Here is a 144,179-nt window from a genome sequence, read left to right as displayed (position 1 = left end):
CATGCCTTCTCTGCATAATTGGAGGCGCATTTTAAAAGATGCAATTTATCATAATTATGTACATATTATAATGAAAAACGGGCTTAATTGTTTTTGACGCGATTGGCAATTTGATGAGCAGGAATGTTATCAGCAGATGGTCTAATGTTAAAACTATAGTCTCTTAGCCTAAACTAAGTAGCAGACTGAACACCGCGTGTTCCTGGCTTCTACTTATAGCTACAGTGCTAATTATGAATTACGTTCATTAGTGCCAAGAGAGTAGTAGCGCGCGAGCATTTTAATGTCCAAAAGTTGGCAATATGCTCTACCATGGAAACTGTTTCATACTGATTATATTAGAACTCGCATTTATGAGAAAATGTGAAATTCAAAGACAGGAAAACAAAAAGACAAAAATAGTTGAAATGTTTTGTCTTAGGAGTTTACGTTTTTGCCTGCGGGTTTATTTTTTTTACATTACTTTACCTTATTACATTATGTTGCTTGTGCTCTAGTACTGCTTTTCTATTCCCACTTCTGATTCTCTCTCTCTCTCTCTCTCTCTCTCTCTCTCTCTCTCTCTCTCTCTCTATAATGTATTTTTTTTACATTACTTTACCTTATTACATTATGTTGCTTGTGCTCTAGTACTGCTTTTCTATTCCCACTTCTGATTCTCTCTCTCTCTCTCTCTCTCTCTCTCTCTCTCTCTCTCTCTCTCATGTATTTTTTTTACATTACTTTACCTTATTACATTATGTTGCTTGTGCTCTAGTACTGCTTTTCTATTCCCACTTCTGATTCTCTCTCTCTCTCTCTCTCTCTCTCTCTCTCTCTCATGTATTTTTTTTACATTACTTTACCTTATTACATTATGTTGCTTGTGCTCTAGTACTGCTTTTCTATTCCCACTTCTGATTCTCTCTCTCTCTCTCTCTCTCTCTCTCTCTCTCTCTCTCTCTCTCTCCCCCCCTCCCCCCCTCCCCCCCCCCCCCCGCCAGCAAGGGCAAGAATCTGGACCCCAAAGGATACAATGAGTCACAAGAAAATGAAATAACCAAGAAAGAAGTGACTGAAACAGATGGTCTCACCAAATTACAAAAATATATTTCCACTGAAACGTTTTGGCTTCTGCCTTCCTCAGGTAGCACAGGATGGTTTGCTTAGTGGGTGCACAGCTGACACTGCTGGATTTTCAAAAAGAATCATGAGTGAAGATTCCCATTGGAATGTGGAATCAATGCAGTCCTGAGAACTCTTCAGATATGCAGAAACTTGACCAACCTATAGCCAATCATTTTAACCTTGTGGACCATTTACTATCAGATTTTAAAATGTTCCCTGTGGACATCAGAGAAAACTTCTGGATGTACCATTTAAAATCACTGCATCCAGATGGACTGAACATCATTGACAATACCACATGATTTTTGCATATCTGAAGAGTTCTTAGGATTGCACTGATTCCACATTCCAATTGGAATCTTCACTCATGATGAATTTTGAAAATCCAGCAGTGTCAACTGTGCAGCCACTGAGCAAACCATTCTTGCACTATCTGAGGAAAGTGAAAGCCGAAACATTGTAGTGGAAATATATTTTTGTTCTTTGGTGAGACCATCTGTTTGAGTCACTTCTTTCTTGGAGATATATGTATATATATATATATATATATATATATATATATATATATATATATATCGTAAACACAAGTTTCCCAAACAGAGAAACTGCTCAGACACTCCTGAAGTGCAACACCATTTATTGTAATGGCTTCTCCATAATAGTTTCGGCCTGATTACTTTTTTCACGGGTAACAGCTCAGCCTATCCCAGTAACATATAGTGCAAAGAACATCGTCGAAGAACATAGCTCAACATGAGGGCACCATTTTGAACTGTCAAAATAACATATGATTGAGTACCAAAATGAAAAAATCAAAAACCTAATGTTACATTGTGCACACCACCAATTCAGCATATGAAAATAGTTATGTCTAGCAATTCCTAATGAAATCATGCCACTCACTATTATGCAAATAATCAACACCAACATTAAACAAGTAACTCCACAATATTGTCCAAGTGGGCTGGTTCAACGAAAACACATGTATCAATCAATAGTGACCGTTATGAAAAGTAAATATAATTTCAATGACAAGTCATAATATGCCTGAAAATTGGAAATAACACCATCATAGTCCAAAATATTAAAAGGACAGCAAGACAGGTCTGCCCATTGTAAATCATCCACAAATTAAGCCCAAGTGAGCATAAAGAGAAATCATACATCACATTTCCACTGATATAGTTCATCACAACACCACACAGTGCCCTACATGAAAAACAAGAAATAGTAAAGTTTAAAATCTTTTAAAATCAGTACATATTGAAGACCTAGGAAGAAAAAAGAGAATTATCAGCAATTGACACAACACGTTAAATATACTGTCATCTCTTGATCAGAATTCAAACCTCCAGGGAAAAGAGTTCTGAAGTCCAGAATATAACTGGGCTCCAGTATGCACAGTTCTCTCTCTCTTTCACCACCCCTGGCATTCAATATGACACTGTAAATTACTGCAAAACCGAGTAAGTATTGGTCCCCAAAATGAACCTCTGCAAAGTGTCTGGCCACAGGTTATAACAACAAGGGGACAAACAAAAACACCATGAATGTGGTAAATCTCTCTAATCTTACTTTAACAAAAGGTGACATTGATCTACTCTCTTTGCGACCAGCGTTTTGGCCATCTATGAAATTTGATTATGTACAGAGTAGAGTGGATTTATTCCACTTTATTTGATAGTTAAAACTTAAGAAGTAGTTTGATGCAGAAGTTCCTCTTACGCGAGATGCTAAAGTACCATCCCCTGTGAGTAATCTACAAATTTGGGACATTGACACCTTACATACATCGTTATCTCAAGAGGACATTGATTCATATCGTGAGGCTCCTATTTAAAATCCACTTGATTTTGATATTGATGTTAACAGAAGTTGCCCAAGCAATTTCAAACCTTGGTCAGTACTTCTACCTACTATCTCCAGCTCAGACCGCGGCATCTTGAGGCTCGGTTTCACCGGCATTAGTGGTTTACTATATATACATTTATTTATATATACATTTATTTATATATATATATATATATATATATACACATAAATGCAACTATCTTTCTCTTTCTATTTGTATATCGCTATATATATATATATATATTATATTTATAATTTTGGTATCAGCCTTCGTCTCTGCCACTCTTTGTTCTGAGATACAAGGGTGGCTTGAAGAATCAGGTGGCACAGCCAGGTCAGTCAGTGCAAACATTTTTTATTTTAGTATTTCATCTTTTCAAAGTGTCAACAGTGCAAGTCTGGTGACGCTTTTCGGCCAGAGCCTTCATCTGGCCATTGAGTCAGCACAGTGCAGAGTGTATTTAAAGGGGCAAAGCCCACCCCAACCACCATTAAAAAATACTAAACAGCAAACATCTATTTTACAAAACACTCCCAAGTAATCCACCATTTTTCTTTGTACAAGACTCCTGAGGGCAGTATTTTATACAAAAGTGGCTGTGGATTCACTTCTTATAAATCACTACATAAAAACCATGGTAAAGTACGAATTCTGCAGAGCCTTTAAACAAAGAGTCCACCTTGATGGCACACAGATATTGACTTAATGTATCAGTCATTTTTTAAAATTATTTGCCACTTCTTTCAATTTTTCACATTCCAATCATCATTGCACACAGATATTGACTTTATGTCTCAACCCTTTTTCTAACTGTTAACCATTTTGTTTTTGTTTTTTTACATTCTAAACATATTGAACAACCACATATCACTGCTGTACTTTTTCATTTGATCTTTCCTTGTAAAATGTAATTTCATTAGTCTGATATTCCTAATCATGTCCCACATCTCTTCATCATTTTAGATTAATTAATTAAATTAATCGCAGCACCTCACTGTTCATTGTTATATTCATCTAGTAAAGTACTACAGATAGGAAGTGATTCTTTCCAAGGGGAGCTTTCCATTAATTTTCAAAATATTCAAACTACCATGACATTGCACAGATTTGTTTTCTATATTTTTCCTGTAAATCATGATACTACACTCTCCCCATAGTCCTACCATTTCCATGCAAGATTAAGTGGGACATACACTCTACCACATATAGGCATATTTTGCACTCGCTATTCTAGTGGATCATTTTAATGCCATCTTGCACGGAGTATCCAATATATCTCCCCAATAATGTATATGTCTAAAGTGCCTGGTACAATGTATGATTTAAAGTGCCATGTGTAAAGTGCTTGGTACAATGCATGATTTAATGTGTCATGTGCAAGGTAACGTAAAGGCCGTATTCACCAGGTATCACAATTAAAAGTGTCCCGTGCATGCAGGAAAAATAATACAATAATTAGGAAAAGCTGAGAAGTTACAGTGACTAATACAAAGTGAAAGTTACAATTTGTAACATCTTAAGCATATTTTTCTTTTTAATTTATGCTAGAGAGTTTGATAGCAGAGTACCCGAACTTCGGGGTGTCATATACATCTCATGAGCTATATTTATTAAAGTGTCAAGTGCATCTCTAGTACTATACTAGATAGTACTTGATAATACAGTTATTGCCTTCTACCAGGCTTCTTCCAACCATCTTGCCCCAAATCCGTATTGGAACCTCAATCTGGTACACATTTAAAGTGTCCTGCGCATACCAAACTATGTATTGTTGTAATATTAAGATGAAGCAGCGCAAAACATTGATGTGACCTATTCATGGGTTGAATTTAGATTTTGAATATCTTCTACAGATCCTCTGGAGAACTTATCATCTATTCTATTCTTTTGAAGAACACAGTCTTAAAATGTCATGTGCATCTTCAGTACATTAATCACTGTGTGTATAATTATTGCACTTTCACAACTCACCAGCGCCATCATATCCTAATCTAGTATTGAAAAACCATGAATTTCAATCTCCATTTAAAGTATCCTCTGCATACAGTGCTATGTAATGTTAAATGTAAACAGTACAAAGGATTAAAGTGTCTTGTGCACATATTTCAATCTACATTTAAAGTGTCCTTTATATACAGTACTATATTATGTTAAATTGAAACAGTACATGGGAAAACGATCTAGTAGATTTCATCTGCATATATCATTGTGCTCCATCAATCTACATTTAAAATGTCCTGTGCATTTACTAATATCTAATGTTAAATTGAAACAGTACAGGGGATTAAAGTATCTTGTGCATAACCTAAAAAGAGATTATGGACATCATTTGCATATTTCACTTTACTACAGGTTACTAATTTAAAAGCTGTCACCTTCAATTATTTGTCTAATTCACGTCCCAGAGAGATTGTCAATCCCACAATTGTCTATTCCCTATACGGGTTAGTGAGTAAGGTACATGAGTCACCCTGGCATAGCTCACAATGAAGACAACATCAATGATAACAGCAATACATAGTTTGAGACACTCTGAGAAAACAAAAAAGTGTGTGAGAAAAAAATGATGGTGCATCAAAGAATGTTAGATTGTTCTTGACCAAATCACTATTCACCAACAAGAACTCATAAACAGACAGTTGATAAGGTCAAATTATGGTCAAAATCAACATATCGGGTAAGCACATCAAGATCCATAAACAGTCTCATACCACTGTGGAGTGCATGGAGTAAATGGGCCATCATAAATGTACACATAATTCTGCATCAACTTGCCGACCCTATGGAACACCCTCCCCATCATATTAATCCACTTGGATTCAGATCTCCTTAATGTCAGCTCTTAATCACTTCCTCTTGGTGGTTTCATGATGTGTTGAACTGCATAGTAACTCATCTCTTGTTTGTTACCATGAATATTCTCCAAAATATGCTATGCCATAGCATATGAGAAGTTTTATTGGATATGATTTGAAGGTGTTACAAGATGCATACTTTTAACTTATTAACTGTGCTACCTATGTACTTATTCCCACAGCTGCACTCCAATATATACACCATGAAAGGTGTTTCACAATTTATCCACTGATTGATCATTTTCTTTCTACAATTTTGCAGTTCAAAGTCTGTCCTATTTTTGCCATAAGAACAGGCTATCCATACCAAACTTCGTCACAAACCCTTCTATTTGGAAGTGAGCAATTTAGAGCCATCATTTCTACTACTTTTCATGAAACATCTTGTTAAGTGGTCTCCTGATTAACCTGCCTTTTTTAGTAAGTGATTTTGGTCTGGTCTGGTCTGGTAACACTTGATTTAAGACATCATCCCTTTGAAGTAAACACCAATTTTGTTTGATGAGTTCCTTTACATCATAACTTGAATTTATGAAATGCATGATATATCTAATCTCATCACCCATTTCTCTGTCTCTACAAGTCTTTTCTCTTTCATGTCCAGGCTCTCTGTAACACAGCATCTAACACAGATTGTTGATATGGCTGGCGATGTCCACTATTCACATGTAACAGACTGTTACTGCTCTTAGCCTTGTTGTGGATCTTGGTGCACAATTTGTCATCCTTTATATAAATTGCGATGTCCAGGTAAACTATATCAGTGGCCCTAATGCTGTGGGTAAACTTTAACTTTTGAGGATTTTTGTGCAGTGATTCAGTAAAGTTCACAAGATCAGTCTCTTCCTGTTAGAAATGGGGTCTCTAGTTGGCACTCTGTCCATGCAGGGACCCTCCATCTAGTCAGGGCAAGGCAATGGAGATGCACGCTTAGATAACCCCTGCTCACCCTCTTGGTAGCTTGGCACAAGCAGTCAGGCTTACCTCAAAGATAATGTGTAAAGTATTTGTACCAACACACACAGTAATATAGCGAAAACACTACAAAATGGACACCACACCGGTTTAGAAAAATAGGCACTATTTATCTAAATCAAACAAAACCAAAACGAGTCTTACTCCATAGAAAACAATGGAAACATTGTTCTTACACAAAGCACCTGGTTTGCATCAAAAATAAAGCCTCACAGGCGAGCGTGTGTCGGAAAAGTGAGTGAGGCGTTGATTCCTTACTCGCAAGTGAGGCTGTGTGTTGTTTCTTCTCCTGTCGGGTAGGCGATGTGCCTTTTTTTTCTCTCGCAAGAGAGCAATACGTTGATTTCCAGACAGGGCACCCTGAATCCACGCAGGTTCATGATGATTTTGATGTCTGCCGACGATGCGTGAGAAATCGGGTTGCGCGGTGTAGGAAAACAACACTGCGTGGGGTTTGCATCATTTTCAGCAGCCACAAGTGGATGTTTATGTCATTTCTCCAGCAACGATGCAGGTGATGCATTGATTTCCCAGCCACGATGCAGGTGGAGTGTCGATTTCAGCCATGAGGTGGCTGGCGTGTCGTTTTTATAGCCGCGTTGCAGGTGGTGCATCAATATTTTCCAGACACCGCTTCCTGTGTGTGGATTTCAGTCCCTGTTCTACCAGCATCACCCTTAAAAGGCCCAGAAACTGCATAGGGCACCATTTGGCAGGGCAGGAGTCTCAGCAGAGAGTCAAAGTGCTGGCAGAGGAAGTAATTGATGGCCCTGAGACTTCAAAACAGCGGGCAACCTCAGTCCAAGCCCTTGGAGACACTTCACAAGTATGAATATACCACTAAGTCCAGTTGCAGGCCAACATAGCAAAGCACAGTCACAGGCAAAGGGGCAGTACTCCTCCTCCAGCTCTTCAGCTCTTCTCCTTGGCATAGATCCTTCTTGGGTCCAGAAGTAAGCTGAAAAACTGGGGTTTTGGGTCTACTACTTCTACCCCTTCCTACCTTTGAAGTAGGCAAACGTCAAAGGAAAGTCTCTGTTGTTCACAAGATCCTGCCTTGCCCAGGCCTGGCCCCTGACACACACCAAGGGGTTGGAGACTGCATTGTGTGTGGGCAGGCACAGCCCATTCAGGTGTAAGTGACCAATCCTCCCTTCACTCTTGCTCAGATGGCCCCTCAGGATATGCAGGCTACACCCAGCTCTCTTTGTGTCACTGTCTAGAGGGTATTCACAAACAGCCCAACTGTCAGTCTGACTCAGACAGAAAATACACAAGCAGGGATAGTCACAGAATGGTTTAAACAAGAAAATGTCTACTTTCTAAAAGTGGCATTTTCAAATTGACAATCTAAAAACCAACTTTACCAAAAGATGTATTTGTAAGTTGTGAGTTCAGCGACCCCAAACTCCATATCGCCATCTGCTCCCAATAGGAAACTACACTTAAAAGATATTTAAAGGCTGCCCCCCATTAACCTATGAGAGAGATAGGCCTTGCAATAGCGAAAACCGACTTTGGCAGTATTTCACCGTTAGGACATGAAAAACACATTAGTACATGTCCCACCTTTAACATACACTGCACCCTGCTCATGGGGCTACCTAAGGCCAACCTTAGGGGTGCCTTACATGTACAAAAAGAGAAGGTTTGGGTCTGGCAAGTGGATACACTTGCCAGGTCGAATTGGCAGTGCAAGACTGCACACACAAACACTGCAGTGACAGGTCTGAGCCATATTTACAGGGCTATCTATTCATGTGGGTGGCACAATCAGTGCTGCAGGCCTACTAGTAGCATTTGATTTACAGGTCCTGGAAACCTTTAGTGCACTATACTAGGGACTTACTAGTAAATCAAATATGCCAATCAGGGATAAACCAATCGTCAATACAATTTACACAGAGGGCGTTTGCACTTTAGCACTGGTTATCAGTGGTAAAGTGCCCAGAGTCCTAAGGAGGCAAAAAGCTTGGGAATGACCCTGCATAAATGGCCAGGTCTAACACTTCCCCTTTCCATATCAGAAAAGAATAATCTATGTCGCGGACCCACATAATGATATGCTCCAAGACTCATGAGTTTTATTTCATGCAGATCGTCTCTGCTTCCCACCATTGCATCGTTAGGTTGGCATAAGTGGGAGTGAAAGATGTGCCAATGACCTTCCTCTTCTTTTGTAAATAGTAGATGTTATCAAACACATTGTGGCTTATAGAGAGCTGTAACATTTCCATGAGCATTTCTGTATGTTCTAGTAAACGTAAAGAACTGAACGTCAGAAAGTAATTGCATGCCTGCAAATGATCTCCATGTTCAATTGATGTGTACAAGCCTACTACATCCACTGTAGCCATGAGGTATCCTTTTTTCCATGGGATGTTGTTAATCCTGTTGAGAAAGTCCGTTGAGTCTCTGAGATACGAGGGCAAAGCAGGCACGAATGGAAAACAAAGTCTGTAAATCTTGAAGTGTTCTTCAATTGAGCTCACCATTGGTCATCCAAGACGATTTTGTAGGTCTTTGTGCACCTTGGGCAAGAAATAGATAGTTGATCTGGTGGGTTGGTGTTTCCTGTCTCTTTCTCTCTCATACCACTTGTTAAGTTTCTGTTGGTACTCCTTAGTATGTTCTTCAGTTGGATCACAGCTTAATCTTTCATAATTCTCTATATCAATTAATTGCCTTTCAGCCCTTTATCTGACGGTTTTATTCTTAGATTATCATCCTGGAGATCCTTAAGCACCGCCCAGTCATTCCTAGTCATGCTGGTGTGACCACAACAATATTCCAATATTGTCTCTCTGAATGATATTCTAGTCAGTCCCTCAGACATCACTTCTTGGAAGACATCAATTCTATTGCCGGACGGTGGTTGGGGTCAAAATGTCAACTTTAGCTTATATTCACTGCTGATTGACACATCTGTGGGAGTTCCCATAAGTTCATAAAATTCAACATTTGTCAGATCTTCCACTCGTGCAAGTGCCGGTCCCCCTGCTGATTCTGGTTCTAAAGGCACTAATATCAGAAGTGGACTCATGTCAGCTGTGGTAATTGGGGAAATATTCTGTTGTTCCTTCACTTTAGATACATGGTTTTTCATTGCAATATTTCTTTAGCTCCCTCAATAATTTGTACAGATCTACCCTTGCAGTTGCAAGATCCATTGGAATCATGCAGCAGAATGTCAGGCCCTTATTCAACAAATCAATATGTTTTTGTTCAAGTTTTTTTGAGGAGAGGTTGGTGAACAAAGTGTTATCTACTTTTCCTACGCCTTCTACTGGACAATATATGTGTGTATATACATATATATATGTGTGTGTGTGTATATATATATATATATATATATATATACATATATATGTGTTTACATATATACATATACATATATGTTTGTGTGTGTATGAATATATATATATATATATATATATATATATATATATATATATATATATATATATATATATATATATATATACATATATATATATATATAATCTTTTTATTTGGTAGTTCTATGATTCTCTAACCCAATGTAGTTTGTGAAATTACTTAAAAAAGACACATTTTGTTTTTTACAGTCCTCACTCCAGCCACCACACACAATGCCACCACCATTTGTCATGAATATCCGTTCTCTTCACACAGTCACATGGTGGTAACATAATATAATTATATGAGTAACACAGGTTAAACTGGAAACCACTCCATAGAGATGGTTTTCGTAGAGATAGTTTTCAGCTCGTGTGTGAAGATTCTTCACTGTGCAAATACACTATGTATTATGCAGCCTCCACGAGATGAAGGCTTATGTTTGTGATTTTTGTTAGCAAGGTTGTGGCTGCTAAGGGAGAATGTTAAGCCACTCAAAACCTCACTTCACTGATGTACCTCAAGGGAGGACTGCTTAGGTGGTGACTGCTGAGAGCCCTGCCTCTTCTTCTCTTTCACTATTTTACTGTTTTTAGCTTATGATATCAAATCTGAATTTTGCATTTTTGATAATTTTACCTGTCTTCTCGGTTTTTTCTCTTTTGATCATATACGGTATGGCTTGTAGACCGGCAGTCTTTGTTCCCTGAGAAAAACCTTTCTTGTTAAAAAATATTAAATATTAACTTGCACATTGGTCGAGAAATTAGCTGTACCTTCACAGCGACAGGCTTTTCAGATACTTTCATTATGGGTTTTCAAATGCAATGCAGCCTGATTCGTTTGCCTGGTATGAGGTTCTTAATGCAAACTATGACTTTAAAGTTGTAATTGAAAAGGAGTTCATATGCGCAATATTCTTAAAATAGAATCGCTCCCCTTTGTCGCCTCTGGATTCTTTTTTTTCAGTCCTGTGAAAAAGAATAAAATAGGCAGGTGGTTGATTGCATTGCTGGATGGTCAATGAAAGTAAATTAACTGCTTGAGCTGGTCGAGAAAAAACATACCAGGCCCATGAAGATAAATGAAGGTGACAGGCTATCTGAAAAATAATGTGAATCGCAACGTGCAGTTTAAGTACCATGTACAAAACGTGGGAGTAATCTGCCAGGATAAAATAATTTGTGGCACTGAAACTATTATGGGATGACACTGGATATGGAGTTGCATTTTTACTGTGTGGTCACTGCTAGGTTAAATCTGTTTTCTAAAAGTTATATATCGTAATGTGGATGTCTGTAGACACACGTTTAGTCGCTAGGATGGCCTGGTTAATAATATGGTTATTTAGTGATTCATTTCGTACAGAAACTGTTTAACCCCAAAACTGCTACAAATGCTCTCTTCCACATTGTAGAATTCTGAGTTATTAATTATGGCAGAACAAAACTAGAACATACAACAATTAGGAATCCAGTGGCTTTTTAGGTAAAAAAAGATCTCCTGGGAAATCCTTCGCTTATCCTTGATAGGTTAGGTTAAAAAGCAAAGGGTTTTCCTCAGTGAGGTGCATGTAAGATATTTTAAAAGCACCAAAACAATGTTAAAGTCAAGCAAACAAACAGTAAATTTCCCAAGCCAAATTGTGAAAAAAGAAACATTTAATGAGTAAAACAACATCAAAAAGATGAAAATCAGTCAATGGCACCAGGTGATTTGCGATGTTAAATATTATAAAAACAAGCATACATAAGAAACAATGGAAGGCACAAGGGCGGCAGAAAGCCCACCAGAGACCAGGGAAGATTTTGTTTTTCAAAATAAAAGGGTGGGGGTATTGCCATAACCCCACCCCAAATAAATGGGGCCAAAGTTATTCTGACCACAGTTGGCAGATGGGGCAATTACCCCTGATCCACACCCCTGAGGGAGGGCAGAAAGTCTACTAGATGCCAGGGAATTAAAAAAAAAAAAAAACAGTGGGGTGGTGGCTACCAATCAGTGTGGGCCTGGTTATGCCCCCCACCCCAACTGAAGGGGATAACAATCTTTCAGCTCTCCCCCAAACACAAAAACATCTTATCCCATGGCAAGTAAGAGGACATTTGATTATTTTGGGTTTTGGTTTAACATTTGGGTCATGAGAGCTTGGCTGACTCAAAATCGTCCAGCTTGGAATGGTGGGGGCTGCACTTTTTGGACTTTGGGACGCTGCCTTGTACAAAAATCCACAAGACCTAGACACATCTGAAAACTAAACATGTGGGTGATTCCAGGGTGGTATGCTTCACATGCACCCCACACCATTTTCTTACCCACAATGCCCTGCAAACCTTCAACATTGCTGGAAAATTAGATTTTTTCTAACTAAATTTGAGGTTTGCAGAGGGTACTGGATAGGAAAACACTGGGGAATCCACGCAAGTCACACCTCCCTGGACTCCCTTCGATTGTCTAGTTTTCAGAAATGTCAGAGTTTGGTAGGTTTGCCTGTATGGCTGCTGAGCCCAGGACCAAAAACACAGGTGCCCTGCACCCCACAAAAACAGGTTGTTTTGTATTTGATAGTTTTGATGTGTCCAGATAGTGTTTTGAGGCATTTTCTTTCGCGGGCACCAGGCCTACCCACACAAGTGAAGTACCATTTTTATCGGGAGACTTGGGGGAATGCTGGGTGGAAGGAAATTTGTGGCTCCTCTCAGATTCCAGAACTTTCTGTCACCGAAAAGTGAGGCAAAAGTGTTTTTGTTGGCCAAATGTTGAGGTTTGCAAAGGATTCTGGGTAACAGAACCTAGTGCGAGCCCCACAAGTCACCCCATCCTGTATTCCTCTAGGTGTCTAGTTTTCAGAAATGTACAGGTTTGGTAGGTTTCCCTAGGTGCCGGATGAGCTAGAGGCCAAAATCCACAGCTTGGCACTTTAAAAAAAACAGCTCTGTTTCCTTTGGGAAAATGTGATGTGTCCATGTTGTGCTTTGGGGCATTTCCTGTCATGAGCACTTGGCCTACCCACACAAGTGAGATACCATTTGTATCGGGAGACATGGGGGAGTACTGGGTGGAAGGAAATTTGTGGCTCCTCTCAGATTCCAGAACGTTCTGTCACTGAATTTGAGGAAAAAGTGTTTTGGGCCATATTTTGAGGTTTGCAAAGGATTCTGGGTAACAGAGCCTGGTGAGAGCCCCACAAGTCACCCCATATTGGATTCCCCTAGGTGTCTAATTTTCAGAAATGTACAGGTTTGGTAGGTTTACCTTGGTGCCTGTTGAGCTAGAGGCCAAAATCCACAGCTTGGCACTTTGCAAAAAACAGCTCTGTTTTCTTTGGGAAAATGTGATGTGTCCATGTTGTGTTTTGGGTCATTTCCTGTCATGAGCACTTGGCCTACACACACAAGTGAGGTACCATTTTTATCGGGAGACATAGAGGAATACTGGGTGGAAGGAAATTTGTGGCTTCTCTCAGATTCCAGAACTTTCTGTCACTGAAATATGAGGAAAAAGTGTTTTTTGGCCAACTTTTCAGGTTAGCAAAGGATTCTGGGTAACAGAACCTGTGAGAGCCCCACAAGTCACCCCATATTGGATTCCCCTAGGTGTCTAGTTTAAAAAAATGCACAGGTTTGGTAGTTTTTCCTAGGTGCCGGCTGAGCTAGAGATCAAAATCCACAGCTAGGCAATTAAAAAAAACAACACGTCAGATTTCAATGTAAAAATGTGATGTGTCCTTGTTGCGTTTCCTGTCCCAGGCGTTAGGCCTACCCACGCAAATGAGGCACCATTTTTATCAGGAGACTTAGGGGAACACAGAATAGCAGAACAAGTGTTATTGCCCCTTGTTTTTCTCTACATTTTTTCCTTCCAAATGTAAGACAATGCGTAAAAAAGACATGTATTTGAGAAATGCCCTGTAATTCAAATGCTAGTATGGAGACCACAGAATTCAGAGATGTACAAATAACCACTGCTTCTCAACACCTTATCTTGTGCCCATTTTGGAAATACAAAGGTTTTCTTGATACCTATTTTTCACTTTTTATATTTCACCGAATGAATTGCTGTATACCCGGTATAGAATGAAAACCCATTGCAAGGTGCAACTCATTTATTCTCTGGATACCTAGGGTTCTTGATGAACGTACAAGGCCTATATAGCCCCACAACCAGAAGAGTCCAGCAGACGTAATGGGATATTGCTTTAAAAAATTTGACATCGCTGGAAAAAGTTACAGAGTAAAACGTGGAGAAAAATTGCTGTTTTTTTCACCTTAATTTCATTTTTTTTAATTTTAGCTGTTATTTTCTGTAGGAAAACCTTGTAGGATCTACACAAATGAACCGTGGCTGAATTCAGAATGTTGTCTACTTTTCAGAAATGTTTAGCGTTTTGGGATCCAGCATTGGTTTAACTGGTTTCACTGCCATTTCTGTCACTAACTGAAAGGAGGCTAAAAGCACAAAAAATAGTAAAATGAGGTATGTCCCAGTAAAATGCCAAAATTGTGTTGAAAAATGTGGTTTTCCGATTCAAGTCTGCCTGTTCCTGAAAGCTGGGAGCCTGATGATTTTTACACCATAAACGCTTTGTTGATGCCATTTCAGGGAAAAAAAGCACAAGCCTTCTTCTGCAGACCTTTTTTCCCATTTAAAAAAAAAACGAAATTGTTGCTGTCTTTTGGATAATTTCTTGGTCTCCTTCAGGGGAACCTCTAGAATCCCTAGGATGTTGGATAAAAAGTACGCAAATTTGGCGTGGGTAGCTTATGTGTACAAAAAGTTATAAGGGCCTAAGCGAAAACTGCCCCAAATAGCCAAAAAAAGGCCTGGCACCTGAGGGGGAAAAGGCCTGGCAGCGAATGGGTTAAGGTGCATTTACATACTATGGCATCTGGATGTGGATGTGTGGGGATTCTATACAACTAAAAGAGGTAAATGGAAATCTGAAGAGACCGTCCTAAAGCTTTGAACTTGCAAGAAAAAACTTTGGACTTGGATTAAAAAAAAAAACTCCCCAAAAAAGATGCAACATTGGCGGATTTTCAAATCATGAGGTTTTAAAAGCAGATGGGAAGTTATTGTTTAATCATTCAGTCATCATACCTGAGTTTATGGAGTCCTTTCCACCAAAAGCCTTCAGAATTTCCCCAATAAAGGGCCTGATTTAGAACTCGGTGGGAGCTTACTCCTCACAATGGTAACAGATATCCCATCTGCTGAAATCTAAATCCAATTATATTCTATGGGATTTAGATATCGGCGGATGGGATATCTGGCACTGTTGTGACAAAGTAACTCTTCCACTGAGTTCTAAAACAGGCCAAAAGTGTTCTTCATTCAAAATAGTTTCTAAGTCTAAAGGGAAAAACTTACAGCAAGACCATCCAACAGCTACTACCTGACTGTGTTGACATACAGATTGCCTGTGTCATCGGCAACCACTTCAAGGACAGCTTGTAAAATTTTCACTTTTTTTGCATTTCTTATAGTGTAAGATTTAAAACATATTTCCTAGGTACATGCAATATTTATTTTCATTATAACCTTGTGATAGATAACTTAATATTCATTTATTTCAATTTTTGGACATTTGTTTCTGCTTAAATTTTTGAGTTTTTAACTAACTAAGGTTGGACCTTTTTGGTAACTACTTTATCATTTGTCTCGTTGCTGGACTTTACAAGAATGTTGTCAGTTGTAGGCCTTTCTGCATGAGCCAAGTTAGCAAAGTAGGCTAGTAATTTCTCATTTAAAATGATGCACCATTGTGTACCATTGTGGATCAGATTGTTTAGGGGCCTTGTGGATCTCAGTGACTGCTTATAATAAGGAATATGGCCTCTCTTTTGCTTAGCATAACACCCTTATACTCTGCAATGCTCATCACTATTTTCACTTTTTTGTTTTCTATTTCTTAATTTGAATTTCTGTGATAATTAATAGGGTTGTGATTATGTAGATGGTGCACTTGATACTCTATAATGGAGGATTGTGCTAAACACCAAAGTCTCCAATTTTAGAGCAGTATGTCAGAACTCAAACATCATGCCGAAAATTATACAATAATTCCTGAAGTACAATGAAAAATGTGCATGCCACATTGATTTGTACATTGCAAACTCCAGCACCAAACCTCTCTTTATGAAAATTGTACTATGCAGCAAAGCATACATGCCTCCAATGTGTACCCACTCAACCAAATCCTTGTGCACATAGAGAGTAGAGTTGTTGCCCCCTACACATGAATGCAAGATGCTCTTTCAGCTGTTTAAAGAGTGGCTAATTGTCCCCTGGTATTACAGTCTACCTGTGGCCAGTGGTGTGAATGCAATGACCCAGACACATACAGTGCCACTATGGCTTCTGCTTTTCTCTAAACATGGATCGTCTTTGAGAGTGGTACACTGATCCACCTTTGCCCTTTGTAAGTATCACTCTGAAAAGGGTGCAAATTATCTCAGAAATTAAATTACCAGAATGCAAAGAAAACAACAGGACTGGGTGAGGACTAGTTCCTCACCCCAAACATAAGGAATGTTGTAACACTGGGACATTGAAGAGATGTAGATGATGAGGAGGTGGGAAGGAATAGAATGAGTGGAAATGGTTGGTCTAGAGAATTAGAGGGAGGTGCCTCATGGAGGTAGACGTAATAAAAGCTGGAGAGGTAATAAATGAGAGAGGAAAGAGGGGAGAGAAAGGGAAGAGAAGAGCAAGAGTTAGTGTGTAATAAGTGTCGAGAAAATGAGAGAGATCAAAAACAATGTGGATGGCCAGAACATTCTAATAGGTTTGGCATAGCTAGAAAGAGGAAAAGGAAAAAGGAAGAGGAGGAGTGGGCACATATGAGGGAGAATTGAGAAAAGAGAGAAGTTGCCACCAAGAGGTAGTGAAGAGGAGAGAAATAACAGAATGAAATAGAGGGAGGGGCAAAAAAGGTGAAGTGACAAATAAATTCATGTAGAAGACCTGCTGTGTAAGGCAAATAGAGGAAAGAGACATATTGGGAAGTAAGGGAAAGCAGATAGGTGAAGTGGCAGTAGAATCCAGAGCGGAAAAGAGGAAAACAGAAAAGGAAATTAGATGTGAAAGTGTCATGGAGAAAAAGGTAGAAATAAGTCAAAGCAGTGACTAAACAGGAGAAAGGTCTATGGTAAATTAAAGGGAGGAAGAGCAAGAAAAAGGCAGGAAGTAGGAGAGAAGGAAAGAGAGAAGGAGCCACCAAAAGTTGTAAAAAGGAGAGAAAGAACAGGATGAAATAGAAGGAGGGTCAAAAAGGGAGAAGTGGCAAATAAATTGATGTAGAAGACCTAGGCCCTCATTACAACCCTGGCGGTCGGTGATAAAGCGGTGGTAATACCTCCAACAGGCCGGCGAAAAAAAAAAATGGAATCATGACCATGGCGGAAACCGCCAACAAAGACAGCCACTTTAACACTCCTACCGCCACGGTGGTAGCAACAAACACGGCAGCGGTAACCGCCAACAGACAGGAGGACGACAATGTACCGCCCACACTATTACAAGGCACCAATCCACCAGCTTTTCTGGGGCGGTACCAACGCCATCAAAAGCACAGCAGAAACAGTCTTTGGCACGGAAACCACTCTCCTCATGACACCCAATGAGGAACCAGGACGCCATGGAGCCCGAGTTACAGGTCCTGCCGATGCTGGTCTACCTCCTCATCTACAAGGAACATCAAAGACGCCGGGGACGACCACGGTGAGTATTGCACCTAGCACGCAGGGGAGGGGGGAGGAAAAAGACAGTGACACACACTCGCAACACGCGACACCCCCACCCCCTCACCCACAACAACTTACATAGTAACACATCCAATTACATCACAGATACACCCCGTCACCCCCTGGAAGAACGCAAGGACCAAATAAAATGAGGTTAACAAGTGTAATAATCGAAAATTCAGATAGGCCAATATAACTTTAAAACATCAGTATATTCAAATAGTCACAGCAAGTACACAGGTCCGTATACTGTCCCATTAAATGCCCGTGGACCAGTGGTCCCAAAAAGCATGGGCGAAGCCCACACATGACACCTGCCTCAAAACGGAGAGAACACTGCAGGGGCATCAGGTCAACAAAAAAAACAGGCACCTCAGGGGGAAGGGGGGGCACCTCAGCCGGATGATGGGATGACGCTACTGCTCCTTGAGGGGGCTCCATGCCCACTGCCTGGTCCTGGGGAGTGCAAGGCCACAGTCTCTCTAGTGGGTGATTTTCCCACTGCCTGGTCCTGGGGAGTCCAAAGCCACAGTCTCTCAAGTGGGTGGTTTGCCCACTGCTTGGTCCTGGGAAGTACAAAGCCACAGTCTCTCAAGTGGGTGGTTTGCCCACTGCTTGGTCGAGGGGAGTGCAAGGCCAGAGTCTCTCAAGTGGGTGGCTTGCCCTCTGCTTGGTCCTGGCGAGTACAAAGCCACAGTCTCTCAAGTGGGTTGTTTGCCCACTGCTTGTTCCTGGGGAGTGCAAGGCCACAGTCTCTCAAGTGGGTGACATGTTCCACTGGTTCTGGAGGGGGCTATGTGCCCAGAGTGCTTCATCCTGCCAAGGTCTGCGTTAGTGGATGCTTTTCTCCACTGGTTCTGGAGGGGGCTATGTTCTCAGAGTGCTTCATGCTGCCAAGGACTGTGTTAGTGGATGCTTTTCTCCACTGGTTCTGGAGGGGGCTTGGTGCCCAGAGTGCTTCATCCTGCCAAGGATAGGGTGAGTGGATGCTTTTTTCCACTGGTTCTGGAGGGGGCTTTGTGCCCAGTGATGCTGCACCAGCGGTGTGACAGTTCCCATTCCCTCACATGGGAGTCTGAGCCACGAAATTTACCGGTAACAGGTAGCATGATAGTCCATGGAGGCAGAGCCACACTCCTCTTTGCGACGACTAAGGCTGCAAACTGCTGATAATGCCAGGGCTGGTGGTGGTGCCTCGTGTAGTGTGTGCAGGGTCCAGGATGTCTCCTGCTGCCTCAGAAGCCTGCACACTAGGGATACTGCTGATGTCTGCTGTAGTGGCACTGGCTGGGCACGTCGCGGGGCAAGTGGCGATGGCTGCGGAGGAGATGCTGCCGGTGGTGCAGGTGTCTGCACTTGTGGAGGGAGACATCAGGCTGTCTCCTGCAGCCTCGGAAGGCTGCCCACTGGGGATGATGCTGGCGACTTTAGTAAAGGCAGCAGACGTGCAGGTGGCGGTGCAGATGGCGGTGCAGGTGGCGTTGCAGGTTGCGGCCATTGCGGCGGTGGCCACCGCCGTACAGGTTGCTGGTCTATCTTGCAAAAGGGGTGACACCAGTCCCTCACCCGGAGGCTCTGTGCCCTGAGCTGACTTCCCTTTGCCCTTGTGTCCCTTCCCCATCTTGGAAGTCACTGCTGGGACCTTGGCACTGTCCTCTTTGGTTCTGGAAGAGGCCTTGCTGGGTGGTTGGTGTGGCTCCTCTCTTCGGCATGCTGGCCCCTTCTTTACCATGGCAGGTGGTGGAATGGGGTGGTCCTTGGCTTCACTAGGTTACACACCTGCAGCCCTGATGGGTGCTGCCTTCGATGTTCCTGGACTTGCAGGGACCACACTGGACAAGGATTTGGTGGCTGAGGTGCTGGGCTGGGATCTAGACATCCTGGTCCTGGGGAAGGACGGGGGGGGAGGTGTAGGGAAGAGGTCAATGGCAGCTAGGAAAAGATTTTTAGACACACTGGGACGGGTAGATGGAGGGGGTTTGGGAGTGGAGGAAGAGGTAGTGGTTGTAGGAGGTGTACGTCTGCTGAGTTTGGGTGAAGGTGCATGGGCTGGAGGCTGTTGTGAGGGGATGGCTGTTGAGTGGGTGTTGGAATGCCAAGTATCCTGGCTCAGTGCATGACGCTTACATTTTGAGGAACAGCAGCATCCCTTATGTGATGGGCCAACTCCAGAGGCACAGTGTGTGGCTAATAGGTGAGTCCACACACAGTTTGAATAGGTGTCTGGGTATGGGAGAGCCCCTAAGGGTTTGTGTATGTCTAACAGATACCCCTCGATATTTGCAGGTGACTCTGGTTACCCCAACCTCTCATGGCTACTGACCCCAGTGAGGATTCCCAGGACAAGGGCAGAGGAATGCTACAATGAGGCACATGGGCGAACTAGGAGGATTATAGAGCGGACTTTCGGCCTCCTGAATGCCAGGTTCCGGTGTCTCCATCTGACAGGTGGCTCCCTATACTACTCACCGAAGAAGGTGTGCCAGGTAATCGTGGCATGCTGTATGTTACACAAGCTGGCTTTGCGACACCAGATGCCTTTTCTGCAGGAGGATGAACCTGATGATGGTCTTGTGGCAGTTGTGGAGCCTGTGGACAGTGAAGAAGAGGAGGCAGATGAAGAAGATATTGACAACCGAAACAACATCATCATGCAATACCACAGGTAAGAGACTGGCACTGCTCCACTCATATCAGACTACTGTAGGACATTGCATGAGTCTGCCTTTTTACCTCTGTGTATGGACCCTGACAGTTCACTTTGGCTTTCTTTTTCACAGATCTGGGTACCACATTCTGCCTTCTGCTATGTTCACTGTTGCCCAACAACTGTCATAATTTGGTATGTGAAAATGAGCATTGCCATTGATATTTGTCAGAGAGGTTGTAATAACACATTTGTGAAAGTACAGACTGACTCCAGATTGTTTTGTGATTCAAAGGTGTTTATTTAAGTGCTGATCAGTAGAGGGGGATGTGCAATGGGCTTGGGTGATGGTGGAGGAATATCTATGGTAGAGTCCAGTCTCTTGGTATCACAGGTACATTGCCCAAGGGGGCATAGGAAGTGGAGCAATGGCAGTTCAAGGTGGACAGGGTGACATGGTGGGTCAGAAGGGTGACAATCAGGAGAGTATTATTTCCTGGCGGGGGTCTTGGCAATGTTCTCTGTATTGTGCCTGGATCGCAGGGACCGTGTGCGGGGTGGTTCTCCTGCAGGGGGTGGGGTGCTGGTAGCCTGTTGGTCCTGTGGCGGGACCTCCTATCCACTAGCGCTGGCAGACGTGGAGGGCTGTTCATCATTCGGGCTAGTGTCAGGGGCCCGTTGGTGTGCCACTGTTTCCCTCATGGTGTTGGCCATGTCTGCCAGCACCCCTGCAATGGCAACCAGGGTGGTGTTAATGGACTTCATGTCCTTCCTTATCTCTAAGTACTGTTCCTCCTGCAGCCGCTGGGTCTCCTGAAACTTGGCCAGAACTGTGCCCATGGTCTCCTGGGAATGGTGGTATGCTCCCATGATGTTGGAGAGTGCCTCGTGGAGAGTGGGTTCCCTGGGGATGTCCTCCCCCTGTCACACAGCAGTCCTCCCAGCTTCCCTGTTGTCCTATGCCTCTGTCCCCTGAACTGTGTGCCCACTACCACTGACCCCAGGTCCCTGATCGTCATGTGTTAGTGGGTTTTCCTGGGGTCCGTGTAGTGGTGGACACACGGCTGATTGACGTGTCCCGGGGACAGTGGCATGGGCCCGCTAGGTGGGTGCTGTGGTAGTGTTTCCTCAGGGGGGAGGTTCAGTGGTGGTTTGGGACTGTGGCAGGGGAACTGACCATCCAGAGGTCCCTGATGGGCCGGGCTGGTCATCTTGATCCAGGCGTGCAAAGCTGCTGTCGTCACTGTCGGCATCTTCTGTGGGGGGACTGGATATGACTAGCACCTCCTGTCTGGTGACGTTGGGGAGGGGTACTGTTGTGGTGTAAATGCATAGTTATTGTATCTGTGTGTGCTATCTTCTGCAATGGGTGAGTTTCCCTCTACTACTGTGCTTGCATTATTGCCTTGGCCCTTGCGTGAGTGGTGATTTTGTGGCCTGGGTGAGTCTCTCTACTGGACATGTTTTGGTTATGGGTGTCCATGCAGGTCTGTAATGGGTGTCCATGCAATTGTGTTACATGCAGGGCTTGGTATTGGGATGTGTGGGTTGTGATAGTGGGTTATCTGTGAGGTGATGGAGTGATGGGAGTGAGGGTAAGGGTGGGGGTATGTGATGGCATACAGGTAGGGAGGGGGATATAGTAGGAAAGATATGATTTTCCAGAGTCCAGTCCACCTGCTACTCCTGCGAGGCCCTCAGGATGCATTATTGCCAAGATTTGCTCCTCCCATGTTGTTAGTTGTGGGGGAAGAGGTGGGCGGTCCACCGCCAGTCCTCTGTATGGCTACCTGGTGTCTGGATACCACGGAACGCACCTTCCCCCATAGGTCGTTCCACCTCTTCCTGATGTCATCTCGTGTTCTTGGATGCTGTCCCAATGCGTTGAACCTGTCGACAATTCTCCGCCATAGCTCCATCTTCCTTGCAATGGATGTCTGCTGCACCTGTGATCCGAATAGCTGTGGCTCTACCCGGATGATTTCCTCCACCATGACCCTGAGCTCCTCCTCAGAAAACCTGGGGTGTGTTTGAGGTGCCAGAATGTGGTGTGGGTGATGTGTGAGGTGATGTTTGTTGTGATGTGTGATGTGATGTGTTGGGGTGTGTTCTTTGAGGTGCGTGGATGTTGTGTGAGTGATGGTGTTGTGTGCCTCTGGATGCTGGTGTTGTCTTTGCTATTCTCTCTCTTTCTGCTTCTTCCAAAACTGTCATTGTAAGGGGTTGTGGGTAGCGTGGGTGTGTGTTTTATAGTGGTGTGAGCATGTGGGTGTGGTGTGTGTATGTGTATCTGTTGTGTGTATTTTGAAATGTTCAATGTGGTTGTGTTTTGTAAATGTGTGTGTATTTTGAGCGCGGCGGTGTGTACTGTTAATGGATTACCGTGGTTGAATGACCGCCACATTGATTCGTGGGTCGTGATAGTGTGGGAATATTTCTGTTGGCGTGACGGTGTAGGTTTTGCTATCGCCAGTTTATCACTGACCTTTGGTGTGGCGGACTTGTGTGGATGTCTGTATTGTGGTATGTAGAGATGTGGGTCATAATACCCATAGCGGATTTCCGCCGCTGCAGCGTTATGTTGGTGGCCGTCAGCACGGTGGTAAGTGGGATTTACCGCCAGGATTGTAATGAGGGCCCTAATGTGGAAGGCAAATGGAGGAAAGAGACAGATAGGGAAGTTGGGGAACATAGATGGGGAAAATGGCAGTAGAATCCAGGGAGGGAAAGATGGAAAACAGAAAAGGAAAGCAGATGTGAAAGTGTCATGTAGAAAAAGGTAGAAATAATCCAAAGGAGTGACTACACAGGAGAAAGGTCTATGGTGAATTAAAGGGTGGAAGAACAAGAAAAAGGCAGGAAATAGGAGAATGAGCAAAACAAAAGTTAAAAGCAGCCAAGAGATCTAATAGAATAAAGGAAGATGAGACATTTGGATCTACAGACCATCACAAATCATCCAAGACAGACAAAACAGTCAATTCCATGGTATGCCAACTGTGGAAGTCCTTTGCGCAGGTCAAGAAAAGTTGGTTGCTCTCCACAAACTTACAGAGATACTAAACACTGCCTTGTCAGTTAATTTACCCAGGTACAGTAGCTATGAAGTAGGCCAATAGATGACTAATTATCTGGATAAAGAGACGGTTGCTTTAAATAGAAGAATAACACAGGCCAGCTTTAATGGTTCCTCTACCATGCCAGAGGACAAGGAAGCACTAATGGTTGCTCTTGGCCAACCAGAGCCCAACACCAAGTAGCTTGTATGTAAGATAGGAGGCTAATGGTCCAAAGGTGAGGCAGAGTATTTGTTAGAAGAAACTATTTTATCAAAACCATCTGCACTCAGAACCTGAAAATGAAAGAGAGTCAGCTATAGAAGGAAAAGTGGTAGATAAAGGAGCACAATAACAGCAATGAACACCTGGGTAGCTTAGATGGTAGAAATCGTATTCCTAAAAAAGTCTGCAAAATAGTCATATCTTTCTCCTAAGCTTGCAGAATCTGCTCCTTCGGAGAGTATCTCAGTCCCTTAATGACTACAAGAAATTGCTATGGATAGGAGTAGTAAATATTTCATTTGACTAGACCCTGGATTAGGTTTTTAAGAGTGGCTAAGTTGTTGCCATTCCAATTTAGCAGCTGGGGTGTAATGCATCTCCAATGCCATTCACCCGTAAGAAGTTGGCAGAGCCCTTATCCTCTACCCCACTCACAAGGAGGCTCTCATGCCATATTGAGAGATTCTCTTTTGCCTGGAGGGGAGCTCTGTGCCTATAGCGTATCCCCTGCTGTGGTGGATGTATTATAGCTACAGCTGAATGCTATACAAGGACTAAGTTTTGTTGGTATGCATGGACTTTCTTTGAAAGCAAAACCAAACATGAATGACTCTGACTCAAAGGGAGTTTTCTCTGTGCATTTATTTTTCCATAATCTTGTCTGCCCTCATAGGTTGGGGCCATTGTGGCAGCGACCCAGCAGTTCTTTGACTGACAGCCACTGGGTCAAAGATCTCTGACGGCACAGCTAGCTGGGGCTATGCTTTTTGGAACCTGGTTGTTCCTCTACCTCTAAACAGGGCAGGGAAACTGAGAAAGGTGGGGCCAGATTTTGCCAATTTATGGAATGATGGCAGAGCCTCCACTCTCCCAAACTACAAATCACCGCCTGAATGTACATGGTGTACATTTGCTTTTGAGTAAATGAGTTCTCCAGGGGAAAAATAATATCCCCTAGAAAAAATCTCTTTCTAAATTTCCCATCATTTTTGGGGTATTTCCTCTCCATCCTCACCATTGGAATTTACTCCTGATCTGGAACAACTGTTTCCCAGTCTTGGGAACGTATTTACTTCCATGTTATATAACAGCAAGTTGGTATAATTTAACGCGTTAGCAAATTAAATTGTGAGATCAATTTCTTAACATTAATTTACATGCTATGTTATCATGGATGCACAATTGGTTTTGTGAAAATGGTTTGTAGAGAATTTACATTTTGCATCAAATAGTGCATGGAAACTACACACAGCCTCATCTCTTGATCCATGATCTTTACATTGCACATCCGATGATGTCAATAAAAAAATTAAAGATTTGCTTTAAACAAACACAGATCGCAAAGCTCACGGGGATGTTCTTTTCAGCTCTTTTTACTATAAAAAAACTTAAATCAATTTTAGCATCCTTCAAACATATGCTAACATGCCTGCAGGAAAACACAGAAGGATTTCTGATTGACATAAAGTTTTTTTCCTACTGCGTAACTCTGTGTCACGAAGTTGTAAACCCTGTGCAAGGACAGCGCTCAGGGCGGAACAAGATGAAGTTAGCCTTGTCAGTTTGTGAACGGCCATAAACTTGTATGTTTGTGGACATTCACAAACTACAAACTCACACTCTGCCACACTGAATATGCTCGAAATATACTCAAGAAGTAGTGGAAAAGGAACTCCCATGAACAAAAACGCATCACCTCCTAATTTGTAGGTGTCTAGTATATGATATCTAAAACGTATGCAGTGAAGTTACATAAAGAACAGTCTGAATTAAATCCAAGGTAACAGCAAGTTAAAATAAATAAATAAAAGACCCTCGTCATCTGCAGGAGAATTTGGGCGTCGAAGCAACACACAGGCTGTTTCAGTTTCGAAGAAAAACTTGTGAAATGTTCCATCATTTCAGGGCCTGACAGAGTCACCCAAAAGTCCTCCGCAGCAAATCAAGTTGGACAGAGTCACCCAAAACCCTCAGCACCAAATCACTTTCTGTGTTTACTTGTTATTTGTTAGAAAGTGTATCTTTCCTACCTGTGCCTGTGTATATTAGGCTCCCTGTGCTTCAGCAAATGTGGCACTTTTAAACTGTTTTTTTTAACCCATGACTGTTTGAAATTTCCCTTCCTAATTTCTCACAAAGACTGCCTCAAGCTCCCCGCTTCCCCTTTTTTTACACAAGGCTACATACACCTCAGTCACTAACTAGAATCTGTTTGGAAGACTGCTTAATCTGCTCTGTGATTTAAACTGTGTTTGGAAAGTGTATGCACCACTTGTTTTTGTTTAGAAAAAGCTATATATTTGAGCGTGCGACAAGAAGTATTTCAGTGCTTTCTAATCTGTCCCTTACCTGGAAAGTAGACTCTGCTAGTTTGGAAGTGTGGATTCTGCATGTCTGAATACAAGGAGATTGTAAATAGCGGGACACCTCCCTCCTGCCTTCCACAGAGGCTTGGGCTTAAGGTAACTTGGCCCTTATATACGTTTCTATTGGCTGTTGCATATGTTGTTGTGATTGGTTGTTGGGGTTAGTATTTCTTTTGGCTTAAGTGACACGGTTTGTGTTCTGATTGGTTCTAGAGCTAGGCTTCTTATTGGTCTAAAATTTCTATGGTTTCCTGTTGTGATTGGCTGTCAGGGCTGGGGTTGTGCTTGGTACTAGGACTATGGGTCCTACTTGTCTAAAGGTTTTTATGATTCCTATTGTGATTGCCTGTCAGGGCTGGGGCTATGCTTAGTACTAGGGCTAGGGTTCATATTGGTCTAAAGGTTTTTAGGGTTCCTGTTGTGATTGGCTGTCATAGCTTGGGTTGTGCTTGGCACTAGGGCTAGGGTTCCTATTGAGTTAAGGGTTTTTAGGGTTCCTGTTGTGATTGGCTGTCAGGGCTAAGGTTGTGACTAGTTAAGAGGGCCAGGTCTCACATTGACTCTTGGGTTTAGAATTCTGATTGGTTTGGGCTAGTGCTAGGCTCACAGACACAAACTCCCTGTTCGTACATAACACCAACACTATCCTCTACTTGCTCCTACTAGACTCCCCATTCATCAGGACAAAACCTATACGCAGCCTTCCATCACAACATCCAACAACACCCTCCTCATCTTTTTACCAACTGTACACAACCATATAATCCACTCCATCTCACATATTACCTTTTTCACCAATCAAATCTAACACCAATGCTCAGAATTCTTGCCCATGCCCTCCTTGACATCTCATACACTCTTCTCCAAAACATATCACCACCCTCTGTACTATTTAAACACAACTCACCAGCAGTAACTCACATGCAAATCCGTCACAGGAAGCCACTACATCAGTATTTCTCACTACTCCACAAAAATTAAATAACAACACATATCAGCACATCAAAATAACACAAACTTTCATAACACTTTCCATCACATACCCTCCCATCCTCATGACTACACAAATAATACAAATCCTGACCAATCTTTACTCCAAAATTGTCACTCTTCACTAACATCTACCACATACACCCCAACACAGCAACATTCATTCACCCATCCTTTACCATTGCACAATTTAGAGCCTTCGATTATGATCCACGTGCTCCTCCACCACCACTAACCCATACTCCTTCCACCCTAAGTAGACGCAAGCAAAATGAACAACATGCCACTCTTAACAACTTCACATCCCCCTGTCCATTACAGAACAAGGTTACTCTACAAATAAAATGAACTCCTCATGACACTCTCAAGTACCAAGCCCACCACCAACACACACAGACCCAACAAAATGCCTCCTAAGGCTGCTGGATGAGGAACACAATATAGAAAAACAACACTTTTTTGACCCTCGTACAGTTAGCACAACTAGAAACATGCCTGTGACAAGCTCAAAATATACTGCTCACCCTTCTCCAAAACAAAATGACACCACCACCAAAACACATTTTCTAAACTGCCTGCTCATAAATGCTCAATCACTCTTAAAAAACAAGCACCACATCTACAACCTGCTCTCTGACGCTCAATCTGACTTACTATCCATAACAGAATAATGCTTGGGAAGTGACTTTGCCCCAGTGTTGTATGAAGCTGTTCCTCCACACCCCACAACACAACTACCAGGGCACCACAAAGACACCCACGATTCACAGACGAGGAGTTGAGGGTCATGGTCGATTAAATCGCCAGAGCCACAACTGCTCGGAGCACGGGTCCAGAAGACATCCATAGCCTGAAAACGGAATTATGGCAGAGGATCGTCGACAGGGTGAACGCAGTGGGAAACCATCCACACACAAGGAATGGAGGTGGAACGATCTATGGGGGGAAGGTACGGTCCATGGCACAGAGACACCAAATCGCCGTTTTGAAGACTGGCAATGGGCACCCACCTCCTCCCCCTGAGTTCACATTGTGTGAGGAAAAATTCTTGGCCATCCTACACCCAGAGGGCCTGATGGGAATACCAGGAGGACTGGACTCTGGTAAGTCAACAACAATCCCCAGGCACTATGTACTCCTTCACAGTATGTACCTCCACTACCCTGTCACCCCCTCAGCACCACCCTTACCTGCACCAATCCACCCTGAACCCAATACCCACCCTTGCATGCCATACCTCCCACTAACACCATTCGCACATAGGCCCGCCCAGTGCATGGATTTCTCACACTACAGCAAGTACTACAACTACCACAATGCAACACTCCCAACCATTGTAGAACTGCCACTTCCACTCCACATTTGGCCACCTGTATGGATAGCCATGCCACACCCCTTCACCCTCAAGAAATTTTTAATGCAACTCTGTAAATGGCAATGACAACAGTCAAGACATCCATCAACTATATATCATAAAATTACAATTACAACTACCAACTGACCCAAAAACTAGCAGTTGTCTAGAAACTGTCAATGCCATTACTGTTCAGCAATTGCAGGCAATGATAGCAAGCAACCATGTATACCACAACTACTATACCATCATGCAACACACTTCCTCACACTCTACAGGTATCCCTAGTACTGCCACACAGCAGAGGATGCCAGAGACTGAAAGCCAGCCCCTGGAAGTAGGTCAAATAGCGGAACAATACCCTGGATGTCTAGAAAGGGACAACTTACCTGGCCCATCGGGCATTACTGGTCAGTCCACCACCACCAGCCTCACCCTGCCCACAACTGAATCCCCCTCCCTTGTGGCACCTATAGCACAGCTGAGTCCACCTTTCCAAACCTGTGTCCCGAGGACAGATCATTCATCAGTGTGCCCCACAGTACAGGGACCAGAGTCAACACTCCAAACCCAAGACAATGAAGGTCCTGGTGTCAGTGGGAGTGGGCACACTGTGCCAGGGGCACAGGCACAGGGTGAAAGAGTCAGTGGGAGGGCACCTGTGGACCAAGGGATGAGGCAGCAACACCATGTGACTGGCCAGGACGCCATGTCCAGAGTCCTGGGAGCCTACCAGCAATCCCAGGACACGATGGGCCAGATACTCACCACCTTGCAGGAGAAACAGAGGCTGCAGAGGAAATACCATCAGGAGGCCATGCAGCAGTGGCAGGCACCCAATACAATCATGGTCTCAATTGTAGGGGTGCTCACTGAACTCACAAGAATCCAGCATGTGTCCTCCACCCAACAGCAGGCCCTATTCAGGAGGCTTACAACACCTGTTCACTCAACATCTGTCCCAGCTATTGGAATGGAGGCCCAGCAAGAGGACTTAAAGGCCACAAAACCCCTGCCCCTGCAGCTGAGCAACCACACCGCAAAAGAAGTTGACCATCCAGACATCCTGCAGGGCCTGAGGCCAAGACCAAACACACAGCCAGGAAATGATCAGTCTCCTGAACATTCTCCCTTCTGTGCCACTAATACACCCTATTGACTGTCCAATGCCAAACCCAAACCCCAATATCCTCAGGCTCATGGATGCAGGACCTGTGGAACCAACAGTTGGACCACCCATGCTGATGATTTCAGAAAGCACTCCTCAGAACTGCAATGTGAAACACAAAGTAAACACTAATGAGCACAAGGAATAGAATATGTGTCTTCATTGTTTAAAGTGATATCTTTGGTAACAAACAGTAATGAAATACACATATCTGTACAACTCATTTGTTAGAGTGACAGATGTATCATGAATATCACACAGGTGTGTCAGTACATCCAGATGGTAGTAACATCCAATGGCAAGGGTGCCAACAGTCATGTGAGGAAGCAGATTGTAAATACACATGTGACCTGATTAGGAACCAAAATAGGGAAAAGGTTAAATGAAGTAACCCATGTAGGCCAATACAATACATATACAGCAGTATTTCACATACACAGGACACATGCTGCGGGTAGGACACCACATATCTACAGGCTAGGACTGTCAGTCACGCACATGGAAAGTAATAGTAGCATTCCATGTATGTAATACCCCCAACAGTACAACACCTTGCATACTCAGTAACAGGTAGATGCAAGACAGCAGCTCAGAGTACAAAACAATAGGTCTGTTGAACAGGACAAATCAAAGACGTGTACATTCCATTGTCTCATTAATTCAGACTTAAGACCAAACAACTTGAGTACATCTATGAGGATGAGTTGTAAAGGCACCAGCATTCATCACATTAAATTGGCAGCATTGCATTTACACTTCCCCTCATGTTAAGTCAGCATCCCTTCAGAGTTGTAAACCAAGAAGGAAGGCAGTAGTCTCCTCATACACTTTGATGCATACAACACTGAAGGACAAAATCTCCCATACAGGGTTCAACTGTTCATTAAACTTTAGATCACCCATACCTCAGAATCACTGAAAGTATTGGCATATTAGGTCAGTCCTGTTGTCAGCTGCCTCCTACTCATCTGCATCCTCACCATTATCAGGGTCACAAGCCTCAGCTACAGCTCCTGCATCAATGTCCTCCTCTTCCAACCGTAGGGTGTGCCTTCTGAGGGCCAGATTATGCAGCATGCAACATGCAACAAAAATCTTGCAGACTTTCCCTGGTCGGTATTGCAGGGTACCACCGGACACATAGAGGTGTCTGGCCGTGTGCCTCATTGTACCTGTCCTCCCCATCTGTAGTTGGATCTCTAACTGGAGTCAGGATCCAGGGCAAGTTGTGGTATCCAGAGCCACCTGTGTGGACATGGGAACAGTAGATTAGGGAACTATGTTAGGCTTAGAGCTGACTGTGTAGAAAGATAGTGCAGACGGCTGACATGGATGGCAGTACACTTACCAATGAGCCAGACCCTTTCTCGCTGTAGATGCAACATCAATGCAGGAACACTGCTGTTCCTCTGGATGTCGGAATCATGTACCGAACCAGGGAATTTTGCAGTCACATGTGACACATACTGGTCTGCAAGACACACCATTTGAATATTAAGCAAATAAGTACTCTTCTGGTTTCTGTATACCTGTTCATTGGCCCTCGGAGGTACCAAGGCAATGTGAGTATCATCAATGGCCCCTATTACATGTGGCACATAAGCAATGTTGTAAAAGTCAGCCTTAACAGTGTTTAGTTCTGGACATTGTGGGAACCTTAAGTACCTGCCCATATGCTTTAGTAGGGCATCCAGCACACCCTGTAACACTACAATGAACATCGGCTGTGACATCCCTGCAGCCAGTCCCACAGTCGTCTGAAATGAGCCATTTGCTAAGAAATGCAGGACAGACAACACCTATACTGTTGGAGGGATGGCATGGATATTTCTTAAGGCTAGCTGGTGGTCTGGCTGCAACTGGGCAACCCGTTCCCTGATGGTCAGACGGTTCAGTCAATAGGTCATCATAATGTGCCTCTCTTCCATGGTTTCCAGGTCTACTAATGGCTGGTAGACTGGGCATTCCTCATCACTCCGATTTGGCAAAACGTAGGCAGAGGGACAAACAGTACTAAGTACATTTCTTACAGTGTTGTATCCAATGAACATATCATAGGACAATCTGGTAGGATTGGTCCGGTAAGTTGTCAGGCATGTTGCAGATGAAAACATTTATCCACACGCCATTCCTACCCAGACATTATGGCAGTACCTCATATTGCCATACTTGTAAGAGCGAGACGTGTAGAGGGAATGAAGTCATGAACAAACAATAGCTTCCCATATGTTACACAGTACAGAATGTCCTTACATGGATGTAAACATACACCTGAAGTATTGCCAGCTGACACCCACTTCATATTTGAGTGTTAATGAGTTGACACCTTACATCAAGCATATTGGGGGTAATTTTGACCTCGGCGGTCTTTTTCCAAAACCGCTGAGGGACCGCCATGCGGAAGACCGCCAGTGGTGGCAGTTTGCCGCTCGGCCTATTATGACCGTTGGCAGCTCTCCGTCCTTTTACGGACGGAGAGCCGCCAACAGCCATACTGGCGGGAAGCGGGTAAGTGGAGGTTGCTCCACCGCCACGCCAAAAGAACACCGCCCAGCGAATCACGTCCTGTGATTCGCCATGGCGGTGTTCTGTTGGCGGTGTGGTGTCGGCGGAGCTGCCCCCATGGCTCCCGTCCCCTCCCGGAGGATCGTCGGACCAAGTAAGTCGATCGTCCGCGAGGGGAGGGGGGTGGGAGGGTGTTGTGTGTTGTGTGTCTGCATGGGGGTATGCGTGTGTGTATGTAGAGGGGGGTGTGAGTGCGTGTATGCCTGCTGGGGTGTTGTGTGTATGGGAATGGATGCATGTATGTCTGTGGGTATGTCTGTATGGATGTGTGCGTGTATGTTTGAATGTGGGTGTGCGTGTATGACTGTGTGTGTGGATGTAGGCATGTATGTCGGCGTGTGTGCGTGTAAGTATGTAGGTGGTGCCTGCGTGCGTGTCTTGTGGGTATGGGGAAGTGATGTTGGGGATCGGGGTGGGGAGGTTGGCCCTGCCACCTTTGGGGGGTGGCCGGGGTGGTGGGGGGGTAGGGGACGGAGTCGGGATGGGGTGGGGGATGGGGGAGACCCCTATCAGTGCCAGGGAAGGAATTCCCTGGCACTGATAGTGCTTACTGCCATGGATTTCATGGCGGTTCAAACCAATGGAAATCCATGGCGGTAAGCTGGGTCCAAATACCACCGGCGGTATAGTGACGGCCGCCGGGCTGGAGACCCAGGTCTCCAGCCCGGCGTATCGTCTCCGCCCTGGCGGGCGGAACGGAGAACCGACGGATGACCATGGCGGTAACCGCCATGGTCATAATTCCACAGAGTGAGACCGCCAGCCTGTTGGCGGTCTTACCGCCTGTTCTCCGCCATCCGCCAGGGTCGTAATGACGCCCATTGTGTAAATATTAAAGTAATGATGCAGTGGGATCACATAAAATACATTTAAAAATGTAAAATGGCAGCCACCCGTCCTGCATGCAACTCCTCATTGGTTAGCATCGATGTCTGTTGGAAACAGGGACCAATGACGATCACTGCTGGCGGTGATAGTCATGACCGTGGCGGCCGTGACTGACATTTTGAATAGCCCAGCTAACTTGACTCTTGACATTCTAGCAAGCAAGACCTCCACCGCGTGAGCTACTGTGTTCTGTATCCAGGAGCCACAATGGCACGTACTGCAGGGGATAGGGCCCCAGCCTTCACTCCAGAAGAGCTGGAAAAACTGGTGGAAGGGGTCCTACCCCTGTATGGACAGTTGTGAGGGGCTCCAGATGAACAGGTCAGTACAATATTTGATTACTTACATCTCAGATGGTGTTTGATGGCGAAAATGTGTGCATATTGAAATGGGATGTCTGAAAGGTAGAATAGTATGCTAATCATGTATGTGGTGTACAGTGTACTGACTATGTGCATGTGCTGTGAATTCTATATTGTAAAATGCTGATGATGTATTGTATCATCTACATGATGTTCTCCTTTATTCCATGTCTCCCATGCAGGTCAGCGCCCATCAGAAGAAAGGGTTATGGAGAGACATAGCCAAACAAGTGTGGACCCTGGGTGTCCATAGCCGATTAAGCACCCACTGCATGAAGCAGTGGGAGGACCTGAGATGCTGGGCCCGGAAGACTGCAGAGGCCCAGTTTGGGACAGCCTTCCAACGAGGAAGGGGTGCCTGTCGGACCCTTACCCCCTAATGGCCTGCTTGCTGGTGGTGGCCTACCCCGAGTTGGATGGGCACTTGAGGACAGCACAGCAGCCTCAAGGGGGTAAGTGCAGACTGTTAGGTGATATTTGTAGGGTTTTCTACTGTGTCCCTTACTGGACTTAGGTATTCGCGAGGTCTAATGGAATTAGAGGAGTATACAGTCATGGTTGTCACTCCAATTGTGTTGCAATGATGTGCATTAGCTTTGTAAAGTCATGCAAGCATTGATGTGGTGGCGCTGTACCAAATTGTTAACTGCAATGAAGACAAACTTCAATGTAGAGGCACTCTACAACCTTTATTCTCTATCCCTGATTCTACTTTATTCAGCCAAAGTAATATTTTTTGCTCTGTAATTGGGTTATGACAAATGTGTATAGTGTACATTGAAAGATGAATCATTGCAATATAAACGGACATCTATAAAAAATGTATTCCACACATACCTGTCCTATCGTCTGTGTATACAGTACTCTGAAGTTCATTTTTATGTTATTGTGTTAAGATTGACATGTAGGCAAGTATGTTCATGGAATAAATTAGTAGACATGTGAGTACGACAGATGACAGGAATGTAGGATGTTCAATATTGTCTCTTGGGTGAAGAGGTAAGGTAATAGGTAATATAGTTGGTCACGGCTACCTGAACTATAGCAATTGTATCATAGTCACTATTTGTCATGGCCAGGATGAGTAGATATCTTGTTGGTAGGTGTACAAGATAGGTAGGTTTTGTGCCTTTCCTCCCTTTCTTTCTCTCCCAAACTCCTTCTATCTCCACCCCTGTCTATATGTTCATTAGCATAATCTGGCTGAGGGGAAAGGACACCGGTGAGTGGGGAAGCTGCATCTCACAGGACCCAGGAGACAGAGTCCACCGATGCCACCGAGTCCACCGATGCCGAAGGGACTAGTGGGACGGAGGGCAAGAGGAGCACCATGGGGAAGACTGGAACAGCTACAACATCATCTTCGGATTCCTCCTTCAATGGCGGCTCCCTGGCAGTGGCGAACCCATCTGGGACCAGCCCAGCATTACCACTGTCCACCACCCCTCTTACCAGCACTGCCCTTCCTGTTGCTCCCCACCAAGTTGCCCGTGCCTGCTCACCCAGGAGGGTGAGCGTCTCCTATGTCGCAGGCACCTCCGCTCCTGCCCCAGTCAGCCCTGCTGCCCTCAATGAGGAGGCTATTGACCTCCTGAAGTCCATCTCTGTTGGGCAGTCAACCATCATGAATGACATCCAGGGAACTGCATCCCAGATGCAGGAGAGCAATGCCTACCTGGAAGGCCTCCTACTTGACGGCAGCCAGTGTCCCTTCATCTTCCGTCCTCCCTCCAGCTACCTGTTTCCAATCCAAGACCCTTCTCCCTGCACCCAACCAGAGCACACCTACAGACCAGCATTCATCCACTACAACAGACAAGTTGCACAAGGACAGACACAGGCACCACAAGCATGCACACCCACAACACACATCAGCAGACATGAAAACAGACACTTCCTACACTGTCTCCCCACCACCTCCTCCCTTACAGTCACATCACCACTCATATCTGCTGTTACCTCATCATTACACCCTGATCCTGCCACCAGTCCTGTCATACCCTCAGACACCACAATAACAGACATGCAGACACCCACCCCACACACCACGTCCTCACTTAGCACAACCACCTTCACTACCACATGCAGCACATCCACATCACTTGCAGACACCACCCCCAACATGCACTCATACATCTTCCATTCCCTCTCCCTGCATCTCTTCCCCCTCCCACCAAAAAAACACAAATGCCCTCACTCACCCACCTAACATACACCCACAACACACAAGCACACATTACATGCACCTGCATCCACGTCAGCACACCAACACGTCATACAACCACTCCCTCCAACTCCACTCATAAACCTTTTTCATATGACCACCCCGTGTCCCTAAGAAAGCCTTCCTTGCCTCCCTTGACCTGTTCCCTACTCCTGTCCCACCCCGTGTTGCCCCTAAATGCCATGTCCCCCTGCCCCTAACCAGCCCTTCTGCCTCCCAGTCCGCCCATGCCCGCCTATCTACAAAACACCCACCCAAATCTGAGATACCTACTCCTACCCCAAAGTCCAAACACCCACCCCCTCCCAAACCCAAACCCAAGGAGCCCCTTCCCAATCCAAGCCCCCCCACTGCCCCTGCCCCCACCCCAGAGGTGCGTACCTGTCCCACTGATGCCCCTTTCAAGTAGAGGCCTATTTGCAGTCAGGAGTCAAGTTAGGCCTATGGAATGTGCCCTATGTTCCTTGGACACATATGGGCAATGGACTGGCCAGTAGGCCCACTTTGTAAATAGTTATTCATTTATTTTAATTTGAATATATCTGCCCATGGAAATGTGGATGTCAAGGTGTTGTACTTGTCCTGGTTTCCTTCTACATGGTGGTGTAATATCTGTTACTTCTACATTGTAGTGTAATATCTTTATACTGCGGTGTGTGTTGTTTGTGCATGGATTGTGTCCGTGTTGTTGCATACACTGGGTAGATGACTTGTGCCATGTGCATGTTGTGATGTGTTTGTATGCTGGCTTTTGGCATTGTATGGTAGTGGTGTGTGAGTTCATGTGTATGGTGCTACATCGGTGTATTTCTTTGTATGTTGGCTGTACGTGGTGCCTCACCTGTGTGATTGTTTGGATATCTGTTCAGTGATATTGATTATGTGTCCTTGCTATGTACAGCTTTTTCTTTGTGTGGTTGTGTGGTGTTTCTTGTTGAGCCTGTGTATGACTGCGTTTGTGAGTTTGTGATGTTGTTGTCGTTTTTTGATTGTGGGGTGTTGTGTATGGGTGTGTTTGACTGTGTTGGTGGTGTGTGTTGTGCTGTGTGTATGGCATGTGTCTGTTATGCATGGTGTGTGTATTTTGCGTTTGCATTTGTGTATTTTGTGTGTGTGTGTGCGTAGATGTGTGAGCTGGTACAATATGTTTGTTTGCACGTGTGTGTGGCCTTCGCTGTCCATGCCGGTTGAGTGTGTTGTGTGTGGGTGTGTAATGCTGCCTTTCCCTCCAGTGTTTGCTAGGTGGAGGTACTTACGGTTGTCGTCTTCGTCGTTGTCGCTGGTCCTGAAGGTGTAATTGGAGATACAATGCTGGGAAGACTTGCAGTTCTCTTGCCATGGCAGCTGCAAACACGTCTGTGTATCTGGTGGTGAGTGTCTCCTTTTTTACTTTTGGTTTCCGCCAGGCTTTTCGTGGTGGTGGCACCGCCATGGAAATCCTGGCGGTCTGCTGACTCGTAATATGGTGGTCGGTGAATTGGTCCCTGATGGCCTGGAGATGGCTGGCGCCGTCGGCAGCGGTCCGGCACACTGGCAGTACTGGCAGTGTCTTGGCTGTGTTTTGGTTGGATCACCGCCGTGTTCGTAATATGGTGCCCTGCACCGCCGGCCTGGTGGCAGTGCGACCGCCACCGCTGGCTTGGCAATCCATTGACTGCTAAACTCATAATTAGGGCCAAAGTCTGTTCCAAAACTTTATGAGTGGCTACAGGAAGCTTTTGATATCCTATTACCACTCAAAACTAAAAAAATCAGGACAAAAGAAAACACCTTGAAGAAATACAGAACTAAAAAAGCTAAAATAACATATCAGAAGGCTGCAATGAACCTGGCTCAAAACAAACAACATTCAAGACAAACTTCACCTACACAAACTTAACACAATATACAAATCATCAAGGAAGAAAGCTAAAAAAAAGCTACTACTCAGACAGAGGTAAAAATGCTAATTCTAATTCTCAGTGAATTTCAAAAAGCTAAACACATGGAAGGAAATCATCTCATTACTCAAGTATTTACAGACAAACTGGCAAATCATTACACAACTAAGGCAGACACATTGGATTCCTATCTAAAATAAAGAAAAAAACACCAGCACTAACCTGTTTCCTAAAATCCCCTCCAGGAGTAATCCAACCCAGCATCTGCACTCCTTAAAACAAATATCACAAAGTGAATTTATGGATTTGGTCAAAGTAAGCAGGCCTTCTGGCAGCCCTTCCGACCCTTGTCCAGCATGCATCTTCAAGAAATGTTAACTACTTCTGTTACCACACCTGTATAAAGAATCATCAATAATATTTTTGACTAAGGGAACCTTTCCTGAAGACCTTAAAAAGGTATACATATGCCTGTTAGTAAAGAAAACAAACATTTACCCACAGGATACAAACTGATAGAAAGAGCAGTACTCACCCAGATGCCACAATTCATTGAATATAACTCCATACTGTCTGACTACCAAACTGGATTCTACCCAGGAATAGCCACTGAATCTGCACTCATCACAATCTGGGATGAGCTTAACAAGACAGTTGACCACAGTGGAGTTGCTGCACTACTTCTCTTGAACCTCTCAAATGTCTTTGACACTGTTGACCATGATACCCAAATTCAAAGACACCACAAAGCTGACATAGAAGGAACTGTACACGACTGGATCATATCCTGCGTTGAAAACAAAACAAATGTAATCTATTCTCAGTCTTTCGCATCCAAACCCTACTTCACAAAAGCAGGGCCCCCTCAAAAATCAATCATTTCACCTATGCTTTTCAACATCTACATAGTGTCATTACCAGAAATGATCAATGAATTTCAACTCACATCCTACAACTATGCAGATGACACACAAGTACTCCTTAAATTGTAATGTCCCAAAGACATTTGAAACTCACAAATCTTCAGTTGCCTCAGAGTAGTTGATCAGTGAATGACGTGGAGCCATCTCAAACTGAATGCTTCCAAAATGGAAATACTCACATGTGGCGTCTGGAAGAATTATGACCCACTGTGCATCTGGCCTTATGATCTGAGACCACCTCCTGAAGTATCAAAGGAAGTTAAAAACCTTGGAATTACCATGGACTCCAAGTTAACAATGGATGCCCAAGTGGAAGAATTGGAATGATCAAGCCTCATCCCCTTGAAAACTTTGCAGCGCATTTCCCCCCACCTCGGATTTCCACACAAGGTGCAGGCTACTATCTCTCTTGCACTATCTAAACTAGATTCTGCCAATGGCCTCTACCATGGATCATCTCGATTTACTATAAAAAAACTGCAATGCATTCAGAGCTCGGCTGCCAGACTACTGCTACATGTAAAGCCACAAGCCCAAATCTCCCCTGCCTGGAAGGCACTACACTGGTTACCAGATCCACCTTCAAGCTGCTTTGTATCACCCACAAAGCAATACGTGGAACAGGACCGCTTTTCAATAGGAATAAAATCACCAAATATATTCAACAAAGGAACCTTTGCTCAAGATTGGCACCCGCCTTAAAACACCACCATACTAGAAAAAGACTATGGGGGTTATTACTACTTTGGAGGAGGTGTTAATCCATCCCAAAAGTGACGGTAAAGTGACGGATATACCACCAGCCGTATTACGAGTCCATTATATCCTATGGAACTCGTAATACGGCTGGTGGTATATCCGTCACATTTGGGACGGATTAACACCTCCTCCAAAGTTGTAATAACCCCCTATATGTGGTACATCCTTCTCTGTTCAAGCAGCCAAACTATGGAATTCATTACCCCCAAAAATAGGATCCACAGATAGCTATCTTGCCTTCAGAAGACTACTCAACAGTTGGCTCTTTCCTTTATCACCATCATATCCAAACAGCAAATGACTGCATATAACTGTATTGGTTAACATTTATAATCTGATTATATGTATTTATCTAGATATGTGTATTTCTTTAAGAAATATGTATAATTAATATTTCATAATAATAAAATCTGTATAACTCTAAAGCCTATTTAACAAATGTATATTTACTCATGGTTAAATGTGCGTATATGTGTGTATGTATGCATATATATGTATGAAAATACGTAGATACAATGTATGTGTATGTATACATAGATGTGTATATTATCCTATGCTTAACATGTTCATAGGTCATTGTATTGTTCCTAGATACATTTTCAGAATTTTATGAGTCCTTGCTTTCATTTTAGCTATCACAATGAGCAAATGTTATCTTAACTATTTTATCAGCAAGCATTTCACTATTGAAAATTTAAGGAAAGATAAATTAATGTTAGAAAAGCACACACATAAATTAACCTCAGATATTGCTAATCTTTAAAGTCAATTTTAATACAACACAACTTTAAATCTCAAAATAGTATGTCCATTATTATATTCCTTACACATATATTACCTTACTACATATGTACATAACTATGGGGATCATTACGGCACCGCCAATGCGGCCGCACTCCCGCAGCCCCCATCACGACATCCCCGCTGGGCCGGCGGGCCGGTGTTGCGGCCGTGCGACGGGTGCAGTTGCACCCGTCGCGCTTTTCACTGTCTGCTATGCAGACAGTGAAAAGCTGGCCGGGGCCCTGTTAGGGTGCCCCTGCACTGCCCATGCCAGTGGCATGGGCAGTGCAGGGGCCCCCAGGGGCCCCAGGACACCCCTTACCGCCAGCCTCTTCCTGGCGGTGTAAACCGCCAGAAACAGGCTGGCGGTAGGGATGTCATAATCCCCAGGGCAGCGCTGCTTGCAGCGCTGCCCTGGCGGATTATCACCGCCGGGGCTAAAACGGCGGGAAACCGCCGGCCCCGGTGGTGCGACCGCGGCACTACCGCCGCGGTCGTAATAAGGGCCTCCGTACCGCCAGCCTGTTGGCGGTACGGACGCTCCATTACCCCCTGGCGGTCTAACGACCACCCATGTATTTATTGTTTTAGTCCTACTACTGTACAAGAGGAAGAAAAAAAAAACTCTCTCATAAGCTTTACTTTGTCTCCCCATCACCCTATACCGCTATCAATCTATCCATCCCCACTCTCTGACTTATCCCAAACCCATTCTACTTCTATGATCTCCAAAATAACCCTACCTAAGCTGTTTCCTCCTCTACTGCCCCTGTCTTAACCGGAACCTCAGTTTACTACTATGATCTTCCAAGCAACCCTACTAAATTCTTCCTCACTTATCTCACCTTTGACTCATCCAAAACCCCTCCTACTACTATGATCTCACTAACCCCTTTTTCCAGACTCCCCCCTTATCCGTCTGTCCTTTACTCATCCTAAGACTTGTCCTATTACTATAAACTCCCAATTTACAGTTATGGATTCTTCCCATCTCTATCCCTCCATCTTTCTTTTCAAAACTACTAACAAACTCACATATCCTCTGATCAAATCAACTCATACTAATACTAATACTGTACTCATATTTCCCTATACTAATCCTCCACTAATCATTTTGGGTTCCGGGGTAGTGTGCTACTCACCGAAAAGTGATTTGACGCCTTGTAAAGGGTAGTAAGCACTATATAAATACAATTACAATTACCAGTCTTTCAGGGCCAGACTGCTGAGTCCCAACAATTAATCCACCCTCGAAAGCATCCACTGAAAACAGTGGCGTAATGAAACTTGAGGGGCCTCCCTGAAAGTAAATGGAGGACACTCCTCTGGACTTATTCAGGAGCTCTCACACCTGGGTACTGTGCTGAGGGCCCCCCGCAGGCAGGGGCTGTGGGGGACTTTGTTGTGCCTGTGCCTGACAACCAAGCTACAAGGTTTTTCCCTGTGTGTCTTATAGGGCCAGTCAAGCCAGCCTATGACTGGTATGGAAAGACGTTCTGACATAATTCTCATGATGAATCATTGAAATTGCATAACATGCCTAGAGTGCCCTTGAAACCTGTTGCATGCCACGCAGCCTTGCTTTGCTAATCGACACAGCACCCAGTGGCGTTACGAAACTTGAGAAAGTCCCCTCTGAAACATACATGGAGTGGGTCTCCTCCCCGGCCCACCATCTACCACTTTTGATGCGGGCCCCCCTGGAGCTCTGAGGCCCTCCCCTGCATCGCAGAAGGTGGTGGGCTTATGTTACACCACTGGGTGCTCTAGGGGAAGGTGTTTCTCCATGAATTTGTTTTTATTTCAGAAAAAAAGTGCACCTGCAGATGAGGCTCCATTTCTTCAATGTGTGATTGTACACCATTTAGAATTAAACACTGAGGAAAGGGAGCCGTGGGAATAGCATATCACAGTCAAAGGACATTCCACTGGAAACGTGCAACTGATAACAGCTTCCAGGAAATATTTGTGAGTTCCAGAAAAGTGCAAAAGTACCTTCAAACAGGAGATGATATCTCTAAATATACTTTTACATGTTTTCTGAATTGACCCTTAATTTGTAAACGTTAAATTCCAGACCAGTAATCGTGTTCCTAAAGTACCTCTGAAATGAGGTGGACTTAAAAATACAGTTTTTAAATTTGAAGCAATATGTTTTATAAATTTAGCAGAAATGATGTAGATATGATTTTCCCTGAGCTGTTCCACTGAGCCAAGCACAACTGCATTGAGCAACCACATTCAATCCCTATTTCAAACTTGAATCCGCCAGCTTCCTGACACTATGCTCTGTTAAACCAAACAATATGGTTTGGCATAGGCTCTATAATGCAGCTGATCTTATGCTCTTCCTCTCTCCATGTGAAACTGCACAAGACCCATACTGTGATTATTCACGTGGTGACACTTTGCTCAGCCTCAAAATGTTTCTACATTGAGAAGGTGATATTAAGCCACTGCTCCTGGATCTCCCATCCAGGATTTCCCATTTGACCACATGCGACCAGATCACTCCTGCCCTTGCAGAAATGGGCAGAATTTTCTTTATCAATGATGCCATTTACTTAAAACAGACCTCCCAATGTTATTCAATCAATCAATCAGGGACTTGTATAGCAAGGCTACTCACCCGTGAGGGTCTCATGGCACTGGGGGAGGTGGATGGGTGCTGAGGATCATTCGAAAAGCCAGATCTTGAGGTCCTTTCTGAACTGTGACAGGGTGGGAGATTTCCTGAGGTAGATGGGGAGGGTGTTCCAGGTCTTGGCTGCGATGTAGGAGAAGGATCTTCCCCCGGCTGTGATTTTCCAGAGGCAGGGGACATTGGCGAGGGCGTGGTCCGCAGAGCGGAGTTGTCTGGCGGGAGTGTAGAAGGAGAGTAAGTGGTTGAGGTAGGCTGGTCCGGCGCTGTGTAGGGCCTTGTAGGCATGGGTCAGGAGCTTGAAGGTGATTCTCTTGTTGATAGGCAGCCAGTGGAGGTCTCTTAGAAGGGTGGAGGTGTGGCTAGGTCGTGGGGTGTTCTTGATTAGATGGGCGGAGGCGTTCTGGATGCATTGTAGTCTTTTCTGAGTGGTTCCGGCGTATAGTGCATTACCGTAGTCGAGGTGGCTGCTGACAAGGGCCTGGGTGACTCTCTTTCTGGCTTCGGTGGGGATCCACTTGTAGATTTTTTGAAGCATGCACAGGGAGTGGAAGCAACCCGATGAGACTGCGCTCACCTGTCGGTACCTTGAGAGCGGTGAGTCTAAGATGACGCTGAGGTCGTGGGTGTGGTTCGTGGGTTTGGGGGCATTTCTGAGGGCAGTGGGCCACCAGGACTTGTCCCAGGCAGAGGGTGTGGAGCCGAGGATAGGATTTCTGTTTTATCCGAGTTCAGTTTCATCCAGGCAGCGACTACTTTCCTTCCTTCATGGAAATTGTTCTTGGTGGTGGTCGGGTTGTTGGTGAGGGAGACTATCAGTTGGGTGTCGTCGGCGTAGGAGGCAATGTTGAGTGTGTGGCTTCTGACGATGGCGGCCAGTGGGTTCATGTAGAGGTTGAGGAGGGTGGGACTGAGCGAGGATCCTTGGGGGACACTGCAGCTGATCTTGGTGACTTCCGAGAGAAAGGGGGGAGGTCGGACCATCTGTGTTCTGCCAGTGAGGAACGAAGAGAGCCATTGCAGTGCTGATTCTCAGATGCTGGCGTCGTGGAGACAGGTGCGTAGCATGTTGTGTGAGACTGTGTTGAAGGCAGCAGAAAGGTCCAGGAGGATGCGGATGTCGTCTGTGGAGGCGAGGAAAGTGGTCTCTGTGCTATGGTTGCTTCTGAATCCTGACTGAGAGTGATCCAGGATGTTGTTGGCTTCCAGGAAGGCGGTGAATTGTTTGTTAACTGCTTTTTCAATGGCTTTGGCTGGAAAGGGGAGCAGGGAGATGGGCCGCTAGTTCTTGAGGTATGTCGGGTCAGCGGTGGGTCTCTTCAGTAGAGGTTTGATCTCAGCGTGTTTCCAACTCTCTGGAAGGTGGCAGTTTTGAAGGAGCGGTTGATGGTATGCTGGAGTTTGGGTGCAATGATGTCACTGGCTTTGTTGAAGATGTGGTGAGGGCAGAGGTCGGTGGGTGCTCCTGAGTGGATGGTTGCCATGATGTTGCGGGTCTCATTGTCGGTGAGGTTGTTCCAGCGGAGGAGGGTGGGGGGTCAAGGTGACACCTCGGTCGACGGGTTTGTGGTTAGAGTCATGGGGGGTCTCTGGGTGGTCAAGCTATCGTAAATGTCTGCGAACTTGCAATGGAAGTAGTTGGTGAGGTTTTCGCAGAGTTTTTGCGACGGGGATGTCGGTGGATTTGGGGTTAATAAACTCTTTGATGATGGTGAAAAGTTCCTTACTGTTGTGGGCATTTATATTGATGCGTGGCATGTTTTTTGGTGGTCCTAATGAGCTTGTGGTGATGTTTGATGGCGTTTTTGAAGGCTTTGTGATTTGCTCAGATCTTGTTGGTGTGCCATTTCCTCTCTAGACATCTGTAGACCTGCTTTGACTCTTTGAGTGCCAGCAGTGAACCAGTTTGCTTTCTTGGCTGTGCTTCTGTGGTGAGGTGTCATGAGGGGGCGAGGGTGTTGGCAGAGTTGGTGATCCATTTGTGGAGGTTGTGTGCGGCAGTGTTGATGTCGTTGGCTTGGGGGGGTGTTGCGTTGAGGCTGGCGATGAGCTGGGCTTCACTGACCTTGTTCCAATTCCTGATGGGAAGTTGGGGAGCGTGGTGGCGACCTATGGGTTTGTTGAAGGTGAAGTGAATGCAGCTGTGGTTGGTCCATTGGAGTTTGGTGGTGTGGCTGATGGAGACAAGGTTGCTGGCAGAGAAAACAGGGTCCAATGTCTGACCAGCCAAGTGAGTGGTTACGGTGATAAGTTGCTTGAGTCCGAGGTTGGTGAGGTTTTCGATCAGGGTGGTGGAGTTGCTGTCATTTGGGTTTTCCATGTGGAAGTTGAGGTCCCCCAGGATGATGTAGTCCTTTGATATAAGAGCATGGGTGGTGGCTAGGTCAGCGATGGTGTGGCAGAATGGGGGCCTGGCGGCCTGTAGATGACAGCGCCCCGCACAGCGGTGTTAGGGTTGGTTCCAATCTGGAAGCGGAGGAGTTCCATGTTGGTTGTGGAGTCTCCGGTGCTGGTGGCTAGGCATAGGGACTCTGTGTGAACGATGGCAATGCCTCCCCCGGGACAGTTTGTAGCTGTCTGGGATGGCGATGGTGATGTCTGGAGCCGAGGACGGGTTCAGATAAGTTTTTGTGAGGAAGGCGATGTCCGAGGATGTGGTGTCCAGAGTTCGATGGCATGCCTGTGGATGGAGCAAGTGCTGATCAGGATACATCTGAGGATGTGTTCTGCTTTGTGGGTCCTCGAGTGGTGGGCTTGAGTGACGGAGGCTGGTGAATTTGCAGTGGCGACAGGTAAAGAGTCACTTGGTGTTGCTTGGAGATGCCTGACTAAAGCTGTTGCTTTGTCCTGGGTTGAGTGCGATGAGTGCTGCTGGCATGTAGCCGTGGTGGGTGAGAGGTCCAGGGGTCCTGGCGCTGGTCGAGTTGTGGACGGGCACAGACCAGCTTGCCTTAGGCGTGCCTTCGTCACGCCAGTGGTGTGGCCACCTTTAAGTAGGGAGGGGGTGGGAGAGGACAGCTGGGAGGCGGGAATGGTGTGAAAAAAGGGGGGCGGGCCACAGGTCAGCAGCACTGGAGAGTGGAGGGAGAAAGAGAATGAGAGGAGGGAGGAGAAAAATGAGGAAAAGAAGCACAGAAAGCAAAAATGGCACAAAGACAGCGCACTAAAAGAAAAAGGAGGAAAAAAGGAAAAGAGGCAGAGAAAGAGGAAAGCACCAAAGCTGAAGGCACAAAAACAGCACACTGAATAAAAAGGAGGAGAAAAAGAGAAAAGAGGCAGAGGGCAGCCCAGCAGAAGAGCAGAGCTCTCCCACTAGGCACCAGGGATGGACGCAGGGAGAAGCCTGCGGGTAGAGGAGAGCCTCGAACTTCTGACAGAGGCCAGAGTTTGAGTTGGGACGGGCTTCCACTTACCGGTGGATCTATGTGGAGGCAGAGCAGTTCACTGACCAGGTCAATGTGGTTGCTCTTGCTACCACGCAGCAGGGGCCATTCAGTAGGGGGGAGGAGAAGTCAGCCGGGAGGTGGGACCGGGAACAGTGCGAAAAAAGGGAGTGGGGCCGTGGGGTCCGCAGAGGTGGGGAGAATGCGAGAGAGGAGGGGGCGGGGCTGCAGGTGCAGCAGCAGCAGGTTAGAGGTCACAGTTCGAGTCAGGACAGGCTTCAACTTACTGGTGGAGCTGTGCGGAGGCAGAGCCGTTCACTGACCAGGCCCAGCCTTCCTTGTCATCTCTACTTAACCCTGTCTTTTATATCCACTTCTTTGGAGGGCTGCAAATTCTGAAGCAAGCAGTTAGCTCTGTGGTATATAAGCGCCTTTCTTACAACTTAGCATTCTCTGCCATTGTCACCCAATGAGATGCTAAAGCTTCCAGTCAGCAGTGTTGCTTTCTCACCATATTACGAAGGCTACTCTAACTGCTCCCGTCCTTCTTGCTCTCTGCTCCTCAACTCTTGGTAAGAAAATGTAAAACTATAATTTGTGGCACCTCAGTCAATAACTGCATAGTCCAGTCCACTGCTGGGGCCTTTACTCCTCTTAGTCCTTATGATACTGTGTACTATCAGCCATCCTGGACTCTCATTTGACACATTTTTATCCTGCACACCCTGCTTAGTGATTTGAATTTACATTTCATTCACATATTGTTCATAAATAATAACCAAAAATAAGTAAATAAAATACGTACCGAGGGGGTGTGGTCTGCCTGCAACCAAGATGACCTAAGAGTAAGAAAACTCCTGGCTTGGCTTGAAGAAAACCCAGAAATACTACCAGACTGCTCTTCATTGGGAGTGAGAACCTGAATCTCAGGCAGCGGACGTAGCTCTGAGACCTGTAATGTCTAGTCAGTAACCACTGCATGGCAAAATCTGGATGCACCTCCCAGCTCAAGTGGATTTCTGACACATGGGAGAGGCTACTGACTTAGCTCTACTCAAATGAAGCACTGGCCTTGTCTGGGGGGGATTCCGATGTGACTGTGTGTATGGCAGCTGAGCTCAACAGGATGCACATCTCCTTTCGGGGCTGTAGAAGGGCTGCACCACTCAAGCTTCTCTGCCAGGACACAAGCCGCTCACGGTCTCAGCTGCCAGCAGTCACCAGCCTCAAAGCACGGGCTCCCCAGGGGTAAGCTTCCCACGCAGCGGGGGCTTCCCACCCCAGCTGCCAGGGAGGATTATCTTGGGAAGCGAAGCAGCCCATGGGTTCTGACAGGGCCGACCACAGTGCCGCGGCCCCCAAGCTGAGCCAATCAGGCATGCAGCATCTCCACGGGGTGAGGGTTGTCACCAAGATGCAGCTTGGGGGAGCACAAGCCACCAGTAATGGGCAGTAGTGACCTAAAGTTAGCATCAGGATAGTGCAGGATAATTAAGCAATCACCAGAGCAATGTTATTGTGCGGCCATTTTTTAGCACAGCAAGCTCCGCCCCCTACTATTAGTAGTTACTTTATGGCCCTAGTTCACGTTCTGCACACTGGGAGCAGACCTCACCAATCAGGGCAGTGATCTCCCTGTGGTGAAGTATAGGAAACAATATGAAAATGTATTAAACTGTAAAAACAAATACAAAAAATATGTATATATATTAAATGAAGAGCAAAATAATTTTTTTTTTACAAATTAATAAATTAATTTTAAATTGAAAGTGTAATTATTTAGAATGTAGTAAAGTAAAATTACATTAATTTTCTGGTAATTTTTTTTTAAGTTCCCCCTAAAGTAAGATTTTTTTTTTAATCATGTACTAAAATTAATTACAAGTAAGTTGTACAATTAATTCATTTTCATTATTTTGAATAAGTATTTTAAAATATTTATTAGACTAAAGGGTAATATAATAATTCATAATGAAATAATTATTATGTTTTATTTATATATTTTTTAATATAAAATAAGACTTTTCTTTTACACTTTAAATAGTTTAATTTAGTTTATTTCAACATTTAATCCTATAGAGTTTTATTTTAAGTTCCTACTTCCCTACTTCCATTAATTTCTATGTGAGAGTGTTGCAGCACCAGTGGTTGGCCATGTGTGGTGTTGAACATACTCCAGCTCTGAGTTAGAGTACATTTACAACAGTTTTGGGTCCTTTTGGCTATAGCAATTATACATGAGCAGTGTGTCAATAGCAATGTCCTTGCTCATTTATGCATAGGTGTTTGTCCCTACCTAGTCTCCTGCCTAGACCTCCTTGCTCCTCCCTTAATACCTTCCATTTAGAAGTAAATATTCTCCATTTTCCACTACTCTCCTCTATCCCTCCCTCATTTACTACTAAATAGTAACACTATCGTAGTACTTTTAAACATCCTATAAAATTAATTTTTTTACTAGGCCCCTTGGTAACGCAGGCAATCAATCAAGTTGTCAGAACACTTTAAAAGCTATTGTTGAGGTCTTCACTGTTGTTCACCAGTCTGCAGTTCATCAATGAGGAATGTGTAGTAGAGCGAAACGAAGGGAGTGAATGGAGTTACTATAATGCCTTCTGAAATTTCTGGGCTTCTTTCTTGGTATGTCTGGTTGAAGTCTATCAATATTTTGCATGCCTCATTCCATCTGATCTCTTCACTTTGCCAATAGTTAGTCTCCTTTTCTCCCTTTATCAATTGTGGCATGCAATGTCATAGGAATCTATGTTCAGGGCACAGGCTTTTGACACTGCTGATATTACATTTTTTATTTTTTTTGCAAAATCAATCATTTAGGTCTTTTGTGATGTTTGTAAGCAATGCTAACTTCTGAGGAATAAAGGATATCAACATTCACGGGAATGTCTAGTGCAGCGTACAAAATTTATTTTTTTCACCTTACACCACACATATTGATTGCTTTTGAGTTAGCAGTTTTCCAACTGGAACAGCTGTACGTGTTTCTGCTTCTTTTTATCCCTCTTATACAGCTGTTGCCTGCTCTCTTTTCAACATGAGTCATATTCCACTATTTCTTCAAGTAGCAACAAATAGAAACTGTAGACAGTCATGTAATCTGGATGCACACTGACAATTTCACCTGGTACAGGCCCCCAAGTACAACTTCTACTGCACTAAGGCATTTGCGTTTAGTTTTGCTTTCAGGAGCAGAATTTGAATTCTCCATCACTGGGTGTCCACCAAGCCTGGTCACACATCCATGCCTACACAACAAAGATTCTCATCTGGTGCTGTGGTCAGTTCCCAACTATCAAGGGTGACTCCATCTGCAGTGTCCTTCAGCATGGTAGGCACCACCCAGCATCCTCAAGCAGCCACATATGGGCATACGGTGTATACTCGTTTCATTCCCTTTCAAACTTGGCCAGTCAATTGGTGAAATGGCATTGGTGAAGTTGGAAGACGCATTGACTCAAACCTGCAGCGTAGTGGTTGTCCAAATGTGTAATTGCGTTGCCAGAAAACAAAGGGCCCCTTCATGTCTCCTATAATGGGTGGACCTCCTCGTGCTTCACTGTGAGTGGCTAAACAGGTTAAAAGCACCTTGCACCTGGGGGCGATAATATACAAGTGGACCGGGCGTGCAGTGTCCTAATCCCCATTGGCACATGCCATATACTGTGGACCCTTGCATGACATAGAGGACAGCTCTGTCAGTAAACATGGGCAAGTCCGACAAGGCTCAGCAGAAGCTTAATTCCGATGGTCGCAAAGTGCACAAGCCAAGAGAAAGCTAGGCGGCTTTATCTGGGACTAGAGTGGGGCACCTGATGCTGAAGATTATGCATACCTCAAACAGCACGTAACTGTGATGCATCAGAGCCTCACAGAAATCAACGGTAAAGAAGACAGCCTAACGTTCCGCATGCATCGTATGACGAAACGATTGGACTAACATGCTGAGCGCTTGGACATGGCAGAACGGAGGGTCTCTGAGGTCAAAGACAAGCAGGTTTCTGCGGCAACTGCATGGACTAAACTGGACAAGCTACTCATCGCACTTCAAGCTAAAGCCTGAAATTTAGAGGAACAATTCAGGCAGAATAATCTGAGTCTTGGTGGTATTCCAGGGTGTACCGATATTGGAAATATGGAGCTTTTTGTGGAACAGCTGCCTTAAGACCTGCTGGGGCGTGAATTCTTCTTGAATTTGCTTGCTGTGGAGAGGGCACACCGCTCCCTGGAGTTCCGTCTGATCCTTGGTGTGCCTCCCAGGCCAATAATTGTTAAATTACTGAACTACAGAGACTGATATGTGGCACTTCATAGGGCTCGGGAGCTTAAGGAACTACAGTATGGGAAGGCAGTGGTATCGGATTTTACACAGCAGGTTAGGACGCCTTCCAGCCAAACAAAAACTGAGAGAGCTCATCCTGGAATACAATATGCTATACCTGGCCTGTCTCTGGGTTGTGGTCGATGGTAAGGCCATCATTTTGTCTGACCATAAAACACTACAACAGTTCCTGAAATGCAGAGAGAGCACGATCAGGTGAAGCCGCTCTCCATGGTCGGTCCATGAAGACAAGCGGGAAGGGCTGAATTCAGTGGAGTCAGCAGATGCCCTCCTCACTTACAGTGGTACCTTGCTATCATGTCAGGGGCCCTTGTGATGGGACAGTTGACTTGAACATTTACTTCCTTTGAGACTGATATCCTTTGTTCTTATTACGGTTCTCATTGTTTGCATTGTTATTATCTCTGCTCTTCATATTTATGCTGCAATATATGCCAAGAGAGTTGCTGTCTGAATATGGGTGGGAGTGGTTCAACTTCGCCTGTGGGAGCCACTATTTGAAATTTTGTTCAGCAAGAGTTATATGTCTTCTCCGGGTATCTTATACACAAGAAGTGGGCATGTCTTGGACTGAGGTATGTGCAGCACAGATACCATTTACAATCTGGCAGATACCTGCGAAATTGGGTTTCTGACTGCGGCAATGAGAAACCCCTGTGTGGACACCACCTGTTATCCCATGCAGGGGAAAATGTTGGGTTTTGGGAGGGCCAGGGGAGGGTATGGGGATTGTGTCAGTTGGGGTACAAACAGGAGTCATTATTGCACTTGTCAATTATTCATCAGTGGTTGAATGGTCACAAAGAGTCAGAGAGGCGAAAGAGGTGGCAAGATGAAGGATGACTTAACGGGTAGCTCTGCAGTGCGATCCTTGGGCGATTTGCAGATCCGCTTTCTTACCTGAAATGCTAGAGGCCTAAACAACTGCAGGTAACTGAGCAAAATGGTAGTATATCTTAAACGGCAGGCAATCGATGTTGCTATCCTGCAAGAAACACATTTAACCCCAGAGGGCAGCATGTTAACATAGATTGCAGGGGAAGCACTGTGCCGCTGGGTTTAACTCATATGCCAGGACGGTAGTGATATGGACTTCTAGAGGCTCAGGCAGAAAGTTGCAGAGAATGGATATGGACCCATGGGGAGGTATCTGGTGGAGTGCTGTAGCAAGGATGACTTGTCAATCGTACTAGTCAGCGTTTATGGCCCTAATTATGATGATCCACAATTTTACTATTCCTTACATGCCTGTTTATCTCAGTGGTCTGGGGTGCCACGGATATGGGGCAGTGACTTTAATTGTGTATTGTGCCCTGCGAAGGACCGGGCTAGGGGCCTGGGCCAATGCCTATCCATGGAGGCACGGGCTACTGTTGACATTGCAGCACAGGCTGGTCTATCATATGTCTAGTATTACTGCTCCCCTGAGATTCCGGGATATTACATTATTCCTCAGCACACAACATTCATACGCACATATATTTGTGGTTGCTGTCTCGTGAGCTGCTTCCACGGCTGTGCAGTTGTGAATCGCTCTCGTGCTCATACTCTGACCACTCCCCATTGCTGCTGGGATTGGGATCCCCACTGTGTTCTCCCTTTTTGTGGTGCTTCCCCCATACTCATTATTAGACACCACCTTTAGGGAGGATTCGCTTCAGGCGATAGAGGAGTTCTTCCCCCTGAATGTGGGGTCAGTGGACAAGTGCACCACAATATGGGAAACCTTTAATGTTTTTATTAGGGGAGTTACATTATCAAAACATGCAGAGGTCCTCTAATCCATCCACAATCGCTTAGCAACACTGGGGAAAGAATTGTCTGGGAGCTAGTGGAGAGATGTCTCATGGCCAACATCAAATCTAAGATTGATGAGTATCACAAGTTGGCCCAGAGTGAGGTGAATCACCTTGGAAAATATGCAGTGGCTTCGGTGTATGGTGAGGGCGTTGGATTGGGTACCACCCTGGCGGCCACACTGCGACCCCCCCCAAGACAGTGAGGCTACATTAGAGATACAAGATGAGCAGGGACACATGCTGCATACCACGGAGGCCGTAGCTGATCCCTTCAGCAGGTATTATGCCATGCTTTACGAAGCACAGCCTACTGCAGACAAAAGCGCTACAGCATACTATTTGGCTCACATAGCCATGAAATGGCTCATCAATGAACACAGAGAGAGCCTGGGGAGGTCTGGGCTCAACTGAAGGACAGGTCATCTGGCAGGGCTTCGGCTATGGACAGCCTAAGGGTGGCCTTTTACAAGGCCTACCAAGATGGATTGACACCCTACTTAGTCACATTGTTTACAGAGATGGCTACAGATGGTTTGATGCCCTCCACCATGAGAGAGGTTCTGCTTGTCACACTTCTGAAACCAGGGAAACCTGAAAGTATGTGTATTTCTTACTGACCACTGTCACTTTTGAATGTGGTCACGAAAATGTACGCAAACATACTTGCTAAGTTTCCAGTATTGATCCTCCCAGCTATGGTGGGGCTGGAGCAGGCAGGATTTGTCCGAGTCCATTCTGTGACATATAGGGCTTGATTACGACTTTGGCAGAGGAAATTACTCCGTCCCAAATGTGACAGATATCCCATCCTCTGTGTTACAAGTTCCATAGAATATAATTTGTGACGGAGTAATCCCCTCTGCCAAGGTCATAATCAAGCCCATAATCTTAGAACATTCTTTGGGGTGGTACAGAGATGAACCTGGACACACACTTTCAGTGTTTATGGATGCAGAGAAGGCATTCAATTCAGTGACCTGGAGCTTCATGAGAACGGTACTGAGAAGGATTGGAGTCGGGGAGGAATTGTTTCAGCTGATCAATGTGCTTTATACAAAACCTATAGCACAGGTGCGCATTAAAAGGATAATCTCAGAGCCTATAGCTATCAGCAGGGGTACTTGACATGAATGCCTGCTTTCCACCTTGCTCTATGCATTGATGGTGGAGCTGCTGGCATGTGCATTGCAGGATTACCACTCACATCGGGGTCTTCTTTATTCTGGCTACAGATTCATTGTCTTGGCATATGCCGACAATACATTGCTCTATATTAGGTACCGAAATCTATTGTCTGTGCTGCGAGAGGTGACCTTGTTTGGAGGACATTCAGGGCTTCACATAAACTGGGACAAGTCCTTTATCTCCCCACACTCACCTGCGAAGACCACAGTGGACATGGAATATCCATTGCAGTGGATCATTGACGCTATTGGCTATTTGGGGAGATGGGTACGTATTGACCCTGACACTGTGGTGCTAGAAAACTAGGAGAAAGCGAATGCTGTATAAGGTTGCATTTCTTGCTTACCAATCGTGTAGGTATTATGAGAATGGTAGTGCTCCCCCGCTTTCTGTTTCTCTTCCACTCTTGCTATCGCGGGAGGTTTAGGACATGTTATTTATATTAATGATAAGACTGGCCTGGGCAACTTTGGGTGAGTTGGGCGACTCTCACCTTGCTGTACGATATGGGAGGATTGAATGCACTGCATCTTGAAGCCTACTATCATGCAGCACAGAGGCAATTTGCTCATTATTGGGTTCACAGCCTACAGGATCTTCCCCATTTGTGCTTGGAGCGGGTTTGGTGGCTCCTCTTACCCTGTCACAGGCACTCTTCAAGAAGCCGGTGCACTGGTACCGAGTCTTTGACTCCCTAAATGTCACTGTCTTCGCATGGCAGTACCTAATGGACCGTTAAGCAGCTGCACTTTTGGATTCACCACCCATTCATCTAGCCTGGTGCTTGTGGTTTCCAGCTGGGGCTGGAGAGGGCGGGAGAGGGCTGCAGCGCAGGCTCTCAGCTCCCTAGACATACACACCATGGGTGATTTCTTTGACAGATGGATGATGCGTAGTTGGCACCAGCCTAGGCCCCAGGCCATGGCACCTACCATGTTTACATAATACCACTATCATAGAGCTAGGCAGGCCCTGTGTGGACTTCCTGGAGGGGAATACCAGGAACCTCTTGAGCTGGTGGCTTTGACTTCTTTATTACTAATACATATCCCTATCTGTCTTGTGGCTGGGCTCAATGCCACCACACAGGAGGCTCACAGGCCCAGCCTGTCGAAAACCAGATTAGGCTGGCAGAAGAACATTCAACTCACCATAACAGACATCCAGTGGCAATATTGCTGCCCACCTTAATAGTAGGCATGGAGTTATTCACTTCAAGCATATAAACCGGGTATACTACAATCAGGTTGGGCTCGCTAGATATGGGCTGCGAGATAATGCATAGTGTATTAGCTGTATGTCAGATGACACAGGCTTTGCATATCTTGTGTGGTATTGCCTGTGAGTTTGGGAATTCTGGGAAGGGGTTTTTGTGGTGCTGGAGGTCATCACAGGGCCAGGGATCCACTACTGACCCTGCTAGGATTCGACAAATATGTCTTGACATTAGATAGACAGCTGGTGGCCATGGGACTGTTACTAGCAAGGTGCAAAGTCATCATACGCTGGGCCCGATGCCCCTTACCGCTTAAATGGCTTAAAAGACTGGCACACTGACATTGTACATTGCAGCACTCATTCGATGTATACAGGGAACTACATCTCAGTTGTAGCAAACCATGCGACATATGGGATCATATAAAACCTATCTGTATAGCCTCAATAGCACAGACACTAGAGATGGGGGAAGGAAAAGGCTGGGGAAGATACATCACCGCCGCATGTTATACACCTCTACGGGACATGTGAGGAAATTATGATTTAACCCGGGCTGTGATTGCCTTCAGAGGTTATGTCACACTTTATTTTGATTCCTGATTTTTTTTGCTGATGTAAATTGTATTGTGACACCCATGGTTACTATGCGACTATTGCCCACATCCTTGTTGCCTACCGAAGTCCAAGACAAGATATATTCCTCCCCTGTGTCTCTGCTTGGCTGTCCGACAGCTGGTACTCCCAAATGGCTCTGTAAGAATTGCCACAATGACTGTTCTCAATCACCCTGACTATTCATGATACCTGTATGCCATAGTTGAATATCAATAATATACAATTAAAAAAATTATCTACTAGTAGTGTCTTTATGGTCATATTTTATGTTTTTACCGACTCTACCCTATTTCAGGTGGTGGAAACATATAAGTCTACACTTTTCTGTAACTTTACATGTGGAAATAGTGAACAGCCACAAATAGTAAAGCTACTCAAAGTGTAAGAGTAGTGTTGATTTACCTTGGTGAATAGGCCCTTGTGTTTTCATTACCATAACAGAAGCGTGAATGAGTACTGGGGAATGATGCAGCAAGACCAAATAACCAGCTCACAGCAACAAAGCAAACTAGATAAATCGACATGGATGAACACCCCAAAACACAAACAAGGCCTAATGATATAACAGTACACTGTAGGAACAAATTGTCAGGGAATATGTTTCAAAACCTATGTTCAAAGATGTGCTTGGGGGTGTATGAGAATCCAAGGATGCTCTTGAGCATCAGATCAACAATGTGGCCAATAACCTATACCTTCTATCCACAGACTTTAACAAAATCTCAGAAGGAGTAGGAGTGGTGAAGAAACATCAACTAAAATATTGCAAACATAAATGTAAACAGGCAAACTGAAATGTATCTCAAATCAAATTGTAGAAGACTCTGAAGGTCAATCTAGACTCAATAATATAGGCATTATTGAGGACAATGAATGAGCAGAGGGCTCCAGTGTGGTAGTCCTTGATGAAGAAATGCTCCTAAAGCAGTTACAGGCTAAGGTCCTTTTAAGTGTTAATGTACAGCCCTAAAACTGGGGTAGGTGGGGGAGGTGTTATGAAGCCAACAATTGTATAAACATTCAGCTATGAAGACAGATATGCAACATTACAGACTGCTCATATCCATGGACCCCCTCATGCTGCACAATGCAGGAGTACTCTAATTCCCACATTTTCATCTGTGCATCAACACAACTAAACTGATTTCTCATTCTAATGGGACTTTCTGGTAATTTCTATTGCAACATGAGATATGGGAATGACTGAAGGGGTGCCGATGTATAGGTTGGGTCCATGACAACCATGAACCCAGATAATAGATGTATACAGGTATAACCACAAAATCCTCAAAGGGGCAAAGCTGGCAAAATCCTCAAAGGGGCAAAATTGTGCAAATACATTGGAAGAGCCACTGCCTAGTGGGAAAGACTTTGAGGAGCAAAGATCCAAGCAACAGACTGACTTGAACCAAGGAGTATAGGGGTGTGCAAAATTGGTATAATTATCTTTCTCTTACTTACATGAGGTTACACAGTATTATGCGTAATTATGCAAAGTGAGAAGTCCTTTAGTGCTATAGTTTAGCTCAAAATTTGTCCTTCTGCCAATTTTTGACACAAGTACGCATTTTGCTCCAAAACGTTAGAGCAGAAAGTACAATTGATGGGAACAACTGTCACGACTCACGTGCTGCTTGTGCCTGGAATTTGCAGATCTGGTGGCGTGGAACTTCAATGTTCGACTTTGGCCCAAAAAGGGGCGACTCTTTCTGGTAGCCACGGTGCTGTAGGCAATGGAGACGCCAAGAACAGACCGTGCCCTTCAGAAAATAGCGCCAGAGGGAAAAAAACCCTTAGAAAAAGGGGAAAAACCTCCAAACAGGAAGATTCCTGGAAAAAACAAGAACAAACAAACAGGAATCCAAAAGGAGCAAAAGTCAGGAAACACAGAATGCTGAAATCCAGAACCAAAAGGTGAGGAAATCAGGAGAGAAGACACTAACTGAGCAGAAAGTGTTGCAGCGCAAAGAAAGAAGAAAACACAGCCCTTATATACTAAAAAACAGGAAGTGACCCACAGGAAGTAAAAGGACACCATCTTAGACAGGGAAAAAACACATAGAACAGAATAGAACAGGAACCATAGAGAATAGGGAACAAGGAATGCTGGGAAAGAACAGGAATCTGGGAAGGGGGAAAAGACATAAAGAAAGGCACAACAAAAGACTGTAGAAAAGAAGAAAAAGAAGAAAAAAGGGAAAGAAACGAAAAAACAGGTAAGAGGGGTCATAGACCCCTAGTATAGTGGAAAGCAGAAGGTAGAACGAGGCCCCATGCAAGTCTGGGGCCTCGAAATGCGCAGGAGAGGCTGGGGGCGCGACGCGTCCTAGCAACGCGGTGCGCGGCCCGAGCCGAACGCCCGGCTTGAGTCGAGCTCTCGGCTCGCGCAGCACCGCGCGGCGCGACAGTAGGTCCCCTTCCCGAAGGTCCAGGTTTGAGAGGAAATAAACAGTGAAAGCGTTGAATCAGGAGAGGTGCGTGAACGGAAGATGCATCTTCCCAAGAGCATTCACTGAGCGGATAACCCTTCCAATGAATCAGATACTGAAGGCGTTTGTGAAAAAGACGAGAGTCACAAATTTCCTGTACTTCTTATTCAGGAACATCATCCACGAGTTCAGGAGGTGGACAAGGAAATTGACGTGAGTAAGGGTCAGGCACATAAGGTTTAAGCTGAGAAACATGAAAGACCGGATGAATCTTCCATGTATGAGGTAAGTGAAGACGGACAGTGACAGGATTGACCAACTGAAGAATACGGAAAGGCCCATAGTAACGAGGTGTGAACTTATTTTGAGAAAGACGTGAGGGTAAGAATTTGGAGGAGAGCCAGACTTTATCTTGCGGATGATAGTCTGGATTGGTTGCACGTCTCTTGTCTGCAGCCTTCTTCATATATCTCTTGGTATGTAACAAATTAGATCAAATTAGTCTATGGATTTGGAGAAGGCGTTTGGAGAAATAGGTAATAGCGGGTAGAGGAGAGTTGGATTGTGGAGAAGTAGGAAAAGAGGTAGGATGAAAACCATATGAACAGAAAAAGGGAGTGACCTTGGAGGCACTATGGACTGAGTTATTGTAGGAAAATTCAGCTATAGAGAGGTAAGTGTTCCAGTTACTTTGGGTAGAATTGCAAAAGCATCGAAGATATTGCTCTAGTCCTTGGTTCAGACGCTCGGTCTGGCCGTTGGTCTGAGGATGGAATCCTGAAGACAGGGCTCTATTAATATTTAGTGTTTTACAAAAATGCCTCCAAAATCGGGAAATGTACTGAGGTCCTCTATCAGATATTATGGTATGTGGAAGTCCATGGAGACGGAAGATATGATCAATGAATATTTGACTTAGTTCTTGAGAAGTAGGTAGCCTTTTCAGGGCAGTGAAATGAGCCATCTTCGTGAAAGAATCCACCGTGACCATGATGACCCGGTTTCCTGCTGATGGTGGGAGTGAACACATAAAATCAGTAGAGATGGTATGCTATGGGGCCGGTGGAACAGGCAAAGGCTGTAGTAATCCTGCCGGTCTGGTATGGGGTATCTTGATTTGGGCACATATGGGACAGGCCTGAACGTATCTTTCCACATCCAGCTTCCAGGTAGGCCACCAGAAAAATCGTGAAAGAAGTTCTTGTGTGGCCTTGATGCCTCTATGACCAGCTACAGGTGAATCATGGCACATTTGTAATGCCTTTTCTTGCATCTTGTTAGTAGGGAGGAATATCAGGTTTTGATAATAAAAATATCCTTGTTTCTTATGTATTAATGGTCTTAGTTCTTCTATGTCGTGGTCCGATAGGTTGGCGTATTCCAGTTGTACTTCTTCCAGGAAAGACTGAGCCACTCCAATGATCTTACGGGGTTCCAGAAGATACTGAGATGAGGAAGGAGTACACTCTGGATATCGGCGAGACAGAGCATCAGCCAGAATGTTTTGAGATCCAGGAATATATGTGATGAAAAAATCGTACTGACTGAAGAAAAAGGCCCAGCGGGCCTGACGACTATTCTGGCATACAAAATTTCGTAAACATTGTAGGTTACGGTGGTCTGTCCTCACCTCAAATGGTTCCTTGGAACCCATCAGAAACTGTCTCCACTCAAGGCAGGCTGTTTTCAGAGCCAATAATTCCCTTTGCAGTACAGAATAGTGTTGTTCAGCTGTGGAAAGGATATGAGACAAGTAGAAAACAGGATGTTCAAGACCATCATCCTCTTGTCGTTGGAGTAAGACAGCTCCGATGGCTCTCTCAGAAGCATCAGTTACGACTATAAATTGTTTGGTGGTATCTGGATGTCTCAAGATGGGGGCTTGGGTGAAGGCTCTCTTTAATTCTTAAAAGGCTGCTTCAGCCGCCTCAGTCCAGACAAACCCTTTCTTTAAATTTTCCTTTTTTAAGGTGTGAGTTATGTGGCTAGTCAGTCTGGCAAAGTCTAGAATGAATTGTCGATAGAAGTTTGCTAACCCTAGGAAACATTGTGTTTCTTTTATGGAAGAAGGAGAAGGCCACTCTAGGATAGCTTGTACCTTTTCTTGATCCATAGCTATGCCGGTGGGACTTAAATGATAGCCCAGATATTTGACTTCCGTCATGTCGAACTCACATTTTTCTGGTTTGCAAAATAGTTGATGAGCACGAAGTCTTTGAAGAACTTGTTTCACATGGGAAGAATGGAGTTCAGGATTTCTAGAATAAATAAGAATATCATCTAGGTAGATCACGACTGTCTGATTCAGAAGGTCTGAAAACACTGAGTCCATAAATCTCTGGAAGATGGCGGGGGCGTTGGTGAGACCAAACGGCATAACCCTCTATTCAAAATGGCCAAATGGAGTCCTGAAAGCTGTCTTCCATTCGTCGCCTTCTTTTATGCGTAAAAGGTGGTAAGCTCCTCGTAAATCTAATTTAGTAAAACGTTGAGCCCCTCTGATAGCTTCTAGTATGTCCCTGATGAGATGCAAAGGATAACGATCTTTAATTGTTATTTTATTCAGACCTCGAAAATCCAGGCAAGGACGAAGATCCTTTGTCTTCTTGGGCACAAAAAAGAGAGGAGCCCCAGCCGGAGACGACGATGGAACAATAAGACCACTCTGTATATTTTCGTCCAGATACTCTTTTAGAACTTCCCTTTCGGGAGAGAGTACATCCTCCCAAAAGGAACAATTGTGCCGGGTTCCAATGGAATAGCACAATCATATTCTCGATGTGGAGGTAGCACAGGTTTCGACGTTTTTTGGAAAACATCCTGAAACTCCAAATAGTGGTCTGGGACCCCTTGGACCGTATTAATGGACATACCAGTGGCACCTTCAGTATCTAAGGATCTTTTCGGAGACCAATACTTGTCGGAAGTAAAACAGTTCTCATGACAAAATTGCGAAGACAAAGAAACTGTCCGGGTTACCCAATTTATATACGGGTTATGTCTGATGAACCACGGAATTCCAAGAATGATGGTATGGTTGGGGGACGTGATAAGATCGAAGGAAATGTGTTCTTGATGGTTTCCCACCTGTAGACTTAACATCAGGGTAGTGGTGTCTACAGGACCCGAGGATATCAAGGATCCATCCACGGTGTGTACCTGTTCGGGTACTTCTTTTGCTTGTGTAGGAACTTGGTGAGCAGCAGCCCACGTCTTGTCCATGTATATACCACTAGCACCACAATCTAGTAATGCCATAGTCTTTTCTTGACGACCGTCAGGAAGTTGTAACAGGACAGGAAAAATGAACAAGGCGGTTGTATTGTCATTAAAGGAGCTGATGGAAGGTATAGCTGTAGATCCCGTCCCCTCCCTTCTTACAGAGGACGGGAGGTGGCGTTTCCCGAAGGCCTGGGCGGACGTACAGGACAGGTACGAAGCATGTGACCAGCAGAACCACAGTACAGGCACAACCCTCTCTTGCGTCTGTCTTCTCGTTCACTAGCAGAGAGCGGACCTCGGGTAGTATCCACCTGCATGGGTTCCCCTTCGATGTCTCTAGCAGGAGTGCGAGGTTCCTCGGAACGCTGCAGGCAAGCTCGTGAGCTACTTGGCTGGGAAAACCCTCTACTCCTTTTCTTTTCCGATCTCCGTTCCTGAAGACGATATTCGATGGACAATGCTTGATCCATCAGGCCACGAAGATCTTCCCCTATGGTAGAATGTACTAGTTCATCCTTTATTTCTTCTTTGAGTCCTCTACGAAATAAAGTTACCAGAGTACGTTCCACCCAAGTGGTCTCTGCCGCCAGCTGACGAAAACGAGTTATATATTGCAGGACGTCTTGCGAGCCTTGTTGGATGTCACATAGGGCTTCTTCAGCAGAGGCTTCCAATCCAGGACGGCTAAACATCTGTTTGAAGCGACTCACAAAGGTGGAATAGTCCGACAATACAGGGTCGTTGGAGGACACCATCGGGGTTGCCCAGGCCAAGGCTGGACCGGATAAAGCACTGATAAGATAACCCACCTTGGTCCTGTCGTGGGAGAATTGGGTAGGTCGGAAGGCGAAGTACACTGTTAATGCATCCAGGAACTCGCAAAGCTTGGTTGGTTCACCAGAGAAACAAGGGGTAGAAGCGGAGATAGTTGGAACATCACTGGTGCGGAGAGCCAAAGCCTGTCGTAACGCAGCATTTTCATTGCGTAGTTGTTGCAATTCCTGAGCTTGTTGCTGAATCGTGGTCAAAAGAGATTGTTCCGGATCTGCAGCAGCCGCCACTGAGTCATCCATGGTGTTTGAGGACGTCGGAATGGTTGGGCGCTGCAATCTGTCACGACTCACGTGCTGCTTGCGCCTGGAATTTGCAGATCTGGTGGCGTGGATCTTCAATGTTCGACTTTGGCCCAAAAAGGGGCAACTCTTTCTGGTAGCCACGGTGCTGTAGGCAATGGAGACGCCAAGAACAGACCGTGCCCTTCAGAAAATAGCGCCAGAGGGAAAAAACCCCTTAGAAAAAGGGGAAAAACCTCCAAACAGGAAGATTCCTGGAAAAAACAAGAACAAACAAACAGGAATCCAAAAGGAGCAAAAGTCAGGAAACACAGAATGCTGAAATCCAGAACCAAAAGGTGAGGAAATCAGGAGCGAAGACACTAACTGAGCAGAAAGTGTTGTAGCGCAAAGAAAGAAGAAAACACAGCCCTTATATACTAAAAAACAGGAAGTGACCCACAGGAAGTAAAAGGACACCATCTTAGACAGGGAAACAACACATAGAACAGAATAGAACAGGAACCATAGAGAATAGGGAACAAGGAATGCTGGGAAAGAACAGGAATCTGGGAAGGGGGAAAAGACATAAAGAAAGGCACAACAAAAGACTGCAGAAAAGAAGAAAAAGAAGAAAAAAGGGAAAGAAACGAAAAAACAGGTAAGAGGGGTCATAGACCCCTAGTATAGTGGAAAGCAGAAGGTAGAACGAGGCCCCATGCAAGTCTGGGGCCTCGAAATGCGCAGGAGAGGCTGGGGGCGCGTCGCGTCCTAGCAACGCGGTGCACGGCCCGAGCCGAACGCCCGGCTTGAGTCGAGCTCTCGGCTCGCGCCGCACCGCGCGGCGCGACAACAACAGCCACTTGTATACTGGTTGTTCATGCTATCATTTTGCAGCATGTGATGGTGTTTTTATGCAACATGGCATTGTGGCATAGTTTTAGAAATTTTGCACAACGTGTGATGCAAAATGCCTGAAATGATGCCAGCATAATTTACATTTAGCCTAGATCTACTGGGGTAGCAATCCTAATGCAGAATGTAAACTCCATTGTTATACACCCTACATGAATGGACCAATAGGGATGCCATGTAGCAGTTACAGGTACTTCGTAAGGTGATTTAGTTTGTCATAATCTCAATATAATAAACTCCTCCTCTTTAGGAGACCACTTTGAAGGGTGTCAGTGGCTTACTTCTCTTGGCCTTATATGATGCTTTAGTACCAGGATTTTTTTTAATTTAGTCATAGATTTGCAACAAGCTAGAATCTCAAGAACATACAGTGAGAATAGTAACAAATCAAGGTTGAACTGTTTTGTGTCCTCTTTGGGGTTTGATGACATAAGGTAAGAATCCCATGAAACCCTGTTATGTTACCTCTTTTTTGCACATGCATGCTACTTTTTCTAGACCAGGTTATATATTTTTGCTAATGACACGTGCACACAAATTTAAAGGAATATAATTTTTGGCTGGCCAGGGGATATAAGACAATTCCCCACTTGTGTCATTACTGATGTACTGAGATGTACAATAGTCTGGATGCTGACAAATGTATGCAAGGCAATGAAGAGGCAGAATATTGGTGACACAACAGCAGGTACATTGAGAGAAATGTACACAACACTTGAGAGAGGGCAGGTTCTATCAATGAGTATGAGAAAATACAAAGAAAAAGAAGAGGAAAGCTGGGAATATTGTGGCAAAAACTCTGACTCTAGAAATCAATATGTCCTATTTTCCAATAAAAGAATATATATCTCCTTGCAATGTTGACTGAAAATCAGTATCTGAAAATAACACTGAGTATACCAGTTAAGCAACAAGGCACATTGTTGGCAAAGCTAGCAAAACATGAATGTTCAAGGTGGACACTTGGGGTGAAGGACTTGGACAGGGAGGTGGTCAAAGACCATGGGCAATGAAAAAGAAGTCTGTTGACTATAATAATAGGATATATCATTACAAGATCAAAGAGTAGACTGGAAAACGGTGTGAAGGAACTTCCTACCTTAACATTGGATAGTTTTGCATATTTCTCCTTGTAGTTAGACAACTAAAAAAAGGGAAAACCACTGTTTGGTGAGGGTGTCTGGCTTTTACTATAGATTTTTGTAGTTGTTAGAGGAGAGGGCTGTCTTCCAGTAGACCTTTGCTTTGATAAATTTGTTTCCATACATGAAAAGAGGAAACCTGTAGAGAAGTGTGCCTCCTATAAGACAAAATATTGACTAAGGTCTTAGCCAATTGAATATATATATAAATATTGGCAAACTGGTATACCCTGACCATTCTAAATAGATTCATTTTGCTGATATATACTTACCTGAATATTAAAAAATTATATTGTTACGTGGAATATTTCCCACAGATGGATGAGAGGGTAGTGGTCTTTACTCTAGATGCCAACAAGTCTTTTGACTCCAAACATTGGTGATTCATATTTTTTCATAAAAAATGGGGTACTGCTCAAAATGTCTTTGCTGAATCACACTGTTATATGAAAAACCAAAAGCTAGGATTAAAGTCAACTGCGCACTGTCTTCATACTTCCCTCTAGAAATGAGCATCAGGCAAAGATGTTTTTTATCAAAATAGCTTGATTATTGAACTACTGGTACGCTGGATTAGGAAAGATGCACAGGTCCATGATGTACAATGTGACCAGAGATGGGATGACAGGATATTTCAATAGCATGTGACATTCTCCCATACCTAGCTGATCCACAGACTTACATTGACAGAATCATGGATATCATCAGAATCTATGGACAATTATCAGGATTTAGAAATAGGTGGGCCAACTCACTCATGTTGCTTGTGGGTTTCTTAACAGGAACATATATGCACATTCCAGGCACCTGAATAGGGTTCCAGGTATATAGGAGTATTTATGGTCAAGGGTATGGACAAAGCCCTGAAAGAGTGCCTATTATGGGTGATGACAAACTTCATGGAGGATATGCCTACTTGGTGGATTGGCCTGTACAAGATGATTTTGATTTCCAAATTTACATATCTGACATCTTTATAGGTTATAGCATAGTTCTTTATTGAAATAGTCACGGTGCTCCAGGCTTTGCTGTGGGATGGAGACAACACCTAAATGTGGTTGACAGCTCTATGGAGGGATACACATGACAGTGAAATAGCATTCCCCATGATTGAGATTTTTCCTCTCTGTAGGAACCACTCATATTAATGCTTTGGGACATAGGGATTATTTTAACAGTATAAATGGGTACAACTACTGAGTATATCCCAGAACCAACCAAATCATGGATTAAAGTATGAAAAACTAGTGAGGCACAAGCAAACCCCAAATTAATTTGTGCTCGCACAATGGTAGCTTGGCACAGAGCAGTCAGGCCTAACTTAGAGGCAATGTGTGAAATAGTTGTGCAACACAGCAAACAGTAAACCAGTGAAAACACTACACAACAAGATCTAGAACAAAGTTACAGCAATATATCTGATTTTAATAAACAAAACAAGAACAGAATGACAAAAATACACTTAGTAGAACTGGAGATATTGAATTTTAAAGTTTTTTGTAAAATATTGCCAAAAAGCACAAAGTGCTATTGGGGACAACTGGTCACGCCAGCCAGGACAAAGTCACAAGTTCAGGCTGACCATCACATAACACGGGCCAGCTACAGGGACCCAGCTAGGCCTGCTGAGCAAACATACATACCTTTATTCCTAGTTTGCGGAGCAATGTGTGCATCCCCATCAAGGACAAGTCACGCAGCTGAGGCCATGCGTTAGTTCTAAGATGCAGCAAGGTTGTGGTGCAAGGTTCTGTTGCATCGTCATCTAGGATCCCATTGATGGGGTTTACGATGTGAATAGGGAATGCATTGCGCAGTCAAATCGATGCATCAGTTCTGATGAACAGTGTAGCAGTGAAGGCTCAATGCGGAGTTTCAAGGCTGCCTTCAACAAGAGATGTGAAGAGCTGTCCAGTAAAAGTGTTGTACAGCAGCGGTCCCAAAGGCAATACGTCAGTCCCAAAGTGTGTGATGTGGCGGCGGTGCAAGTCTTTTGTGATGGGTCCAATCCATGCAGCAGCAATGCATCAGTTCTGCTTGAGGATACACTGACCCGTAGAGGAGATGCATTGGTTCTGCTTGATGATGCGTTGCTCAGCATAGGCCATACTTCAGTTCTGCTGGTAGGCACCTCAGACCCACTTCCATGGGTCCAGTACTGGAGTGGCACATCTTGGCAGGGCCAACTCACAGATAGCAGAGTAGGTTCAGGAGCAGGGTTGTTGAAAATCTGTTATGTCCCTGAAACTGCAGATCAGGAGGCCAAATAGCTAGCCTTTGTAGTCAAGAGCTTCAAGAGGGATGCAGGTCCAGTCCTTCTCACCCAAGGAAAAGGTCAGCAGGTCAGCAAGGCAGGAGTCCAGCAGAGCACGGTCTAGCAGAGTGATGGTCCTTCAGCAGCACAGCAGTCTTCTTTCTGGCAGAGTAGCCACAGATCCAGAAGTGTACTGAAGTGGTGGTGTCTGGGGTCCAGTATTTAAACCCAGTGGTGTCTTTGAAGTGGGGGAAATTTCTAAAGACATCCTTTGAAGTGCACTGATGTCCTGCCCTTTCCGCTCTGGCTTTAGACTAACTTAGGGGGGCATGCAGCCATTTGTGTAGGGACAGGACACAACCTGAAGAGGTATAAGTGAGGCTGTATACAACCTCACTTGCCCCACTGCATCACTGCCATCCTGCCAGTTATGGCCCATTGAGATACACCTAAGCTCCCTTTGTGTGTGGCTGTCTTGGAGGAATACACAAAGCCCAACTGCCAACTACACCTAGTCATGTGACCAGAGACAGGCTGCTGGCAAGAAAGAAATGGCTAAGGCTGAAAAAGGCCAACTTTCTAAAAGTGCAATTTTCATAATCTCTTACCATTTGAAAATTACCCTTATAAAATGTGCTAAATCAACTCCAATGTTATCCTTTAGGAGAAATAGGCCTTGCTCTAGTGAAAAACTATTTTAACTGTTTTTTCATTGCCAGTATATGTAAAATATGTAAGTACAGGTCCTAATTTTTAAATACACTTGACCCTGCACTCTGGGCTGTCCAGGGCCTACCTGAGGGGTGTTTTACATGTATTAAAAAGGAAGGTTTGGGTCTTCGAGGTTGAAATGGCAGTTTAAATCTGCACCCACAGGTCTGCAATGGCAGGCCTGAGGCATGTTTAAAAAGCTACTTAAGTGTGTGGCATAATCAGTGCTGCAGGCCCACTAGTCGAATTGAGGGGCATATTTATATTCTGTTTGTGCCAAATTTGCGTATTTTTTTAATGCAAATTCCGTGCAAACCTAACTCCATATTTATATTTTGATGCTAGATACGTCAAGAGTCAAAATACTGGAGTTTGCACCATTTTTAGGATGCGTGAACCTACAATGTGTCAATGAGATGCAAGTTCGGTGTTCCCATCTAAAAAATGGTGCTATCCCCATAACCCCATAATTATTCCAGTGTTAAAATGATGCACAAGTGGGAGGAGGGGCTAAATAATGCTGCAAAGCTTGCTTTCCACCATTATTTAATGCCTAAGTCAGACCATGCATTGGGGGACCTGTGCACCCATATCCATGACTAAACACCATGGAATGGGCCCACAGGTGCCCCCCCTAAGCCCCAGGAACACCCCCACCCCAACCAGAGGTAACACCGGAGGATGGGGCGCCCCATCCCAGGTAAGTATTGGTAAGTATTTTTTAACTTTTTTTAAAAGTGCCATCGGGAGCCCTAACTCGGGGCCCCCTGCATGGCACAGGATGCAATGGCCATGCCCAGGTGACACTTGTCCCTGTGGTGGCCATTGAGGTGGTGGGTATGACTCCTGTCTTTCCTAAGGCAGGAGTCAAGTTTTTGGTGGTTGTGCGCCAGGAAATGGCGCTAGCCTGGTTAGAGGCATTTATTTGCCTCTAACCAGGCTAGCGTCAATTTTTGACGCACAACACTCTCCTTCCCTACAGCCATCCCCACCCGGCTAGCGTCTTTTTTGAAGAAGCTAGCCCAAGTTTAGCACCAGCTTGCACCATTCCTTTATTATGGCAGCTGGCTGGTGCTGTGGAATGGCGCAAGCGGGCGCTATACTTTTTGCTGCAAAACTGCGTTAGCGCATTTTTGCGACAAAAAGTATAAATTAGGCCCTTAATTTGCAGATCCTGGGCACATGTCGTAAGTAAATTTAATATGTCAGTTGTGGATAAGCCAATATTACCATGTTTAGAGGAGAGAGCACAAGCACTTTAGCACTGGTTAGCAGGAGTAAAATGCGCAGAATCATAATACCAGAAAAAACAAGGTCAGAAAAATGGAGGAGGAATTCAGATAATTGGGGGAAGACCACCCTAAGGCTGTCAGGGGAAACACATGTTCTCCCCTCATCTGCACGAGTCATCCGAGGGGCCTGTCGTCTGTCTGATCCCAGAAGTGAGTCCCAAACAGGTATAGTTGCAATTTCTTCAAGGCCCAGACCACAGCAAAAGCTTCTCTTTCAATTGCACTCTACCTCTGTTCCTGTGGAAGTAACCTCCTGCTTAAGAAGGCTACCGGTTGGTCTAGGCCCTCCTCATTTACCTGAGCTAAGACTGCGCCTACGCCATGCTTCAAAGTGTCTGTCTGCACTATGAACTCCTTAGAGAAGTCAGGAGCCTTGAGTACGGGTGCGGTAGACATGGCCTCCTTAAGGATAACAAAGGCTTTCTGGCAGGCATCTATCCAGATCACCTGTCTGGGCTGCTTCTTCGAAGTCATCTCTGTTAAACGTGCAACAATGGTGCCATAACCCTTAACAAATCTCCTACAGTATCCTGCAAAGTCAAAGGAAAGCCCTCACTTCTGTCTGGGTTTTTTGTCAGTTGCTAGACGAAGATGATCTCAGTCCTGGCTTGGAGGGGCTGCATCTTGCCCCTCCCAACCATATGGCCCAGACAAATAACACAACCCTGCTCTATCTGGCACTTACTGGCCTTGATAGTCAGACCAGCCTGCTGCAGGGCCTGAACCATCTCCTAGAGGTGGTACAGTTGTTCATCCCAGCTGGAGCTGTAGGTGGTGATGCCGCCCAGATGGATGGCATAGAATGACTCCTTTCCAGTCAGGCCCTTGCTGACCAAACTCTGAAAAGTGGCAGAGGCATTCTCCAATCCAAAGGGCATCACTCATAACTGGACATGGCCATCTGAAGTTGACAATGCAGACCTCTCCTTTGCCCCATCAGCCAGAGCGATCTGCCAGTACATTTGTGTCAAATCAAAAATACTGAGGAATTTGGCAGCACCCAGCCTGTCTATGAGCTCCTCATCTCAGGGGCTGGGGTGTGCATCAGTCCTTGTGATGGGACTGAGGCCAAGGTAATCCATATAGAACCTAAGTTCCAGAGTGGCTCCCGTTGGGGCAGCCTTGGGTACAAGCACCAGAAGACTGGCCCAGGGACCTTGAGAGGGCTTAATTACCCCTAACACCAGCATCTTGGAGACATCCCCCTTGATACTGGCCCTTACCTTCTCTGACAACATGTACATTTTATTTTTAACAGATGGGATGTCTGCAGTATGAATGTCAGCAACACACAGGTGTGTGAGTCCAAGGGACGCTAACTGCCCCAGCAACAGGAGGCAGTCGCTCTGCTGTTCTGGAGTTAGTGTGGGAGAGAAGTTGATGCCCTCCACTGTCCCACCATGTTCCTGGGCAGACAGGAGGTCAGGGAGAGGCTCGCTCTCCTCTTCCACTCCATTGTCTGTCACCAGGAGCATGCTCATTTCAGACCTCTCGAAGTGTGGTTTGAGGCAGTTTACATGGATCACCCTTATGGGTTTCCTTGGAGTCTAGAGGGCTACCAGGTAGGTAGATTTTCCCTTTCTCTCCTTCACCTCATATCACCCTGGGTGGGCTCCACAGGCTCCATGATCCACACTTTCTGCCAAGGTTGAAACTCCAGAAGAGTGGCCTTCTGGTCATACCAGAGCTTCATGACTTCTTGAGTGGCCTCAAGGTTACTTTTTGCCTTTTTCCAGAAGCAGTGTATCTGGCTTCAGAGGGCCAGCATGAAGCTAACCACATCCTGAGGAGGTTTCATGGTAGCTTGCCCCCACCCCGCCATCGCAAGGCTTAGCAGTCCCCTAACAGGGTTTCTGTAGAAGAGATTGAAGGGACTGAACCCTACTCATTTCTGTGGCACCTTCCGATAGGCTAAAAGAGGGCATGGAAGAGGATATCCCACTTATGCCTCATGGCTCGGGCCGGTCCATTATCATGCCTTTCATGGTCTTGCTGAGTCTCTCTACAAGACCATTGGTATGGGGTGATAGGGTGTGGTGAACTTATAGGTTATCCCACATGGACTTCATGTATGCTGACATGAAGTTAGTGCCTTGGTAAGACACTACCTCTTTGGGGCACCTCACATGGGTAAAAATCCCCACCAGATCTCTGGCCACCAGAGGTGCAGTCACTGACCTCAGAGGGATGGCCTTTGGGTAACGGGTGGCGTGGTCCTCTAAGACCAGGACAAATCTGTTGCCTAAGGCTGTCTTGGGGTCAAAGGGTCCAATAAGGTTGAAGCCTACACTTTCAAAGGGACCGCAAATGACAGGTAACGGTTTCAGGGATGCTTGTGCTTTCTCGCTGACTTCTCACTGGCTTGGCAGGTGGGACAGGACCTACAGAATGTATTTAAGGCTTTCCTCATCCAGGGCCAATAGAAGCAGGCAATAAGCCTGGCACAAGTCTTGAATTTCCCTCTAAATGTCCTGTCAGGGGTATGTCATGAGCCAAACCCAGAAGAAACGTCCAGTAACAAAGGGGGACCATCAGCACACAGCTGCCCAGGATCCGGTAACCCAATGCTCACTATTTAGGAGATCATTCTTCCACTGGATCAGATGATCCCCATAGGCTTTACCTGCTGCCTGGGCATCAGATTGCTGCCTTTAGCCCTCCAGAGCTCAGCACTCTTTCGGCATCTTGCCCTGGTGGGCCCAACCTCAACTTGCCAACCAGCACGCCCAGGCAGGTCACCCTGAATGGCAATGTCCTCCCTGGTTGGCTCGGGGGCACCCTCCTCAGGTGTCATATAAACATTAATTGTAGACATTTCCAGGGCTGGTTTACCATGCCTCTTTCCCCTCTCTTTCTTGAAAGCTGTCTAGGACATTGTTCCAGGTTCCAGACACCCTTGACTCCCTTCCCAGGCAGCCACGGACAGTCTGGTCATACAGGCCCACTCAGGCAATACCAACATTTCCAAGTGTAACCTGAGCTCTCCCTCCCTCCATGTAGGGTGCTCCTGGGCATTGCCCAACAGACAATCTAAAGGTATGTCAGGGCTCACAGCTACATTTAGAGAACCTGAGACCCCCCTACTCAAAGGGAACCAGAGCCACTAGTAGATAGCTTTCACAATTGTGGGTGACTACTATGTGGTGGAATGTGTTAGGAAGGACCTGCCCTGAAGATACCAGCTGACACTTCGACATAGTCATGCTGGCTCCTGAGTCTCTCGGAGCCACAACCTGTTGCCCACTGATAGTGACCCATTGCCTGTACTTAGAAGTATTGGCAGGCATTTAAGCTTTTGCCACCATCTCCTTATCCTCCGGGGAAACTAGGATCACCTCAGTCTGCTCCCCAAAGGTACATGGGACAACTTCCTCCCCTGAGAGCTACACTTGACAACCCAGATGTCTGCCCACTGGTGGGGGGCTTTGCCCTCTTGGGACATTTGGAGTTGCCTTGGAGTGTTCATACCTGTATCACTTCGTACATTGGGGTACAAACCTTTCTGACTGCTTGTATAAGAACCCCTCTTTTTTTATGCTCAAACTGAGACTGGTTACCACTACTCTCTAGGGAATTATTTTGGGGGCCATTAGAGAACTCCTTATTTTCAGGTTTTTCTCCCCCCTCTTTCTTCTAATGGGAACCCTGTCCACCCTTGTGGTAGTCTACCCCAGATACCTTTTTGGACACTCTGGTACTGGTCCAGAGCTCGGCCTCCTCCCTGGGGTCAATCAGCTTACCATCAACTAGATGCTGGCACAATTCTGCAAAGCAAACACTGAGAATGTGCTCTCTCATGATCAGATTGTACAACCCAATGTAATCAGAAACTTTGCTGCCCTGCATCCATCCATTCAGTGCCTTGTTAGAATCCATTCTAATCCAGATGGATTTGTAGAGCGCGGCTAATCACCCGAAAGGGTATCCAGGGTATCCAATAGGGTTTCCAGGTGCTGAAATTAATGTAATAATCCACAAAATCTTGGCTGTCCCTGAACCTTTGGTGATACTTTTCAGGGGTCAGGCTAAATTTAGCAGGTAAAATGGCTTTCATTGGCTTGTACCTGGTTTGATCCCCAACCTCTAGAGAAAGAAGTTTGACCTGTCCCACAGAGGGCATGTGTTTCCACAAACCACTCCCAGTGCTCTTCTGGGGCCTTGTGAACTAACCTTAGGGATACCTCATAAGCAGAAAACCATTTGTCAATGTTGTCTCCCACCAAATAACTGGGCACCAATTCCTTAGATAAGCAAACTCCTTTGTCTTCTTCAGACACTGTGGGTATGCTTCCACTATCACTGCTGGAACCTGCCTGTCTGGCTTCTATGTTCAGCTCCTTCAGACTTAGTTTGTGAGCCAGTAACACACTTCTCTCTTCCAATGCCCTTTTAGCCTTTGTCTCCTCCATGGCCAGTTTCCTTTCCTACATTTGTAGCTGGGCCACCTGAAGTTTGATCTCCCTCTACTCCCTTTTTTCTGCCAGTTCCTCTGGGGTTAGGCCCTGAGAAGAGACACTGCTCTCTGCCCTGGCAGTGGACTCCATTCCAGGGGTCAAGTCAACCCCTTCCAATGCAGGTGGCTCTTCAGAAGGTTCCTCCTCAGGCCTTACCATACCACCATCCTCTCCTATGGGTTAAACCAATGTTGAGTGGGCTTCTGTCCAGGCACTCCGCACCTTTTGCAATTACACCTTCCTGGTATTGCTCTTGGCAGGAAGTCCAAACTCCTTGCAGAAATGCAGCTAGGACAAAGTGTAGACCTCTATGTTAGCCCGTTCAAAGTCCATTCTTGCAGGTGTAGTTTCAGACACAAGAGTCAAAGTCAGTGAGTCAGACAAATGATTTGGAAAATCAAAAAGGCCAGTCAGGGAGAATTTAATCATGACTTGGCCTTTGATATGATATGGCAGTGTGCACCAATCTCTGTATGGCACTGGACAAGTTCTAACCCTCCCCACTAATCACCAGTGTAAGAAATTGGGTTGGTGGCTAACTGAGGTGTGAACCCTGGTCAAACAGCAATCACAATCCTTGTCAGGATAAGGAACAAGCAAACCCCAAATTAACCTGTGCTCACCCTCTGGTAGCTTGGGACAGAGCAGTCAGAATTAACTAAGAGACAATGTGTAAAGTATATGTGCAACACTTCAATCTGTAAAACAGTGAAAACACCACACTAAAAGATCTCATACCAGGTTTAAAAAATAAATCTAACTTTAATAGATAACACAAGACCAAAACCTCCAAGATCCAATTAGTGGAACTGAAGTTATTGAATTTCAAACTTTTCAGTAAAAATAGTGCCAAAAAGCACAAAGCTCTATTGGGGATATGTGGCCGCACCAAGCTGGGACAAAGTCACAAGTTTGGGCTGACAGCTATGGAGCATGGGTCTTCTGTGTACACTGCCCATTACTCAACAACCTCATAGTTTTGAAAAATGAATTCCTCTTTAACTTCCTGCTACCATTTAGCTGCTACCATTTAGCTTTTATCTGGACCCCCAGTATGGAAACAATCAATTAAAATACAGTTTGTTAACAAGGCAATTTTATTAGAGGCAATAAAAAAGAGTTTTCAGTAGTTTGAATTATTTATTAAATGAATTAGCATAGTCTTTCATAATCAAGGTAAAACGTTACAGAAACACGCAGAAAGTGTGTTCTGAATCCGTCCCCACTCTGATCATCTGTCATCAAAATGCATGAAAGTTGTAATAGTCCTGACTCATAGTCTGGGAAAACTTTGCAGAAAGGTTAAAAAGTATTTAATCTTGTACACTACTACCAGTTCCCAAGTTTATTGGTTCTATGCGCCTAAAGCTAGCACCCTACTCTGCAACAGTTTAGCAGACTCTCATTCTCAGTACGTCTTCATCTAGTCTGCAGCGGAATGAATAGCTCTACTTGTACCTAATAACTCTGAAGCCAGATGGCTCTCACAATGTTTTACTCTACTCAGACATGCCCTCCTTAGCTAGTACGGTCTGCTCTGCTCAATCACTCTGGAGAGTGGTTTCAGTCATTTCATGGCTCAGTTGCTCTCTGGTCATCTATGACTGTCAGCTCTGACAGCAGCATAGAAGCCCTCCTGTAACAGCCTCAGCTTCTCAGTCTCCCTGTCTCTGCCCACTTCCCTGCCCCCTACTCTTTCCCTAGGACCCCTGTATAGCAATTCATTTATGACATTTGTTAATAATTGTATACATGATCTTGAAAAATTGGTAGTGTACGATAGCAGAGATCTCAACAGGAATCTGGATTTGGCAACATAATTTCCCGTTCCCAAGCATCTTTTCAGTTCTACAAGAACAATGTTATATTTTCATAAGTATAACACCAACTCAATTCCTACAATTAACATTGGGCCTAATTATGAGTTCAGTGGTCTCATGACCACCATGTTGGCGGTGGCAGTCATACCACCATGGCGGTATTCCCAACAGAATACAGCCAATCCACTGCTGAACTACACGTCTTCCTGCTGCTCCTGCTCGCACAACGACTCAGGAACCAGCGACAACGGTGACACCAGGTACCATGAGCACACAGAGTTACCTGTCACTGTTGCAAAATGTCAATGTCCCTACACACACATAACATACTCATCAGGAACAGGTGTTGAGGGTGACACACGTAACCTCACATTAACATGCGTACTCACAAACAGCCACATACACAGCCGTATATACATAATACACACATCACAGCTATCACACACAGACACACACCAACCCCCAGATACACATTAACGGCACAGTCACACAACAACACACAACACTACCAAATGACACTTCTACACCACAACTGCAACACCTCAAAAGCACTGTTTAGCATCCAAAATGCACACCTCCATTTGACAAATCATACATACAATGCAACGTAACAACACCAGAGAACAAGCACAAACCTTCACACATCCATATAACGAGGCATACGTCATTCCCCGCAAGCACCCATCACAACGGATCTGACATACTAATCAACACACACTCATGTACACAGTACAACCAAACAAAGGCACACAACACTGGAAATACCCCGTCAACACAACCAAACACACAAGACCGTCACAAATACATGTCCCAAACTTAAAGATGACTATCACACAATACACACCCATCACTGCAGGACAAATACAATGCACACACCCACACATGCTGCCCATACACAACTGGTAGCACAACCACCACACATAAAAAACGTATTCACACACAAACAAAAGCAGCCAAGACCAAAACAGCCCTAAGAGAAGTAAAGGCAAGGCAAAGAGGTAAACTTCAAACCAACAACGGGTTGGCCCAGATATATATAAATAACTAAGTAAATAAATGTATAGACAGAAATATGTACAAAGAGTAAGACCATAGGCCAGTCCAAACATATATGTTCAACATGCACAGATGGCACTTCCAAGTGCCTCAACTTGACTCCTGACTGCCATGTAACCTCCACAGGTATGACATCAAGGGAACAGGCAGTCCCCTTAGCGATTGTGGGGACAGAGTGGGGGTTTTGGGCTTAGGTTTCAGAGGAGGATCTTTGGGCTTGAGAGGTGGGGCTTAAGTCAAGGCTTGGGGAGGGCTGGGAACTCTTGGGAGGGGACGACTTCTTGGCAGGGGGAGAGGCATGGGTACTTGCAGGAGGGCAGGGGAGGTCTTTGAGGTGGAAGGACTGAACTTTGGGAGGGACACAGAGCATTTGGAGGTCACAAGGAGTGGGAGAGGAGTTGGGAAAAGGCACAACTCCAAGAGGAAAAACTTCTTAGACACATGGGTACAGTCACGGCAAGAGGGTTTGGGAGTGGAGGGAGAAGGAGTGGTTGCAAGATGTGTTTTGGTGGATATCTTGAGTGCATGTGTATGCAAGGCATGTTTGTGGGTGCTGTGTGTCTGTTGGGTGGGTGAGTGTGGCCGTTTATGTGTCTTGGGAGGAGAGGGCTGGAGGTAAAAGGACATGCCATGCTGGATGGGTGACTATCTGTTGTGGTGGTGACTGCAGGCATAATGGATGTGCAGCATGTAGGCATTTCTGTAGTTGTGGTAGCTACAGATGTGGTGACTGGGGTAGATGTCTGAGGGTCTGCTATTGTGCTGTCTGTGGGTAGGATAGGAGTTGTGGCCGGATCAGTGAATGTTGGTGTGGTGTCTGTAGGTGTGTCCGGTGTTGTGCCTTTGATGCTGGGAGTGGTGGGGGAGTCAGTGCAGGTAGTGACTGTTGGTGTGTTTGCAGGTGGGTGTTGTTTGTGTGCATGCCAGTGGTGGGTCTTGTGGTGCTTGTGTTTGTCAGCCGTACCCTTGGATGCTGAGGTGGATGCATGCTTGTCTGTTTGTGTGCTTTGGCTGGGTTGGGAAGAGGGATTTGGGATTGGGAAGAGGAAGGTGGAGGGGGGACGGAAGACAAAGGGTGACTGACTGCCATCATTGTGGAGACCAGAGCCTGAAAGGATCTCTGTGGGCCTGTCAGTGCACTGTGAATGCCCTCAAGGAACACATTACTCTGCTGGTCTTGAGTTGCCAGTCCCTGGATGGCATTCACGATGGTCGACTGACCCACAGAGATTAACTTCAGGAGGTCAGTAGCCACCTCACTGAGGGCAGCAGGGCTGATAGGGGCAGAGGTGTCTACAGTGAAGGAGACACCCACCTTCCTGGGTGAGCCAGCACTGACAACTGGGTGGGGAGCTACAGGGAGGGCATTGGTAGTAAGGGGGGTGGTGGTCAAAGATGGTGATGTGGTGGTCCCAGGTGGGTCCGCCACCGCCAGGGTGTGTCCACTGGAAGAGGATTCTGACAATGATGATGATGATCCTGTCACCTCCGTGGCTCTCTCCTCGCCCTCCGGGCCACTAAGTCCCTTGTCTGTGGTATCAGCACAGTCTCCTTCAGCTGCCGATGAGATGCACACAAATAAAGAGAGAGGGAGGGAGGGGTAGAGAGGGAGAGAGAGGGTCATCACAATCTACACATACACACATTACAACATGCACAACTGTTGGTATACATCTCCTAGCTAGGCAACCCAAATAGAAAACCACAAATCCTACATCTTGTCCTAACATGTAACTTCTATCCACCCATTTATGTCATCTTTCTCACTGACATCTTAATCCATGTAAGGTAGCACAACTGGAGCATTCCATCAAACGACCTGTAAAGCTATGTCAGCATATTCATCATGCCCTGGCTAAAGCTGAAAATCTGTCCTAATCCTGGTCATAACTCTCCATACTCCTATCACTTTTAGGAAAAGCAGTTGACTGATCACACCCTATCATGCATGTTCCGTTTCAACACCTGACCAGTCCAAGTCCATTTTAAGTCATGTCCCATGGAAGTAAAGACAACTCTAGTCACAGACCACACTGCACCTGACATACCAATCACATGCCTAGCTGAACCCTCTGTACATATATGCCAAAATGGATACAATCTCTGATGAAGACACAACTTGTGGCAGTCCCATACAGGTGCCATCTGATATTTAGAATCCTTGTCTGGAGAACAGCCATGTTACTATATGTGCCAAACCCCAGAGGAATATCTGCTGTCACTACACACAGATACACCACATCACATCATATGTGCATGTACAGCTACAGTGGCCTACATAACACACATGAGACATCCACTGACAATCACAGAGAGCAGTGTAAGAACAATTAAATAAACACCAGCCAACTAAATCATAATAGGGCATATAACATTCCACCTGACATGCACATACAGTTCCACAACATGACAACATGAGGAAACCAACATCACTCACACCATTTCTGACATGTGATCACCTATACCTGTACCTGAGTCCAGACAACACACATATCAAACTGAAAAGACATGTACACATGGACCTACATGACTGCCATTGCACTGACAACACATCCCACAACAACACCATCTGTATGAGAAATAGTTGGGGGGCGTGGCCTGGGACCAATGGAGCTACACGCGTAGTGCGGCGCTCTTGGACCACAATCCAGGCCCGAAGCTTAAATCCTGTCATAATAACGACCGGAGGTCTTAAAAATTGAAGAGAAGTTATCGGAGAATATACAGCACGAGTAGAGACCGCGGTGATCAACTTTGGGGCAGAGTTTACCTGGAAAACTCCCCCCGACAACTTCGCAGCTGCCGCGACCCAAAATGGCGGCCGCGTCAGAGCAGTGAACCCGTTGCAACTGCGGCCTGCGGCTGAGAGGATACAAAGGTCCCGTGGAGGTGAGGACCCCCACACCATTCATTGAAGGGCACAAGGGGTTCAGACACCTTAGCCACCAACGGCGAGAGCAACAGTACGAAGCGGAACATCAGCGAATGCGGCGTAGTAAGGCGCCCTCGGGCCACAATCCAGGCCCGTAGCTTAAATCCTGCCATACTAACGACCGGAGGTCTTAAAAATTGAAGAGAAGCGATCGGAGAATATACAGCACAAGTAGGAACCGCGGCGCCCCACCCTGGGGCAGAGATCGCCCGGAAAACTCCCCCCAACAACTTCGCGACTGCCGCGGCCCAAAATGGCGGCCGCGACAGGGCAGTGAACTCGCCGCAACCGCGGCCCTTGGCGGAGAGGACGCATAGGTCCCGGGGAGGTGAGGACCCTCGCACCATCCATCGAAGGACACAAGGGGCTCAGACACTTTCGCCACCAAGGGCGAGAGCAACAGTACGAAGCGGAACATCAGCGAATGCGGCGTAACACGCGCCCTTGGGCCACAATCCAAACCCGAAGCTTAAATCCTGCCATAATAATGACCGGAGGTCTTAAAAATTGAAGAGAAGCGATCGGAGAATATACAGCACAAGTAGGAACCGCGGCGCTCCACTTTGAGGTAGAGATCGCCCGAAAAACTCCCCCTGACAACTTCGCGGCTGCCGCGACACAAAATGGCGACCGCGACAGAGCAGTGAACCCGTTACAACCGCGGCCCTCGGCTGAGAGGATACGAAGGTCCCGCGGAGGTGAGGACCTCCACACCATCCATTGAGGGGCGCAAGGGGCTCAAACACCTTCGCCACCAACGGCGAGCGCAACAACACGAAGCGGAACATCATTGAATTCAGAGGGAATAGAGAGGAGCAGATAAGGAACGAAGTGCCGGGGACATCGAATGAGAGAGAGACAGCTCCGGTGAGTAGGAATTCCAGCTGCCGAAAGACCAGGGAAAACGCAGAAACCACCTCCTGAGACAGGAACTAATACTGGCACATTGAGAGGAATCGGAGACCGCGGTCTCGCACTGGAAAGGGAGCCCATGTACTCCGGCACAGAACTTCCCCCTGTTATCAGAACAGTATGAAATGCCGACCACCAACGCGGGCATAATTATGAGAGAACTCCCTCATGGTCAAACAGCTCAAAACTGTGAACTTCTAATAGCACTCGCCACGTGAGAGCACCGGGACAGAGACAGACGACATACGGGCTGGACGTTGCTGACGAACGATACCACCTTCCACTAATACGAACGGCCTTCGCCAACCTGAGACCTATTACAATGGTAAAACCCAAAAAACACGACAAATCAACAGCGGAGGACTCCTCGCACACTGAGAATCCACCCCCAATGCCCGCCAGAGAATCGCAAGCAGGACACGAACAACAAGAAACTACTCTGGATACTGTGCTGCTGGCCATTAAAGATTCCCGAGAAGCGCTTGAGCGTAAAATCGTTAACCTCACCGCAGAACTTTCCCTCTTGCTAGACGACCACCGTAAATTAAAAGAAACTGTGAGTTTGCACGAGACTACGCTGACAGGGGTATTAGCGGCACACAAAGACTCATCCTCAGAAATCAAAGAACTGACCACCCAGCTGAAAACATTGGAGGCAAGGGCAGAGGATGCCGAAAACCGAGCCCGACGGAACAACATCAGATTGGTGGGGGTTCCGGAGGGGGCGGAGACCACCGCAGCTAATACAGAAATATTTCTGGAACAGTGGCTTGGAGACACGATAGCATCAGAGGGCTTTTCACCATTTTTTGCGGTGGAACGAGTCCACAGGATCCCTGGCGGACCACCCCCACCGGGAGTCAGGCCACGGCCAATAATCGCTAGATTACTCCACCACAAAGATAGAGACTACGTACTGTCACAATCCCGCCAGCAAGGAGAGATTCAATTGGATGGCCAAAAGATCATGATATTCCCAGACTTTACGAGAGAAACACAGGCACAAAGGGCATCCTACATCACAGTAAAACGAGCCATGCGTGAGCATGGTAGAAAATATGCCATGTTCTTTCCGGCAAAACTCCGAGTGGAATACGATAACAGGACCCATTTTTTTCTCACACCTCAGCTGGCGATGGAATGGCTCGAATCGCTGAACATCCACTGCAGAGCAACCCGCGACCGAACATTCCAAAACCCCGGTGCGGCGAGAGACCTTTGATCCACACTTGGCGTCTGAGAGCAGAGTCACTTGAAGACGAGGCTTTTAGAGCCCATCTGGGCACGCAGATCACGGAATTCTTCGAGAACAATGCTGAAACTGCTTCGTCCAGATCTGTTGAATGGGAACCCTTTAAATCAGTGATCAGGGGATATTGTATTAGCACAACTGTGGGAGTACGGAAGGTGCTAGAGATAGAACTAGGCGATCTCAAGAACTCCCTTAGAGATCTCGAACGTAAGCACCCAACACAACCCGACCTCTCAACACAACTAGTAGAGACAAGGACTACAATAATAGAAACTAACACTAGATTGTCTTGTTTCGATTACAAGCAATTCTTGCAGAAGCAACATACAGAGGGCGACAGAGCAGGTGCCCTACTGGCCTGGCTGGCCAAACCGCCCCAACATCAAACCATAGTGGTGGAGTTAGAGACCACCCCGGGTATTAAGGTATATGGACAGAAGGAGATCAATGCCACCTTTCTTAAATATTATTCAGAGCTATATGCCCCTCCCACCGAAGTACTCAGCGACACTCAATTACAAGATCTGGGGAACCTCAACCTCCCGGCATTGAAAGGGGAAGATAGAATAGCCCTGGCGACTCCCATATCGCTTACAGAAATAAAGACTGCAATCCAGAGTATGGCAAGGGGCAAGGTACCAGGAGCAGATGGTCTCCCCTTGGAGTTCTATCTTACATATCAGGATACATTAACCTCCCAGCTCCGCATCTTATATGCGGAGGCATGGAATAACAACAGCTTGCCTCCTTCCACTACAGAAGCCATAATGATTCCCCTTCTGAAACCCACCAAACCCCCCACAGAAGTTCGATCATACCGCCCACTATCAATGTTGAACTTAGATTATAAAATACTAAGCAGGGTACTAGCTAACAGACTTCTACCATACATGTCCTCATTAATCCATCAGGACCAATCGGGATTCATCCCAAAGCGAAGCACTGCCCAAAATATCCGTCGATTGATTTCACTCCTTCATGCCTTGCCCTCTGACGCAACTAGAGCAATAATCATCTCGATAGATGTCGAGAAAGCTTTTGATAGCCTACGATGGGACTACCTAGAATGAGTGATGCTGCAGCTAGGACCAGGAGAAGGGTTTGTCAGGTGGACGAGGCTTCTCTATACAAACCCCACAGCGAGAGTACGCACTGGCCGTACAATATCCCCCTCCTTTGCCATAGGTAGGGGTACAAGACAGGGCTGCCCGCTATCACCTTTGCTCTTTGCGTTGGCAGTTGACCCGCTCGCCCAATCAGCTAGGTCCCAGAGGTTCTACGACGGCATTACAATCAATGCTTGGACACATCATATTGCTCTCTATGCGGATGACATGTTACTCTTCCTCCGGAACGCAGAGGCCGATCTACCAGGAGCAATGACAATGTTAGACAACTTTGGGGCTGCATCTGGGCTCCGGATAAACTGGGGGAAGTCGTCCATTTTTCCAGCTACTAGGGGTATCGAAGAACCGATAGACAACTGGGGTCTCCCGTGGTCCCCATCCACATTCAAATACTTAGGGGTTAATATCTATCACTCCGCTGAGGATTTACTGGAAGGGAACATTCAGAGCACGATTAGGAGTATCAAAAACAGCATGGTATTCTGGCAGACACTTCCACTAGGGAGAGTTGCACTGAATAAGATGATAGTATTACCTAGAGTGTTATATTCCTTCGCAACCATCCCACTCATTATACAGAGGGAGGTATTTAAAACAAGTTTGTCCTTGATTACAGGATTTATATGGGGAACCAACAGACAAAGGATAGCATTGCGCACCCTCCAGAGAACAACAGCAGAGGGTGGTTTGGCTGTTCCTGACTTTGAATTATACTATTGGGCGAGCCAACTCCAATGGCTGGCGCGATTCGTCAGAGCACCCCCAGTGGGGGAAGCACTGAGAGCCCCTCTCCACTGTTCCCTAGATAGAATTCTGGGCATTCTACTAAACCCCAAGAAACAGAATAAACCGCTTCCGATAGAATGGGAAGCATTGCGTCACTGCTGGGAGCAATATCTAAAACACATACCAGAACACCATACTCGCCAGAGGCCCCCCTGATCTGTATAGGAACCGTCGCAGGAAATCAGGTGATAAGGGGTATTACTCAACTCATGGCACTTCAGATCGACACCATAGGGGCTCTATATAATAATGGGAAACTATGCTCTTATGCAGAACTGCAGGAAAGGTTCCAGCTACCACCAGGGCTGTTCCTAACCTTTAACGCAATTACCAGAACTCTTCGTAGACAATGGGGCACAGGACTAGAAGAACCCCCCAGACATACTATCTGTGACCAAATATGCACTATAGGAGACCAAGGGAGGTTGATATCAGGGATATATACATCTCTACTAACCAGCATATGTCTTCCCTTAAATAAACTTAAGTCCAAATGGCAGGGGGAACTAGATGTTACAATAGATGACACACCGTGGACCAGAATAACCTCACACATATATACAGTTTCCAGAAACACCAGGTTTAAATTAATAAACATATATGTCTTTCACAGGGCTTACCTAACCCCCTATATGATATCAAAGATTTATGGTGTAGAAAATGCCAGCTGCCCTCGATGTGCAGATCTAGCAGCAGAGCTGCTGCACATGCTCTGGAGTTGCCCACTAATCGGGGACTACTGGACGGGGATATTTGAGACACTCTCCACTTGCATGGGCAGAACATTATCCCGATCAGCCATGGTGGCGGTTTTGGGAGATTTCCCCCGCCCTAGCAAGCATAAAATCACAAACCGATTCATAGACCTTGCTCTGATACTAGCAGGGAGAGAAATAACTTCACACTGGAAAGATCCGAAGGGCCCACAGATAAATCATTGGAGAAATGCATTAATCAAGAGGGCGGAAACTGAAGGGACAGTACTGCAAAGGGAAACACTCAGGGGCCTAGGAACTAGAGACAATGCTCAGCATTGGAACACGATACTGGACAATTTTAGAACACACGACACTTCTAACTCTGATGCAGAGGCAAATTTATCAGAACCAGATTATGTATAGCTGACCAAGATATACCTGTTAAAGATTGTACAAGAGACCAAAGTAACTCATTTGTGAACCGAACAAACACCTCTGTATAATTGATGGAAGTGCGTAAGGGGAGAGGGAAGGGGAGGTGGGGTTACAAAAAGATGGGAAGTTATTTTGTTCTGTATGCGTTTTCATGCAATTATAAAGCAATGAAAGAGATTTAAAAAAAAAAATATCTGTATGAGAAATAGTTGTGCAGCTAAACCATGACATCTTGAATTATGAGGCGAGCCAATACCAATTCCTGTCCAAACTGACCACATCAGCTCAGCTAAGGGTAGCAATGATAGTCCGACTCTATAAGAGCTGCCCCTAAGTAACCATTGAGACATGAAGTAGGCAGCTAACACCATATGTTGCACTCTTATTGGTAGGACATTGGCACATGTAGCATGGACATTGCACATTGTCAAAGGGTAGGACAGCCTAGCCACTCACCTCCTCTACAACAAAGGCATGTGGGTAAAAGTGCATTGCCCACATCTCAATGGCATGGAAATGCATGGTAAGGGCAAATAGACAAAATCAGACCCATAGTTGGACATCCTTTTGTTACAGCCTTCACATACCCCATAGTGTGAATATGAAGGGACACCTCCGCAAATCCATATGTGCAGTCCTATACTGGCCATATCTGTTGACTGACTGAGATGCTAGCCTCACATAGAGTCAATACCTGTACCAGGGAAAAAGATAACCAGGCCCTGTACCAAATATGTCTGGTGCTCAGTAGCAAATGCAGGTGATCTACACAAATGGGAATGATCTGGCACCTTAGGGTAACATATCCACATATTCAGATGTATGAACATGGAAATACTAGATGGGTAGGATGATAAATACATATATAAGGCTGGGTGGATTCACTTATGTGGCAAAGTCAATTGTGCATCTCTATATGCAGTCATAGATATATCTTAACACAGGTGATCTAAACGTACGCATGGCCAACCCTAATGCCAGATCAGGCAATGTGAGTACTATGTATTCCCACTAGTCTACATACATTTAGCGCCTACTACATTGTTATAGCTGCTAAAGTTTGACAGGAAACACCATACTACCAGAGCCACGTACATGGGTACAGAAAGTACTTACCCCTTCATGGCTGCTGTACTGCTCTCAAACACCCATCCACCTCAGGTTAGACACCACCAAAATGCAGACCATTAGGGAGGTCAGGGTCCGACAGGCACCCCTCCCTCATTGGGAGGATAGCACCAGCTGCCCCTCAGCGGTCTTCCGGGTCCAGCATCTCAGGTCCTCCCACCACTTTCTACAATGGGTACTCCATTGGCTGTGGACCCACAGGGTCCTCACTTGCTTGGCATTATCAAACCAAATCCCCTTCTTGTGATGGTCGCTGGCCTGCATGGATGACACAGACAAAAGGATAAAGTCTTGTACCCATGCACCATACGAATAGGAGTCGTCAGTACACATCAGTCACAGCAAGTACGCACACATAAGTATCCTCTCTGCTTACACGTCTTAACATTATGCCATCTGCATGCATCTACACCCTCAGAAGTTCACATGCCCAATGTAACGTCACACACAATACACATCACACATGGCTAGGGCATTGGACTTACCTGCTCCTCTGGTGCCCCAAAAAGCTGTTCATACAGGGGTAGGACCTCCTCAACTAGCCTATCAAGCTGATCCGAGGTGAAGGCAGGGCGCTATCACCTGCAGGATGTGGCATGATGGCTCCCAGAGGCAGTACACAGCAGCTCACATCGTGGAGGTCTTGCTGGCAACAGTGTCAGGAGTCAAGTGAGCAATACTGCAGAAAATGGCGGTCAGGGTCGCCATGCACAGGGCCGTCACTGCCGGTGGTCATGACCATTGGCCCAAGTCAGCTAAAGGCAGCAATGTTAATCCATGGCAAGTTGCACGGCAGTTGCGACCGCCTACTGCCATGACGACTTCCGCCAGCAGACTTAGGTCACTTCCAACTGTCCACTACAGTAGGTCAGGAGCCTGCCATTTTGGGCACATGTCATCGATGGATGTGCTTACGCATCTGAATCAATCACTTACTTCCCCAAAATGCTGTGTATCCGTATGTAGTGCCATCATAGTTGTACAACATATTCTGCCAAATTTAACAAAATGACATGTTGAGGGAGTATATGTGGTGAGAACTATGGAAAGCTACTCTGAGGTACATAGGCCACGGGTAGATATTAGTAGAATTCAAAACATATGTGTGATTAGTGCAGGGCAGCTAAATCTCACACACATGTACACTAACTTGAGTTTTATATGTACAATCCCACTTACATGGTAGTCAATGTGTAGCAATGAGGGTGATTTAGGTGCTTATCTATGGGCAGTACTGTATATGTCAGAAGTGCTATGCATCCTCTACAGATGTTAGGTTTCAAGTAATATACAATGTGTTAATGATGTGTGCATACTGCATAACTCAGTATATTCTCTTCTTTCAACATAGTTATCCTTCCATGAGGAGAGTGAGACAACCACCAGTGTATCGTTCAATACTAGACCTGAAAACTATGGAGAAAAGGCATGTCATCCAGACCTATTGTCTGAATCAGTATACAATCATGGATCTTTGTGCTCAGGTAGAGCCAGATCTGATGCCTGCCATTTGCAAGCCCTATGGCATACCTCCCATCGTTCAAGTCTTGTCAATGCTGCACTTCCTGGCCACAGGCTCCTTTCAGAATACTGTTGCCATAAAAGGAGGGATGTCTCAGCCCATGCTCTGTCTGGTGTTGAAGGATGTACTGTGTACATTGTTGAAACACCTGGCAGCTACATCATGTTTCTCCAAAGAGGGGATTTGGCCTATGTGAAGGCAGACGTTTATGAGATGGGACACATTCCCCATGCGGTAGGGGTCATTGATGACACCCATGTAGCCCTGGTCCCTCCCAGTGCCAAAGAACAGGTGTATAGGAAAAGGAAGAAATACCACTCAATCAACGTACAGGTAGTGTGTCTGTCAGACCAGTGCATCTCTCAAGTCACAGCCAAGTTTCCAGGATATGTGCATGATTCCTACATCATGCGGAACAGCAATGTCTCACATCTGATGGAATGACTACAAACAGAAAAGGGCTGGCTGCTTGGTAAGTTTGCATTGTAGTGTGTGTTTGTGTGTAATGTCTCCTGTCATCAAAATATAGCCAGCCACAGGAACTATTCAGGTATTGTTCTGCCATTGCATTCACAGGATACTCAGGCTATCCAAACCATGCTTTGCTGTTGACACCAGTGAGCTACCCAGCCACACCCTGTTACAATAAGGCCCATGGGAGGACAAGGTGTGTAATCAAATGAACATTTGGGCTTCTGAAGGCAACATTTAGGTGCCTTGACAGATTTGGTGGAGGTCCTCCACTCACCCCACAAAGTATGCCAAATAATCATTGCCTGCTGCATGCGCCACAATCTAGCCCTAAGACGTCAGATACCATTGATAACAGATGAGGGGGAGACAGCTGGACCAGTGGCTGGAAATGCTGATATGGCATGTGATGAAGAGGTAGAGTAAGGAGCAGGAGACTCTAGGACAGATCTCATCAATCAGTACTTCCACTGACATACAGGTATGTGAAGTGGACCTTTTGATGTGTTGAATGTGCACAACTTGAAGTAGATGGCTGCATTACACTTCCTGACTTGATTAATCAGTGGGAGTGTCACGGGCTCCAATGCTTATATGTGAGTAGTGGATGTAGACTGACAGATTGTAAAGTGTACTGTACAATATGGTCTGCTATATCAGGTATTGTTACATCTGATTCTAACATACACTTCTGTAATGGACTACTCGGTATTGAGGTATGTTTCTTGCATTATTCTGTCCTCTTTTCCTTCTACTCACTTAAATTGCTACTTCTTGTTTAGCTCTGTAACTTATGGCTTGAGGTATTCATTGTCAGTAGCCAATGGTAATTGCTGACAGACATGAGAGGTGCACATGACAGATAGCTGGTAAAATGGATATAGTTACTGTGGGATGATACCTTGTTAGTACTTCCTTCATACAAGTGGGATTGTGACTGCTTAGTCCTTTCCTGTTACCAGTGGGGTTGGGAGGATGTGAAATGGTGTATTACGTGTCAGTTGGAGTTTGTGGTCCACATGTGTTGATTGGATCATGGCCTCTGGCTTCACAATGGATGGAGTACTTTGTGATGACCATGGGACCTAGCTGTGTTTGTATTCTGAATTTGCTGTCTACGGTGCAGGTGAGTGTATACTGACAAAAGTGAGTGACAATCCTACAGGTATGGGGCCTATGTTAGTGTATGAGTTAAAGCACTGGGTTCCTCAATGATGTTTTTTGTGTGTTCCATGGGATGTGTGATCATGTAGCTATGGTATGGGTATGTGAAGAGGCTGTACCTGGTGATATATAGGTCCAATCTGGGAGCCCCTGCTTTGTAGGTAGTTTACCATGGCCATGACTTCTATTACCTGTATATATGCATTGTATGCCACCATGTCTTCCATTCTGATGGTACTCTCTGGCATGCTCTATTTGCACATGGAAATACTGACTATACCATGGTGTTGCCCTGGATTTCAACCTCTCTGACATCTGTCCTGTGACATTTCTGTTGCCATGTGTCTCCTGCTGAGGGAACCTCCATCTGATGACCATTATACTGGCTGTTCAATGCAAGGGGCATGACTAGACCATAGTTGGCAGGCATGTCAATTGCTGATGTATTATAAAAGACACATATACAACAGATGTGTCCAATTGTGATTTATTGTGCACATCAGAATACTAAAGGTCAAAACTAAAGTGCATACATGAAAATTAAGGTGATGAGTGAGGTCATGGTAGATGGATTCATCAGAGAAGCTGCTACAGCAATTGGTTACACAGATGCCAGTGTCCTTGTAAAATGGGAAAATGGAGTTATGTCTCAGAACAGTCAACAAGGTGTCTCAGTGGCACACAAGAGGGACTGATCAGGAAGGGTTCACTTCCTGGCAGTGGGTTTGGTCTTGGGATCTGCTGCAGCCGGAGGCATGGGTGGACGTCCACGCTTGAGGGGGACTGGTCTTTAACTACAGAGGGATGGGTGTCTGGGGCATGTGCTTCACCTGGCAGGGCCTCCATTCCACTAGCTGTTGCAGATGCAGATGGGGCAGATGTTATGTTACTAGTAGAAGGGGCCTGATAGTGTGTGGAGGAAACAATCAGGGTGGTATTTATGTCTCTCAGCACCCCTGAAATGGCAGCCATGGTGGCATTATGTGCCTGTCACTTCTGCATGACTTCCTGGTGGTGTTCCCTCTGCAGCTTTTGATTTTCCCCCAACATGGTGATTATTTGGCCCATCCTCTCCTGGAAGCTTTGGTATGCTCCCAGGACTTGGGAGATGGTTTTCTGGTCAGTGGACTCCGTTTGAGGCCCCATACTATGGCCCACAGCATCCCTCCCATGCACCCTACCCCCAGGTGCCTGTGCCCCTGGCACGGTGTGGCCACTCCCAGTGGTAGCAGATCATTGTCAAGGTTTGACTCAGGTTCCTGTCGTGTGGGACACACAATTGATTAAACAGTTCTAGGGAAACAGGTTTGGGGGCAAATGGTTGCCTGTGATGTGGATGCACCAGGGGCAGAGAGGGGTTGATGTGTACAGGGTGAGGCAGGGAGTCGTTGACTGACCAGGTGTCCCAGATGGACCAGGTTTTTCGTTATTGTCCAGACATCCAGGCGGGTTGTCCACACTGGGGCCTTCATTCTGAGGGGGACTGACAGTCTCAGGTATCCTCTCCATGGTGGCAGGGTTACCTCTGGAGGGAGTGAGACACAGAGTTCAGGCTAGAATGTGTGTTTGGTTACCTGTTTATGAGATGCAGACAGTAGCTTTACATGATTCCCTGCCTTGACAATGAATGATGCTGGACAGCATACCTTTGTTGTACATACAACGCTGTGACTTGATTTCCATACTCCACGTTGGGAGCTGCCATACAAGTTTGGTACAGATTGCAGTGCAGATAGGTTCTGATTGTGTCTGATAATTGACCTGACTGTTCACCTCTGTTAGCTAGTGAATAGTCAGGCTTTCTAGATGTCACATATTAAAGCTTCACCATATATAATGGTGCCCTAGTGGGGACTGAGTATGCCAGGATAATAGTCCTGTATCTAGATGTTGTGCATGTGCATCGACTCAGCCATCTCACTTTCCAACCCAGGTCAGTCTATTTCTTGCTTGGGATATTTGATCTGTGGCCAGTAGGAAAGGTCATTCAGTTATAGCTGTGCTTTGCTTTGGTTGCTATTGTGAGTGTGCCTTTGCATTGCTGTCATTGCCATGTACTGGGCCTCACTAGGACAATCTAGATGGTGTAGCTAGTACTTTAGTTGTACATGCATGAAATGTGATGTGTTGTAAACATTCCAGGTATTCACCATAATGGGTTAGTGCATTCTGAGAGTCGTAGTGTTATGATTAGCCAGTAGTTAACATGCCATCGCTAAGGGCTGTGAGGGCAGGTGGGCTACGTGGAGTGGTGGCAGGCAGGAGAGGGGCATTAGGTGATTAGGTAGGAGGTGTAGTGGAATGTTAGGTGATTAGGTGGGAGGTGTAGTGGGACATTTAGTTAGTTAGGGAGTATTTTGGTGGTGAGGAAGCATGCCACACTTCAGTCCCCCAGGCATTCCAGTCAGGCCCTCTGGATGCAGTATGCCCATGACCTTCTCCTCTCATGATGTATGATGTGAACTGTGGGGGAGAAAGTGGGGGTCCACTGCTAGTCTTCTGCATGGCTATCTGGTGGCTTGATTCCATGGAACGCACCTTCCTCTGTAGGTCATTCCACCTCTTTCTGATGTCCTCCCTTGTGCGTGGATGGCTGCCTACTGAATTGACCCTGTTGACAATCCTTTGCCACAACTCAATTTTCCTGGCAATCAATGTTTGTTGGACCTGTGCTCCAAATAGTTGTGGTTCTACCCTGACAATTTCATTGACCATTACCCTCAACTCATCGTCAGTGAAAAGTGGGTGTTTTTGTGGGGACATGGTAGCGGTTGTGCAGATGACGTGTGGGGGTGTTGTGAGTGTAAGGGTGCAGTGTTGGGTAATTGGTGAGTTGGAGTGCTGCATTGTGAGGGTGAGATGGTTGTCGCAAATTGTGTGTGCTAGCGATGTATGTATTGCGTTAGTAGGGCTGATTGTGTCTAGTGGTTAAAGGTGCTATATCTATAATTTTGTCCCACTCTCTGGGTATCTGAATTGCGTATTTTTTGCAAAGGATTGTGGGTTGTGTAGGGGTATTTTATATGGTGCATTGAGTTGGTGTGTCGGGTGTGTGGATGTGTGTCAGGTGTGGGGTATTCAAGCTATCCAATGTGGTGTAGTGTTCTGACTGATGTGAGTTCTGACTGCAGTGGTTCACACCGCCAATGGTTTTCCACCATGGAAGAACTGCTGTGGTGATTTGTGGCTCATAATATGATGGGTGGATTTTTGTTGAGATGGCGGTGCTGGTGGTAGGACTGCTTCTTTCCAGCCCTCCAGTGTCCTGGCCGTTTTAGATTTTTGGTTGTATTTTGGCGGTCTTCACAGTGTGACTCTTAATACTGCAGTCAGATTACTGCCAACATGGAGGTCTTTTGGCTGCCACCACTGTGGCAGTCTTCCCAAAAGACTGCCAAACTCGTAATGAGGCCCATGTTGTTTAATATAAGCAGCTTGTTATTTTCTAAAACATGCCAACACATTCCAAAGCAGTTTAGTAGGTAGATACTGTATAGTTAATACTGGTTTCATTGGTTTAATACAAGTTTGTAGCATTTTGCAAGTCAAAAAGAGCTTATAAGAGAAACATTTAATTAAAAATACGTGCCAGACTAGCAAGTTTGTGACCCAAGCTACATGAGCTATGTAAAGTGCAAAGCATGCTTTTACAACATTCAAGTAATGACGGTTTTGGGCTTAGCAATCTACTTTCACGTTAGTAAATATTATTTTGATTTACATTTTTTATTGGGGGCCTTATTCATCCCTCCTGCGATTATTTAGAACCATTATTAATTAATTCAATGATTCATTCTTAAATAACTTTTCACTCTTGTCTTCTTCGTTTTAATTTTCCTTTCTCTTTCAACATTTTCTATTCTTTATTCCCTCTTTCATTCATTTTTATATCCTTTTCATTCTTCTTTTTAATTTGTATTCTCTACTTTTCCTTATTAGTTTCTTTATTACCTTACGAAGATAATTTAATGCCATTGTACATATTAGTGCTACTATAATAGGAGGTAATATAGTGCTGAGGATTCCTCCTCCTACTTCCTTTAGCCAGGTTCCTACCTTTACAAACATGTTAGAAACACTCTCAGATATAGTTGGGGGGGGTCCTCCAATTTTTTTTAAAACCTAGCTCCACATCAGTAATATTATTACCATAAGCCTCTATCCTTTTGCTTTCATCAGGAATGTAACTGCAGCAATTTTCAATCATCCGCTCCTTTCAGCCAAAAGGAGGTGTAATGCATAGCGATTTTGTAAAACCATTGACCTTACAGCAATAAGCTGTTTATTTTCTAGTAATATGGCTCCAGATATGCTTGTTTTCTAATCTGTCAAATACTATAGATTGCCTCCTTATCTTATCATCATGTATTACTACTCCTACTGCATGCATTATTGCTCCAAATATTTCTCTTACCATTTGTGTCCCTTCATTGATACTTCGTGTATATCTTTTGCTTGCTGGTGTCATGGTGAGTGGATCTAAAGAGTCTACATGATACAGTTTTGGAAGTATTAATCCCAGATAAAATATTCCTTCCATAAACATAGGCAACCTGAAGTATGCATTTATTGCACAAATAAAATTCACTCCTGGTATAGCTGGATCATATTCTTGCAGAATTTGTCATTCATCTCCTGACAATTCACATGTATGCTCAAAATAACTTTACCCACTGGTGTTTTCGTTCCATGTATCCTTCTTTTAATCCACATATTTTTCATCTCAGTCTTGTTTCTAATTTTAGCCTAGGTCCGGCTACTTTCATCTTCCTCTCTTTTCCAGACATTCTTGTGACATCATTCTTATTATTTTCAGCTCTTGTAAGACTCTCATTCCTCTTCTCTAATGTTTGCATAAATATTTGTTCTTGCTCCTTCAATTTACATGTTTAATTTTCCTCATGTGCTCTTTGTCAACAGGTAAAAGTGGTCTGAAAACAATGTCAGGCTGTTTCCATTTCTTTAGCCTTCAGATGTATGTTCATGTCCCTCATTAGTGGAACTTATAAAAGTACTATATCATAGTTAGAAAAATAATATTCAAAATGTTGCAACCTATAGACTAAACTAAGCAATATACTAGAAGATATGGCATAAGTAATTGGCCCAAAAGTGGGTCCCTCTGCAGGAGTGTTGGTTGTGTTAGGGAAGGGTGCACCAGTTTGTGCAGCACACCAGCCAGGTTTCACGCACCATTCAGCAGCTAATGCACTGCTGGGTGGATATCCTTGATGGGAGCAGTACCTGCTCACCCTTCTTGATGTTGAGATTCATGGAATCAGTGAGTATTTGTTGTGTTTGTGTTCTGCAATATTAACATTTTCTTTCCGAATAGCATGCTGCTCACAGTCAGAAGTAAATTATGTTTAGTTTACAGAATATTATCATTATGCAATCCAGTTTCAGCTAGGGTGGATCTCAACGCTACCTAATTGTACTCATCAACACTTTGGCTGGTTAATTATGAAGCCATTGCAGACTATTCTGTCCTCCTGTCACCATTAGTGAATAGTGATATCAGGAGTGAGTTTTCTCTGTGACTTTATTTATGTAACTCATACAGTCCCAAAGCCATTTCACAGTGGTGTATAGTATGCATCTATGCATTGCAAAAAAGGGAACCTGAGTTGGTCCATCAAGGAGGTTGGGAAATGAGGATATTATCTAAGATCATTCATTGCAATGCATTAGTTCTAAATGGAGTTTTTGTTAAGGACATTTGGAATAGGGATTTTAGGAGCAGTATGGCCAATTCAATGATAGACGAAAGACTCACATGTAACACTATAGGTGATCTGTTCTAGATAAGTACATAGTGATTGTGTTTGCCTATCATATTAAGTTTGTGGAAATTAACTGTATCACTTGGCTATATTTTTTATCTTCTTCGTTTTTACATCAGCACCCAAGGGCAAGAAGAGGTGCAGTGCAGAGGAGGGTCTGAGAATAGCTGGAAAGGAGGCATCGACCACTTGCGCCACTGCTGAGGGCTTCACTCAGCATAGTAAGTACTATTATTTAGTACTATTTTTTCCCTAATGTTGGGTTTTTTATGATTGTTGTGGGCTTAGGGTAGAATCTTGGGGTATTGGAATGTTGGTGCCGGGTTCCAGGATGGGAGTTGCTGCCAGGAGCCTGGCAAGAAATAAAGTTGCTCTGACACTCTTAGCTGCTGTCTTCCTTTCCCATGGCGATGAGGATGGGATACAAACCCACATCTGCAAAGCACAATGGCTTAGCTCTTTTACCTCTGCCCACTATGCTACTTTTAAATTTTGACTTGCTTATTTTTCTACACTGTCTCCTTTTTTCCAACTCCCCTATAAAATTTTTGTTTCATTCCTGTTATCCCTGTATTTCATTCCTTATTTCATGTTTATTTTTGGAAGCTAACTGTTTGCAGTCTGTACTAGTCAACAGTTCACTTATCGTCTGCTTAGTGCTTTGTTGGTAATCTTTCCCTCTCTCCTATGTAACTTGTGGTACTGTAAGACTAAGAACATATTTTTGATACTCTAGTGTGAAGGTTGCAGGCCCAGATAAGCTAGTATTATAAATAATATTCACCATGTATGTTTGTTGAGAAAGCTTTCTTTTTCTTGTTCATGCTCTAAAAGTTAACAAGACAGTGGCCATGGTCATGGACCCCCCTTAGTGTTGTGCTGTGTAATTCATTTGTACAGTATACCCGCAGTTTCCGTGACAGTGCAGCATGGCTGGAAAGTATGAGGTCCTATTCCATTTGTCAACCAATACCATATGTCTTTCATTGACCATTATTCCACCCCTTCATTGTGCTTCAATGACTCAGAGTCATCATTCTCATCATAGGCTATAGCGCTGCCCCTCTATTAGAAAAAAAGTTTTGGTTGACTTTACTACCTGTCTTTGCCCAGAGTGAAAGTTTTCTTAGAAGATACTACTATGCTAACCAAACTGTTGTGATGTATTACAGTTGTATTTTTTTGATAAAAAAAATTAAGGAGAGACGTATCTGGCATCTAAAAAATGTATAATTTTTTTTCTAGCCACACGACTATCAGTGCCACCCGCTCATGTACTGCTGCAGGAAAAGAAGAGTCAATTTGAGGGGGAGAAGTGGAGGCAGGTACGGCTGTCGTAAGCCACATTGCTTACTTATTAATAATTACTATTATACCCACTAACTACAAGGGTATCAACTGACTCATGATCATGACCCCTCCGGTTTACCAACTACAGCAGTGGTTGCAACTCAGCAAAAGCTTACATTATGAATGCACCCGCCAAGCGCCAGCAGCAACCACCTGAATTGCATCCTGCTCAACACCCGCTCTATCCACAGACACGCCGTGGAACTCTGGAACCTGCTCGACAGCACATCTCCAGACGTCGCCTTCCTCACAGAAACCTGGATGAACGCCTCCTCAGCGCCCGACATCGCCATCCCGGACGGATACAAGAGCACCCGGAGGGACCGCGTCAACCAGACAGGAGGAGGCATCACCATCGTCCACAAGAACACCATCCGCATCACGACCAACTCCGACGACACCCTCACAGCCGCCGAACATCTCCACTTCCAGATACACACCGACCCCAAGACCACACTCAGAGGCACCCTCATCTACAGACCCCCAGGACCCCGCACACAATTCAGCGAAGACATCGCAGACTTCATCAGCCCACACGCCCTCCCCTCCGCTGACTACATCCTCCTAGGACACCTCAACTTCCACCTGGAGAACAACAACGACAACAACACCACCACCCTGCTGGACAACCTCGCCAACCTCGGACTCAAGCAACTGGTGAACACCCCCACCCACTACGCCGGACACACGCTTGACCCAGTCTTCTCCTCCAGCAAGTACATCTCCTTCAGCCACTCCTCCGGACTCCACTGGACAGACCACAGTTGCGTCCACTTCAGCTTCAGAAGAACCACGACTCACAACCACCCACAACAGGCTCCCCGCAGGAGCTGGAACAAGATCACCACCGACCAGCTCTCCACATCACTGAGCCAGAACCCTCCCGCCAGCTCAGCGGACCCCCAACCAAGCAGCCAACAACCTCACACAGTGGATCACCAACTGCGCTGACAACCTCGCACCCCTGAAAACCCATCCCACCAGGCCCAACAGCAAGAAAGCCTCCTGGTTCAACAACGACCTCAAGAACTCCAAGAGGAACTGCCGCACCCTCGAGAAAGCCTGGCGAAAAAACCCGACCACAGACAACATGACCGCCCTCAAGCACGCCTCCCGCAAACACCACCAGCTGAACCACACCACCAAGAAGACAGCATTCAAAGAACGACTAGACAACAATGCACACAACAGCAAGGAACTCTTCAGCATCGTCAAAGAGCTCTCCAACCCCAGCGCCGGAAACAACGACATCACTCCATCACAAGACCTCTGCGACTCACTCGCCTCGTTCTTTCACCGCAAGATCGCCGACATACACAACAGCTTCGGCGCACAGACCACGCACCCAACCACCAAACCGACGCCCCCCAACACCACCCTCCGCGCCTGGACCCCGGTCAGCACCGAAGACACCATCCAGATGATGAACACCATCCATTCCGGTTCTCCAACCGACCCATGCCCCCACCACGTCTTCAACAAAGCCGACTCAGTCATTGCACCCCATCTCCGGGACATCATCAACTGCTCCTTCAACACCGCCACCTTCCCAGAGAGCTGGAAACATGCCGAACTCAGCGCCCTCCTGAAGAAACCATCAGCAGACCCCACCGACCTCAAGAACTACCGCCCCATCTCGCTCCTCCCGTTTCCTGCCAAAGTCATCGAGAAGACCGTCAACAGACAGCTAGCCGCCTTCCTCAAGACTAATGGATCCCTCGACCACTCGCAGTCCGGCTTCCGAGCCAACCACAGCACTGAGACCGCCCTCATCGCAGCCACCGACGACATCCAAGCCCTGCTCGACAACGGGGAGACAGCGGCCCACATCCTCCTGGACCTCTCCGCAGCGTTCGACACTGTCTGCCACCGCACCCTAGTGCAGCGCCTCAGCAACATCGGAATCCAAGAGAAGGCACTAGAGTGGATCATCTCGTTCCTCGCCGGAAGAACCCAGAGAGTCCGCCTCCCCCCGTTCAGATCTGAGGCCACCGAAGTCAGCTGCGGCGTACCACAAGGATCATCACTCAGCCCCACCCTCTTCAACGTCTACATGAGCCCCCTCGCAGCCATCGCACGCCAACACAAGCTCAACATCATCTCCTACGCCAACGACACCCAGCTGATCCTCTCCCTCACCAACGACCCAGCCACCGCCAGAACCAACCTGCACGAAGGGATGAAAGACGTAGCCGAGTGGATGATGAACAGCCGCCTGAAACTGAACTCAGACAAGACGGAAGTCCTCATCCTTGGATCATCACCCTCTGCCTGGGACGACTCCTGGTGGACCCCTGCCCTGGGCAGCGCACCCAAACCAACGGACCACGCACGCAACCTGGGCTTCATCCTGGACTCCTCCCTCTCGATGACCAGACAAGTCAACGCCGTCTCATCATCATGCTTCAACATCCTACGCATGCTCCGAAAGATCTTCCGATGGATCCCCACCGAAACCAGGAAGACGGTCACTCAGGCACTCGTCACCAGCCGACTGGACTACGGTAACACCCTCTACACCGGAACCACGGCCAAATTACAGAAAAGACTCCAACGCATCCAGAACGCCTCCGCACGCCTCATCCTTGACATCCTCCGTCACAGCCACATCTCCGGACACCTGAGAGACTTGCACTGGCTCCCCGTCAGCAAGAGAATCACGTTCCGTCTCCTCACCCACGCACACAAGGCCCTCCACGACCTGGGCCCCAGGTACCTCAACAACCGCCTGACCTTCTACACTCCCACCCGCCAGCTACGATCGACCAGCCACGCCCTCGCCGCCGTGCCACGCATTAGAAAAGCCACCATGGGAGGAAGATCCTTTTCCTACCTGGCAGCCAAGACTTGGAACTCCCTCCCCATCCACCTCCGCCTGACCCAAGACCACCTCTCCTTCAGGAAGCAACTCAAGACCTGGCTGTTCGAGCAGTAGCGGTCCCCCCTCCCCCAGCGCCTTGAGACCCTCCGGGTGAGTAGCGCGCTATACAAATTTCTTGATTGATTGATTGATTGAGCTGTATTATGACCAATATTACGGCCTGGCAGTGTTCTGCTGGTGGGCGCTTTGGCGGGAGCAGCACCCCGTCCCGTCTCCTGCTGGAGGACCCCCTGGATCCAGGTAAGTCGGGTCGCCGACAGGGGAGGGGGTGTTGTGTGTGTGTGTGGGGGTGTGTGAATGTATGTGTGTGCGTGAATGCAGGTGTGTGAGTGTGTGTATGTTGTGAAATGTGAATGCATGCCTGCGTGTATGTTTGGAAGTGTGTGCGGATGTGTCTGTGATTGGATGTATGCATGCGTGTATGTATGTGTGAATGAGTGTGTGTATGCGTGTATGTGTGTGTGTGTGAAGGGGGCATGGATGTAGGGGGTGTGGGGGTAAATGCAGAGGTAGTGGGGAGAGACCCCTATCAGTGACAGGGAAGGAATTCCCTGTCACTGATATGGCCTACTGCCATGGTTTTTGTGGCATTACGAACGCCATGAAACCCATGGCTATGAGCGGGGTCATAATCCCGCAGGTGGAACAATGTCGGCGGCCAGGCTAGAGACGGATATCTCCTGCCCGGAGGCTGTTACCGCCATGGCGGTTGGAGTGGTGCATTGGCGGGTTGACTTCAGCCAACCCGCCAATGTCATAATGTAGCCGTAAGTACCGCCAGCCTGTTGGCGGTACTTACCGCCACATTATCGCCGACCACCGGGGTCGTAATGACCCCATAGTATCTTATTTATTATTCATTTGACTCTTTGAAGTCTGGGTAGTGAAAGGCATTTGGAGAAGAGCAGGCTCTTTGGAATTAAAGGCAGATAATTGTTAACTACAGCTACCTCTTTTGCAGACAGTACCAAAGTACCTGACGCACTCGCTACAATGCTTCCTTAATTTAGCACAACACAACTTTTACTCCAGTCCATAGTGCATAATGCCTCATTCATTAATGAGAGGTAATTTATTTTTCCACGCAAAGTGTCTGTTTAGTTACTTGAAAAGCCTTTAAAAGAAAAGAAAATTCAAATCACTGTTTTATTAATCTGGTGGTATTCTGCCTTAATACTTTTCTGCCAGACAGTCAGTTCTTTTTCTGCAAGTCATGAGTTGGTAAAATATCAAATTGGCCTTGTGACTCTCCTAATCATAATCACATTGAATTCCAGTGGCACTAGGGGACCACCTAAGTACTTCTACTGTGCCACCCGTTAATTCTAAACCATTGTTTACACAGAGCATTAGGTATAATTTGTCTTTTTTTCTTTTTAATTTTCTTGATATAGCTAATTCTGCTGGTCCACTCGTACCATACACCAGGCAGGAGATGGTGGTCAGGCTACGGCAGCAGAGTCTAAACACTATTGTGGCTGATGGCCCGGGCATATGTAGAAGAAGAGGCTGAAATAGCTGCCTCTGAGCCCGGCACAATTGCAGCCAGTCACACATAGTCTCTGGGCCACTCCATCCCAGTGCTGCCGCCAGCTGTGAGGGGCCGTGACTGGAACTACTGCCACCCCCTTCTGCTCTGACACTGAGAAGGCATTGCTGCAGCATCTTCTGCAGTGGATGAACACCATGGAGAGGAGAAGGGAGAGCTGACTGGACAGGATAGAGACCAGCTCCGTACATGAATGGACAATGCCCTCTTTAAGCCCGTTTTTAATTTTTTGCTTTGGTGGGAGGGACTTGTAGGTGGAGAGGGTGGGAAGGGAGTTGAAACCATTCTTTTGTATTTGTTGGACATTGGTTGTGGAATGGGGATGGGTCAAGTTCTTTGGGGACGGGGTAGGCCTATTGTGGGTGGAGAGGGTGGCTATTTTTGTTAAAAAAATATAAAGGTGAACATTTTATTTCTTCACGATTTATGCCTAAAGTAATTTATTTGTGTTTTACTTTTACTGTGCACTTTTGCCTTTTTACACAGTCTGAATTTGTAAAATCTACTTATAGAGTGTCTCCTGGTTAGTTAGCTATAGTTAGTTATAGACCTCTGTAACTATCCTGACCATTAGGAGTGATGCTGCCATGACCTATATTGCCTACAACAACCTAGATACATAATTACCTATCTTCAGTAGCAGTTAGTTGCTTATTTACTAAATTAACTAGTTCTCTTCACTCCATAGTTCTCTCACCTGAATATAGATGAGTAATAACAGGGAAGGCTAGGTCCCTACTTCCACCCAGGGATTATTGATTGCAGGCAACTAAATGGAAATAAAAAACACGGAGTTACGGGATTATAAATTATATCGTAGCTTTAGGAAGAATTAATGCAACATGACACAACAAAGAATACCTGATAGTGATAAAATAACAACAAATAGCAATAATAACATCTTCTGAGCAATGAGTAGCTAGTATTTAATGAAAACGAAAGTTACAAAATCCTCGAGTCATGAAAATTGGACTCAAAGTCTGAGTGGACAAGGTTAAACGTTGACTTAACAAAAGGCCTGAATGATGATACTGACAACTAATGTTTTTCTATATCTAAAATATGGATCACTTTTATGCGTGGGTGGGTAGATGAGGCTAGTGTAGGCTATTGCTTAGGTAAGAGAATATCCTGCAGTGAGCTGATGTGCTTTTACCACATCCGCCCGACCGAGTGTATGATTGATTCATTTATTATATAAATTAAGTCACACCTCAATAAGTTACAGAGACCAAGGGAAGAGGGTTATGGGTTTGATGAATGGATGGGAAAGGGGATTTGGGGAAAGGTGTGACAACGACACACAGTATTCATCAGTGCAATGAGCAGAACATCATTATCATCAATCTGTTGTGGAAGGAAACAAAGGAATGAGTAAGACACCGTACAGTTAAATGCATTGCAAACAGTCCTTCTGCCCCAGAGACCTACGCTATCAGATATCTAAATATTCTGTCTTCTAGGTTTAATAAAATTGTATTTTGGGGTAGTGAACCCACCCAGTTCTAAAAATATGGTTATTAAAATAAAAATGATAATGTATTGCAAAATTGGGTGGTTTATCTGCATTCTCCTCGGGAGTGTCCATCACTCTTGGATATCTATCTAGACCAGTCTGGTATGTAAGCAGGAGTGTTGAGCTCAGCATTCACCTTTTGTTCATGCAGGAAATGAGAGGGTCTGTGAACTGTAAAACAGAAACTGTTTTGTACAGTCAAAGGGAAAGACAAAAGGAAGATAAGCTTCATGAGGAGTATACAAAGAGGACTCAGAGGTAAAGCAAAAAACAAGAGGACTGAGAGTTTCACTTTTCGAACCGTGCAACACGCACACTTAGCACAATTTCCCAAATCAACGCATTCCACATAGCTGAGTACTAGACCTCAGAGTCATGGTTTCCCTCTGAAGTCTATAAACCTCTTTATTCTAGCTGCTGATGAAGTAGTCCCACCCTGAGTTCTTCCATCCTCTTCCTGACTCTGAGTAACTGTGTCCCAGTCCCGACCGGAGAAAGATAGAAGGTCAAGTAGAAAAACAGAACTGCAGTATTTTGGATGGGTTTTTGTTTCTTAGCTAAAGTGACTGGTCTGATCTGTAAAGAACCAGAAAAAGAACAGTGGACCCTGCAAGTAAATCTCGCTAAGTGTGAAAGGGCCAATCACTGCCCAGAAAAATGAATACCCATCATTCAAGCCCAAAACATTGCAAATCATCTGAATCCTGTTTACAAATTACAGTTGAACACCCTCCCTCACTGTCTTCAATCACATGAATCATCAATCATCACTGACAATCACTCAATAATATATCACTCATTGGTGCAATAGTTACGTGTTCCAGTTCAAGCACGGCGGTAGGTACACAACTGTATCTCCTCTTTGATGCAAACAACAGATTTTAATTTGGAAGTCTTGTAAATCAAATGATATTCTGGGGCAGCACTTCTAGGTGATGAAAAAAGAAGGATCATAGTAGTGAACAGTACAGGTTAATTTTGGCTAAGTAACGTAAGTGTGTAAAGGCCAATCACCTCGTGGAAAAATAATCATCCATCATTCAGGCCCCAAACATTCCAAATAATCTCAATCAAGTTTGCAAATTACAGTTGAACCCCCCCCCTCACTGGTAGCCACCACATGAATCATTAATCATCACTAACTATGTCTCACTCATTGTTGTAGTTACCTCTACCAATCCAAGCACAGGTATGTTAGGCAGTAGGTACACAATTGTATATTTGATGCAGGCAACACATTGGAATTTGGTGGAACAATTTGGCCAAAGCACACAGAATATATTATCCAATAATATGGCAAGGATGAAAATCCCTGATGGTGTGTTGTAGGTTAGAGGAAGTATGAGGTTGAAGAAAAGTCTTGAGTCTTGTTAGTAGATGATGCCTTTATTCGTGGGTGTTAGAGATCATAGTACCATCATAGATAAACAGCCAACACGTATTTTGTCACACAGGTGACTTCATCAAGGCTGGGCCGTCCGGCCAGAGTGGTAGATAATACTCAGCTATGTGGGCTAAAGTAGGTGAAAATGATCTTATTGTGTTAGTAGAACTGAGAGTAGTATGGCTGCCTGAGCAGCAGCAGGTGAGTTAGATGCTCCTAGACTGCTTACCGCGCCTCTCCACCCGGCTTCTTTCAGGTTTTAACTCAAGGCTTATCAGGGCTTGCTATACCTGTTTTAACCTACGTGCTCAACACCTAACTCACCTGCTGCTGCTCAGGCAGCCATACTACTCTCAGTTCTACTAATCCAATAAGATCATTTTCACCTACTTTATCCCACATAGCTGAGTATTATCTACCACTCTGGCCGGACTGCCCAGCCTTGATGAAGTCACCTGTGTGACGAAACACGTGTTGGCTGTTTATCTATGATGGTACTATGATCTCTAACACCCACGAATAAAGGCATCATCTACTAACAAGACTCAAGACTTTTCTTCAACCTCATACTTCCTCTAACCTACAACACACCATCAGGGATTTTCATCCTTGCCACATTTTTGGATAATATATTCTGTGTGCTTTGGCCAAATTGTTCCAGTTTTGTCCTTGGGTACTCTGATACCCGTTTTGGTGCCTTCTGGGTAGTAGGGCACTGGGCCAGGTTGCACCAGACTTTGCTTTTTCTTATATACCTGTTAAAAATTATTGTTTTACTGCCTAGAAGTGCGGCATCTTTCACCCTTACTACCCTTGTGTTTCTTTTTTCCACATTGGAATTTAGTATTGACACTCTTGTAATGCAACAATTTTCTCAGGCAGCCCTGCTTAGTGATGCAAAAAAGGATAGGCATGCGAGGGAGTCAGTCATTGACTTTAAAGTCATGAAGGAATTGTGGAAGCTTATTCACTGCACACTGGCCCAACTGAAATCCGACAATATATGTGACTAAAAAATAGTGGGGCAGCATAAATCTGATACAAATATAATGCTCCACTAGCTACTTTTTTTGCAAAAAGGAAGTTCAATGAGAAATAATTAAAAAGTTCTAAGGTGGCACTGGCATACTCAGTCTGGGGAGTAGAGTTTGTCCTAAAATTAGGTGGTTCACCCAAAAGTTGGTCAGCTAACAAACTTGATTCTGACCAATCATCCTCTTCTTTTGGTGTTTCAGGAACAATGACATCAGGTGATATAAAATGTTGGTTCATTTTGATCATGTTTAAACGCTCCATGTTCTGAGTCCTTTTCACTGTAGCAACTGTGCCAGCAGCATTCAACACACATTCATTAGACGCACTGGCTACAGGACAAGCCAGATACGTTGTTGCAAACCTGCCGAGCTCTGGCCATTGGCGTATCTTGCCATACCAATACATCAACTAATTTTGATCCATATACACTTCTTTTCGGTCATCCAGATACTCCTGGAACATCCTCTGAATGGCCATTGATGATACCACTTACTCAACCTCTTTTGCTTCTGTACTGTACTTAAGACCTGCCACTTGAAACCAAGACAATGCAGAGGTTGGGTCTGATTCTTCTGTTGACGTTGTTGCTGGTGTTCTTGTTGCTGGTTGCAGCTACTGTGAGACAAGACTGCTCTGTTTGAAAGTTGAAGATGGCACCTCAGAACTACAGAGAGGGAGCCTAAATTCCATCCATTCTTCTTCTAGTTCTCCAGCTTGCTCAACAATCCACCTTTTGTTTTGTGAAATATCCTCTTCAGAAAAAGGAATGAATGTGGGAAGATTGTTTTTTGTAGCATGGATAAAGTAGGGTGGCACAGATGTACTCTTTGGACAAGACAATGTCATTTTGCAGCCTTGTATTACAAGTCAACCAATACCTTAGGCTCTCAAAAAGGCATGCGTTTCTGGTTTTCGTTCACACTTCTGAGTGCGAACCTTTCAGACACCTTCTTTAACTGGTGCTGTAGCAGATGAAGCAGCAGAATAGCTTGGACCATTATATTGTCCTCTTTGCTAACTTCCCGTGTGAAAATATCAAAAGGGAGCAGCAGCTGTGTCAGGCATTTGACTAAGCCCCATTTGTCCACATATATGGTCATAGCTATTTCAATTGCATCCCTTCCTCTTTGAATGATATAGTTATTGATCTGTCTGTACTGCCCAAACAGATGTTGCAACATATAATAGGTTGAGTTCCAACGTGTTGGCACCTCCTGTATCAGGGCTTTAATTGCTACTCCATTAGCACACTGGATAATTTCCATCTGCTTCAGGGCTTTAAAAGAATGGCTAAAATTAGTGCAGATTTGTCTTCAGGTGGTCAGTATGTTGCTGACTAAGTCTACTTTCACCAGAAACTCTTGAACAACAAGGTTGGTGCAGTGAGCCAAACACAGGATTCTGAAATAGCAACCATCTGACATGTCCTTGTCTATGTTACTGCCATATTCTGTGGCAACAAATCCAATTCATAGACCTCTAAGTTACAGCCATTCAGACACCTTGCTATTAAATTCATCTAAGATGTTTGCAGCTGTATGTGATTTCTCCATGGCGAACATGGCTACTGCTGCATGCCGCCAAACGCTCTTACAACTTTCTTCAGGGCCAAGACCCATAGATAGCTTTTGCTTTACCCCTGCAAAAGAGATCCAGTGTGAAGTGATGCAAATGTAATCAGTTACCTGATAGCTGGTCCATATGTCTGTCATCAGGTGGATAGTGTGGACAACACTTTGCTGCAAAGCTTGTCCAACCAATCACATCACATTTTGATGCAGCCTTTGAACAGAGCTCTGGCAAACTAAGGGGGTTATTCCAACTTTGGAGGAAGTGGTAATCCGTCCCAAATGTGACGGTAAAGTGACGGATATACCACCAGCCGTATTACGAGTCCATTATATCCTATGGAACTCGTAATACGGCTGGTGGTAAATCCGTCACATTTGGGACGGATTACCACCTCCTCCAAAGTTGGAATAACCCCCTAAGTCTGACTTAGATCCTTCCTGTTAGAAATGGGGACTCTAGTTGGCAGTCGGTTTACACTCTGTCCAAGTAGGGACCCTCACTCAAGTCAGGGTGAGGGAGATACCAAGCTTAGATAACCCCTCCTCACCCTCTTAGTAGCTTGGCACGGGCAATCAGGCTTATCTCAGAAGCAATGTGTAAAGCATTTGCAGATAACACACAGTAATACAGTGAAAACCCTGCAAAAGGACACCACACCAATTTTAGAAAAATAGTTCAATATTTATTGATGTAACAAAAGACCAAAGAAAGAAAAATCCAGCATACAGTACTAAAGGTATGAATTTTGCAGGAATTAACTTACAAATACAATTCCTTGAAGTTGATAGCTCCATCTGGGGATATCACGGCATCATGAACAACAAATCCAACACTTCAGGCCGACCGCGGGGATGTGGGCCAGCTACGGTGTGGAGAAGACCCACAAACAGTACCTTGGAAATGTAGGGCACCGTGATCCTCATGATCAGATCCAGAGTTCGGCATCGCTGTCATTGGCAGGTGTCGGGTCTGATGGTCAGTGCAGGGGTCATCGGGCCCTTAAAGTCACACAAGTTGCAGACCGAACTCTGAGCTGATGATGAAATCAGAGGTGCTGGCGTTGGTGCAATGGGGCTGTGGGGTGAACCAGGATGATGGGAAGTGCAGTGCCCACAGGTCATGGTACAGGTAGTGTCTCGGTGACAGTGTCCTGCGGCATCGGTGTCAAGTGGGGCGGTGCTGCGTGTAGCGTCTCCAGGAGGCAAGATCTACTTCAAGTCCTTGGAGGAACTTCACAAGCAAGATACACAGCAAAGTCCAGTATTTGTCCTCTTTAAGGCAAAAGCAGCAACTGCAGGCCAACCCAGCAAAGCACACACAGCAAAGGGGCAGTACTCCTCCTCTAGCTCTTCAGCTCTTCTCTTTGGCAGAGGTTCCTCTTGATCCAGAAGCGATCTACAAGTCTGGGGTTTTCGGTCCACTACTTTTACTTATTTCTGCCTTTGAAGTAGACAAACCTCAAAGGAAAGTCTCTGTTGTTCACAAGATCCTGCCTTGCCCAGGCCTGTCCCCAGACACACTCCAGGGAGTTGGAGACTGCATTGTGTGAGGACAGGCTCATCCCTTTCAGGTGCAGGTGTCAGCTCCTCCCTCCCCACTCTAGCCCACGAAGACTCATCAGGATATGCAGAACACACCTCAGCTGCCTTTGTGGCACTGGCTAGCGAGAATTCACAAACAGTCCAACTGTCAGTCTGACCCAGACGTGGATTCCACAAGTTGGCAAAGGCACTGAATGGTTAAGCCAAAACTTTATCACTTTCTAAAAGTGGCATTTTCAAACAGACAATTTCAAAATCAACTCTATCAAAAGATGGGTTTTGAAATTGTGAGTTCAGAGACCCCCAACGTGAAGTCTCTATCTGCTCCCAATGGGAAACTGCACTTAAAAGAAATTTGAAGGCAGTCTCCATGTTAACCTATGGGAGAGATAGGCCTTGCAATAGTGAAAACCAAATTTGGCAGTATTTCACTATCAGGACATGAAAAACACACAAGACATGTCCTACCTTTTAAATAAACAGCACCCTGCCCATGGGGTTACCAAGGGCCTACCTTAGACGTGCCTTAAATGTAATAAAATGGAAGGTTTAGGCCTGGCAAGTGGGTGCAGTTGCCAGGTCGAATTGGCAGTGTAAAACTGCACATACACAGACACTGCAGTGGAAGGTGTGAGACATGTTTACAGGCTACTTATGTGGGTGGCACAATCAGTGCTGCAGTCCTTCTAGTAGCGTTTGATTTACAGGCCCGTGGCACACATTGTGCACTTTACTAGGGACTTACTAGTAAATACAATTTACACAAGGAGCACTTGGACTTTAGCACTGATCAACGGGGGTAAAGTGCTCGGACACAATAAACTCCCAAAACAGAGTCCAGTATACCATACACACAGGAGGCAAGAAGACAGCAGGAACACACCAAAAGATGCCAGATCTAACACTTCCATTTTGGGCAGATGGCTGACACAGATTCTAAAATTCCCGCTCCTTCCACAAAAGAAAAAGGGAGGAAATACAGTGCCAACATTTTTGCTAGCTTCCCATTGTACAGACGTGCCATTGGGTGGCTGCAGTCATAGGGTCCTTCCTAACTAAGCATGCCTGTAATAGTAGCCTGGATTTTTTTTATTTTCTGGGGCCACTGATGAAAGTGACGTTCAAGAAGTAGGGGGTGGTAGACTCAAGGTGTGTTGTGGGGCAGTCACCATGTGCCATCATGTCTCCATCTGACTCTGAGTCTTCTTGTGCCATTGTGAGGTCGCTGAGGTGGGGATTCTGGCACACTGATGGGGACAGGACTGTTTTACATGAGGATGTCACCCTCTTTTTCCTCACCTTCCACTGTGATTTGACCAGTTGTTGCTGATGTTTCCTGGCTCTCCTCACATTCACTATTAAGACCACATTCAACTATTTTTTAAGGTACTCCTCCAACCGGATTGTGTGACATTTTTTCATATAGGTCGACTGGCCTCCAGTACTGTAATGTGAACCAGGCTTACCTCAATAAACACTTGTGTGGCAAATGGAGCATATTGCAGTCTTCTCCTTCTGGTTGCTAATTGCAAAAAAGTCCCAAATTGGGGAGAAGTACTTTCTTGCTCCGCCACTGCCAATGCCTGGAGAAAAACTCAAGGTAAGTGGGTGTGTTGATTGCCTCTCTGCAGTGCACGCTTATATTGAGGTAGGGATTGGTGTAGGTCTTAGCTAGGGCCTTACAAATAAGGGAGGTGGTGGTGCTACCTGTGCCCCAGTCCTCGGAGCAGGTTGTAAAGTAATGTTAGACTCTTCTTGGCCATCTTCCACAATGACTGTCTCATTGTCATCATCCTTTTCCATGATTCTAGGGCTTTCTGCAACTTTTCTTTTCCCTTGCCTCTCCTGGTGTCTCCCGGACTTTGCTGGGGTCCATTCCATGTCCCAATCATCATCGTCAATAGTGGTGCTTGAAGAAGATGGTGAAGTTGTACCCTTCCTTTTTCTTGCTGGAGATCTGGGAGCCATTGTTTCTAAAAGAGGAGGTTCTTGCTTGGCAGGAAGCTCAACCTCCTATTCTGCTGCAACTTCGAGAAGACATACTATTGCTGGCTGCAGCTTCTGCCCTCTTTGCTCTGTTTTCTGAAACAATTCGGTACTACTTTGCGAAAGGGACAAATCTAATTTAGCGTCACTGCTTGTGGGTGTCACCATGATTGCAGTGGCTGCCTCACTGACAGACATGACATTAGGCTTAGGTTGGGGCGGTGCTGTTGATGTGGGAGTGCTGCTCCCAGGTTCCTCCTTGGGGACTTTCTGTACGTCCATCTCAAAACTCTAAGTTGACAGTGGCACTAAGCTGCACAAGTGGAAGAGATTGGAGGACTGAAATAACTGTACGGGCCTTCCCTTTGGCAGTACTGCGGGTGATGTAACGTCTCTTTTCTTTGGCACCTAAAAGCAACCAAGCAAGAAAAACATGTAGTTTGTGAAATGTGGCATTGTTGTAGGTTGATATAGTACAGACAAATACAATATTAGTGTGATTGGTTACTTACGTAATAAATAGCAATATAATCAAACACTGTAAAGTCAAACCACACCGCCACAACCTAAAATTGAATTTTAAATCAGGCAACATAACATGCAGATATAGCTCTTTGCTTTATTTCCATTGGTTTTAAAGGAAACACCTGTGGTAGTCAGAGGGAGGTGCATGGGTAAATGGAATAACCTATGATGACAAGGGGCTCCAGGGGAAATGGAATAATCATTTTTTTTAAATTAATTATGTTGCGGATGTGTCTGGAGCGCACCGCAGTCAGGGTGTCCAGGAAGATATGGTATTATTCACCTGATGCAACTGAATGCTGTCCCGCAGCTGTGTGCCTGTCGTGGATGGATGGATGGATGAAAGAATGAATAAATGAATGGATGGATGGATGGACCAAGGCAAAACGCAGAATTGAATAAATTGAAAGAATAAAAAAAATTACAAAAATTAAACAACTAAAATTTTAAAACAGCAAAAAATAAAATACAAAATTTTAAATAAACAATTAAAATGAAAACTTAAAATATAAACATGAACTAAACAAATGATAAATAATTACAGATGTTTGTATGGGAAGACAAGAAGAAAGAAACCTATTTCGTGGAAAGTACAAAGGAAGCACAAAATGATAAATGCAAAAAAAAAAAAGGAAATAATATAGGCAATGTTCATCATCAGATTCTGTTAGTATACATATACTACAATGATCACCAACCATATCAAGATTAAACTAGTATCACATTATTCCATGCAAGCCTATGGGGCTATGGGTACATAATGGCCGCCAGCCACATAGTCAAATAAAAACAACAAGGATCAAGGAGGAATGGGGAACAAAGAACACATGTACACCTATGGCAAAGGCACACTGGCTCGATCCCTATAATGTCCACCAGCCATATGGTCAAACAACAAGGAGCCATGAGGAACAAAGAACACATGCAAGCCTGTGGCAAAGACAAGCTGGCTGGATGCACAAAATGGCCACCAGCCACCTGGTCAAACAACAACAACAAGGAGCAAGTAGGCATGGGGAACAAAGAACACATGCAAGCCTACTGGAAAGGAACACTGGCTGGATAAACACTAGCTGGATACACAAAATGGCCGCCAGCCACATGGTCAAACGACAACAACAAGGAGCAGGTAGGAATGGGGAATAAAGAACACATGGAAGCCTACTGGAAAGGAACACTGGCTGGATAAACACAATGGCTGCCAGCCACATGATCAAACAACAACAAGGAACAATGAGGTATGGGGAACAAAGAACACATGCACACGTATGGCAAAGGCACACTGGCTGCATGCACAAAATGTCTGCCAGCCATTTGGTCAAGCAGTAACAACAAGGAGCAAGGAGAGCAAAGAACACATGCAAGCCTATGTCAAAGAAACATTGGCTGGATGCACAAAATGGCCACCAGCCACTAGGTCAAAGAACAACTGCAAACGAGGAGGCATGGAGAATAAAGAACACATACAAGCATATGAACATAGACTACAAAAAATGGCCTCTGGGCATACGACATGGAGAACAAAGACAAATGATGGGCGACGACAAACACACCCACACTGGCCATAAGGAAGCATGGTGGTAACGTTAAAGAAAACACTAAAATCAATTCACCAATGTAAAACACAAAAATTAACTGAGCTATATAAATTTCACAACAACACACATCCTACTATACCATCAAATATTACCCCACAACATATACACTTTTTCCGAAAAAAAGAAATGCAAACACTAGCCAGTATTTGTAATTTAATCTAGTGCCATCCCTGCCCTAAATTAAGTTTTAAAAATATATACCACAGAAACATTTAATTCATGCACTGATGACTACTGGTACTGGGCCTACTGGCTAGATGGCCAATTGGAAGCCTAGGACACAGAGTAAAATAATATTGTAAATGTAACAAATATGGAGGAAAGGTACTGAGCTGTGCAACAATATTCCCTTACAAAAGATGAAAAATCAATGAAATGCAAAATAAATAACTAAGCCCCTCCTTAAACTCCAGGCCAATCCCCACAATAAAATGTAAAAATTAAATTAAAGTACAAAGAAATACTGGCGCATGCCCAAGCAAATTCAATACCCTTATAAAATAGTTATTTAACTTACTTGTTTGATATCCTCAAATCCAAAGGTATGTATCAGGAGAGTGATCCTTCAAATTCAAAATCCAAGCGAAAAGTGACCAGGAGATGGACAAAGCACTGGGAGGAGCCTGCTGGACATGAACAGGAAGTTGGAGTCTCTGGGTCACTTCCGTCCCGTTTGCAAAATAAGAAAGGCTTCTCACACTAAAAAAAATCTAGAAGAGTCCATTGGAGAAGAAAAATCCAATCAAAAACCTCTGTTTCATTAGCTTTAGAGATTTTAGATGCATTTCAAACAGAAAATCTACTCGAGGTGCAGTCGTGCTCACGAACAGCACTGTTTTTGCTACCGTCATGGCCGAAAGCCATGCGAACAGGTACAAAGTCTTGTGTGCATTCGCTAGCAGCCAAAGAGCATTGTGGCGCTAGTGAGCGAGCACTAAACCCAAAACTTAAGCGTGCTAATGAACTCCACTCCACACTCATATAGCGGAAGCTTGAAGTCCCCGAATTCCCAAAACTCTGCTGGAAGAGCAGAGTTCTACTCTTAAGCATCCATTATTTGTTTTCAAACACATGCCATGTACAAAAAGGACATATTCTGGGTTGATTAAAGGTTCATTTTTTATGTCTGGTCTGGGTTTGGTACACGAATGAGTGACATCAAGGCAATCATGTTCATAATGATCAGACTAATTTCCTTCAGAAATCAGCAATAGTGTTGGGATTTAAAACATGGCATCTCTTTAGCACCACATTCTTTTTAGAAAATATCTGTTGCTCATATTTAGTGAGTTGCATATTCGTAGGTGGTGTGTTTTAGTCTTGGTTAGTAACATCTCAACCCCATTTGGGACCATGACAATTGAAGGAAATCCAATCACAATATTTCTGCATTCCACTTAGCATCACTCCTCTCATAACCTGAATGGTTGCTGTGTTGTCAGCAACTGTATGATTCTGGAAACCCTGCTCTACTAATTTAGTCTGAGCTAACATGAATTTCTCCTTAATCTTTCACTGTTTCATTTCCTGGTCATCACTACAGTACTGTGCATATTTCAGAATCTCATTTAAAAACTCGTACCGCCATCAGGCTGCCTGTGCGGCCAGAACACAGCCGGCCCTATTAGGAGTTCACCACAGAGCCAGCGGGCAGAAACAGCGTTTCTGCTGGCCCTACGGTGAACAGGGCCTTAACATTGACGCTGGCTTGTACTTAAGCCCGCGCCAATGTGGCGGTGCAGTGGGTGCAACACCACCCGTTGCGCTTTCCACTGCCTGTAATTCGGGCAGTGGAAAGCGCAATGGGGCTGTCCATGAGGGCCCCTGTACTGCCCATGCCAAGTGTACTGCCGATTACAACCGCCGAGACTACCAGGCTGTTGACTGGTGGCAACCTGGCAGTGCCGGCGGTCCAACCTTTCACCACGGTCGTAATTTCGCAGTCGGACAGCCACTTTGCCAGGGTCATAATGAGGCCCTTTGTCTGTCAACAAATCACATTCTGTTGTATGTACTGACAAATCTCTGGTCTCAATCCAAGCACAAAAGTCGTAATGAAGAAACCCATATCTCCAGGATCTAGGTGTGTCTGCCCTGTATGCTGTTGGAAGGCTCCTATTAGTCATTCAGAAAACTTATGCACTGTCTCCTTAACTTCTTGCTGCATTCTGTTTAATTTCAAATAATTCAAATCTTTAGGAGGAATTCTCCTCTTTAAGAATGCAATTGCTTCATTATGTTTAGTCATTACTACAGGAGATGGTGCATGTGTACCCGCTTCCCTTTGGGACTCTGTGGCTGGCCATTGAATTGCTGCCTTACATTCAGCCCATAAATCGCTCAGCACCACAATGTCGAAGAAGGTGTCTAGATCGACCCACAATACTTTTGATAATTTCACAAATCTTTCAACTTGAGTATACCACTACATCGGACTGTCTCTTAATTTGGGGAAACTGTTAGTAAACGACAAGAGATCCCCCTTGGTCCATGGCACATGAATATATGTTACGCTCTGTGTTTCTCTTAAGGGATATGCTATAGTAATCTCTTTCTTGTCTGATTGTTCTTTCTTTTTATTTTTCTCCTCTGCTTCCTCAGCTAGTTACCTTTTCTTGTTTTGCTTTTCTGCCCACTTAGTTCTATATTTCTCCATTTCACCCTATTTATGTATACATTTCACCAATTCAGTAAGATGTTTTCGCAACCCTGGCTTGCACATGTTTTCAACTGATTTCACATCTAACTGTACTCTAAAAAGTCTCTGTAGGGGCACACTTTTTGAAAGGTCTATACCATATTTGTTTGCCAATTCAGTTAACTGACCATGTACCATTGCTGCTTTCCTGGTAATTTCCTTACATAAATAGACCAATTCTTCTTCCTGATATTGTTCAATGTGTCCAAGATTTAAGCAGCCCCTTGGGATTTCTTCTAACTCTACTTTTAATTGTGGCACATTTATTGGTCTTTCACTTCAGGTTTCTGGGATAGCCTCACCAGTGGCTTCACTAGTGTCAGTACTCTGCTTTTCTACTTCTTCCACTTTCCCATATTTTTAATGATTTATTGTATCCACTATGGTGCCCTTCTTTACCTTGCTGGTCCTTCCGCCAGGGCAAGTTATGTTGCAAAGACAAACCGAGTTCCCGCCCCCAAATCCATGACACTTTGTGGTGGTGTCCAAACAACAATTTGTGAATTCTGTGAAGTCAGGACAAACCTATTCACTGGAGTGTACCCAGAAGCTTGCTTAATCTCTATGGCAGGTATGACTGTGTATGTCCAGTTTGTAGTGTGACTAGTCCAGCTGTCTTGGTTGCTGTGACCTCAATAACTGGTATTTCATCTGGAGGTATCAATTAAAAAGTTCTGATTTGAGCAGGCGTTTTAATAATTGCTTGCTGTGTCAAAGTTTGCATAATAACAGGCTGTGCAGAAATCGGTTGGGTAATTTTAACTCGTGGTGGTATCGGCTGTGCCACTACAGGTGGTACATTTATGGGCAACAGTGATTGCATATGACTAATGAGCAGTGAAATCACAGGGTCTACAGCAGCTGTGGTATTTATCAGATTACTTTCAGCACTCAACACAGTAGGTTCTACATAAGATGGTGAACATGTGAATAACATTTCTTCAGATATGTCAACTCCTGATTATGAGTCAGTATCAAGTTTTGGTTCTTTTCATGCCTCTCTTTCACCCTTAAACTTATTTCTAGGTGGCCTCTCACTTTCCTGAGACCTCTGTTCTTCCTTTATATGCATGGGATATAACTTTGTTCCTTCAGCTATGCGTTTCCTCTATGCTTGATCTTTATTATCCCAAATTTCATTTCACAAACAAACTGGCAACTCATTACACAACCAAGGCAGACACATTGGACTCCTATTTAAAACAGAAGAAAACCATCAGCACCAACCCCTTTCCTAAAATCCCCTCCAAGAGTAAACCAACCCAGCCTTTGCACTCCTTCAAACAAATATCACAAGGTGGATTTATGGATATGGTCAAAACAAGAAGGCCTTCCGGTTGCTCTTCGGACGCTTGTCTACCACACATCTTCAAGAACATTCTTTCATCTACTTCTGCTGTCACACCTGTAAGAACAATCATCAATAACTCTTTAACTACAGGAACTTTTCCTGAAGACCTGAAAAGGCATACATATGTCAGTTATTAAAGAAAGAAAACCTAGACCCAAAGGACCCCAACAACTACAGACCAATCACAAATGGACATTTCTTGGGCAAACTGATAGAAAGAGCAGCATTCACTCAGATGTCACATTTCATTGAAGACAATTCCATACTTTCAGACTACCAAACTGGATTCTACCCAGGAAGAGGCACTAAATCAGCACTTACAGTAATCTGAGATGATCTTAAAAACACAGTCAACCGCAATGGAGTTGCTACACTACTTTTCTTGGACCTCTCAGCTGCCTTTGATACTGTTGACAATGACACCCTAAAGACTCCAGGAAGCCGGCATAGAAGGGACTGCTCTTGACTGGATTACATCTTACCTTCAAAACAGAACTAATATTATCTATTTCCCCCCCTTCTCATCCACACCCTACGTCACAAAAGCAGGGGTCCCCCAAGGATCAATCATCTCACCTATGCTTTTCAACATCTACATGATGTCATTACCAGAACTGATCAATGATTTTCAATTCACATGCTACAACTATGCAGATGATACAGAAATAATATTTAAATTGGAATGCCCCAAAGACATTGAAAACTCACAAATCTTCAGTTGCCTCAGAGCTGTTGATCAGTGGATGACTTGGAGACATCTTATACTGAATGCTTCCAAAACAGAAAACTCAGATGTGGCAACTGGAAAAATTATGACCCACTGTGCGCCTGGCCTGATGATCTAAGACCACCTCCTCAAGTATCTAAGGAAGTTAAAAACCTCAGAATTACCATGGACTCCAAGTTAACAATGAATGTCCAAGTGGACAAATTAGCACGATCAAGCTTCATCACATTGAAGTCTCTATAACACATCTTCCCCCACTTCCGAATTCCACACAAGGTGCAGGCTACTATCTCTCTTGTACAATCCAAACTGGATTATGCCAATGGCCTCTAGGATGGATCATCTCTATATATTATGAAATACTGCAACGTATTCAGAACTCATCTGCCAGGCTACTATTACACGTAAAGTCAGAAGCCTATATCGCCCCTGCCTTGAGAGCACTACACTGGTTACCCATTGCCAGAAGATCCACCTCCAGGCTCCTTTGTATCATCCACAAAGCTATACACAGAACAGGACCGCTTTTCATCAGAAACAAAATAACCAAATACATTCAACAAAGAAGCCTCCGCTCAGGATTGGCACCCCACCTTAAAACACCACCATACAAGGAAAAGACAATAGGTGGTACATCCTTCTCTGTTCAAGCAGCCAAACTGTGGAATTCATTACCCCCAAATATAAGATCCACATTTAACTATCTTGTCTTCAGAAGACTACTCAACAGTTGGCTCTTTCCTTCATAACCACCATATTCAAACAGTAATGGACTGCATATGCCTGCGTTGAGAAATATTAATAATCTGATTATGTGTATTATCTAGATATGTATAGTTCTTTAAGAAATATGTATAGTTACTATTTCATAATTATCAATTATACACATACTCTTTAAGCCTGTTTAACAAATGTATATTTACTCATGGTCTCATGGTTAAATATATATATGTGTGTGTGTGTGTGTATATATATATATATATATATATATATATATATATATATATATATATATATCTCTGTGTATATATATATATATATATATATATGTGTGTGTGTGTATATACATACATAAATGTATAGAATTCTGTGCGCTTTTCATGTTCATGGGTCATTGCATAGCTCGCTGATAAGTTGTTATATTTGATAGTTATGAATCCCTGCTTTCTTTTTTATATCATAATGAGCAAATGTTATCTTAACTATTTAACAGCAAGCATTTCGCATTTAAAAATTGAGGAAAGATAAATGAATGTTAGAAAAGTACACTTATTATTTAACATCAAGTATTACAAATCTTGAAAGTCTGTGTTTGTACAGTACTACTTTTCTTCTCATATTATGATACCCATTAATATATTCTTTGCACATATATTCCCTTACTATTTATTTACATATCTATTTATTTATTGCTCTAGTCCTACTGTACTAGAGAAAAAATCAATAAAAATAAGTGAAATAAAATCTAGAAATAAAATTAAAAATATAAATAATTAAATAAAATTTTAAAAAATGTATAAGTAAAATAAATACATTAAAAATAATATACATGTTACTCTCTCGTAGGCTTTATTCTGTCTCCCCCATTAACATATGTCTCTATCAATCTATCCTCCATCCCCACTCTCACTCATCCCAAACCAATTCTACTGCTTTCCTCTCCAAAAAAAACCCTGCCTAAGGTCTTCCCTTCTCTAACCCATCTAGCTCACCCCAAACCTCAGTTCACTGCCATAATCTCCCAAACAACCCTACTAAATCTTTCCTCATTTATCTTACCTTTGACTCCCTCCTCCATTTCTCCTTTTCTTATCCCAAGCCTCATCCTATCACTATAAACTCCCAATTAACACTTCTGGATTCAATCCCTCCTCTATCACTCCATTACTCTAGTCAATCCAACTAACATACTCACATATTGTCTGCTCAAATTAACTAATGATACTACTATTACTGTACTCATATTTCCCTATACTAATCCACCACTAATTCCTCCTGTGTTCTGGAGTAGTGTGCTACTCGCCAAAAAGCACTTTAACGCCTCATCAGGGGTAGTAAGTGATATATAAATACAATTACAATTACAGTCTTCATATTTCGTTACTGTTCTTTTAGTCCTTCTCTCAAATATCTCCCTTTCATGTCTTAATGCATTCTCTCCCATTCACAGAGTGCTTCAAAATGTGCGAAGCGGGGGGGGGCAGTTAAATCACACAGCACATCTCTCATTTGTCTAAAAATAGCCAAATAAATGTTCCCCATTACAGAAACTCAAGTCAGCCTTCTCTTTAATAATCTATTCCATTCTCAAGCCAAAGACATCTTTGTAACCCTCATTCAACCATCATGCGGTAAGCTGGTTTTCCTTCTGGATGAGTTTTCTCTCCCTCTATAACTGGAATTACCACATCTCCTCATATCTATCTTCAAATTGCCTTTAGAATCTTCATTATTGTCAGATCCTCTGTCAAATACTATGATCAGAAGGAAAGCATCACTTTTGCTGAACTTCCACAATAATAGTGCAAACATTCACTAACCGACCAATAACAGTGCAGCACACTATTACGTTACAACTTACTCTCTGCAGCAGCTCCCCTTCTTTACATTTCGCAGTGTCTCAACAGAAAATGACTAAATACAAAGCTTAATAATTCTTTATCAGCTTCTATTAAAGAAATCAAACATAGGCTATCAATCTATCAGAATAATTAGTCCACTATTCATTGAAGTGAGTTCTTGACCTGCGGGAAATCACCCAATTAGCAACAAGTCACTTTTGTGCATCAGGTTCTTCAATCACTAATTTCCATTAGTACAATCACACAAAAGATTTATTACTTTCCTATTCTTGTGTAATCGATTATGTCTCATGATTAACACTTAACCCTAGGAGACAATTCTCTTAAATATCTATTATCCATCCCGGGATCTTAGAATACTTCTTAGTCTGATAACCTTTATATTTATCTAATACAATATTATAGTTTCAAAAAGAAGGAAAACATCCAAATCTCCCCATATATTAATTCATCAACCATATTAATACTTCCAACTGTTGAAACTAGTCTTTTTTGGTTCTGCAACTGCCAATTGTGACTGCCTCCTCAATCACACTCCATGCATTCAATGCAATCAGGCTTTGAACGTTGTGAATTTGATCTCTCTCCAGACTTCTAACAACATTTTCATTTTGCAACTTATTTTTTTCCCTAGCACTCAATCTTCCCTCTGCTACTAGAATAACTGCTGGGTGCCCTGCCCATTACTCAACACCATAGCAGTTTTGAAAGATTAATTCCTCTTAAACTCTCTGCTACCATTTAGGCTTTGTCTGTGCCCTCACTAAGGATCGCTATCTGAGAGTGGCTGTTAGGTATTTAATAAGCTGCAAACAATCAATTAAAATACAGTTTGTTAACGAGTCAGTTTGTTTAGAGTCAATAAAGAGAGTTTTTAGTAGTTTGAATTATTTATTAAATTAATTATTATATTCTTTAATAATCAAGGCAAAAGGTTACAGAAACACGCATAAAGTGCGTCCCAAATCTGTCCCTACTCTGATCATCTTTGTCTTACAAAATGCATGAAAGTTCTAATAGTCCTGTTTCATAGTATGGGAGCGCTTTGCAGAAAGGTTACAAATAATTCAATCTTTTACAATAGCACAGTTTTCCATGTCCATCTGTTTAATGTGCTTACAGCTATCATTCTGCTCTGCAGCGGTTTATCAGACTCTTTCAGTCTCAGAACATGTCTTCATCTAGTCTGTAGTAGAATGAATAGCTCTACTAGCGTGGTCTGTTCTGCTCCAATGCTCTAGAGGGTTGTCTCTGTCATTCCATGGCTCAGTTGCTCTCTGGTCATCTGTGGCTCTCAGCTCAGACGGTAGCATGGAAGCCCTTTCATAATGCCTCAGCTTCTCAGTCTCCATCTCTCTACCTGTTTCTCTGCCCCCTACTCTTTCCCTGGAGTACCTTTATAGCAATTCATTTGTTACATTTGTTAATAATTGTTTACATATTCTTGAACTATTGGCAGTGTAATAAAGCAGAGATTTTGACAGGCATCTGGAATTCGCAACATAATTTCCCATTCCCACGCATTCTTTCCCTTCTACAAGAACAATTTTAGATACATAAGTATAACATCAACTCAAATCCCATCATTCACATTGTGTTTAATGTAAGCATTTTGTTATTTTCTAAAAGACATCAGCACATTCCAAAGCAGTGTAGTAGCTAGAAAAGGGTACAGTTAATTCTGGTTTTATTGTTTTTATTCAACTTTGTGGCATCCTACAAGTTGAAAAGAGGTTATGAAAGGAACAATTAATAAAAAATACATGCCAGCCTAGCTAGTTTGTGACTCAAGCTGTACGGGTTATGTAAAGTTCAGAGCATGCTTTTAAAAGGTTCTTTTTTTATATATATATCTTTTTCTTGAACCATAAAGAAACAGGGTTCTCACTGTTAAGTACAAAGGAGCATAGGTGTTTCACATCAACCATTCAAATGTAAATTCCTTGGCATCATACACTTTTATGACGAATACCACCAGTGGCCCTTTTATGGCCATTTTGTTATTGAAAAGAAAAATCAGCCCAACCCCCAGTGTCAGCTCTCTTAGCTCCATCCTAGCTCCACCTCTGTGTCCTGGCTTCTGACAAATGCCCAGGCCCCTCACACTTTCTCCCATTTTTTGGGGCGTCCCCTCCTTGTGTATACAACCTTCTCGGCTCTCTGGCACCTATCCAGGTCAACCTGCCAACCCCCCAACCCAGGAGGATTGGACTTCTTTTTTTAAATTGTTCAAGCAACTATGGTTTTGGGTCTAGAAATCCACTTTCCCATTCGTAATTAGTATTTCATTTTTAATTTTCTATTGGGGGCCTTATCAGGTCAACTACAGAGACCCAGTTAATCCCACTGAACAAAAGTACCTTTAATCCTGGTTTGTGGAGCGCTGTGTCGATTCATGTTGAGGATGGGTCATGTAGCTGAGGTGATGCATTGGTTCCAAGATGCGACAAGGCTGTGGTGTAAAGTCCTATTGTATCATCAAGGATTCGTTACAGAATGCAGGTCAAATCCACACATCAGCGGCAATGCGTCCATTCTCCTTCAGAATGCGCTGATCCGTAAATGAGATGTAAGTTTTGGTCAAGGATACGTTGCTTAGCAGAGACAATCTGTCCGTTCCAAAGGTAAATACCTCAGGCCCACTGCCAAGGGTCAAGGACCGGAGTGGCAGCCCTTGACAGGGCGGGCTCACAGATGACAGAGTCTAGGTGGAGGGTTGTTGGAAATCTGTTATGTCCCTGAGACTTCAGATCAAGAGGCCAGCCAACTAGCCCTTTGAGTCACTCTAGGTTCAGGGTTCAATACAAATGCAGGTCCAGTCCTTATCACCCAGGCAAGAGGGCAGCAGGTCAGCACAGCAAAACAAGAGTTCGGCATAGTAAAGTTCAGCAGATTGGCAGTTCTTCGGCAGCACAGCATCCCTTCTTCCTGTCAGAGTATCCACAGATCCAGAAGTATACTGAAGTAGTGTTGTCTGAGATCCGGTATTTATAACCTGTGGTGCCCTTGAAGTAGGGGAGACTTCTAAAGACATGCCTTTGAGGGCACAGATGTCCTGCTACCCCTGCCCTTGCCCGGGACTAACTACAGAGGATATGGAGCCCCCTCTGTATGGGGACAGGACATAGCCTGAAAAGGTGTAAGTGAGTCTGTACCCAGCTCCTCCCCCCCATCCTGTCAGTGATAGACCATTGAGTCACACCTAAGCTCCCATTGTTTGAGGTTATCTGGGAGGAATACATAAAGCCCAATGGCCAACTACACCTAGTCATGTGACCAGAGATAGACTGCAGGCACTAAATGGCTAAGTAAAAGAAATGCCAACTTTTGTAAAAGTGGCATTTTCCAAATGACAATTTTAAATCTGACTTAACCATAAGTTAGGATTTTTAATTATCATTCAAGACACACCACACTTGAAGGAATTATCTCTTACAATTTGGAAATTACACATATAAAATGTAATAAGGCTACTCCAATGTTATCATATGGGAGAGATATGCCTTGCAGTACTGAAAACCAAATCTGTATGTTTTTCACTATCAGGACATGTAAAACATATAAGTACATGTCCTACTTTTTACATACATTGCACCCTGCCCTCTAAGCTGTCAAAGGCCTACCCTCGGGGTAACCTACATGTATTAAAAAAGCAGGTTTCCGTCTGGGAAAAGGTATATATTGGCAGGTCAACATGGCAGTTTAAAACAGCACTCACAGGCTCTGCAATGTTTAAAGGGCTACTTAAATGAGTGGCACAATCAGTGTTGCAGGCCTACTAGTAGCATTTAATGTACAGGCCCAAGGCACATGTAGTGCACTTCATTAGGGGCGTACAAGTAATTTAAATATGCCAATTGTGGACAAGCCAATATTATCATGTTAAGAGGAGAGCGCATAAGCACTTTAGCACTGGTCAGCAGTGGTAAAGTGTGCATCGCCCTCATATCAACAAAAACGAGGTCAGAAAAATAGACGAGAAAAGACCACCCTAAGGATGTCAGGTGTAACAGATGGCATAATGAAATCACACTGGCAATACCCTTAAGAGACATCAATCTATAAAATTCCCCAAAATGGGACCTTATTGGAATATCACAGATGGGTGAAGTATGGGCTCAAGATGGCATGAAAAAATTTCAGTGCAGACTTCACTTTGAGAGATACCTAGAAGCTTAGATACATGCAGTTGAGACATACCCACTTGAAAAACAAATCCATAGTAAAAGATATCACGATCATGTACTCCAGGAACCACCAAAGCCATATCTATGATCTACAAAAGATCAATTAATAAAAATGCTTGTCCTTATTATATTGAGTACATATTTCTCTTATTCAAGATTGTCTTCTACTCTTCCAAATCTCTCTTTTTCTCTCTGTTTGATTCTTGCCCTCTTACGTCCCATTCTCTATTCCCTAGTACCACTGCCCAACCACTCCTTCCTATTCCAGTGCTTAGTTTCTTCTCCTCTTTAGCTTTTTTAATATATATTTCCTTAGAGTTGTCTCTTTTCCATCCTCATTTCTGTCATATAATCGTTTTTGAGTTATCCTTGCTTAATGTGAGTCTGTTCCTTCTTTCTTCTCTACTCCTCTCATAATTTGCCTTTTTTGGTCCCTGTACATGACATATTTGTGGTTTTACCCTAATTTGTGTAAGGTAATCTCTTTTTGTTTTTATTTCGAAATATATTTAGCTAGCTCTTTGTACTGATTTGATCTTTGTCGTTTTTAAATTTTGGTACATTTCCCTTTCGTGTTTCACTCTAATTTCACTCATTTTTGTGATAATCTCCGTGCCATTGCTTTCCATAACGTCTGTTTCCTATTCACTTTCTTTGAAATGCAAATGTTTTCTTTGCTCCCATATTTCTTATTTTTTCACTATTTCTTAGTTACTTTGTAAGCGTGCTATTTCATGCATTATTCTCATATTTCTCTGTGCTAAATGGAGTATCATTTATTTCCCTCGCTTCCTAGCTTCCTAATTTCCTATTATTTCTCTAATAAGGCTACATGATTATCTAGGTTTTCTCCATCCTTCTTAATTTCTGATTGTTCTCCTATTTCCATACCGTTCTCTTAATGTGTACTTCCTACTCTTTTGCAGTCATATAATTCAATCTGTTTGGCACATGCATCAAGTTTGGGCCTAACTATTTGTGACTGCAAAATCATGTCCCTACTGATAAGTTTGTAATTCTGAATGTTGTTGGCAGACTTCATTGTCAACATTTGTTTGCGATTTTGAGATGTCAGTAGTGGCTGCTGCCAGGAAGGGGTGGAGGGGTGAGGGCAGTGCGCAGAGCAGGGTTTGGGGGTGCAATAAAAAAAAACATACCTGCCACCGAAGTGTTCTGCTGCTCCAGCCGCATCTCCTATTCTTCCTCCCTCCCCATGCAACACGGATGTTTCTCTTATGCTGTTACCAGCATGAGAGAAGCACCAGGATTGGCCTGAGAAGCAGAAATGCCACTCAGGGAGGGAGTGGGACACTCCACTTGGTTTCCACCCGGCTGTGCACCACAGCCAGGTGGGGAGTTCTAAGTGAGCATGTCAGGTTGGCAGGCCTCAGCCGGCCAAACTCAAAACTGCACTTAAAAGCACACCACCACTCCTACTCCACATGTTGATGCGAAGGATGCTTACCCAGCCCCACCTTACGAAAGCAGAAAAATAAAGGGATAGTAAAATACTTTTATAATCCCTTTATTTTTCTGCTTTCAGCAGCGCGGCAACAGTCCTCCTCTATAGCGGAGGGTTTGCCCCTGTGATATGTGATGTTAAGGGACAACCACTGTTGCATGTGGAATTGGTGACTTTGCCATTAGTTTAACTGTCAGCATCATTCTCTATGAAGGAGTTTAGCTATATGGGTATAACCTTGGTAAAGAGCAAGGCAGTTCTTAAAATACATGTTTTGCGTAATGAGATGGATTGCATGACCAAAGTTTAGTTAGTCTCTTGTCTACTACAATTTATCACATTAATTGCCAATTGATGAAGTATACGATGAGAATAGCTTATCATATCATGACAGTGACTGGCAAATAATGGTAAGATTCCAGGGTACATCATGGTATATGGTGGCAGATGTAAAACTGGTGGTAGTACTGCCTGTTTGACTTCATAACACTGATCATCTGAGCAAATCACTGGATTCCTGTAATGCTCAGGGGACCACTGCCTTCTCTCTCTAATTGAAAGAGTTATGTGTTTTTCACTGAGTCTAGAGTCCTTTGGCAGGAAGTGTGCACATCTTTAATTCAGTTGATGACAGCTGGTGCTGTTGTCATGGTCAAAAGAAATGACTAATGAAGATAGTCTCCATTCATATTGCAATCTGAGTTTGGCACTACACTAGTTCTTTACTGACTTCTGGCAACACTGGGATGTATTATAATAGCTGGACCTGAACAGGAACCAAAGTAGATGCTTGATTAGCATCCCAGGAGAAGGCATGCCCTTGGACCGATTGAAACAAACCTGACCTATCATCCTATCCTCCTGCAGTAGGAGCCCCAGATGAATATATGACTCTTTTGGAATTGAAAGTTTAGCTAAGCTGGTTTGGATGGTGAGAGGGGAACAGCCTGTCTAGATCTATCTGAAATATGTAAATGATTTATTGTATGTCCTACATGAATGAGGCATGGGATCCCCCCTGTACAGTAAAAAGCTATAATTCTGATCAAGACTGCAACCCTTTTTATAAGGCTTGCTCAACTCCATTGAACACCTAACTATTAAGCAGAGAAAGAAGCTGGCACTGAGTGGTGTTAGACTAAATAAGGCTTGTTATTAAAGTGTCAAGTTTTGAGAATTGTCTGACTGAATCAAATAAAGATCAAACACATATTTTACCTTGCAAGGAAGCATGAGCCAAACTTTAGGAAGAACATAGGTAAGATATCTGTCACTCCTTTTGTCCACAGGACTAAAGAGACTACGAGGAGCTTGTCACTTGCAGATTTAAGGCCACAGACAGCCTAATAAAACATCTATTTAAATTTAAGAAAGTATATGGCCAGGGTATTGCTTTCCTTCTGAATAAAACATCATGTCTTACAGCTCTCTTTTTTTCTGAACATACAACCACTGTAGTTTGGGACAAGGGCCCAAGATACAAAAGGTAATTGAGATCCTGGAAGATAACCCAATGTCTTCAGAGGCTATGACCTGACCTTCCATAGTAGTAGACCACTGGCAAAATTAGAGATACCCACCAGGCAGACGAGGCCTCTCTCTATTCAGAAAAGGTCAGCTCCAATGAACATTGCTGGGAAAATGCATATTTGTTGCACCTGCTCATCAAAAGGTTTTTGTTTTCAAGAAACACACTCCTAAAACTGTAGTTTGTTTGTTGGAAGAAAACACTGGTCATGCATGTCAGAGGACATTGTTTGATTTTTCAGACCAGAACAGCTATGCCTGCATGGTGGCCATGGGCAAATAAATCTAATGTGATGGGCATGTATTAGGTAGGGGAAAACCATTAAGTATATTGTATTGTGTGTACGATGGGTAGAGACCAGTGGGAAACACCCAAAAACATTTGAATGGTACCACAAACCATGGCATGTGCTACAAAGATTCAGGGGAAATTGCTCCTTGCTCAAGGTTACAAGGTGATGAGATCAATGGTGGGATTCCTCTGCTAGGCAATCTAAAGTGGGTACCTTTAAAGCGTCAAATTTGCAATGTAATGGTTCTTTCAGAATCCTTGAACCCACAAATTGCTGCTGAAATGGACAACACTGGAAGACAAGGGACTTCAAAAGATTAAGGAAAAAATGATGGGTTAATTGACCAGGTTGGATTTTATTTTAGTTCTACAGCAGGGAAAAATTCCCCTAACAGAAAAAAAGAGCGGTAAAGCACGACTCAGCAGTATGAGGAACATGATCTTCTTTCTGACCCTCTGAATAGCAGAAGGCACATTTTAGAAGGTTAAAGGGAAGTGGTTCACAATACTTCATATCGCCTGACCGAAAGAGCTTCTGTCTTATCTGGGCTTACCTTAAAGGAATTACCTGACGTCCAACCAGATGTGACACACATGCAATTCCTAAAGACTGTTTGATTATTCAGATTGGCTTCTCCAAGGGATAATGGGCCATATGTACGAACACTGTTTCCCATAGACACAGAATGGGTAAAAACCTTTGCTACATCTGGCCTAATATGAGCTATAAAATCGAATGGTCTAAGATGACATCAATTCTGCAAGACAGGGTAAAGGTAAAATATAAACTTACTGGTCTTAACTATACATCTGCTTACATTAATGATAAGTGATGCAGTGGATACAATGATTTTGTCATGCATTAAATCATATGTGACAGAGTTAAGGTATACCTTTTGTATTAGATACGTCTTTTAGAGGATAATATAATAATAATATGATAAAACCACAAAAAAAGGCAAATTGGAAACAACAACATGAATACTGCACAATCAGTGAGATATGATGGACATTTTGATGTCATCAAAAGCAAAGTCTACTAATTTGAATAGGGGGAATGTGATGAAAATCAACATATATGAATTTCCAAAATATTCACCTTGAATTCTAGTGGCTCTGTGAGTTGTGGACCTATATTTGGTCTCATTTTTTGTACCTAGGGAAACAAACTTAGGCCGACAAAAAAAATTGGTCTTTGGAATGAGGCCTACCTGTAGTTGCTTGTATTGCCTTCTCTTGATGGAGCCTAACATTTATTAATGACCAGCAGCATGGGTTGTGAGAAACAGCAGCATAAAAATGCACAACATGTATGTAGAGAGTGGGGTGGGATATTTAAATTGTTACAGTGGTGAGCTTCCATTTGAAGGTCACCTGCATAGTGTATGCAGGGATAACTTTAATCCAGTGATTGTCCAAGAAACCATTTTTATATTATTTAAACTAGTAGGTTCCAGATGTATATTTGTTGTGGGCAAAGTACACTATGTCTGCTTTTGAGAACCAAGGGCCGTATTTATACTTTTTGACGCAAAACTGCGCTAACGCAGTTTTGCGTCAAAAAAATTAGCGCCGGCTAACGCCATTCTGAAGCGCCATGCGGGCGCCGTATTTATTGAATGGCGTTAGCCGGCGCTAGCAGACCGGCGCTGCCTGGTGTGCGTGGAAAAAAACCACGTACACCAGACAGCGCGGGCGTAGGGGGAAAATGGCGTATGGGCGTCTTAAAATGGGGCAAGTCAGGTTGCGTCTAAAAAATCGTCGTAACCCGACTTGCGCCATTTTCTTTCGACGCCCATCCCCCATCAACATGACTCCTATCATTGTAAAGATAGGAGTCATGCCCCCTTGCACAATGGCCATGCCCAGGGGAAATATGTCCCCTGGGCATGGTCATTGGGCATAGTGGCATGTAGGGGGGCACAAATAAGGCCCCCCTATGCCACAAAAAAAAAAAAAAAAAAATACTTACCTGAACTTACCTTAATGTCCATGGGATGGGTCCCTCCGTCCTTGGGTGTCCTCCTGGGGTGGGCAAGGGTGGCAGGGGGGGTCCCTGGGGGCAGGGGAGGGCACTCTGGGCTCATTTTGAGCCCACTTGTCCCTTAACGCCATCCCTGACCCAGGCGTTAAAAAGCGGCGCAAATGCGCCGTTTTTGGCCACGCCCACTCCCGGGCGTCTCTTTTGCCCGGGAGTATAAGGGCCATATTTATACTCTGGTTGCGCCGAATTTGCGTCGTTTTTTTCGACGCAAATTCGACGCAGAACTAACGCCAACTAACGCCATATTTATATTCTGGCGTTAGACGCTTCGGGCGCCAAAGTGCCCGGAGTGTGCGTCATTTTTTAGCGTGAACCCCTTCCTTGCGTTAATGATATGCAAGGGAGGCATTCCCGTCTTAAAAAATGACTCCCAGGCCTTTACGTGGTATTTATACTCCCGGGCAAAAGAGACGCCCGGGAGTGGGCGTGGCCAAAAACGGCGCATTTGCGCCGCTTTTTAACGCATGGGTCAGGGATGGCGTTAAGGGACAAGTGGGCTCAAAATGAGCCCAGAGTGCCCTCCCCTGCCCCCAGGGACCCCCCCTGCCACCCTTGCCCACCCCAGGAGGACACCCAAGGACGGAGGGACCCATCCCATGGACATTAAGGTAAGTTCAGGTAAGTATTTTATTTTTTATTTTTTGTGGCATAGGGGGGCCTTATTTGTGCCCCCCTACATGCCACTATGCCCAATGACCATGCCCAGGGGACATAAGTCCCCTGGGCATGGCCATTGTGCAAGGGGGTATGACTCCTATCTTTACAATGATAGGAGTCATGTTGATGGGGGATGGGCGTCGAAAGAAAATGGCGCAAGTCGGGTTACGACGATTTTTTAGACGCAACCTGACTTGCCCCATTTTAAGACGCCCATACGCCATTTTCCCCCTACGCCGGCGCTGTCTGGTGTACGTGTTTTTTTTCCACGCACACCAGGCAGCGCCGGTCTGCTAGCACCGGCTAACGCCATTCAATAAATACGGCGCCCGCATGGCGCTTCAGAATGGCGTTAGCCGGCGCTAATTTTTTTGACGCAAAACTGCGTTAGCGCAGTTTTGCGTCAAAAAGTATAAATACGGCCCTAAATACCACGTAAAGGCCTGGGAGTCATTTTTTAAGACGGGAACGCCTCCCTTGCATATCATTAACGCAAGGAAGGGGTTCACGCTAAAAAATGACGCACACTCCGGGCACTTTGGCGCCCGAAGCGTCTAACGCCAGAGTATAAATATGGCGTTAGTTGGCGTTAGTTCTGCGTCTAATTTGCGTCGAAAAAAACGACGCAAATTCGGCGCAACCAGAGTATAAATATGGCCCTATGTGTGTTATATCTCACATGCCTATAAGCTAATAGAGCCTACCACTGACTCAACATTGTACCTAATAATTAAGGTATGATGTCAGAAATCCTTTGTTGCTGTGTGAATGAGTGCCCTCAAAGAAATTAGAGAGAAACATATCAGAGTAATGATTGTTCATTTAAATACACATCCCATTCCTCTTATGTGTTAGAAATGAAGGTCATGTTATGAACCACAGGGATCGAGGTCATTGGGTTTCATCAGAAGGTTCTGTCGATTAAACTATTCAATAATTTTCTTTTTGATGTGTTTCTGCACTCACTTATCAAATCAAATGTTAATAGATGATTATTGAGACAGAAGGTTTTTAGTTGACCTTACACTTCTGCCTGGAATGTGGTTCTGACATTAGGATATAATTTGAGTCATTTCATTAGCACACCAAGAGCATTCTTAAGTTTTAGCTTACATGCAGACATTGTATTATTTAGGACTGCAATGTATTCACAAAGGATGAGCTGGCACTGTCATAAACCAATGTACCCATTCATAATATTACTCTACAATGGTATAATATTGCATGTGTGAAAATGTGTGAAAATCTTTCCCCATGGGCAGCGAGTTGGTGTGTCAGGATAGAAAGACTCTGTACATTTTGGGGACGACCTAAAGCTCTTGAGTGGGTATATCTTCACAATATTCATCATGGGTTTTTTCAACTTAAGAAATGGTTAGAAGATTTTCTCCAGACAAGGGGAAGAGCAAAGCATTTTCCATGGTGGGAATGGGCTTGGAACACCTTTACAAATAGAAGGGGTGCAGAAAAAGTTGTTTCTCTAAAGTAGAGTATTGTTTCCCCAAGTGAAATAAAAGAAACAAAAAAGTGTATTTCTAGAAATGCAAAACCTAGTCAACTGAAAGAGTTGTACAGTATGTGCTATAGCCAATGTGAACGCTCTACACAAAGGGGGCCATTCTGACCCTGGCGGTCATTGACCGCCAGGGCCAACGACCACGAGAGCACCGCCAACAGGCTGGCGGTGCTCTCGAGGGCATTCTAACCGCGGCGGTTTGGCCACGGTCAGAAAGGGAAAACCGGCGGTCTCCCGCCGGTTTTCCGCTGCCCTATGGAATCCTCCATGGCGGCGCAGCTTGCTGCGCCGCCATGGGGATTCCGACACCCCATACCGCCATCCTGTTCCTGGCGGTTCGCCCGCCAGGAACAGGATGGCGGTATGGGGTGTTGTGGGGCCCCTGGGGGCCCCTGCAGTGCCCATGCCAATGGCATGGGCACTGCAGGGGCCCCCGTAAGACGGCCCCACAAAGAATTTCAGTGTCTGCCTAGCAGACACTGAAATTCGCGACGGGTGCAACTGCACCCGTCGCACCTGCCCACTCCGCCGGCTCCATTCGGAGCCAGCTTCCTCGTGAGAAGGGATTTCCCGTTGGGCTGGCGGGCGGCCTTCTGGCGGTCACCCGCCAGCCCAGCGGGAAACACAGAATCACCGCAGCGGTCTTAGGACCGCGGAGCGGTGTTCTGTCGGGGGAACTCTGGCGGGCGGCCTCCACCGCCTGCCAGAGTTGGAATGACCCCCAAAGACACAAGTAGGACTTCGCAAACGCTTTGATATCAGTTTCTAAATGTACTCTTGAAAACCTGTGTAGAATTCTTCAGAATCAGATATCTGCATCCATGCATGTTTGCAATGCAGTAGATGCAGATACACTGAAAATCTGGTATATGAGTGAGTTCAAGTAAATTTTATGGGAAGATTTTAGAGCCCCTAACGCCTCCTTGTACCACACTAGCATCATTTTCTTTATGCTGATGTGTCCTAAGAAGGCTAAAATCGCTGCGCCAAATTTACAAAGTGGTGCAATGCATGCATTGCGCCACTTTGTAAAACTTTGCACTACATTATGCCTGTGCCAGGCATAATGTATGCAAAGGGAGCATTCCCCCGTTTGGTAGGGGGGGGGGGGTGAAAAAACTGTGCAAAGAAGTCTAAGAGATTTCCATAGGCTTTGCAGGATTAGCATAAACATTTTTTATGCTAATTCTGCAAAGCTCCGAACTAGCATCGCAACTTTTCATGCTAGTTCCCCTAACTACCGCCATGGTGCTCTGTATCTTAGATAGGGCACACACATGGTGGCACTAGGGGGTGCTAAGGGGGCACAAGAAAAGTGGCACCACTTTTCTTAAATCAGGCCCTTAGAGCGCAAGGGGCTAATTTATAGACATTTGGCAAAAGTTATGACATATAAAATCATTTAGAGGTCACAAACTTTTCTTTCTTATCTTAATCATGGGTAAAGAAACATGTCCATTGCCTTTGGTGATATCCTTCTTCAGTTCAGCACTTGTACTTCAGGTAGCTTCATACTAAGGGTTATACATAAATGCGTTTTACGTCTTAGCTATAAGAGAAAGAAACCCCCAGCACATGCATTCCGACAAGACGTGCTGTCTTACACAGACAGATGCCTCACTAAGCTTGATGTTCCAAATGTATGCTGATGTAGATGGTGTTCGATCGATCTGGCAATTAAAAAAATACTTTTTGTATAGCCTTACATAAATATGCCCAGAGGTGTTAATAATAAATAGATAACGAATATGACAAATGAAAAATATAAATACGTTTCCGTATGTGCAATGGTAAATAATGAACACAGTTGCCACAACATAGTTGTCATATTCATATACATAATTCCTCTCAAGTAGAGGTGATATGAAGACAGAATTGAAATAGTTTTCGCTGCTGCTAGACAAAACGTAGGTGTCCCTGAAAATAGCCTCCCTCCCTCAGATAAAGTGCAAAGGCCAGATGTACACACTTTTGCATTTCTTAACGGTCCGAATCGGGATTTCGGGCAGTTAAGAAATACAAAACAGCCTTTTCGTATGTACAAAGGCCTTTAAGAACTAGCAAGGGATTTCCTATTTGAGAATCCTATTCTGATGTATAAAGCATTTCCTAAATGCGACGTGGGCATTTAGGAGATGCACTTACCGCCGACTTGAAGCTGGTGGTAACCATGTGCAATTTAAAAAAAGCACCCTAAGGTGCTTTTCTCTATTGCGATGGAGCGCACACATGCCCTTTAGACATTTGTGTGTTCTACAGTTGCGCCTGTATTGTTGGGGTGCACCAAGAGGAACCTTCTCCTTTGCCATCCCTGATTTTGCATTTTCTAAAGAGTGATTTGTTAAGAAGAATTCACTCTTTAGGAAATGCAAAGCATTTGCAGTTACCACCAACTTCAAGTTTGTGAACCCTTCCCCTTTGTGAATGGGAGCACAAAACTTTTTTCCCATGACCACTGCCTACTCTGAAAAAATGAAAAGAAAACGTACAATTTTTTTGTAATGCATCCCGTTTTCCTTTAAGGAAAATGGGATGCATTCGAAAAAAAAAAACTGCTTTATTTAAAAAACAGTCACAGACATGGTGGTCTGCTTCTCTCCAGCAGGCTACCATCCCTGTGAGTGCTGCAATTCCCAATAAGGTCACAAATTGCAACCTACCTCATATTCCCCATTAGGAAGCACAAACAGTGTGCCTTACACTGTTGTACATTTTGTTTTGCAACTTGCAATTTGCAATTCCCAAAAGGATTGCAAATTTCAAGTCGCTAAACAAAATGGCATACATCTGCCCCCTACTCCCTTAATAAGACAGATCAGAAAAGAACAAGACTGGCTTTTACCGCTCACCCCCATCTGAGAAAAAGGTTTTTTTATTGTTTTACTGTCAGTTAAGTAAAAAAAAATAGCAAAGACAGTGAGTAGCTTCATCTCCCGATATCCACTGTGCAGAAAGCTGTGAACAGTTGTGTACAGGTTGTATTGTATAAGTCATACATGTGATGGTGAAGGACAACAGAGCAGTTTTTTTTTTTTTTTTAAGTTTGTCTGGTTAGACACCAAAACACAGTGGTGGTGGAGACACTGTTGACACTTACCCCTGTTTGCAGTTTCCTACCTGGCCACTATCACTGTTTTGTTTTCACCTAAGTGTCTACTAAGGCAGGAGCCATTTGTAGAAAGGCATTGATGGTCATGCTGCCGTGACTTGGCAGCAATGCTGCCCTGTCTGCTCTTTTCTCCTCTAAGGCAATTCCTCAAAGCTGGAGTTTGTATAGAACACTGAGTGGCCACAATTTCGTGACCAAAATATTTACAACCAAAATATCTAGGAGTTAAATCCATATGGGTAATTATAAATGTACCACTCTTAACTCCACATCTATGTACTGCTACCATACTGTCCGTTGATGTGGAGTTAGGTGTAGAAAAGATATACACACTTATTACCTGACATTTTGGTCCTCAGTATTGTGGTCACGATATCCTGGCCCTTTAATATTCTATACTCAATATTAGCCAACTACACCCCTTCCTCTGACCTCTAACCAAGTCATAGGATGCGACTTTGTGGGCGGTTGTAGACACTGGCCAATTTTTTGGTGTATGTCTGGTTAGCAACATCTATAATTTGCCTCCATCATCTCTTCTTTCAGTTCAAGTAAGTGTACCTCTGTTTTTAATCTGTCCCAGTAATGGTTCGATTTAATTCAGACAGCACAGTTGATATATCTCCTGAAAGATATTAATGCAGGCTATTGATTAACATTAACCCAGACTAGTAACTTTCAGTACAGCTTCCGATTGTGGTGTTTAGATGAGCTATCAGGAGCAGCCCTTGCATGTGGCTTTTCTTTATCCCTGCTATGTTACATAAAATGAACATCGTGACTCATTATCTACCAAGGCAAATGCAATAAAATGAGCCATTTCTGAAAAACTTGTACCTATAAAAACGTCGACTCTCTTTCACCTGTGTAGAGAGTGACTTCCTGCTTCACTAATGAGTGAATGCGGAGGTGCTGCCATTTGTGACTGGCCAAATGAAATGCCCATTTCGGGATTAAAATATTTCCGCTGAATGCATCCCCCTAAATAATTGCTCAACATTTCTAATGGTGACAGCTCTTGTTACAGGTGGACATGCACAATTTATGAAGCTCGCAGCGTGCAATGATGTATTGAGCATGTAATGCATAGTTTGTAAGAACGGAAGACTGGTATAATGTTGCTATGGCAGTCCGACGGTAAGTCATTTGTTCCTGCTTCTGGCAGCTCAGAAGAGCCTATTATCCGGTGGCTGCTGGCAGGGCATTGTGACAAGCTTCTATTTTGTTAGCGTTCCTCCATTAACAAGTCGCATTGTATGACCTACCTCTGCTGTGCTTTCTACCCACACTGTAAACCATCACTCTGTTCAAATGAGCTTTATTCAGCAGCTATTTTTCCTCTGGTGAGAAATGGTCTTTCTGAAAGTCATCATGCCGTTCAATATGACAGATAATTAATACATGAATAGGGTTATTGTGCCAGTTTGCCTGCATTGCTCCGTAACTTAACAAGCACCTGCCTGACTCGGAAATAACCTTTATTAATTTTCTGCTGTATACCTTAGAATTGTTTATGCTCCCCCATTGAAGAGCAGATATTCCTTCATGTTATTATTTGCGTGATACAAACATTAAAAGTCTATTTATGTTCCTAAATATATTTTACTGAATAGCATATCATGCGAAAACTTCCTCACTAGATCAATTTTTTACGTCAACTTTGCACTGCTTGTTGAATGTCCAGAGACTTCGTGTTTTTTTCACTTTAAAAAATAACAAAAAATAATGAGACAATTAATTGGCTTAGAAGTTGTGGCTTGGAAATGTCGAGCCATCAGCTTGTTTGTGGTCATGCCTTCTCTACCCATCCGCAAAATACTCCCCTCAAAGACTGCGCACATCCTTTACTTCAGGTGGCACGTGGGGGAGCCTTTGAGAACCTGGGCTCATTGCGCGTGCAGAGCAGGGTTTACAGCACCGCATCAGTGACCTCCTTGTTGTGGGGGTGTCTGGCTGGGTCTCTGCTTTGGTGCCCTGTCCTGGAAGTGCTGCCTTTCCAATGTGAAACAGAGTCTGAGGTCACCTTAACCAGAGTAATAGGAGTTTTGCCCTTCGCCGATGGTCCCAGGCTAGTATGGTAGGCACGACTAGTGAGCATAAACACATTTGCGCAGTTGAACGTCCTGGATCTGCTGTTGCTAGGCATCATGTGCTTGCACCAGCAGCACCGCTAATACTTTTGCAGATAGTCTCTCTGCAACTACATGGTATTAATCTATTATTCAATACTCAGCAATCACTCCCCTGAGCCTCAGATTTTCTCATATACACCCTTCACCTATGCTAATGACCTATACTATCCGATGCTGTTTTTTTGCTAATTTCATTCCACGTCAGTATAAGAATCCTGGGTCCCCGTTTGCCAAGGAATCACTCTTTCCACCTGCTCCTTTATGAAACAGCTAGCCCAAGTGACCTCCATTAATCAACCACTTCTTCCCTCTTCTTTTTGAAGGTGATGAATGTTAGCGCGTCAGAGCCTTGATAAGTGAACTTACAAGGAGACACGCCTAGGTCGATGAAACTTTGGACCACGTTCGGGGACTTCCCAGTACGAGATATCTTCTTGGCATCACAAATCAATAGATCAATAACCCAATTAACATTCACAATAATTAATCAACTAGCTAATCAACAACATTTAATACGAAATCAATAAATTGAACCCACCATGACCTCTCAGACATGAATAATCACACCAATTTAGTTAAGTGTTTAGATATTTATTTCCCTATTGGTTACAATCTAATATCAATTCTGTTAATCTCATCAACAATTAATCTCATTAAGGACTCATCTAATTAGTAATTAGAACGCAATTAATCAAAGCATAAAGAATATTCATTCAGTCATTTGGCACATAATTAATATGAAGCAACTTAACAAAGACTCAGTAATACATGATTCAACAAATCAAGAACTCAGTCATTTGTCTATTTGCGTCAGATGTCCGTGAACACCTTAACTAACCTCGAATTAGCATCAGCAGGTTGGGCTTCATGCAAAACATTTTAGCAGACACAAATTTAGAAAACATCTAACTATGGACTCTATCAAAAGGGGCAGTTGGTACCTAGAAAGGAAAGGCAAACAGACAATTACAAATTTCATTATATAGTTACAAATCCAATAGATCAGCAAACAGTGTCAGTCTTCGTCCTCAGGACATCAATCGATTAACCATCAGTAAAGATATGACGGGGCAAAGTCTCAATAAAGCATAGCTAAGGAATAGGATCTTCCCTCAAATGGAGGAGAAGTTAGCATCAAGCAAAGAATAAGTAGAGGATGGTTTAGAATATCAGGACAAAGCAAAAGAGTAAAGGTCTCTGTGAGTAAGTGAAGTCTCTCTGTCTCTCTGTCTCTGCATCTCTCTCTCTTCTCCTTGGGTCACTTTGTTATATCAAAACTGTTTAATTAGCCCTTAACTCCTCATTGGAGCATAATTGGTGCATCAGCATCTCTGTCCAATATTTCTCCACGCACTCCACCAGAATTTTCCACAAACCACAGTTCTCATGTTGCTGATTTGCCCTTGTAAATTGACGTCTTCATCGGTTGGAATGTCAGGTTAGAAAAGTTACACTTTACGCTCCAGTCAGTGTTCCCATTGTTTTCTCCTACTCCAGGCAGCCTTGCACCTGTTACGAATTATACTGTTGCATTCAGCAAGAATGTCTCAGGAGCAAGTCGAGTCTCATGAGAAAGAATTTACTATGGCTACACACACATAACTTCTGGAAAAGTACAGCTTTGTGTCCTTTAGGAAAACAGCACATTGCACGTTAGAAAAATACAGTTTAATATTAAACCAGGCAGCTAGGCCCAGACCCTCGCTAAGCTAAGGCCTAATGATTTCATAAGTAAACTCCTAATACATGACTTTAACTACGATATGTTAATATAAATTCAAACATTAGTACATAATTAATTCAACATTAATAAGTTTCATTAGTCTTCGTATACATTGGTAGCCACTCCCTGTGGGCACATTTCAAACGTGTGCATTATTTTCTATGTTAACACATTTTCTATGCAGCTTCATCACACAATATATTTCAAGCTTTTTCATGTTAATATTAATTTTAAAAGACACACTCCAACAATCCCCCCTCTGATGACTCATCACACAAACTTTTCCCACGAATTTTACATCCTAAAATTCTCTCATCTCAATTTCTTCCCTTATTGGCTTTCCCTTTGATTTTGCCCTAAACAATTTTTCCCTTTGTTTTTCTTCCTTCCTCTTATTATTTTTCGCCATCTTCAATTTTATCCTTTTACTAATTTTACATGCCACCCACAATCCAAATAGGCAAGCTATAATAATCAATATCCCCTGTATTATCTTAGACAATATCCCATGCAAAATGTTACTAAGCCAATTTCCCACTGAAGCAAATTGCCTTCCAACCTTTACCCAAACACCTGGTTCCTTCAATTCCTTCAAGTCTGTACTATCTCTAGTCAAGTTAGTAAGCATACTTCTAATCTCATTACTATTATCTGGTATGTAGGCACAACAATGACGCTCATTAAGCATCCTACAAACTCCGCCATTTTTCGCTAAAAGAATGTCTAAAGCAAGCCTGTTTTGAAGAGTCATAGCTCTCTCTGAAGCAAGCTCAGTTTCAATCAGGAGTATAGCCCCTGAAAACTGTGTCAGCATGTTATCCACAATAGTAGACAACTTTCGAATCTTTATGGAGTTTAAGATAACTCCCACTGAAGGAATTATCGCCCCAAATATGTCTCCTACTACACCAGCAGCAGTTTCTCACTTCTGTCTAGTACGATGTAATTCAGACAATTTTGGAAACCTTTTCAAATCATCAAGTTGATATATCTTTAGGAAAACTATCCCCAAATAACATGTCCCATAACATCCCTTTGGAAGACGGTAATAGGCATTAAGTCCACATATATAATAGATCCCTGGGATGGCAGGATCCTGTCCATTTAACATGAACGTCCATTTACTCTGAAACAAAAATACATGCTTACATTCACTCGTTCCCACAAACACATTGTCATAATGTGACTTCGGCCTAGATATGCAAAGCTTCCCTACATGTAGTGTGTTGGACCTGGCTTTTTGACAGGGTCATCCCCAAACTTTTTGCCTCCTTCCTCCTATTTTTTCTGACCTGTTGTTGTTGGCTTTTGACCTCTGGGCACTTTACCACTGCTAACCAGTGCTAAAGTGCATATGCTCTTTGTGTAAATTGTACTATTGATTGGTTTATCCATGATTGACTATTTAATTTACTTATAAGTCCCTAGTAGTCTGCACTATATGTGCCTAGGGCCTGTAGATTAAATGGCACTAGTGGGCCTGCAGCACTGGTTGTGCCACCCACTTCAGTAGCCCCTTAACCTTGTCTCAGGCCTGCCATTGCAAGGCCTGTGTGTGCAGTTTCACTGCCACTTCGACTTGGCATTTAAAAGTACTTGCCAAGCCTAGAACTCCCCTTTTTCTACATTTAAGTTACCCCTAATGTGTGCCCTAGGTAACCCCTAGAGCAGGGTGCTGTGTGGGTAAAAGGCAGGACATGTACCTGTGTAGTTATATGTCCTAGTAGTGTAAAACTCCTAAATTCGTTTTTTACACTACTGTGAGGCCTGCTCCCTTCATAGACTAACATTGGGGCTGCCCTCATACACTGTTGAAGTGGCAGCTGCTGATCTAGTTTAGTTGACAGCTCCTTGTGCATTCACTCAGACACACCCCAAACACAGGGTATTCATCCTCACTTGCATACATCTGCATTTTGAATGGGTCTTCCTGGGCTGGGAGGGTGGAGGGCCTGCCCTCACACAAAGGACTGCCACACCCCCTACTGGGACTCTGGCAGACAGGATTGAACTGAAAGGGGGCTTGGTGCATTTCTTAGACACTCTTTGAAGCCACCCCCACTTCAAAGGCACAACTTAGTATAAAACAGGGCCTCTGCCCTACCTCATCAGACACTTGCTGGAGAAGAAACCTGAACCAGAAACTACATCCTGCCAAGAAGAACTGCCTGGCTGCTCAAATGACTCACCTGTCTGCTTTTCTACAAAGGACTGCTGCCTTGCTGTTGGCCTGCTGCCTTGCTGAACTGCCTGGCTGCTTAAAAGACTCACCTGTCTGCTTTTCTACGAAGGACTGCAGCCTTCCTGTTGGCCTGCTGCCTTGCTGAACTCTTGTCTGGCTGTAAAAGTGCTCTCCAAGGGCTTGGATAGAGCTTGCCTCCTGTTCCCTGAAGTCTCAGGACCAAAAAGACTTCTCTCTTTCACTTGGACGCTTCGTGCGCTGAAATTTTCGACGCACAGCTTGTTCCGCGGCGAGAAAAACGCCGCACACCGACGCTGATCGACGTGAAGCCTTCGGGACGACCGGAACTTCGACGCACGGCCTTGCAAGGACAACACCGCCCGACTTCCAGAGGAGAAATCGACGCGACGCCTGCTGTGAGAGCAAAACTTCAACGCACAGCCCCGCGGAACGACGCGCAGCCGGAAAAAAAGCCGGAGAATCCACGCACAGACCCGGGCCATCTGGTAATCCCCGCGATCCACAGAAAGAGACTGTCCGCGCGCCGGAAAACGACGCACGACTTCCCCGCGTGAAAAATAACGACGCAAGTCTGTGTGTGCTGGGGAGAAATTGACGCACACACCATTTTTCCACGCATCTCTTTTTCTGCGGCCCTTTGCAGGGATTTTCCTTTCCACTCCAAACCAGGTACTTTGTGCTTGAAAGAGAGTTTGTTTGCTTTTTAAAGACTTAAGACACTTTGGCCCTCATTCTGACCTTGGCGGTCTTTTCGCAAGACCGCTGAGTTACCGCCGCGGTGAAGACCGCCGACCGCGGCGGTGTGCCGCTGTGCGCATTCTGACCGCTGGGAGCGTTCCGCCGGAAAACCGCCAGCAGCCACACTGGCGGTCGGCGGGAAAGTGGAGACTGGTCAACCTCCACCGCCACGCCAGCAGAACACCGCCCACAGAATTACGACCCACATTTCCGTGTGGCGGTCTTCTGTTGGCGGTCTTCTGTTGGCGGTCACGTCCCTATGGCTCCCGTCGCCTCCCGGAGGACCAACGCACAAGGTAAGTTGATCGTCCGTGAGGGGAGGGGGTGGGGGGGTGTTGTGTGATGTGGGCGTGCATGGGGGTGTGCGTGTGAGTGTGTAGAGGGGGTGTGTGAGTGCGTGTATGCGGGCGGGGGGTGCTGCTGTGTCTATGGGTAATGTGTGCTGTTCGGCAGGTGCGCATGTCGGCATGTATGTGTGCGGGTATGTGTCCCCGTTGTGTATGTGTGTGTAGGGGGTGTGTATATGTGCATGTTGGGGGTGTGTGCATGTCGGGGTACATGTATGTGCATGTCGGGGTGGGGGTGGGGAGGGGGTTCGTACCACCTCTGGGGGGTGGCAGGGGGGTGGAGGGTGTGGGGGGAGGACTCGGGTGGGTAGTGGGGGGTGGGGGAGACCCCTATCAGTGCCAGGGAAGGAATTCCCTGGCCCCGATAGTGCTTACCGCCATGGTTTGCACGGCGGTTCCCGCCCGCAAGAAACCGCGGCGGTAGGCAGGGTCATAATACCCTTGGCGGTCTTGGGACGACCGCCGGGCCGGAGTGCGCAAACTCCAGCCCCGCGGTCATGACCGCCGCGGCGGTCGGAGTGGAGAAGTAGCGGTCGGTCGCGGCGGGGACCGCCGCGGTCAGAATGCCATTTTTAATACCGCCGGTCTGTTCGCGGTCCGACCGCCGTCTCTCCGCCGACCGCCAGGGTCAGAATGAGGGCCTTTATATCACTTTTCAGTGATATCTTTACAAATTCATATTGCATCTTTGATCGTTTTGACCTGCAAATACCCAGATAAATATTATATATTTTTCTAAATACTGTGTGGTGTATTTTTGTGGTGTTATATTATGGTATTGTATGATTTATTGCACAAATGCTTTACACATTGCCTTCTAAGTTAAGCCTGACTGCCCGTGCCAAGCTACCAGAGGGTGGGCACAGGCTGATTTTGGATTGTGTGTGACTTACCCTGACTAGAGTGAGGGTTCTTGCTTGGACAGAGGGTAACCTGACTGCCAACCAAAAAACCCCATTTCTAACATAGTACATCTAAAGCTAGCTTCCCTTGTTCTGTAATCGCACCATAACCTTCACTATTAGCAAAAGCCCGCTGCCGCAATCCTTTCTCTAATTTATCCTTTAATGCTCTTCTCCTATCTTCCGTGTGATCTAGAAAGCTCTTCTCTACAGGTGTAAGCAAGCATGTCAAATTATTGCGGTGTGCATAAGATGAACTAATCGTTAATGTTGTCTCAAAGAATCCTTTGACTAACTTTATGCTATACTTAGTATCTAGCTACCCCACTCAAATCCTCTATTATAGGCACATAAGAAAACACAAGGTCATAATTCGAGTAAAAGTATTGAATCTCTTCCTGGTTATAGAACCTTGTTAGTAACAGACTACAGCTCATCCCATAGGTTAGTGGCAGACTATGATATGTAACCCCCTCTTGTACTGAAACAGGAATCTGTGTACACACAAAGAAATCCTTCGCATCCATTGTGTCAACATACTTACTCAGCAAGCAATAGAAAACATTAGCGGAGAGTTCCCCTTTTGCGTTAGTTCCCTCATGCAAATATTTCGTATCCAGCTCAAACCTCTCCCAAGCTGTTATGCAGTGGTAGTCTCAGGAATTGTAGCATTGTTAGTCCCACTCTTATCCATTAGTGTCATACCCACAACCACAACCATAATGAATATCATGCACACAACACCTAAACCAACACCCAAATATTTACAACATCTACTTCCTCTATTATCCTCTGTAATGTTAGCCATGATCTGTAAAGAATCAGAAAGAGAAGGATGGTTAATTTAAACAACAACAGAGGATGGTTAGAAAATGTTCTTCTCTCTTCTCTCTTGTTTTTTTTTCTCTTCGCAGCAAAGGTCAAACAAGCGAAAATCTTCCTTCAGCAATTATTTACAGCTTTCACTTTCACTCCCAGGATCCTTGTCAATTTAGGTTAGCAGCTTGTCAAAATCAGGTTCAAAAGTCAATTCAGGTTATCAAAGTCTCATCCGGTAAATTCTCAGTCTCTTTTTCTCAATTTTGTTTTCACTTTAATTCGATCTTTATACCAATTCAGTCTCTTCAGTCAGACTCATGTGCCAAAGTATTCACCTAGAATTTCTCGATCAAAGCAAAACGCCAAGAACTCTTGTTGCCATTCAGCTGTCGTTGCATACGCCCATTTAGGACCTGCATACCTTCTGTTTGCTATTCTCTTTCTTTTCAAATTGTGATCACCTTGAAACTCTTCTTCACTTAGCTCTTCCCTTCTTGTTGTATCAACCTCTTACTCTATTCCATCTTCGACAACCACTTCTCCCCTTTTCACTTGCAACTCTGGCCACTTATCTCCTTTCAGTGTCTCTCGGGTCTTTGGACTTTCCTGTGGCAATCCTTCCCCCTCCTCTGCTCTATGGTGTTTTCTCTTGATGGACCTGCAATTTGCTCAGGAGGAGTTTGGACACTCTCACTCCCTTCCACCTCAACTCCTTCGCCTTCTGGGTCTGTCAAATGCTCTACCTCATTTCCATTATTGTCTGCTTCTGGGAGAACCTCCCTCTGATTAGGCTCTCCTGCTGCCTCAGTTGAGACAGGCTCACCGTCACCCCTCTGGATCTCTTCTCCTTCCTCACTTACCGAGTGACCAAGCCGTCCTCAATGGGCTCTCCTTCTGTCTCAGTTCCCCTTCGATTACTCTCCGGCCCTGAGACTTCCTATTCTGTTGTTGGTACTTTCAATAACTCAACTTCCTCATCAGTTGGACATGTCACCTTTTTCGTGTGACTGGCATGGATCCAGTTCGGAATTCCTGCACATTTCACAGCAGTAGTAGTCGTTAGTATCACTTGGTATGGTCCCTTCCAACGTGGCTCCAAACACGTCTTCCGTACGTGTTTCTTGATGACAACCCAGTCAACAGCTTTCAGGTTGTGTCCTGGATCATTTATCGGTGGCAGGGTGGTAGCTTCCACCTGGTGAGAAAAAGAGAGGACCACATCAGCCAGACCCTTGCAGTAGTCCAACACCTTATCATCTGTGATATTCACAAGAGCATTCGCAGGCACTGCGGGCAGTCTCATAGCTCTGCCCATGAGAATCTCATGAGGGGACAGTCCTGTTTTCTTGTTAGGTGTATTTCGCATTGACACTAACACCAAAGGTAATTCATCGGGCCATTTCAAATTCGTGGCTGCACAAATTTTTGCCATTCTCGACTTCAGGGTACCATTCATCTGTTCCACTAGTCCTGATGCTTCAGGGCGGTAACTACAATGCAACTTCTGCTCAATGTTGCACACAATAGCTTAACCACCTCGTTGTTGAAGTGACTTCCCCTATCTGATTCTTAAGAGATCGGAAACCCAAAACGTGGTATCAGCTCCCTAAGCAGCAGCTTTGCTACTGTGAGGCTGTCATTCCTGCGTGTAGGGTACGCTTCAATCCAATGACTAAAGATACACACAATCACCAACACATATCTCAAACCTCCACACACGGGCATCTCAATAAAATCCAATTCCATTCTTCTAAATGGACCTCCAGCTTTCACAATGAGGCTCAAATTCACCACTGTCCCTTTCCCCGCATTCATCTGTTGACAGATGATACACCTATGGCAAATCACTTCTGCAGCTTGTCTGAACTTTGGGTTAAACCAGTCAATTTTGAACAACCTGATCATGGCATCCCTCCCAATATGTGCTTGACCATGGTAAAACCTTGCAAATTATGACAAAAGACTGTTCAGCGTAATGCGTAACCTGTGCATGTCTCATTTTCCGTTTCAGGCAACAATTCCCACTGATCTTTAAACGATATACAGTTCAATGCGCAAACCCTTCCGACTTGATCCGCATATCCATTTCCCATTGACACAAAGGGGGTCATTCTGACCCTGGCGGTAATTACCGCCAGGGCGGAGGTTGGCGGTAGCACCGCCAACAGGCTGGCAGTGCTCCGCCGGGCATTCTGACCGCGGCGGTACAGCCGCGGCCAGAAGCGGAAAGCCGGCGGTGTACCGCCGACTTTCCGCTGCCCATGGGAATCCGCCATGGCGGCGCAGCTTGCTGCGCCGCCATGGGGATTCTGACACCCCATACCGCCATCCTGTTCCTGGCGGTTCGCCTGCCAGGAACAGGATGGCTG

Source organism: Pleurodeles waltl, chromosome 4_1 (genome assembly GCF_031143425.1).
Source record: "Pleurodeles waltl isolate 20211129_DDA chromosome 4_1, aPleWal1.hap1.20221129, whole genome shotgun sequence".
NCBI lineage: Eukaryota > Metazoa > Chordata > Amphibia > Caudata > Salamandridae > Pleurodeles > Pleurodeles waltl.
This window is presented reverse-complemented; position numbering follows the sequence as displayed.